The sequence below is a fragment of the Myotis daubentonii genome, chromosome 2, assembly GCF_963259705.1.
Source record: "Myotis daubentonii chromosome 2, mMyoDau2.1, whole genome shotgun sequence".
Taxonomy (NCBI): Eukaryota; Metazoa; Chordata; class Mammalia; order Chiroptera; family Vespertilionidae; genus Myotis; species Myotis daubentonii.
The window spans coordinates 54605050-54747971 of record NC_081841.1 but is presented as its reverse complement, the minus strand read 5'-3'; the positions used below and the strand labels follow the sequence as shown (position 1 = coordinate 54747971).

At 47.0% G+C, this 142922-nt stretch overlaps 3 protein-coding genes and 1 non-coding gene across 7 annotated transcripts; 2 read left to right on the top strand and 2 right to left on the bottom strand.

Annotated features, from left to right (window-relative positions):
* Positions 1-12587: 12587 nt before the first annotated feature.
* Positions 12588-12694, top strand: LOC132228859 (U6 spliceosomal RNA). The gene has a single exon (XR_009451470.1). It is a non-coding gene; the product is annotated as a U6 spliceosomal RNA (small nuclear RNA).
* A 32342-nt stretch (positions 12695-45036) lies between these two features.
* PPP1R1A (protein phosphatase 1 regulatory inhibitor subunit 1A) lies at positions 45037-58137 on the top strand. 2 transcript variants are annotated; one of them, XM_059683152.1, is made up of 7 exons: positions 45037-45340; positions 50816-50876; positions 51816-51853; positions 52166-52229; positions 56395-56550; positions 57413-57519; positions 58005-58137. In XM_059683152.1, exons 1-7 carry the CDS (start codon positions 45257-45259, stop codon positions 58008-58010), a joined length of 516 nt encoding a protein of 171 aa, XP_059539135.1. In that variant the 5' UTR covers positions 45037-45256; the 3' UTR covers positions 58011-58137. The 2 variants fall into 2 exon arrangements, with proteins under 2 accessions (XP_059539135.1, XP_059539134.1); XM_059683151.1 differs by having other exon boundaries at positions 45040-45340; positions 58002-58137.
* A 991-nt stretch (positions 58138-59128) lies between these two features.
* PDE1B (phosphodiesterase 1B) lies at positions 59129-86774 on the bottom strand. 3 transcript variants are annotated; one of them, XM_059683148.1, is made up of 16 exons: positions 86382-86774; positions 86172-86294; positions 69688-69801; positions 68596-68778; positions 68361-68427; positions 67916-68032; positions 65337-65477; positions 64853-64953; positions 64621-64746; positions 64395-64496; positions 63210-63330; positions 62719-62800; positions 62260-62368; positions 61635-61765; positions 61051-61170; positions 59129-60519 (listed from the first exon to the last, which is right to left on the bottom strand). In XM_059683148.1, the coding sequence occupies exons 2-15, from the start codon at positions 86279-86281 to the stop codon at positions 61067-61069; spliced, it is 1608 nt and encodes a 535-aa protein (XP_059539131.1). In that variant the 5' UTR covers positions 86282-86294; positions 86382-86774; the 3' UTR covers positions 59129-60519; positions 61051-61066. The 3 variants fall into 3 exon arrangements, with proteins under 3 accessions (XP_059539131.1, XP_059539132.1, XP_059539133.1); XM_059683149.1 differs by having other exon boundaries at positions 86172-86261; positions 86382-86772; XM_059683150.1 differs by lacking the exons at positions 86172-86294; positions 86382-86774 and adding an exon at positions 74379-74552.
* A 5285-nt stretch (positions 86775-92059) lies between these two features.
* On the bottom strand, positions 92060-135738 carry NCKAP1L (NCK associated protein 1 like). The gene is made up of 32 exons (XM_059683147.1): positions 135559-135738; positions 134394-134504; positions 132938-133030; positions 130770-130826; positions 128833-128975; positions 127574-127664; positions 127346-127483; positions 126404-126452; positions 126150-126306; positions 121512-121568; positions 121181-121277; positions 120032-120141; positions 119729-119861; positions 119274-119355; positions 119023-119081; positions 118658-118803; positions 117341-117473; positions 116929-117048; positions 114427-114572; positions 113990-114121; positions 110847-111065; positions 109253-109383; positions 105742-105839; positions 105500-105593; positions 105266-105348; positions 104866-104946; positions 101218-101311; positions 99775-99891; positions 99328-99437; positions 96819-96908; positions 92847-93680; positions 92060-92614 (listed from the first exon to the last, which is right to left on the bottom strand). The coding sequence occupies exons 1-31, from the start codon at positions 135658-135660 to the stop codon at positions 93549-93551; spliced, it is 3405 nt and encodes a 1134-aa protein (XP_059539130.1). The 5' UTR covers positions 135661-135738; the 3' UTR covers positions 92060-92614; positions 92847-93548.
* Between the last annotated feature and the right edge of the window lie 7184 nt (positions 135739-142922).

Here is a 142922-nt window from a genome sequence, read left to right as displayed (position 1 = left end):
GAAACAAACCAGATACCTGCTTTCAGGATCGGAGGCCTAAGAGCTGGAGCCTCAGAGCTAAAGCTGGCCCAGAATAAAAAAAAAAAAGAAAGAAAGAAAAAAAGGAGTGGTTGGGAGCTTCTGTCACCCGCCAGCCTGAAAACAGCCCTCAGACCCTCACCCAGACTGGCCAGGCACCCCAGTGGGGACCCCCAATCTGAAGGGTGTGTGACCAGCTGCAAACAGCCATCATCCCCTCACCCAGGCTGGCCAGGCACCGCAGTGGGGACCCCCACCCTGAAGGGTGTGTGACCAGCTGCAAACAGCCATCATACCCTCACCCAGGCTGGCCAGGCACCCCAGTGGGGACCGCCACCCTGATCCAGAACACCCTTCAGGGCAAACCAGCCAGCCCCCACCCATGCACCAGGCCTCTATCCTATATAGTAAAAGGGTAATATGCCTCCCAGCACCGGGATCAGCCAAGCCGCAAGGCCTCCCAGCACTGGGATCAGCGTGACGGGGGCAGCGCCCAAACCCCCTGATCGCCCTGCAGCTCTGTGTGTGACAGGGGGCAGGGCCACAACCTCCCTATCCGCCATGCTCTGTTAGTGACAGGGGAAGGTGCCCCAACTCCCCTATCGGCCCTACTCTGTGAGTGACAGAGGGGAGCTCCTCAACCCCCTGATGGGCCCTGCTCTGTGTGTGACAGGGGGGAGCTCCCCAACCCCTTGATCAACCCTGCTCTGTGCGAGACAGGGTAAGGAGCCCCAACCACCCTGATGGGCCCTGCTCTGTGCGTGACAGGGGGCAGCGCCCCAACCCCCTGATTGGCCCAGCTCTGTGCGTGACAGGCGGTGGCGCCACAACCTCCCCATCGACCCTGCCTTGAGTGTGACGGGCGCGGTGCCCCAACCCCCCAATCGGCCCTACCCTGAGCGTGACTGGGGGTGGCATCACAACCTCCCAATCCGCCCTGCTTTGTGCATGACAGGGGGCGGCGCCCCAACTCCCCAATCGGCCCTGCTCTGAGCCTGACCAGGGGCTGCACCTAGGGATTGGGCCTGCCCTCTGCCACCCAGGAGCAGGCCTAAGCCAGCAGGTCGTTATCTCCCGAGGGGTCCCAGACTGCGAGAGAGCACAGGCCGGGCTGAGGGACCCCCCTCCCCCCCCGAGTGCACAAATTTTTGTGCGCCGGGCCTCTAGTCTATAATAAAAGCATAATATGCTAAGTGTCTGGTCGACCAGTAGGCCATTCGACCAATCAAAGCATAATATGCTAAAGATATGCTAAGGCCGCTCAACCACTCGCTATGACATGCACTGACCACCAGGGGGCAGACACTCAGACCCATAGGTTAGTTTGCTATTGGGGTCCAGCCAATCAGGACTGTGTGAGATTGGCCAGACACACCCTGGAGCCCTCTTGCAGTCTCTCCCCAGCTGGCCAACCTCCTGGGTCCCTCCTCAGCCTTGATCATGCACAGGTGGGGTCCCTCTGCCTTGTCTGCACCCTCTCACAATCCAGGACCCCTTGGAGGATGTTGGAGAGCTGGTTTCGGCCCAATCCCACAGGCCCACATGAATTTGTGCACTGGGCCTCTAGTGTATATATATATTCAGGCTGGCTTCAAACTAACACCAAAAGGGTAGAGAAATCTTTACGAAGTCTTCTAGAAGAAGAAAAATGAGACCCAAGCATTTTGTACTTCCTCAAATTATTTTACCAGTCTAAAAGTGACAAATATTTTCAACATGCAAGAATTCAAGACATTCCATTCCCATGACCCTTAAAAAAAAACAAAACGATTAGATTATAAACTATAGCCAGCGAAGAGATAAATGGATAAAATGAGGTAAAAGGATTAGCTGAAAGTGCTAAATTCATTTTCATGCAAGACAAAAGCTAAAATTGCTGAGGAGTTATGGTTACAGAGCAGAGGTAACTGTTATAAACTATGAGAAGGTAACAAAAAAATCAGAATGTGAATGATGAGAATAGAGGAGAGAATGGGAGTTAATAAAAGTAGGCTAACTTACACAACTTTTATAGAATATCAAAAACTATTTTCACCTGCTAATGCAATAATAAAGCTATAAAGGAAATCATGACAAGAATTCATACTATAATCCATGAAAATCAGATGGTAAAGAATTGAGTGCATTATTTGAAATTATAGTTAAACAAGAATCAGTAGGACTATTAAAACTATACATCTTTAAATTATCAGAAAAACTACACAGATAAAAATGAAATACAGTTCATATATCAAAAAATAAATAATAATAATAATAATAATAAATTGTTAAGATGGGAGAATAGCATTAAGAAGATAAAACTAGCACATTTATATGAATAAATAAAAATAGCACAAATTCACATATTAAAAGCAAAACATTCCCAGATTGGGTCACAAAGTAAAACTAAACTATAAATAATAGATTCCTCCCTTCTTCCCTTAATGATTCAGTGCAAAAGCCAATAGATAGAGCCAGCAAGTTGGTCTCTGCATGGGCAGGGGGTGGGGCATGCTGAAAAGCTGGAGCAGGGTGTTGGAATTGGAGAGAGATGAGGAGGGTGTCTGCCCAAGGGTGCTGGGAGTGAGAGGAGGGGGAGGGTGCAAGTACTGACCTTGTGTGGGGTATCAGAGTACACGCAGGATGAGAAGGGGGTCTATATGGTGTAGGGTGACTGAGCTGGAATTCTGTGGTGCCAGACTGGAATTAGAGGCAACAGTGAGAACTTATTGTGAGATATATATATGATCTATTTGTATGAATGTACATACATTCATGCAAATATATATTCCCTATCTTTGACCAATGGAAGGGCCTGGAAGCACTGACATTCTGAGAAGCTGCTATATCTTCATTTCTAAATACCATTAAAAGAACAGAGATCCTTGGAGAAATATCTGATACCAGGAGTGGCACAGAGAAAGTACATGATGAGCCTGGAATGCCTGGTTGTACTATAAAGTTAAAAAGTGCTCAAAGAATAATGAAGACATGTCAAAAGAATACATAAGCTAACCAGAAAGCTAGCTTAATTCCATCACTGTCAAATTGTATCAAACTAGCCAAGGTCAATGGGAAAGAAAAATATCTAATCTAATAAAAGACAAACATGCAAATTGACCATACCTTTGCTACACCTTAAGCCATGCCCACCAGCCAATCAGAGCGACTATATGCAAATTAACCCAACCAAGATGGCGGCCGGCAGCCACGGAGCTGGAGCGAGCAGGAGGCGTGGTTGCTCCAGTTATGGAGGAAGCCAAGCTTCCCACCTGCCACAGCCAGCTCTGAGCTCCACTGAAGGCAACAAAGTCTCAATTATGGAAGGTAAATAAATCCCAGAATAAAAAAAAGAAAAAGAAAAAAAGGAGAGGCTGGGAGCTTCCATCGCTGGGGGGCTTGGCCAGCCTGAAATCAGCCCTCAGCCCCTCACCCAGACTGGTCAGGCAACCCAGTGGGGACCTTCCACCTAAAGGGGGTGTGGCCAGCCTGCATACAGCCATGAGCCCCCCACCCAGGCTGGCCAGGCACCCCAGTGGGAACCCCCACCCTGAAGGGGGTGTGACCAGCCTTCAAACACCCATCAGCCCCTCACCCAGGCTGCCCAGGCACCCCAGCGGGACCTCCACCCTGATCCAGGACACTCTTCAGGGCAAATCAGCTGGCCCCCACCCATGCACCAGGCCTCTATCCTATATAATAATAGGGTAATATGCATACTGACCTTAACAGAAGAATGACTGGGAATGACTGGGAATGACTGGTCACTATGACACACACTGACCACCAGGGGACGGATGCTCAATGCAGGAACTGCCCCCTGGTGATTAGTGCACTCCCACAGGGGGAACTCTGCTCAGCCACAAGCCAGGCTGATGGTGGTGGGAGCCTCTCCCACCTCCTCAGCAGCACTAAGGATGTCAGACTGCAGTTTAGGCCTGCTCCCCGCTGGCAAGTGGACATCCCCTGAGGGCTGCCAGGCTGCCAGAGGGATGTCTGATTGCCAGCTTAGGCCCATTCCTCCGGGAAGCGGGCCTAAGACAGCAGGTGGTCATCCCCCGTGGGGTCCCAGACTGAGAGAGGGCACAAGCCGGGCTGAGGGACCCCCCCCCCCAACAAGTGCACAAATTTTTGTGCACCGGGCCTCTAGTTATAGTAATAATAATAATAATAATAATAATAATAATAATAAATAACGATGATGGTAACAGGATATAACTTACTGACCAAATTAAAAGTCATGAGTCCATATAAATGTGCATATATTATTTATTTGTATTAGTGTACATACATTCATAAATGGGGGAGTGAGAAAGGTTTTCCTTACACTATGAATGTAGAAGGGATGAATGAACTAGAAAATCACTATTTGACAACAATTTCAGGAATAAATAATTCAGCCAAAAAACATCAATGAGTGCTAAAACTAATTGATAAAGTTTGATGAGGAACAGGACATTTACATAGTCGCAAAGTACCTTCCCACAATATATTTATTAATTACAAAGAGAATAAAAGTAACTCGACAGTGTAGAAATCTGCCAGGCATCATGCTAAACCAGCCGTGGGCAAACTACGGCCCGCGGTCCGGATCCGGCCCGTTTGAAATGAATAAAACTAAAAAAAAAAAAAAAAAGGACCGTACCCTTTTATGTAATGATGTTTACTTTGAATTTATATTAGTTCACACAAACACTCCATCCATGCTTTTGTTCCGGCCCTCCAGTCCAGTTTAAGAACCCATTGTGGCCCTCGAGTCAAAAAGTTTGCCCACCCCTGTACACAGTGATCAAAGTTAACATCACAAAAATGGGACAAATGGAACTTATGCAACACCTAATAAAATGTAATATGAAGCCGAAACCGGTTTGGCTCAGTGGATAGAGCGTTGGCCTGCAGACTGAAGGGTCCCAGGTTCGATTCCGGTCAAGGGCATGTACCTGGGTTGCGGGCATATCCCCAGTAGGAGATGTGCAGGAGGCAGCTGATCGATGTTTCTCTCTCATCGATGTTTCTGACTCTCTATCTCTCTCCCTTCCTCTCTGTAAAAAATCAATAAAATATATTTTTTTAAAAAAAGTTAACCTTAAAAAAAAAATGTAATATGAAGAATATAGTGTCACTTCTTGCTATTCCTGCCAAAAATGCAGAACCTAATTCTAATCATAAGAAGACATTAGGCAAATCGAAATCAAGAGACATTCTACACAATTGGCCTGTAGTCTTCAAAACTGGAATTCATGAAAATCAAGGAAAGACTGAGGAACTGTGAGAACTAAATGCTAGTCTTCGATTGGATCCTTTTGTCATATGGGACATTATTGGGACAACTGGCAACATTCACATGGGGCCTGTGGTTTAAATGGTAATAAGGTATCAATAGTATATCAAATGTTAATTTTCTGATTTTAATGGTGGTATTGTGGTTATGATGAAAATAGTCTTGTTCGTAGGAATTACACAAAATTCAATAGAAAAGTAATTTGGGCCCTAATTCGCTTGACTCAGTGGTAAGAGCATCAGCTGGTGGACTGAGGGTCACAGGTTTGAGTCCAGTCAGAGGCAGGCTCAATCCTTGACCCCAGTGGGGGCACAAATGGAAAGCAACCAATTGATGTGTCTCTTTCACATCGATGTTTCTCTCTCTGTATCTCCCGCTCCCTTCCACTCTCTCTGAAAATCAATGGAAAAACTATCCTCAGGTGAAGATTGAAAAAAGAAAAGAAAAGAAAAGTAACTCAGAAATATTGAAAGTCAAAGGATGGCAAAAGCACTTATGCAAATTTTAGAAAGCAGAATATTGATCTTACTATCAGATAACATTTACTTTTAATACAAACACATTAAGTGAGACAAGGAAGAGTATATTAACAAAGTTTGCAATTCACAAGAAACATTTTAACAGACACAAATAGTTCTGCTCATTATAAAAGAGCACCAAAACTTTAAGAAATGCAAGATCAGGAGAGAAACCAAGATGATGGCATAGGTAAACACCTGAAATTGCTGCCTTGCACAACTACTTCAAAAATATAACTAAAAGACAAAACAGACATCATCCAGAACCACAGGAAGATGGCTGAGTGGAAATTCTACAACTAGAAGGAAAGAGAAAAGCATACTGAGACTCAGAGGAGGTGTGGAGGTAAAGTGCAGAGGTACGGAGGTGCACGCAGAAAGGGCTGGCAACTGAGGACGTGGTTGTCTTTTTCAATTGGGAGGGAGACACAAGCTCCCAAAGGCCCTGACTCCTGTTCTGGGCTAGTCTCTGGGGACCCAGACTCATACGGGAAGAACCTAGACTGTCTGGCAATGGGCAGAACTCAAGGGCGGCTTTCCCTCAGAGTTGCTTGCAGCGATTACCACGGGGCACTGAGACCCGGGACCTCTTAGAGCAGGATTGAGGATCAGCCATAGCTGTTTGCTCAGCCCTGGTAATTCCCTGAGACCTCCCCCAACCCAAGCTGTGTGCAGAGGCTTTTGCATATGAATGACCTGGCCCTTCGCAATCTAAAATTACCTAACAAACTGCAGCTGGGTCAGAGATACCCAGAACATCCAAAAGAAGGCCCAAGGCCCCGCAGCAGCTTGCATTGCTTCACAGCTGGGCCTCATCTGGGCACCTCCAAATCCCAAACAAAGAAGAGGAATCTGCAGATCTCTCTATAGCTCCTGCTGGGTAGCCTTAGGCAGAGGCTAAATTAGCACCTCCTTAGAGACCCAAGAGCCAGTGTACCCAGTGGTCAGATTGGGACCATCCAGATTACAACTCTGCAGATCCATAAGGGACACACTCAGGGGGCAGACTCAGTGAGCACCAAAGCCCCATTGAAGCAAGTCTTGCCCCAGAAGGGTGTCTCCAGCACAGAAGTTCTCCCACTGCAGACACAGCTGATTCTCACAGCCAATTGGCCTGGAATTCAATTCCTCCCACTGATACCAACAACAATCAAGGCTTAATGACAACCAGACTGTATACACAGCCCACAAAGGGGTGCACCAAGAGTGTCCACCTCAGGTAACTGGGGAGGCTGAGCCACTGGGCCCTATAGGACACCTACCACAGAAAGCCACTCTATCAACAAAAGAAAGCAGCCAAAATGTGGGGACAAAGAAACAGGTCACAAATGACAGAAATGGAGAAAAGCAAACTACTGGATATAGAGTTCAAAACCACGTTTATAAGGTTTTTCAAGAATTTTCTAGAAACCGCCGATAAATTTACTAAGACCCTCAATAAGTCTAGTGAGACCCTCAAGGATATGAAAAAGGACCAACTAGAAATTAAGCATACACTGACTGAAATAAAGAATACTATACAGAGATCCAACAGCAGACTAGAGGATCATGAGAATCAAGTCAAAGATTTGAAGTACGAAGAAGTAAAAAACACCCAACCAGAAAAGCAAAAAGAAAAAAGAATCCAAAAATATGAAGATAGTGAAAGGAGCCTCTGGGACAACTTCAAGCGCACCAACATCCGAATTATGGGGGTGCCAGAAGAAGAGAGAAAGCAAGATATTGAAAACCTATTTGGAGAAGTAATGACAGAAAACTTCTCCTACCTGGTGAAAGAAATAGACTTACAAGTACAGGAAACGCAGAGAACCCCAAACAAAAGGAATCCAAAGAGGACCACACCAAGACACATCATAATTAAAATGCCAAGAGCAAAAGACAAAGAGAAAATCCTAAAAGCAGCAAGAGAAAGAAACTCAGTTGCCTACAAGGGAGTACCCATACGACTGTCAGCTGATTTCTCAACAGAAACTTTGCAGGCCAGAAGAGAATGGCAAGAAATATTCAAAGTGATGAATAGCAAGAACCTACAACCAAGATTACTTTATCCAGCAAAGCTATCATTCAGAACTGAAGGTCAGATAAAGAGCTTCAAAGATAAGGAAAAGCTAAAGGAGTTCATCACCACCAAACCAGTATTATATGAAATGCTGAAAGGTAATCTTTAAGAAGAGGAAGAAGAAGAAAAAGGTAAAGATACAAATTATGAACAACAAACATGCATCTATCAACAAGTGAATCTAAGAATCAAGTGAACAAATAATCTGGTGATCATAATAGAATCAGGGACATAGAAAGGGAATGGACTGACTATTCTTGGGGGGGAAAGGGGTGTGGGAGATGCGGGAAGAGACTGGACAAAAATCGTACACCTATGGATGAGGACAGTGGGTGGGGAGTGAGGGCGGAGGGTGGGGCGGGAACTGGGAGGAGGGGAGTTATGGGGGAAAAAAGAGGAACAAATGTAATAATCTGAACAATAAAGATTTAATTTAAAAAATATATATGAAGTAAAAATTTAAGAGGGGTGGTACATCTACACGATGGAATACTATGCTGCTCTAAAAAGGAAGGAACTCTTACCATTTGCAACGGCATGGATGGAACTGGAGAGCATTATGCTAAGTGAAATAAGCCAGTCAATGAAGGAAAAATACCACATGATCTCACTCATTCATGGATAATAGAGACCATTATAAACTTTTGACCAATAATAGATACAGAGGCAGAGATGCCTCAAACAGATTGTCAAACTGTAGCGGGAAGGTCGGGGAGGGTTGAGGGGCAGGAGGGAGGGGGGCAAGAGATCAACCGAAGGACTTGTATGCATGCATATAAGCATAACCAATGGACATAAGACACTGGGGGGTAGGGGAGTCCAGGGGATTGTCAAGGGCGGGGGGGGGGGGGGAAGGACACATATGTAATACCCTTTGTAATACTTTAAGCAATAAAAAAAAATAAGTCTACACACACAAAAAAAATTAAGAGGAGATAAAAGGTGATAAAAAATAAAAATAAATTTTTAAAAAGAGTAAACCTATGCAAGATAAAATGAAAAAATTAATCTTAAACAAACAACTCAAAAAATTAAAGAACAAACTAAATAGAATGAAAACAGAAAGAAAAGATTAGTAAAATCAGAACTTAATTAAATGGAAAAGAGAAAATTATAGAACCTAAACTTTAAAAAAATCCGAAAGCTGATTATTTAGGGGGGAAAAACTTGATAAACCATTATCTAACTCTTACCAGCAACAACAGCAAAAAAAGAAGAGGGGGTTGGGGATTGGGGATGAGAGAAACTAGATTAAAAAATGAAAATGGGGACATAACAAAGATAAAAAAGAAACTCAAATAATTAAAAGATTGTTTTTGCTTCAATTTGCAAATGAACTTATTAAACCTGAGTAAAATGGATTATTTTCTAGAAAAATATCCAAGGAAACTGACCCCAGAAGAGGTAAACTACATAAACAGATGAATTACTAACAAAGAAACAGAAAACATCGAGAGCGCGGGCACACAAGAATGCACCACGCCCATAGCGCTTCACAAGTGGGTTCACTAGTCCCTTGAAGGAATTCAGTTTCATTACGCTGTCCCAGAGCACAGAGAGAGAACACCTCACACAGACAAAATGAAGTCAGCAGAACACTGATTTAAAAACCCAAAAGAGTGTCCATGGGGGGGAAAATGTTTTTAACAGACCAATCTCTCTTACTTGCAAACATCGAGGCAAAAACCTAAGTGAGCTATTAGCAATAGAATCTAGCAGTAAGTGCAGGAGCAAAAGAATGGTTCCATACTAAGAAGGGTATGAATATAATCATATACACCAGTGATCAATGACGGAAAAGCATATGGTTCTATCCCCAAGATTATGCAAAAGAATTTGGCAAGAATTCAACATTCATATTTTCTTAAAGATGACTTTATCATTTAAATGATACTGGTAATAAAAGCACACCCAGAAGTTGTGCCACAAAAGCTTCCACGTAGAAAACAATTATGGAAGAAGTATTCAAATAGTTCTATCTAGGGAGATATGGAAAATAACAACCATTAAACAACTGTCTGAAGGACTAAGGAAAATAAAAATAAAAATATATCATAGAACTGAACCTGTAATACCATAGAACTAAAATTCTAGCCAATATCAGCATGGTGGGATGTGGAGAAGAAGACCAAAGGGACACATCAGCATAAAGTACTTATTTTCTTAGAAATAATCTCATTTCTTCTCACCAACTTTTCAGCAATTTTTCCTACTCTCTTTCTCTACTGGAGTTGAAGGGAGAGGTCGGAGTTGGAGATACATCACATTAGGCAGAGAGAGGAGATGGAGCAAGTGAGTGCTGAAATATTAAAATTTTTATGGGGGTGGGCTAAACGAGGTCAGTGGGAGGAAAGGGAGACATATGTAATTCTTTCAACAATAAAAAGTTTTTTAAATAAATTAAATTTAAAAATTATGACTGGACTTGACTATATATGTGCTATTCCCGAGATATTATTAAAGGACCCAAAATGGTTGCTTCACAGAGCATTTTTAAGAGGGGATAAAAGGTGATAAGAAAATTAGCCCAGTGAGTTTAAAAATTAAAACCATTACATATGAACCCTATCTGCTTCAGACTGTTCATTACCTGTTGTTGGTTTCCTATGCAAAAGCTATAGGCCCCTTTCTCTTTGCCAACAGATTGATTTACTCCCAGGTCTGTTCCTTGTAGCCATGTTTCAGGAGGGAGGCTCCATCCAGGGATAATGGTAGTTTGCAAAGCAAATCAAAGTGGTCCCATTCTCCTTGCCAAAGACTGATTCGAGCACCAGCATGTGTTGCAATTTTGGGTAATGAAACATAAGGAAAATTTTGCCATGGAGACTTCCGAGAAAGGTTTTTCTTGCTCTTAAAAAAATTAATGCACGAAGATAGAGGTCTCTTTCTGCCTCTGGATACTGCAAGGGTGTGCTAGTTGGAGCAGCGGCAGCCATCCTGCTTGCCTGAAGAGAAGTAGTCAGAAGCCAGGGCTCTTGGGCAGAGATTAGCAGTGCGGAGAAATGGAAAGAATCTAAGTCCTTGATGACTTATTTGAACTGCGAATTAACGAAGACTAGCTCCAGTGTTCTGTGACAAGAGATAACAGCTTTCTCTTTGTCTTCGACAGCTGAATTGGACTGTCCATTATTCGGAAGTGAAAGCCTCCTACCTGAGACCAGGAAAACAGAGTGCTCTGGGTTGCATTCAAAGCCAGTGCACCCTAATCAAGGGCCTCAGTGTCAAACCCTCCACCCACCCCTAGGAGGGAATTAAGGAGAACAGAAGTGCCCCTAACACAGATGCGACCATGTGTCCCAACCACTACCTGGTAGGGACTTTCCTCTCTTAGAATAGGTCCACAAGTTACATCTACTGTTTTTACAACTCACTGAGTTTTCCTTCTGTCTCACATTCAAAATTCACTGAGAGGGCTTTTGTTGATTGGTAAGGAACCATTCAGTATGTAGCACCAATAATGGACAGATCTCTCACCCAGACTTCCTCAGAAGCCACTGGTCCTCTGATGCTTAGCCTGTTGATGGATGCCCCTGGATAAGACCAAGACTTCCTCCCCAAATGGGAATGGCCAGACTAACAAGGTCATCTGATCCAAAGTCTGAAATTTGTGTGCAAAAACCACTGTGATCTCTCTTCTCAGAAGAGAACTACAGGTGTGGCCCTTGGACACCTCTTTGGTACGTCTTTCTTCTACACCGGTGGGGAGTGAGCACACAGGTGGAGGCTAAGCTCTTGGAGGAAGAGATGGCAGAAGGTGGCGGCTGATCTGGAGCTGGGGGTAGGATTACCTTATTTAGCAAACAAAACACAGAACACCCCATTAAATGTGAAATTCAGATAAACAATAAACAACCTTTTAATATAAGTATGCTACAGAAAAACCGGAGAAGAACCAAGCAATGTTTATAGAGATGGAGTTACATTTATTATTACCCGCGGGCCCAGAGGAAAATGTCTCTCAAATTCTGGGCGAAATCACACAGGAAGTTTCCTGTATTTATACCATTTTATCTTCTTTGTCTCCCAAATATGAGGCTCTGTTCTGGTCCCCTTTGCAAGTTCTTAAAGAGCCCCTATGTGCTTGGCCTGACGCCATCACTGATAACTTCGTCTAGAGAAGGTTTAATGGCCTTTCTGAAATGGGAGTACTCTTATTTTCCTTATTATTTAAGCCAGCAAGCATTTACAGAAGCCAGAAATAGCAGGGTTAAAATTTCAAATGGCAGTTTTTATATAAGATGGATGCTCCAAGTATGTCCCATGTTTGAGACATACTTAAACAAAAAATAATTATTTGCTGCTTCTCAGAAATTCACATTTAACCGGGAGACTTTATCTGACAACCCTGCCTAGAAGAGCAGGCACCAGGGCTGTTTTGCTCAGTGTTGAAGTTCCAGTACCCATCTCATGCCTCCCTCCCCACCGAGGGTAAACAAAGCTCCCAGGGGCCAGCTTTGAAAAGGCAAATTGACTCATTCAACTTCCCAAACTGGAGCACTTAGCAAGTGTTAAGATAGGTGCTAAATAAATTGGGATACAGAGATAAATAAACGGTGACTCTTGCTCCCAAAATGGTAATTGACCAGTAGGAGCAATAGATCTAAACAGAAAATTACAACAGAGTGTGACAAATGCTAGACCATAAAGGTCATGAGGCCAGGGTCAGGCAATTTTGCTTACCATTATCTCCCCAAAATTTGCAAAATGGCAGACACTCAATAAGTAGCAGTATGTGCTCGCTTCGGCAGCACATATACTAAAATCGAAACGATACAGAGAAGATTAGCATGGCCCCTATGCAAGGATGACACACAAATTCGTGAAGCATTTCATATTTTTTAAAAAAAAAACTGTAGCACATCTACACAATGGAATACTATGCTGCTATAAAAAAAAAAGAAGGAACTTTTACTATTTGCAACAGCATGGATGGAACTGGAGAGCATTATGCTAAGCGAAATAAGCTAGTCGGAGAAAGATAAGTATCATATGATCTCACTCATATGTGGGATATAATGATCAACATAATTTGATGAACAAGAATAGATCCAGAGACAAATGGCGGGGGGGGAGGGGTTAGAGAGCAACCAAAGGACTTGTGTGCATGCATATTAGCATAACCAATGGACACAGACACTGGGGTGGTGGGAGCTTGCCCGGGGTGGGGAATGGCTTGGGGGACTGGGTGGCGGGGGGGTGGGGAGGGAGGGTGGTTAGTTGGGGAAAAAGGAGACATAGGAAAAACTTTAGACAATAAATTAATTAATTTTTAAAAGTAACAGTGGAAGAGATTTAAGATGGCGGCGGTATAGGCAGATGCATCCCAGATCTTGTCCTGGAGCAAATGGAGTAAGCAGCTGAAACTAATAACACCCACCCCGAATTGGCGAAATTACACAGCTGGTGAGACAGTTTATAGCCAGGAAGGGCAGAGCTCCCCTGGAAAGGTAAAAAACCAGGGATCTGGGCAGGAAAGTTTGCCAGACCTCTGAGCCCAGAGGGGCAGAGGGAGATCACGTGGTAGACAGCCATATCTCTTGGGACAGGCACAGCCCCTGACTGGGGAAAGGAGATCCGAGGGACTGTTGGCGCCGGGGCATTTGAGATCTGGGTTCTGTAATTACGGAGGACTGAGCCTAAAAGGGGCAGCCTGAAGAGCTGACCAGACCATGCAGTGCCGGTAAGAGAGGAGCTTACAGAGACTCAGCCTTCCCCGTTTCCGTGGCCGGCGTTTGTTTGTTTGTTTTCACTGAACCCTGTTCATAGGACACTCACCTGTGCTGAAGAGAGGGAGAAGGTGCGGATGAGTGGAATCTGGGAAGAGGCTGAGGAGAGAATGGGGGGCCAGGAGAGGTGGCAGCAAATTGAGTGCTGAGTCACCCCTGAGCCCAGGACTAGGGCAGCCATTCTCTCCAGAGGTTAGGATTCTTCCCCACAGCCCCCAGGCAAGGAGCACAGCCACATCTAGATTCCGCCCTAAATGAGATGAAGGATTAAAATAATCCCTGGGTGTTAACAGGGTCTGGCCTATAGAGGGACTTTCAGTCCCAGCCACAACACAGAGCAGGGTAACGATTAAAGAACCAGCTCTGGGCAGTGGACTTCCCCAAACCAGTTTTAAGTGCAATAGAGAAAATAAACCCAAGCTACTGGATAGAGAGGCCGTATAGCCTCGGAGGCCAATCCAGAAACACTGCTACCCAGAGGCTGAGCCACAAACTGACTCTTAGCTAAACACAAATTAAGGCAGTCTGGGACACAAATACAGCCTGCTTTAAAATCAGGACTGTGGTTTACAACACGGAGGAACAGTGTAGCGCAGGGAAATTCAACATTCTCCTGAATACCTTGCAGGACTAAGGCGAGCCAGACTGAAGAGTAGAAGAACCGAAGGACCTTCACTACTGCAAATTTTTATTTATTTTTTTTAATTCTTTTTTCACCTTTTAACTAAGAAACCAATTTTTTTTCTTTTTCCATCGCCTGATTTTACCCTTTTAATTACTACATTTTTATTTTTAACCAGTATTATTACTGCTACCATTTTACCATTTTTTAAAGTGTCATTTTATTTTCTCTTTATTTTATTTTGGGATTAGTGTTCTACATTTTATTTTCATCGTTCCTTTAGCATCATTTTTATCTACCTCAATTTTACCTCTGTGCTAAAACCCTCTTCCCCACTTTTCATCTTTTGTTGTCCTATTTCTCTTACCCTATTCCTGCTTTAGATTTTTTCCTATTCCTTCTTTTTACCCCCTGTCAAAATTTTACCCCACTTATACATCCTATTTCCAATCCACTGCTCTAAATCCTTATACACCTCTCCCTTATCTTTCTTGACTATCCACTTTTTTTTCTTTTATCTTTCTATTGTTTTGTTGCTGTTTGCTTGATTGTTGAGTATATTGGTTTTTTTGGGTTTTTTAGGATTGGCTGTGAGGTTGTTTTGCTTTTTCTTTTTATTTTTCTGCTGTTTTTTTTTTTTCTTCCCCCTCCCCCGCCTGCCCGGTTATTCTTGTACTTCTGTTTTCCCTAGCCTCACTTGATATTATTGGTTGTTTGTAGTTTGCATTCATCTCCAGGGATCTGTTGCTGGAATTTGTTGGGATTAGTGGTGGTTCTATCGGAGTATTCTCCTCATATAAATAGTCTCTTCCCCTCTTCTACTTCATTCTCTCTTTTCACTCTTTTTTTCCCCTCCTTTTTCCCAATTTCATTTTTGCACTCCTTTTTTCTCTCTCTTTTCTTTTCTTTTCTTTTTTTTCTTTTATCTTTTTCTCTTCTTTCTTCCTTATCCCCTAATTCTCTTAACTTGTGTTGTCACCTTAATTTCGGGTTATTAATATTATGAATACATTTGTGTTCAGTGTCTGGTGCGTTGTGCCTTGTTGTGTTGTATTTTGTGCCTTTAAATCAACACAGCAGATACAAGCAACAGCAGCCTCCTAATCACCATACCCTCTGTCTGAGGAATAGCAGCTGTACGTGAAGCCTACCACCACCAGGCAGAAGAACCACCACAACTGTGAACAGCACCCACTAGAGGAGCTGCTGCCAACTGAGGAGCAGCTGCTACCACAACCGCCTAAGGAGCAACTACAGCCCGAGGAGCCACTGCCACCCAGGGAGCAGCCACTGAACGACTCAACATCTAGATATGTCAGTGAGATCAAACATGGGTAGACAAAGAAACCCCCAAAGGAAAGAAAAGGAGGACTCGCCAGAAAAGCAGCTAAGTGACACAGAGGCATTCAGCATGACAGAAAAAGAATTCAGAATAAGGGTCCTAGAGTGCATGAACCGAATGGAGGAAAAAATCAACAACTTATGCAAGAAGCAAGAAGAAACAGATGAGAAAATCAATAACTACTGTAAGAACCAAGAAGAAATGAAGAGTGATATAGCTGCAATAAAAAACACCATTGAAAGTATCAACAGTAGACTAGGAGAATCAGAGGACGAATTAGTGGATTAGAACACAAGAAAGCAAAACACACCCAAACTGAACTGCAATTGGAGAAAAAAATTAAAAGACAGGAGGAGAGCCTAAGGGAGCTTGGGGACAACATGAAACGAAACAACATACGAATAATAGGGGTGCCAGAACAACAGAAAGAGGAACAAGGATTAGAAAACCTATTTGAAGAAATAATATCAGAAAACTTCCCTGAGGTGGGGAAGAAAAAAATCACACAATCACAGAGAGTCCCAAACAAGGTGAACCCGAAAAGACCCACACCAAGACACATCATAATTACCATGGCAAATGTTCAGGACAAAGAGAGAATCTTACAGGCTGCAAGAGAGAGATGGAAAGTTACATACAAGACATCTCCCATTAGATTATCAAATGATTTCTCAACAGGAACACATCAGGCCAGAAAAAGAATGGACAGAAATTTACAAAGTGATGCAAAGCAAAGGACTGAATCCAAGAATACTCTATCCAGCAAGGCTATCACTCAAAATTGAAGGGGAAATAAGAAGCTTCACAGAAAAATAAAGGCTAAGGGAGTTTATCACCACCAAGACAGCAATGCAAGAAATGCTAAAGGGACTGGTGTAAAAAGAAGAACTAAAAAGCTCAGAAAGAAAACAGCCATACAAAAAAAGAAATGGCTACAAACAAGTACCTTTCAATAATAACTTTAAACGTAAACAGACTAAATGCTCCAACCAAAACACACCGAGTGGCTGAATGGATAAAAAAACATGACCCATACATTTGCTGTCTACAAGAGACCCACCTCATTAGAAGGGACAGACTGAAAGTGAAGGAATGGAAAAATATCTTTCAGGCAAATGGAAAGGAAAAGAAAGCTGGGGTAGCAATATTTATATCGGACAAAATAGACCTCAAAGTGAAGGCCATAACAAGAGATAAGGAAGGCCACTTCATAACACTAAAGGGATCAATACAACAAGAAGATATAACCCTGATAAACATATATGCACCCATTCAGGAGCACCCAAATACATTAAAAAACTCCTGGAAGATATCAAAGGAGAGATCGACAACAATACAATCACAGTAGGAGACTTTAATACACCACTGACAGCACTGGATAAGCCGTCTAGACAAACAATCAGCAAAGAAACAGCAATCCTAAATGACTGGCTAGATCAGATGGACTTAATTGACATCTTCAGAACACTTCACCCCAAAGCCATGGAATACATATTCTTCTCAAGTGCTCATAATACACATTCAAAAATAGACCACATATTGGGTCACGAACAAAGTCTCCCCAAATTCAAGAAGATTGAAATCATAAAAAGCATCTTCTCAGACCACAATGGCATAATATTAGAAATAAACTACAATAAAAACAACCCAAAATACTCAAACACTTGGAAGCTGAATAGCATGTTAGTAAATATTGATTGGGTTACCAATGAGATCAAAGAAGAAATTAAAAACATCCTGGAAACTAATGACAATGAAAACACAACAATCCAAAACCTATGGGACACAATGAAAGCAGTCCTGAGAGGGAAGTTTATAGCTCTACAGACCTATCTCAAAAAACAAGAAAAAATGGTAGTAAATCATCTAACTCTACATCTCAAAGAATTAGAAAGAGAGCAACAAGAAAAGCCCAGAGTGAGCAGAAGGAAGGAGATAATAAAGATTAGAGCAGAAATAAATGATATAGAGACCAAAAAAAACAATACAGAAAATCAATGAAGCCAAGACCTGGTTCTTTGAAAGGATAAACAAGATTGATGAACCTCTAGCCAGGCTCACCAAGAAGCAAAGAGAGAGGACCCAAATAAGCAAAATCAGAAATAATAGAGGCAAAATAACAACAGACCCCACAGAAATACAAATGATTGCTAAAAAATACTATGGACAACTCTACTCCAACAAACTAGACAACCTGGAAGAAATGGACAAATTCCTAGAAAAATACAACATTCCAAAACTCAATCAGGAAGAATCTAAAAATCTCAGTAGGCCAATAACTATGGAAGAAATTGAAGCAGTCATCAAAAAGCTTCCAGCAAACAAAAGCCCAGGACCAGACGGCTTCACAGGGGAGTTTTACCAAACATTCAAGGAAGAACTAAAACCTACCCTCCTCAGACTACTACAAAAAATCCAAGAGGAAGGAACACTTCCAAGCTCATTCTATGAAGCCAGCATCAACCTAATACCAAAACCAAACAAACACAATGAAAGAGAATTACAGGCCAATATCCCTCATGAACATAGATGCCAAAATCCTAAACAAAATCTTAGGAAATCAGATCCAGCAGGACATCAGAAAGATCATACACCATGACCAAGTAGGATTTATCCCAGGGATGCAAGGATGGTACAATATCCGAAAATCAATAAACATGATACATCACATAAACAAATTGAAAGAAAAAAAACACATAGTCATATAAATTGATGCAGAAAAAGCATTTGACAAAATACAACACCCATTTCTGATAAAAACTCTCAGCAAGGTGGGAATAGAAGGATCATACCTCAACATAATAAAAGTCATATATTACAAGCCCACAGCCAACATCATACTCAATGGACAAAAACTAACACCATTTTCCCTAAGAAGAGGAACAAGACAGGGATGCCCACTCTCACTACTTCTGTTCATCATAGTACTGGAAGTATTAGCCATTGCAATTAGACAAGAAGAAGAAATAAAAGTCATCCAAATTGGAAAAGAGGAAGTAAAACTGTCCTTATTTGCAGACGAAATGATATTATACATACAAAACCCTAAAGACTCCATCAAAAAACTATTATACTTAATACATGAATTTGGCAATGTAGCAGGATACAAAATTAACCCCAAGAAATCTAAGGCATTTCTATACACCAATAGTGAACTTTCAGAAAGAGAGACTAAAAATCAATCCCATTTACCATCGCACCAAAAAAATTAAGCTACCTAGGGATAAACTTACCTAAAGAGGTAAAAGACCTCTACTCAGAAAACTACAGGACATTGAAAAAAGAGATAGAGGAAGACATAAACAGATGGAAGAACATACCGTGTTCATGGATTGATAGAATCAACATCATTAAAATGTCCATAATACCCAAAGCAATCTATAAATTCAACGCACTTCCCATTAAAATACCAATGGCATATTTCACAGATCTAGAACAAACTCTCCAAAAATTCATCTGGAATAAAAAAAAAAAAGACCCCGAATAGCTGCAGCAATCCTGAGAAAGAACAAAGTAGGTGGTATCTCAATACCAGATATCAAGGTGTATTACAAAGCCACTGTTCTCAAAACTGCCTGGTACTGGCACAAGAACAGACATATAGATCAATGGAATAGAATAGAGAGCCCAGAAATAGGCCCAAACCAATATGCTCAATTAATTTTTGACAAAGGAGGCAAGAACATACAATGGAGTCAAGATAGTCTCTTCAATAAATGGCATTGGGAAAATTGGGCAGATACATGCAAGAAAATGAAACTAGACCACCAACTTACACCATACACAAAAATAAACTCAAAATGGATAAAGGACTTAAATGTACGATGAGAAACCATAAAAATTCTAGAAGAATCCAAAGGCAACAAAATCTCAGACATATGCCGAAGCAATTTCTTCACTAATACAGCTCCTAGGGCACTTGAAACTAAAGAGAAAATGAACAAATGGGACTACATTAAAATAAAAAGCTTCTGCACAGCAAAAGAAACCATCAACAAAACAACAAGAAAGCCCACTGTGTGGGAAAACATATTTGCCAATGTCATATCTGATAAGGGCCTAATCTCCAAAATTTATAGGGAACTCATACAACTTAAGAAAAGGAAGATAAACAATCCAATCAAAAAATGGGCAAAGGATCTAAATAGACACCTTTCAAAAGAGGACATTCAGAAAGTCAAGAGACATATGAAAACATGCTCAAAGTCACTAATCATCCGAGAGATGCAAATCAAAACAACAATGAGGTGCCATCTCACACCTGTCAGAATGGCTGTCATCAATAAATCCACAAACGACAAGTGCTGGAGAGGATGTGGAGAAAAAGGAACCCTTCTGCACTGCTGGTGGGAATGCAGACTGGTGCAGCCACTATGGAAGACAGTATGGAGTTTCCTCAAAAAACTGAAAATGGAACTCCCATTTGACCCTGTGATCCCACTTCTAGGAATATATCCCAAGAAACCAGAAACACCAATCAGAAAGGATATATGCACCCATATGTTCATAGCAGCACAATTCACCATAGCTAAGATCTGGAAACAGCCTAAGTACCCATCAGTAGGTGAATGGATTAGAAAACTGTGGTACATCTATATGATGGAATACTATGCTGCTGTAAAAAAGAGGGAACTCTTACCATTTGCAATGGCATGGATGGAACTGGAGAGCATTATGCTAAGTGAAATAAGCCAGTCAATGAAGGAAAAAGACCACATGATCTCCCTCATTCATGGATAAGAAAGACCATTATAAACTTATGAACAAAAATAGATACAGAGGCAGAGCTGCCTCAAACAGACTGTCAAACTGCAGCGGGAAGGCCGGGGAGGGTAGGGGGGGCAGAAGGGGGGGGGTGGGTAAGAGATCAACCGAAGGACTTATATGCATGCATATAAGTATAACCAATGGACATAAGACACTGGGGGGTAGGGGAAGCCAGGGGATTGTCAAGGGCGGGGGAAAAAGGAGACATATGTAATACCCTTTGTAATACTTTAAGCAATAAAAAAAATTAAAAAATAAATAAATAAAGGGGTAATTAGTTTGGGGGAAAAAAAGTAACAGTGGAATGTAATAATGAAAAGATGAAGATGTAAACAATGTATTGCGGAACCACAAAGATGAGGTGACTAAACAAGGGAGGAGTGATAGTGAACACGTTGGATTCACTCCAGGGAGGAGGCAACATCTGCTGTGGAATACAGCAGGCAGGCGGACAGGGAAGCTCACCCCTGGCAGAGAAATAGCATGAATATGTATATAACACCACAGCGAGCAGGGAATACTTCACAGAGGCCAGAGATGAGGTCTGAGAGATGAAGGGCCTTGAACACATGGCCAAGGAGTTTGCACTTTATGCGATGGACAATGGGTGGTCATTAAAGACTTTTGAGTAGAGACGTGGCATGAACTTCAGGAGATTCCTTAGGCCTTAGCCCAGAACACGGGCTGTAGTGGAGACAGACTGGAGGCCAGAGAGCCATGAGAAACTCCAAGGTAGCCTGGTCTGGAAATAAAGGAGGCCTACACCTGTGGACTATTATGGGTCTTAGGAAATAAGCCTGGAGGCCTGAGGACTCGCTGTGGGTGCCGTCCTCTGTCCCTGTCCTGTTCCCTCATGCCCTGACCTGTGGGAGGGGAGGGTGCTGCAGAGAGGGGAAATCAGGGAGGAAGGGGAGGTGGGAGGCAGCCCCATCTTCACCTCATGGCTGGCCTTCAGAGGAAGAAGCACTGGAGCAATTGGGGGGTGACTGCCAGCCCCCCCTTCCCTCCCTCTTGCCTGAGGGAGGAGAGGGCCTCACCTGTGCAGTGACCCAGAGCTCTCTGTGGATTACTAAATTATACAAGATTTTGCTAAATGGAAATCATATAACAATGCTGGTTCGTGGAGGAGGAGGACCTGAAATATGAATGGATTTCCTTTGACTTATGCTAGATTCTGTTTTATCTTATAATGACAACAAAATATAATGCTTTTCAGTGTCTGGTTTCTGTGAGGCTAAGTTTCCCGTTGAAGGGAAATGCTTTGAAGAAGCACTGTAAATGCCATTTTTAAGTTAATCGTGTTTATCTTGGGGGGGGGGGGGAGAGAAGACATTGAAGACTAAAATAAAGGTGATTTTGGTTAATTGTCATTTTATTTATTACACTGCAATAGCCATTGGAACAAAGTTTGTAGTTATTTTGTCAATTGCTCTCTTGTCGTTTTACACCTGTTTGCTTCCTTATTTACATGACCACTTGATTCTCAAAAATTGTTCCAAACAAAATGACAAACTTGGATTTTGAACAGGTGCATTTAACCTGAAATGTTCAATTCAGTTCAAACTGTGATGCTTTGAAATTAGGGTTTTTCTACAGAACTCGAGTTCCATTAATTCTATTAAAAACAAACAAGCAAAAATGCACAGGTAATCTGTGCACATTGTAGAAAGGCAGATAAATACAAAGGAAAACATGTGTTTTGCTGTCTATCCTCTTAGACTTTCTCACTTTATGTTTACGAAAACTTGCTCACCCTGATTACACTCTTTATACATTTTTATTTTTCTTAGACGAAATTCAGAAATATGTAAAGTCAAAAGATACATATTCTCATCTTGCCAACAATACGATTGTCAGCAGTTTTTCATATTTTACATACTCACCACCACTGGCTATGTTCACTCTTCTCCTCTCTTGTCATTGTGACAGGCAAAACCTGGTATATTTAAATGTTATTAACAGCACTGTGCAGTTTTATTAACCATTCAAGAACAGTAGCATCTGGTAATATCAGGACAGAATTGGGATTTAAAAATGAACAGAACCTGGCCAGTGTTGTTCAGTGGTTGAGTGTTGACCTATGAACCAGGAGGTCACAGTTTGATTCCCAGTCAAGACACATGCCTGGGTTTCAGGCTCAATCCCCAGTAGGAAGCGTGCAGGAGGCATCAATGATTCTCTCTCATCGCTGATGTTTCTATCTCTCCCTCCCTCTCTCTTCCTTTCTGAAATCTATGAAAACATACATTTTTTAAGTGACCTGATATTCAACATCTTAACAATTTAAAAGAAGTCACTACATATTCTTTTCACAAACGTGTTTGCAGAGCCAATACAGTACTAGCCATTGACCCAGCACACCAAGTGTACTGAAGCAGAAAAGATCAAGAAAAATAGCTACATTAGAAAGACTTCAACACGTTAGAAAACGAATGAAAAGCTTTCTCCCCTCAATCCCCTAAAACAACATCATCTGGATCCACCTGTGGTCCCACATCAACTTCTAGACTATTTGTCAGGAGGGCAAAAGTACAATGACACTGGCCAGTGCAGTCCTTGGAGCTTTAGGAAGGGGAGGGGGAGAGGGTCAGTTCTCAGAACAAATGGGTGAGCTTCAGTGTCATCAGCAGGACCTTTGGATTCTTTCTTCTTCCGAACTTCTCCAATGTGTGTGTCCTTCTCTCACCAGCGCTCCGTTTCGGCAGCGTTGATGCCTCTTTGCTGGCTTTCATCTTGTGGGTCAGTTTCCCTTTTGCCATTTCAGTCAAGTTCATTCTCTTCTTTGCTTTCTGAAGCATTTCTTTCTCCCGTTCTCATTGCTCAGCAAGCTGCTTCAAGGCCTCCGCTTCATGGGACTTGAGTCTTTCTTCTGCAGCTTCTAATTTCTTCTGAATTTCCTCCCGGGGAAGATCCTCCTTCCTGGGCAGGGAAGGGGGAGTTCTGGGGTGGATTCTTCTGAAGGCTGGCCTGAGGCACGCTTCCCCCATCCTCTAACCTGGGTATCAGAGGAAGCCAGGTGACTAGAAGACAAGAGCCTGGCCATATATTCTACACAATCCACTGCCCGGTTCGAGCTGCCTGGCCACACTCCCAAATTTTCTTTATTAATTTTGTGTTTTGTGAATTGAGATGCTTGTCTTGTTTCTTACCAATTTGTAAGAATTCTTAATAGGTTATTCTTAGTCGTGTATTTTACAGGTAAATTCCCTAGTTTGTAGTTTGCCTGTTAGAGGTACATTTTTTTACATAAATTTAAAAATATTTTTATGTGAGAGGGAAAAAAAAGAAAGAAAGACTCACAGGTGGAAAGCTGAGTTTTTCCAACCCAGGAGCTACCCCTGATCTATATGGTCCTACTCCCAAGACATATAAAATTATGTGTGCAGCCTGGCTGGAGTGCTCAGTTGGTTGAGCATCAGTCTGTGTGCAGAAGTGTTGCCGGTTTGATTCCCAGTCAGGACACATATCTGGGTTTCAGGTTCAATCCCTGGTTGAAGGCAACCAATCAATGTTTCTCTCTGACATCTCTCTCTCTCTCTCTCTCTCTCTCTCTCTCTCTCTCTCTCTATCCTCCCCCCACCCCCACTCAGGTGAGGATTAAAAAAATAAAAAATGTGTGCTCAGAAGATCAACAGAGTGACTGTCCTACTGGCAATGCAATCTGCAAATGTGTTCAGAGCTGGAAACAGGAGGTGGGGGGGGGGTGGGGGGACGGGGGGGGCACGGGAATTGGAAGTTAATGTCATTCAGGAAGAAATTGGAGGGGGATTTCTGAGATTAGATTAGGGAAATTTCCATTTTCATCCTTTGACCCTCCAGTTCAGATCAATATAAGAAATGACATGATACTCATTACCTAATGGAGATCAAAGCAAAATATCTACCTTACTAATGGCTGCACAGATGTGCTATAAACCCAAAGGCAGGGCTCCCTGTTAAAGTTGGATGGGAAACCTCGGGACAAAGGTGCCTTCTACTCTTGCCCTGTGCCCACCCCCACCTGCCTGAGTCAGGGACTGAACAAGGACAGGGCCGGGGAAGCCACAGGCACGCTGTCACAGGTAAGATCATCTACTCTTCCCCCAGAGGAGAGTAAGCACGGAATGAAAAAGTAAGCTGAAAACTATTCCCTCCAACCCCTGTGGGGAGGGGACATCTAAGAGGAAGAGCCCCCAAACAGAGAAGCTTTCTCTTTGCTCAGCGCTTTGGATTTCAAGGGTTGGCTTCTGATCTGTGACCAACCACAGGTGCAGCTGGAGGGATGGCTGCGAAGAGACCGTGCATCAGAGATGTCTCCCACTTTGTAGATATTCAGCCATTTGTGACCTACAAAAGTGGCCATGTCATATGGCCCATTGATTTTTATAGCTCCTACTATGTGGCAGGAGCAAACAAGAAGTATATTTCCAAATAGCAAATGTGCAAATAGGTTTCCAAATGCTTTACACATATTTACTCATTTAATCCTTACAAAAGACCCCCAAAAAATTCAATTCTTATTTTCAGATAAAGAAAATGAAGTAGCAAGTCCTCACCACCAATATTTGTATATTCTCCTGGAATCAGCGGGGTGATCAGTTTACTGTTGCCCCCCAAGGGCTCTGAATTAGATACAAATAGGATGAAAACTAACTCCAACACTGAAACTCCTAAACACTATTTCTCCTCTCCAATCAGCTCAGTGCTGGGAGCCGGTCCATCCTTGCTGTTTCAAGGGACCTGGCATATATGGCATACGGTTCTTAATATGTTTGCTCACCTTCTTGGCGCTGTGTTTTAACCAAGGTCACCTCTCCGAGAAAGGTTGAATCCCCAAGTAGGGATTTTCCCCTGAAGTTAGGGAGGGAATAAAACCCCTCAACTAAGTGCCAGGCGGGTAATTAATCACTTTAACTACGAACAATCATGCTTAAGCTACATAGTCTTTACTCCCTGGAATGGAGATAAGAAACGCCCTAACCTTTGTAATAGAGATTGACAGGATTAAAATGAACTGGTATAAATACAGATGGAACAAGACAGAAAGACACAGAACTTAGGACACAGGGCTTGGAAGACAGGACCAAGAGAGACAGAGCCTAGGCACAGAACCTACACAGAACGTTCTCTAGAGACAGAAGAACTTCGCTGGAGAGAGCATGCCGGAGGATCCTGGACAGGGACTGGCCTCGGAGCCTGGAGGCGGAGCCTGGCGAGAGAGCATGGCAGGGGATCCTGGACTGAACCTGACTGCGGAGATTGGCAGGAGAGCCTGACTAGAACCTGGTGACTGAACCTGACTGGAGAACCTGAGCAGAACCTCTCTGGAGATCCAGACCAGAACTTGGCTGGAGATCCTGGCTAGAGATCCTGGCTAGGCTGCTGATCAACTGAATGCTGTCTCCGTGTCATTCCTTCTTCGCCGACTCTGTCCAAACCTTTGGGGAACCCCTGGACCCACTGGGGCTGGACCCCAGCATATGGCGCCCAAACAGGGACCCCTAGGTAAGCGCCCCACACTCGGGACGGATAGGACTCCACCATAGGAAAAGGGTGGATAGTCTTCGCCGACTCCGTCCACACCTTTGGGAACCCCTGGAACAGGATTCCCATAGGTAAGCCCCCCCCATTGAGAACCCCCACATTCAGGACGGATAGGACTCCACCAGGGTCCTGCAAACCCCCCTACAGAGGATAAGTAGGGTAAGAAGGTGGATAGTACAGAACTTAGATTGAGAAGATGTGCCATACTGAGTCCAAAGAAAGAAGACTCTGTATTGATTCTTAGATTGAGAAGATGTGCCATACTGAGTCCAAAGAAAGAAGACTCTGTATTGATCTTTAGATTAAGAAGATGTGCCATACTGAGTCTAAAGAAAGAAGACTCTGTATTGATCTTTTAACATATATGCTTGCTAGCAGAGGAATTAAGGTTACTCCCAGTCAGACAGAACGTTTTATACAAGAAGTATGTCCATGCTTTCCTGAGGAAGGAAAGGTAAATGTAATGGCATGGGAGGAGGTAGGCCCAAGGAGCCTTATCCTTAACCCCACTGCAGCCTTTCCACCCCGGGAAAGTGCAGGATTGGCAAGCTCTCCCTGGGGTGATAGATCAGGACTCAGGTAATAGCGGAAAGCGTCAATCCTACTCTTAAAATGGATATAAGAGAGCATTTGAGGTTTTTCTTTTTAATGCTTGCTTTTAAAAAATAAAAAAGGGGGAATTTGCCGGGAGCCGGTCCATCCTTGCTGTTTCAAGGGACCTGGCATATATGGCATACGGTTCTTAATATGTTTGCTCACCTTCTTGGCGCTGTGTTTTAACCAAGGTCACCTCTCCGAGAAAGGTTGAATCCCCAAGTAGGGATTTTCCCCTGAAGTTAGGGAGGGAATAAAACCCCTCAACTAAGTGCCAGGCGGGTAATTAATCACTTTAACTACGAACAATCATGCTTAAGCTACATAGTCTTTACTCCCTGGAATGGAGATAAGAAACGCCCTAACCTTTGTAATAGAGATTGACAGGATTAAAATGAACTGGTATAAATACAGATGGAACAAGACAGAAAGACACAGAACTTAGGACACAGGGCTTGGAAGACAGGACCAAGAGAGACAGAGCCTAGGCACAGAACCTACACAGAACGTTCTCTAGAGACAGAAGAACTTCGCTGGAGAGAGCATGCCGGAGGATCCTGGACAGGGACTGGCCTCGGAGCCTGGAGGCGGAGCCTGGCGAGAGAGCATGGCAGGGGATCCTGGACTGAACCTGACTGCGGAGATTGGCAGGAGAGCCTGACTAGAATCTGGTGACTGAACCTGACTGGAGAACCTGAGCAGAACCTGGCTGGAGAACCTAGCGAGGGAACATGGCTACTGAACCTGACTGGAGAACCTGAGCAGAACCTCTCTGGAGATCCAGACCAGAACTTGGCTGGAGATCCTGGCTGGAGATCCTGGCTAGGCTGCTCATCAACTGAATGCTGTCTCCATGTCATTCCTTCTTCGCCGACTCCGTCCACACCTTTGGGGAACCCCTGGACCCGCTGGGATTGGACCCCAGAAGCTCAGTTCAGCTCACCTGCAACTTACAAAATAAGTACTACCTGGCAGCATAAACTATCAAATCATTCAACACTAGCTGCCAAAAAATGCCCTAAATTTAAACATAAACCCCCTCTTAATGTCAAAAGTAATAAAGATTCCTATCCAATTCGGCTCAATGGATAGAGCGTCAACCTTCTGACCAAAGGATCTCAGGTTTAATTCTGGTCAAGGGCACGTACCTCTGTTGCAGGCTCCTCACCAGGCCCAGCCCTGGTCAGGGCGCGAGCAGGAGGCAATTAATCAATATGTTTCTCTCACATTGATATTTCTCTCTGTCTTTTCATCTCTCTTTCACTCTCTCTAAAAATCAATGGAAAAATATCCTCGGGTCAGGATTAAAAGAAAAAGTAACAAAATTTAAAGATACTTTCTTTTAAATTAGAATGCAAGGAAATAAAAGTCCAAAACTATTCCCTTCCCCAGATATCTAAACTACAGCAAAGGAAATGTAGTCAATAGTCTGTCTATATATATTAAAAGCCTAAGCGGCCAGCAGACCAATAGCTATGATGTGCATTGGCCACCAGGGGGCAGATGCTCAACGCAGGAACAGAAACCACAGGCATGGAAACATGGAACAAATTGATGAATCTCAGAGGGAAGCGGGGAAGGGAGAGGGCAGGAAGAGGTTAACCAAAGATCTTATATGCATAGTAGAGGCCCTGTGCCCAGATTCATGCACAGGTGGGGTCCCTCAGCCTGGCCTGAGCCCTCTTGCAATCTGGGACCCCATGGGAAATGTCAGACTGACAGTTTCAGCCCAATCCCCACAGGCCAGGCCGAGGGACCCCACCCATACACAAATCTGTGCACCGGGCCTCTAGTATTGTCATAATTATGTATTGTATTAAATGGGTACTAGACTTATTGGGATGATCACTTTGTAAGTTACATGAATGCCTAATCACTATGTTATACTAGTACACCTGAAACTAATACAATATTCTATGTCAACTATAATTGAAAAAAAATAATTGTAATTCTTCCCCAATTTGTTATTCTGCTCATTCTTTTTTTAATATATTTTTATTGATTTTTTTACAGAGAGCAAGGGAGAGGGATATAGAGTTAGAAACATCGATCAGCTGCCTCCTGCACACCCCCCACTGGGGATGTGCCCACAACCATCCCTTGACCAAAATCGAACCTGGGACCCTTCAGTCCGCAGGCCGATACTCTATCCACTGAGCCAATCCAGTTAGGACAGTTTCTGCTCATTCTTAACCAGGAGGTTTCACTCCCAAAAACCCTAGTGATGTCTATTTGCTTGGGCATCGCTCTTCCTAAAGAATATCCATTCCCACAAGGTCAGTTCCCTACGTCCCCCAACTGGCTGCCAGGCCCTGCTTGCCTCCCCACCTGAAAAAACACTGGCCTGTCAGGAGGGGCTGACAGTGTTCCTTCTGTTGATCCAGCTGGTTGGTAGAACAAGGTCTGGATGGGAAGGGGAAGGGAAGGTACACACACTCTCCCTATAACTTCAGCTTCCCAAGTGTGGGAAGGGGTTAGGTCCCTGGGTCCCCATCCTCTCTCTGGCCTGGGGGAGCCGCATCTCCAGATCTCTGAGGTGGGACAGTAGAGGGAGGGACTGTGGGGAGACCTCCAAGCTCCTGAGGATGAGGAGGGTGGAGAGCCAGGAGCATGGGGAGTGTTCGCTGGGTCAGGAGAAAGGCTATGGTGCCTGCAGGCAGGGGACTCGCACAGATAACCTCAGAGCCTGGAAGAAATGGCCCAAGAGTGTGGAACGTGGGGGTTAGGGGTGAGGTTTCCAGCAGATATGCCTTCCATTGGCACAAACAGGTACCACTACGTGACACCTGCCTCAGTGTGGTCTCAGAGGAGGCAGGTGCAGTGTGTCTTGAGCGTTGAGGGGGAGGCCAGCTGGTTCGGGGGTGGGGCAGGGGAGAGGGATAGGGCAGCAAGCCTGGAGCCTGCTTTTCTCTAATCTTCAGAAATCTGTCTGCCAAGCCTGAAATTTTACCTGCAGTCTAACCTCAACCCCAAAGGCTATATCCTGGTCTTTCTGCTCTGAAAGGTGAGCTGTTCCTCCAGCCCCTCCAAAGTGTACTTAATCCACACTTGAGTAGCTCGTGGGTCCCTCTTTATCAAAGTCAGGGTAACCAGGACACAGAATACCACACCAGCAAAACTTAGAAACACAAACATATTCTCTACTATGTGCCCAGAACCTAGTGCATGGTTTTTTTGTGGGGATTTGGGGAAGAAATAGGGGCAAAAAACCTTTGATGAGGATTTAAGGGGCAGGGAAAAGGTGCGGTGGAGACTGGCACTGAGCCACAGCCACCTCCTGCGCACCTTCTCCACGGAGGTTCTCAGAGCAGTGGTGCTGCTGTGGGGGGAGCCCATCTCATCTGTGCTCCTCCGGACAGTCCCCCCAGTGGGCACTGGGAGAGTCCCCCTAGTGGGCACTGGGACAGTCCCCCCAGTGGGCACTGGGAGAGTCCCCCCAGTGGGCAGCTGGGGCAGCACAGGAGCTGGAATTGGGCTTGCTTAGCCAGGGCCCAGTGCAGTTGAAACAGAAGACAGAAATGACAAGGCTTCTCAATGACAGCCTCCTCCTGACACACGGGGCCTTGGAGCTCAGCCAGAATCAAATTACTACGTTTGATTATGTAAGCCAGCAACGAAACGTGGCAAAACTTGGTGGTATCTGAGAGAATAGGGAAAACCTGGACTGTCTTCTCAGGAGCATTTTCTCAATCCGTTGAGATCTTGCTTCCAGACATGCCCTCAAAATGTAGGTCCAAATAAACTCATGAAATTCTTCTCTCAGTGTGGGTGTTCTTTCGGCGACATCCCCCATGGAGGGGTTAACTGGGGCATCAAGTTTCCCATTAGAGGTGGGGGCCTGCCTACTGTCTCTTCTCTGGAAGGGGGGCACTGAAGACATTCTGTCATCTTGTGATATTTAAAAATTTAAAGTAACACTCCCAGTCGCCCCAATTTAACTCAGATGTGACTACATCCATTTCTCTCCTGTAGGACTTCCCATTCGTGTGTTTCACCTTCTCAGTAACTACATGGAGGGTCCTGACCACAGATTCTCGGCTTGTCCCCTCAGGGCATAGACGATACCTCCCCCACCCCCTCCCCACTCCCAAATGATTGCCCCTTTCAGACTTGCCCAACCCAGTGGTCGGCAAACTCATTAGTCAACAGAGCCAAATATCAACAGTACAATGATTGAAATTTCTTCTGAGAGCCAAATTTTTTAAACTTAAACTATATAGGTAGGGACATTGTTATTAACTTAACTAAGGTACTCCTAAGCTGGCCTTTGCTAAAAAAACGTCCTCAATCTGATTGAGGTACATTTGCTGAGGTCGACCCCTTCCAACTCTCCCATCCACACTCGTATTGTATACTTGTTTCGTCTATCTCCTTTCGTTCATCCTCTCTATATGTCCAAACCATCTCAACATACCTAAAAAAATGTTTTATTTTATAATAATAAAGCCACCATCACAAAATAATTACAATCCTTAAATTGATGATAAAAATACCTGTAGGATTTGCAGCTGGTTGGGAAAATACAGGTAACTTTATGCTTCGAGTAGGTACTTTTGTCACCCACGTGCGATTTGCGGACACAACTAGCACTAACCACTGCACATGAGACTGCTGACTGGCTCACTCAACTCGTGCACGAATCTCGCGCGCCTCCCCCTCACTGCGTCTCCCATTGCCAGACCGACACCCCCCACTTCTTCTAAGGCCACTTCTTCAAAATAGACTCGCCCTGGCAGAAAACCGACTTCTGCGCTTGGGCCACAAAGTTTCAATCGCACTGTACGTGCACGCCCGCACGTGGTATTTTGTGGAAGAGCCACACTCAAGGGGCCAAAGAGCCGCATGTTGCTCGCGAGCCCCGGTTTGCCGACCACTGGCCTAACTATACTTGCAGTGTTCACCTCTAATCCTCCTGGCCTCCCTTCAAGCCAAACAAGCCGCTGTCAACACTAGTTCCCTGGTTCCACGCTCCCTCTAGCGGCTTCACTCCGCTTTGCAGCGTTATTAAATCTCTAGACCCCACTCATCCTCCCTGATCCAGAAATGAGTAAATATTCTGCTCTTTTTAACTTCCATCCTTAAAAGCATGTAGGTATAGAAACGTTTCCTTTCTCTCTTACTACATCTCAAGTGTGGCCTCTAAGAACTCAACATTTCTCCCAAGAAAATTGTCTTTTCCCCCAGCTCAATCCACAGAACTTCCTTTCTTTTTCATTTTCTCTTTTGCTGACTTTTCTCACTACAAAGCTAAGACTGATTCCCTGAATACGTCTGATTTCTAGAGACAGAGTGTTCCCGGCACTCGATGTGTTCATGTCTCTTTTATCCTCCAAGTGTGTAATAATTCTACTGAGTGTTTCTCCACCGAGGCATTTCCTCCATATAAGGGGTCCTGGGCCTTCTGATCTGAGGGACATGCCGATCCCCACAGTGGGCATCTGAAATCAGGGCTTAATAAATGCACACCCCGGAGCCAACTTGAGGCTGTGTGGTAGGAAATCATCCTCGAAGCCTGTGCACAGGCCATAAATAACCTCCCTCCATCGCTCCTTCTGCAGCCCTAACTGCCGTTCAAAACAAAGGAGACAATCAGGCCCCGGGACAGCCAATCTAGCATCGCTTACTAGAGATTAGCACAAGTAATCTGAATCCAAAATTGAGTCTTCCTTTGTTCTGCACCCACGTGGAACTGAGGTAATTCCATTCCAGCTTCAACTACACCTAGAAAGCTGCAGGTTAGAATTATTTTGTGAGCCTTTGCCTAATTAAATCCATGGTACTGGAGTCCCCACCAGGCCAGTCCTTGATTTTACTGTCCAGGTTCCAGGGAAGCCCACCAGCATGTCATCCCTTCACCCCGCTGAATCCGGCCAATGGAGAAGGCACCCGAAACAGAGACCAAAAGGAGACCCAAGTATTTGTTTTATAAATGACGAGATGAGTGCCAGACAACCCACAGCACTCTGACCTCACTGGCAAGCCGAACTGGAGAATGCAATCGGGACACGAGTCCAAAGAGAGCCTCCTCTGCTTCCTCCTGGCCTGAGCCGCTAAGCAGAGAGAAACAGCAGACATCCCCAAGGGAGCAGGGGCAGGAAGCCCTGTCCAAGTGTGTGCATTTGTATCAGGAGAGCACAGCATTCAAAGAGACAATGCTAGTCTGTTAAATTCCTGTTAATGCATTAACTCCACTCCTGCTGAAACATGTCAGATAAATCCTGTCTCTCCAGCTGCCATAGCCGCTCACCCTGCAGGAGGAGGCAGTCGCCGGGAAAAGCGGGTCCTTTCATCTTGTATTTGTTTGCTAATTACAATTTCTAATTACAGATTACCTCAAATGCATTGGCTTAAAGGAACACAAATGTATTTTTTTAATAATCCTGGAGGTCAGGCTTCCAAGACGGGTCTCCCTAGGCTAAAATCAAGGCGTCAGCAAGGCCACAGTCCTCTTGGAGGCTCTACGGAGGATCCATTCTGTGCCCTTTCCAGTGTCTAGAGGCCGCCCACATTCCCTGGCTCACGGCCCCATCCTCCCATTTTTACAGCTAGCAGCATCAAGCCAAGTTCTTCTCCCTTTGCCATCCATCCTGTTCTCTCTGCTGAATCCCTCCTTCATATTTAAGGACCCTTGGGATTATATTGGATACACTTGGAAAATCTAAGATAATCTCCCTGTTTGAAAGCCAGTCGATTAGCAGCTATAATTCCATCTGCAGCCTTATTTCCCCTTTGCCAGATAGTAGAACATATTCACAGGTTCTAGAGATTAGAACATGGACATCTTTAGGGTCCATCATTCTGCTACCACACACCTCCTGCTCCCATGGAATCAGCCACCACCCACCCCCCTCAGTCCTTGGTACCACAGGAATCAGTTGCCAAAGGCCCCAAACTAGGTACTGAGGTCTATACCCTGTATCGATTGCTCTTAGAGGAAGGTGGGCAACCAAATCCCTCTTGTCACTCCTGTTCTGTCCACCACCACCACCACCCCATCATCACCAGGACCAAGCCAAAGCCTCCAGGACTCTGTTAACCAAACTCCCATCTTGATGCAGCTCTGTCCACGCCCCCCCTCCCAACCCAGTCCTCTGCCCAGCCTCATGCTCCCAAGCCCTTTTCTTGTGCCCTCGAGAATTCCCAGTCTGTGTCTTGCTTTGAATGTTCTCTCTATTGCCTATTCCTAAAAGACATTTTAAAATATCCTAAGAATTCCACAGCCTCTATGAGGCTCTCAAATGGAAGCTGCTTTCTTTGCGTAGCTGACTCCCTTTCCTCCTTCAGGTCTCAGCTCAAAGGTCTCTTCCCAGAGAGACCTTCCTGGCCACCCCACCTGCCCTCCCACCAGTTACTTCTGTCACCTCACCCGTTTATTCCCTCACTGCACTCACCACGCTTTGAAATATCTTATTTAGACACTTTAGTGGTGTATATACTTTCTGCCTCACAAAATGCAAGCTCTGAGAAACCTGGGAACTTGTTGATCATTATTATTCACCATTTCTCTCTGGTACCTTGAACAGTAATTATTACAGAAACAGTTGGAGGTCAGTGAATAAATCTGAATTCATGAGTAAATTGAATGAATGAATGAATGAATGAATGAATGAAGAGTTGGTGAAATTAGCTACTCCTTTCCCAGGAAGGAGCAGGTAAGGGACAGAGAGAAGCCAGAGGGTTTCACACTGACACTCTGGTGAAGAAGGAGCAGAGTCCTGTCCTCTAATGGAAAGGGGCACAGGGAAGGGGTGGCAGATGAGGGTCTCCCTCTCTCAAAGTGGTTGGGAAGAAAAGATTCTGGAAAGGACTGGAAAGTCTTTGCTCACAGTCCCAGTGCTCCCGTCCCCAGCCTCTACAGATTTAGTGCCGAGGTGAGGAGAAGACCACACTCCCTGAGAACAAGGTGCAGTATCAGGGGCCCAGACCTTGCAGTGAGGAAGCCTGAGGTGACGTCTCAGGAAAGGGCTTCTCTAACCATGATGGATAGGAGGACCCCAGAATGGGGACTCTTTTATTGGGCGTGAGGGAAGGGTCTTAAAGAAGAATATCCCTCACCAATCCCAAAATTCCTACCCAGGATATGCAGTTATGTCACTTGGAGGCAGGAGGAGGGGCAGGACAAGCCCCACAGAGCCTCCTGCAAGGCCTTTTCTCACCCGAGGAGACCAGATAGCTAAAGCCTCGGGAGATTAGCCCTAGACCAGAAGAGACACTGATTCTTTCCACTGCCAGTTCCATCTTCCCTGCCCCGGGGGTCCTTCTCCAAGGGAATCGCAAAATCGTCCATTCATAGACTCTACTGCACAGTTTCAGAGCCATGCAAAGGATCCCAGTGAACTGAGTTAGGAAGGTCCAGCTTTGGGTCCAATGCAGGATCCCCCAGATAGCTTCTTGAGTACCTCCAGTGACAGGATCTCCTTACACACAGTGCCGCCTCTTCCAGGCTTGGGTGGCTCTCACTGGAAGAGCGTTCTTCCTCCCAGCAGCCTGTCTCTGTCCCCCTTGCACTTGTGTCACTCATTCAGCCTGATGGAGCAGAACAGATAAGTTGGTGGTTTCCATGTGACAACCTTGGAAACATCTGAAGGCAATTATCATTCTAATAATAAATGGTACCATCTCACGAATGCTTACCAGGCACTGCGCTAAGCGTTTAGGGACACAACATCCCTAGCATGGCGGCATTATTATTCCCATTCTGTAGATTAGGAAACAAGCAGGGGAAGGAAAGCAATCAGCCCAGGCTCTCTCGGGTATCGGAAGAATCAGGATTCATTCCAAGGCCAGTCTGACTCCTGGCCCTCACCTCCCCTGTTATGCCAAGATCTCCCCACCCCTGACTGAGTCTTGTTTAATCCTGGCTAAACAACAACAAAGCCTTCAAGCATTTCTTCCCTGAGAAGCACAAGGCTCCCATCGCCTCACTTTCTCAGAGAACCTCTAAATTCAGTAAAATCCTTGCAGTCATCTAGCCTGAGACCCTCTTCCTGGAAACTGGGAAATTGAAAAGGAAGCTTTGCTTCTGCTAATAGCAGAAAATAGTCCTCCCAAAGTTTCCCTACTAGGCCCCCAGTCTCCCCTAACAACCCACCACTTTCCGCTACCCTCCGCCTTCCTTGTCATCTGGCAACTCTCTTACCCCCCAGGATTTGTCAATCTACCCCCCCTTAGTCTCATGCCTCTTATCCCCCAAAATCCTACTCATCCTTAAGAAAACTTACTCCAATTCTCCATCCTCCATGAAGCCTTCTCCAGCTCCTGCTCCTTCCTCAGTGCTCCCAGGGCCTTATTTCTTTTTTCTTCAGCTTTATTAAGATATAATTGGCATATAACATTGTATACGTTTAAAGTGTGCAACATAATGATTGGATATATGTATATATTGTGAAATAATTACCACAATTAGTTTAGTTAGCACCTGCATCACCTCACATAGTTACAAATGTGTGTGTGATGAGACAATTTAAGATCAACTCTCTTAGAAACTTTCAAATGCACAAATAATATTGTTGACTATAGTCACCATGCTGCACGTTATTGTAACTGCAAGTCTGCACCTTTTGAACACCGTCACCCATTCCCCCACCGTCACCCTCCAACCCTGGCAACCACCCGCCTCCTCTCTGTTTCTAGTACAAAGGGTTCGGTACAAAGCCGGTAGTTCTGCCTCTACAACAGCTGTTGCTATTTTGCATTCATTGTGTCTGTTCACAGGCCTCCCTCCCTGGCTGGGCTTGTCCAGGGCAAAAAGTGTAGCTTTCATTTCCAGGCCCATTACAATGTAGGTGTTTAGTAAATGGCTGTTGCTGTCGATGCAGACTGACTTTTTTGATACTGCGACTGGAAGAACAGTGGCTTGAAAGTCAGAAAGCACGACCAACATTAGGGAGCCAGGAGCTATATCGGGAGAGCTAAGGCCCTCCTCATGGCCCAGCACCTGGACAATACCTGGTGTCTGTGAGTTGAATAAAATAATCTAGTTCCAATGAGTTCAAGGAAGGAAAGAGCTTGAAGCAGTATCTGCTGCCCTCTGGTGGCCATTAGAGAAGTCTACCATATGGATTTAGATGCCCCTCTCCTGGCACATTAACTGTCCCAGATTCTTACATAGCAGAATCCTAAAATTAGATTTAAACTAAGCACCAAGGCAAAATTGATGAAATTTCAAAGTAAGGTGCCAAATCGTCCTCTGAAGAATTTCAGAGAAAATATTAAGACTTAGTTCCTGACCCCATCAGCCTGGTTGAAGATATAAAATGGCATCATAGTGTGGAGTGAAGAGATTTTGTGAGGAGGAAATGTATGGACAAAGCTGTGTAGTGAGCCCCATCCCCTCTCTCCCAAGAATGGGAGCGGGGACTACCCCATTATAGCAAACCTTCTGGATGCTTGGCCCCGAGAGCTGAATATGTAATCCTTAGAGCTAGTGGCAGAGTGTCCTGGAGCCTGGCAGAGCTAGTGGAGCCTGGGTGCCACCCGTATATTTAGACAGAGAGAGAAGGACCAAGGAAGGGCTGTGTGGGCAGGCTGGCAGAGCCGGTGGTCTGGAATGCCCTGGGCTGCCAAAGCTTGCCTGGCAACTGAAGAACTGGCTGTTTTGGGGAGAGAAGCAGGTGTATCCCCATGCATCTATCTTGGGTGCTGTCCAATAGGGCTACCTCAAGGGACTAAGGGATCCCAGCAGCTGAGGGAGGAGGCTCAAGTCTCTGGGATAAATAAATGCAGGTGAATGGGACTCTGAGGGGCCAGGAAAGTGCCCTTGAGAAAGTCACCAGAGGACATCAGAGAGGAAGGGACGAGGACACAACCAGCTGATGGAGCAGGAGGCTGAGTCACAGCTGATGTAAAAACTCGCCTACCCCTTCCTATCTGCTCTGCACCACCCAACCTCCTCACCAACACACCTCACCCAGAAACAGCATCTAAAGAGAGTGAGAGTGGGTGAAGGGCAGGGCTAGGGGGAGGGAGGAAGGAGATCGTGACAGATAGAACAGAAGCCAGCCACTCACCCCCTTCCACAGCTCCAGCTGCAGCAGGAGCCCACAGGCTGCAAAGAGTGACATTAAATAGTTAAGGTTTTGATTCATATATTGGCCTGGTCATTCTAATTTCTGAATTGAGCTGGTCTCACCTGAGAGTGAGCAGAATAGTTAAAGGTTTTCCTGAATTTTCACCCAGAAGCAAGGGAAATAATTACTTCTGCCCACTGACCCCATAAAGGATAAAGGATCATCTCATGACACCATACTCATCATGTAATCCAAAAGCAACTTTATTTTTTTCATTATATGGCAAGTCATGGTTGTCATATAGCATGTAATATATATTATACAATATATAACATATATGATAACTAGAGGCCCGGTGCACAAAATTCATGCACTTGGGGGGAAGGCGTCCCCCAGACTGGCCTGTGCCCTGTCACAGTGCGGGAGCCTGGCCATCAATTGCCCCAAAGAGGTTGGCCCTGCCCACCCATCCAGGGCTCCTCGATGGATTGCCCCAAAGAGGTAGGCCGGAGCCAGGGGTCCCACCTCCACACCACGTGGGGCTGCGGGACCCCCCCCCCCCCCCCAGGCCTCACTGGACAGCAAGCCACCGGGCCCCACCTCCACGCGGCGCATGAAGCATCAAGTCCCTGTCCACCCACGCCACCCGCTGCACACACAGCCTCCTGGTGATGGATTGTGGGATTGTGACCGCATGAGGGCATCACGGCGTGAGGGCGTGACAACCACCTAGGCTATTATTAGTATAGATATGTATGATCCTTACTAATAAAAGGCTAAGTAGTCATCATACTCTCATGTGTGATGACCTCACGCTGCCACAAGATGGCTGCCGCACAGCAGGAACGTGCAGGTGGGCGGGGCTGGAGCCTGCCTGGGAGTCCAGTCTCCTCCCAGCTCCACACGTGGCCTGGGGGTCCCGAGGCTCCATGCAGTGCAAAGGAGGCAGGTCTGACAGATCCCCTTGTGGCATGGAGGCCTGGGGGTCCATGGCTCTGGCCTACCTCTTTGAGGCAATCATCAAGGAGCCACGTATGGGTGGGTGGGGCCTACCTCTTTGGGGTGTTCGATCGCGGGGCTCCCTCACTGTGACAGGGCACAGGCCAGGCTGGAGGACCCCCACCCCACCCCCAGTGCATGAATTTCATGCACCAGGCCACTAATATATAATATAACGCAGGTTATACTTTCCCCTCCAACCGGTCTAAATTACAGGGACCTGGATTTTCCCTTCCAAGTTCCCTCAGCCTTCTTTTCCCCAATCAAGAACACCCGACTCCTGTTACTTCATCTCTTTATCATCACTAGCCTCCTTTTATAGGCCTCTTGAGACCCACTCCAACCACTCCCAGGGGTCCTGAGCACTTCCTCCACTTTTGGGGAGGGGGGGACACAGGCCTCTGGCCTCCAGTGCTAGCCCCAGCTTCCAACAGTCCTCACGGCCCCTTGGGCACTCTCACCACCTGTAGCGGGCTCAGTGGTCTCTCCAAGAAATTCATGTCCACCCAGGACCTCAAAACATGGCCTTATTTGGAAAGAGGGTCTTTGACAATGTAATTAATTAAGGATCTTGAGCTGAAATTATCCTGGACTTAGGGTGGGCCCTAAATCCCATGACTGATGTCTTCACAAGAAGAGGAGAGGACACACAGGGGCAGAAGGCCACGTGGAGACAGAGGCAGAGAGTGGAGTTTTGCTGCCACAAACCAAACACCTGGGGCCCCCAGGGGCTGAGAGGCAAGGAAGAGTTCTTCCCTGGAGCTTCAGAGGGAGCGCGGCCCTGCTGACACCTTAACTGCAGGCTCCTAGCCTCCAGAACTGCGAGAGAATAAATCCTGTTGTTTTAAACCACCCAGTTCGTGATACTTTGTTATAGCAGCCCTAGGAAACTAGCACAGCCTCTCACCCCGGTCCTTCCAGCCCCAGCAGCAATCAATGGCGGATCCCTGGCAGGAGGAATGCTAAGGCTTGGGCTGGGGCCCAGTAGCCTCTGCCAAGCCTAGGAGGAGTGGGGGAGGAGATGGGCTGTAACTTTCAAATGACCCCCTCTCCACCCACACTCCCCTGCTGAGCAGCCTGGGGAGAAAACCTGGCATCAGCTCCCCCAGCCGCCTACCATCGATAGCACGTCCTGCACCCAGGGGGCCCTGCCCTCCAACTCCCCATGGCCTACCCTCGTCCTGTCCTGTGGCTGGGGAATTTTCCATCCCACCCCCAAGTCAGAGTCATTAGACTTAATCATTAACAGGGCAGGTGTTAATTAGCAGGGCAGGGTGACCATCCATGCAGCTGAGGACACAGCTGGACATCAAGAACAGCTGCTCAAACAAGGGTGGGAGGAGCTGAATCTGGCTGGAAAGAGGCAGGAGTGTCTGCCCCCAACTCTGGAAGCTTTGAAATCCCCATTTCTTCATCCCTGATTGTTCCAGAGTCAAAAGAAACATTTGCTAAGATGAATTCCTCCCTATTAGTGTCTATTTCTCGAGTGTTTAATGGGTGCCAGGCACTGAGCTAGGTTCTTTATGGACATTCCTTTCCCTACTTCCACCCCTCACTACAGTAACAGACAGGCCTGTTATCTACAAGTGAGGAAACTGAGGCTCAGAGGGGTTAAGAGACTTGCCCAGGATCACAGAGCTACTAAGTGGCAGAGCTGGGATTTGAACCCAAGCAGACTGTTCCAGAGCCTAGGGCTCCACGCTGGAAGGAGCTGGCAGGCGAGGGAGTTTGCATCCGAGCAGTCAGAGGTCATGCTGACCTTCCCCCTTCCTCGATGTGCCTCATTCTTATACTTCCACTTTTTAAATAATTTATAATGGCTTAGTCATCAATTATAATTACTTAGTCATCCTGTTCCACATTGACCCCTACTAGTCTGTCAGATGCTAGTGGACAGAGACTGTACCTGTTTTGTGCTCCACTGATCCCCGGTGCTTAACATAACGCCTGGCGCATGTGACTACCCAATAAGCACTGGTTGGAAGAATAAATTCAACCTCTTAGGAAGCTCAGGGTGAAAGGGACCAACTAGAGGCCAGCTGGGGAGTGGTCTGCTAGAGTGGTGATGGTCGTAGGGTTAAAAATGCATCTCAAGAGGTCCTCTGGTCCATGCCCCTGCTTCAGTTCAGCCACTGCCCTGCCATAGCCACCAAATCTGGTGGGGAAGTGTTAACATGGGTTCTAGTCCTTGGGAGATCTGCTTTCTCCCTCTTGGCCTCAGTTTCCCCTCTCAAGCTGGGGAAATTGGATTGGCTGATTTTTAAGTCTCTTTCTCCTCTACCAGTTTGTGGTTCAAAAAGAGGCAAAGCACTTTGGAAATGAGCATCTCCTCTGTTTGAATCACCAGCGCTGGACCCATTCCCGAGAGTGCCAGCTGCAGGAGGGTGCACACCCAAGCCTGGCAGGATTCCACGATGGGCTTCTTATCAGGCAAACCAGGACTTTCTAGGACAGTCAGAGGAGGCTGGGCCTTCCAAGCCAGCCCCTGAGAGGCCACACATATAGGCTAATGGTGCTGCTGTGGCCCACAAGAAGCTCTGGACACTTCTTGGCACAGAGGCCTTCTAGGTGGGCCTTGGGATCCCTGCGGGTTCCTCAGATCAGGTTCCGCTCCCACCTGGCCTCCTGCCTTCACGACATGGCCCCGAAAGACTCTCACTCATTTCCAGAAGAGCCAAGCCACCCAAAGGACAGACATGCGCTCCCCCATGAGGACTCACAGCATATGCCACAGGCTCTGAGATGATTCCAAGAGTTTCCAGAAATGCTGGAGAAACAGCAGCAAATTGGCAGGAGCATATGGTCCCCAGGGGGACCGCTTGGACGGGCTCCTGCTCCTTTGGGTGGATGAAACCCGTCGGTAGCCTCCCCTCCTCGGAGCTGTGCAGGTGGAAAGTGTGTGCATCTTGTATTCAACACGCAGGAGTGCACCCCTGCCCCTGAGCCAGGCAGGCAGAAATGCAAAGGTGGAGGTGAGGGCCCAGACTCCTGGGGTCTCATCCTGGTTCTGAGATTCCTACCTATGAGACTGGAGCTCCCCACTCAGAATGCAAATTATTAGAACAGGAAGAAACCCGTGCAGTCCTCTGGCTCCCACTTTTTACAAGAGAGGAAACGGAGAAACGGAGACCTCTGTGTGTGTGTGTGTGTGTGTGTGTGTGTGTGTGTGTGTGTGTGTGTGTGTGTGTGTGTGTGTGTTGGGGGTGGGAGGGAGCGTCCACCCCAGACAGTTGGTAGCAGAGGGAGAAATTGAACTCTGACCTCCCAAATACCAATCCAGGCGGCCCATCCAGTATGACCTTTCTCCAGGACTCTGCCCTTGAAAAGCAAAATAAAGATCATACTACCTGCCCTCCCTCCTGGTGGGTTGTGAGGATTAGTGATAATGCATGAGAAGACTGCGGGGGTGGGGAGGATAGATAAATAAAAGCAGAAAGTGCTGAGAGCAACAGGAGCAGCCTATTAACCCAGGGTCCAGCTCCGAGGGTAGGGGCAGGTGGGAGCTGTTAAATGATTGCACCATTGAGTCACATCCCTGTAACCTTGAATATTTCATGGATCCAGAAGTGTACCATACAGAACAGCTACTGCTCCCCTGGCAGGGGCTGTGGCTGCAGCGGGGACATGAACGCTTGCACACACAAGCACACCTTGCACAGGCCCGTGCAAGCTGGGGGAAGGGGCTGGGAAAGGCGGGCTCCAACTCTTACTCATTCCAGGAAGGGCTCCAGGAGCAGGTATGGTGTGCTCTGCAGCTCCCCGCCCTGTGGGTGAGCAACCCACACCTTTTCCACCCACAAGCCCAACAGACACTCAGCTCTTAGCATAAAAAAGTCAAAACGACATACTCACACCTTCACAGACAGACCCATGGCAGCTCATGTGGAGACCCCAGCACCAAAGGTTGCAAGCCAGTCACATGCCATCTCCCAGCTACCCATAAACGTTTTACCACCCACCCCCAGCCTCCTCCAGAAGCCAGTACCAAGAGCTGTCTCTCCTCCCTCTCCCTGTTCTCTCCTCCTCCGCTTCCACCCCAGCTTCAGCTGCTCCGGGGACCCCTCTTTCCACGCAGTCCTCCATCAGCCATCTCTCCAAAGCCTGAGCTCTCTGGGCCCCTCTCCTGACCTACAGCTTTTGGAGAAGAGAGCTTAAGACTCTGGAGCTTGAGAAAGCAACATGAATAATGTTATGAGACTTTGGGAGGAATTTCCATGGCCAGGCCGAATGTGAGAGGAAGAAGGGACTCTGAAAGAGGCCTAGGCAAACTGGATGACTGGGGTGGGAGTGGAAGGTCTTATGAGAGCCTGGCAAGGTCTCTCTCCTAACTCCGCTGCCCTTCTAAGAGATAACAAGACAAGAAAAACAGCAGCTATTAATTTGTTGAGGGCTCCATGTGCCAGATACCTCATAGGATACTCAACCCTAACAGGTAGGGACTCTTCTACCCATTGCACAAATGAGGAAATCGAGGCCCCAGAGATAAGGGTGTGGGAATTCAAGTTCCAGGATCCTGATGGAAGGGGTAGGGAATAGACAAGTTATTTATTAAAGGACTAGAGGCCTGGTGCATGAAAATTCGTGCACTCAGCAGTGATGGAGGTGTGGTCCCTCAGCCCGGTCTGTGCCCTCTTGCAGTCCAGGAGTACTCAGGGGATGTCTGACTGATGGCTTAGGCCCCCTCCCTGTGGGGAACTGGCCTAAGCTGCAATCTGGTCTCCTTCTGTGGTAGGCTACCAGTGGGTGATCTGGGGACAGCACCGGCAGGCCCCAGCCCCCATTGCCCCTCCGCCGCTTCTGGTCGCCACCACCCCCCCCCCCGCCATCCCCTCCCTCTGCCCGCTGGCACCGCCTGCTCACCAGCCCTGCCCCCCACAGGCAGGATGTTCCACCGTTTGGTTGATTTGCACATTACACTTTTATTATATAGGATACTTTGGACCCTGCCCTGTGCATGTGTGCTTAGGAGGTGCGTGAGTGCAAAGGAAGTCAGAACCAGCACCTGTATCTCCCATTCCATCTTTCTCTTGGCTTCTTGCCACACACCCCCTCCCTCTGCTGTCACATCTAGGGAGTGGGTAGCAATTGACCAGAAGAGGGGCTGAGGACTCCAATCACCGGTTTCCCAGGCCAATCCTGCTACATCAAAGAGAGAGCAAGGGAGCCCTGCAAATGCAGGCTGGGTGTAGGGCGTCCTGGAGTCCAAATGACTGCAAAACAGAGCTAGTTACGGCAAATGGAGGTCTGGCTGGCCCACGGGGCCCCTATAACCCCAGCACTGCCCTGAGAAAACTGAGCTGGGCCTGGCATGTGTGAAGTGATATGGCTGGGGGTGGGGGGGGGGTGCAGAGGAGGTTATTTTGGGAGGTAACACGGGAAGGGACCATGTGAAATCCAGGCCAAAGAAGGGCTGCCTGGGAGAAGAGGCAACTGAGGGTTACAGCTGACCCTGTACAGGAGAGGCTGACCATGTGGACCCCAGAGAAGCAGGCATGGATTGCATGGGACTTTCCAGTTGTTCAGTTTAAAGCGAAAGGAACAGATCTCTAGCCCTGGTCCCTGCTGGGACCTTCCCTTAGAATTCCCTGTCCCTTGTCCTCCCCACCCCAGTCCTTCTCCTCCTCACTCCAATCCCCCCGCCCCCAGAATGTCCAGCCCTCCCCTCCCCAGTGCCCTGGCACCTCTCCTCTATCTATCCAGTGGTCCCCAGACCTGGCATAGCGCCCACAGCTCCTATGAATATTCTATCTCCTTTACTCTCTAGTATTGATTGACATGCTGGTCCTACATCAAACTAGTAAGTTCTTCACATAGTCTAACCCCCATCCCTTCAGTTACAGCAGATTATTTCATATTCTGCCAATAATGAAAGTGGAAACCCAGGCCATCTGTACGCAAGCCACCCCACCAAGGAGTTTCCCTCTCCACTCTCCACCATCCTCCTCTTTCAGGCCTTTCACCTGCTTTTCCATCCCCATAATTTAGCAAGCAGAAACAGAAATCTGTTTCACAAGCACTCTTGGCTCACCACCCCCGTTACTCCTTCTGCTGAGTCCCAGATGGTCCTCTCTCCCTGGGCCCTGCACCCACTGCCATCAGCACTTGGAGAAGAGGCTCTGGTCCCTGGAGACCCTCTAAGGTGTTCAGTCCCCCTCCCTGCCACCCAGGGAGCACAGGACCTGTGCCCAGACCCACACCTCCGCTCCAAGTTTCCACCTGCGCCCTAATGTCTTCTCTCAGGGGAAAGTCCCTCTCCACGTCTAGCCTTAATCCTTCCTGCTGCATACCCAAATCCCCTTTCCTGCTTTTCTTTAGGAGACAACCCCCTTTCTCATGAAAGGAAATGAAATCTTTCGCGTTTACTGCCTCCTCTCTTGCGCAGGGCCCATCCACCTTCCCAGCTCTAAACCCTGCCCGGCTTGGAGAAGTTCTAGGTAGCTGCTCGCCACACCCCTCCCCGCCCAGAACTCCGGGGACACCTGCACACGCGCCTGGGCTGTCCACCAGGACTGGCGCCGGCCACACCCCGCTCGCCCGCCCTCGGGGTGGGGACCCCCGCCGCCAGCGGCGCAGCCACGACGGGGTTAAGGCTAGGGGCCGGGGGAGGGAGGGGGCTGTGAGGGGCGGTGCGGAGCCAATAGGCGGCTGCAGAGTCCCCGAGGCCGCGAGCTGGGAGCACAGAGCCAGGAGCCGGGAGCTGAGCGCGCCGGGCTGGGGCCGGGCCGGAGCGGAGCGGAGCGGAGAGGGAGCGCGCCCGCCCCAGCCCCGAGTCCAGCCGCCTTCCCCGCCGCAGCGCGGGCCAGCGGCCACCGCCCAACCATGGAACCGGACAACAGCCCTCGGAAGATCCAGTTCACGGTCCCGCTGCTGGAGCCGCACCTTGACCCCGAGGCGGCGGAGCAGGTGCGGAGCAGGGCGGGGCGGCAGGGGACTCGCCCAGCCAAGGACCAGGGACCCCAGGACTGTCTGATCCGAGATCCCTGCCTGGTCCTCCCCGAGCAGCGCGCCTCGAAGGGCGGGTGCGCTCAGTTTGGGGGTCTTCCACTCCCTCCCCCACCATGGGCGCCACACGTCCCTATCCTTGCTTCTTGGAGACGGACAGAAGGACAAGCGCCTCCCCTGGAAGCTCTTCCCCACCAGAGTCGCTCTCTGCCTCCCCAGCCCGGGGGAGGGGGCTGCCTGAGGACACGACCCCTCCGGCCTTCCACCTTCGCCAGTCTGGGGTCCTCCACCCAGCCAACCCTGCAGGTTTCTGAGCTCTGCGGGGGCGCCGCACCGAAGGGTCCCCGCAGCGGCTGGGGAGGGGTCCGGGGAGAGGGGAGTAATGGAGGGAGCCCTGTGCTGTAGGTGTAGGAGTGGAAAGAAGAGCAATAGCCCGCCCAGTGCTCTCCTAATTAGGACCGCGCCTACTGGATCCCAGAGAGTGAGAACTCGAAGGGCTGGGGAACACTGAGAGGGCTGGGCTTTGGGGAGAGGGGTGGTCCCCTCTGCAGGCTGAGGCTCCCCTGGCTGCAAGTCCGGACACGTGGGTCCTTTTTTCCCAACTACTGCTCTTTGGAGCGGGGAGTAGGGGTGGCGTGGAGAGAACGGCACTGGGAAGCCACAGGCAGGGGCTTTGGAGGGACTGGGGTTCAAGTTGAGCGACAGGCGGGGGAGAAGCACTGTGCTGGCCTTTGCTCAAGGGGTGGGAGTCCAGAGCCCGGCCCAGCCTCCTAGCCTGGCCTATTTTTAGCTCTGAGCAGCCTGGCAGAGGCAGCAGCAGCCTATGAGAGTGTGTGAGCAAGCGTGTGTCTCAGGGACAGTGAGCGTGAGTGGAGAGGGTGACCACCCGTGGTCCATACTACAGCCTGTTTGCCAGATAACTGTTCATTTCTCCATCTCCTTTGTGTCCTCTGTCCATTTGCCTGGGCATCGCTCTTCCTAAAGAATATCCATTCCCACAAGGTCAGTTCCCTACTTCCCCCAACTGGCCAGGGCCCTGCTGGCCTCCCCACCTGAAAAAACACTGGCCTCTCAGGAGGGGCTGACAGTGTTCCTTCTGTTGATCCAGCTGGTTGGTAGAACAAGGTCTGGATGGGAAGGGGAAGGGAAGGTACACACACTCTCCCTATAACTTCAGCTTCCCAAGTGTGGGTAGGGGTTAGGTCCCTGGGTCCCCATCCTCTCTCTGGCCTGGGGGAGCCGCATCTCCAGATCTCTGAGGTGGGACAGTAGAGGGAGGGACTGTGGGGAGACCTCCAAGCTCCTGAGGATGAGGAGGGTGGAGAGCCAGGAGCAGGGGGAGTGTTCCCTGGGTCAGGAGAAAGGCTATGGTGCCTGCAGGCAGGGGACTCGCACAGATAACCTCAGAGCCTGGAAGAAAGGGCCCTAGAGTGTGGAACGTGGGGGTTAGGGGTGAGGTTTCCAGCAGATATGCCTTCCATTGGCACAAACAGGTATCACTATGTGACACCTGCTTCAGTGTGGTGTTAGAGGAGGCAGGTGCAGTGTGTGTTGGGCGTTGAGGGGGAGGCCAGCTGGTTCGGGGGTGTAGGGGCAGAGGAGAAGGGGAAGGCCATGCTAAGGAGCCAGAGGGAAAACGAGAGCTGGGCCTTGAGCCTGATTTTCTCTAATCTTCAGAAATCTGTCTGCCAAGCCTGAAATTTTACCTGCAGTCTAACCCCAGCCCCTCCTGCTGTGTTAGCCACGTGTGCAGGCAAAGAGCTCCAGGTTTGGCAGGAGCTCCTATCCCAGACTGACAAGGGAAGGCAAAAAACGCTCTGAAGATCTGCATTAGGGAGCACAGGACAGCAGGGGGTGGGGGGCCCACAACTACCAGGTCGTTGGCGTGACAGGTTTGAAGATAAATCAGAGGCAAAGGCACCAAGTGTCCTTGAGAGCTAAGATGTGGGATGCGTGGAAGAAAGAAAAGAGCATAGGTCAGGTGTCTGGGAGGTGCTTCGGGAAGTCTGACTTTGTTCCCTCACCATTCTCAAGGACACTGAGTGCTTAGAAATCTTGTCCAAGGCAAGGAAATTGGCTAAGGAAGGGATCACAGAACCCTGCTGCCCTTTCAAAGTCTCCCTCTCAGGTTCCCAACTCCCACTAATCCGCACCCTCCCTCTCCCTGTCTCTTTCACAGCCAGCCCCTCCCGCAGAGCAAGAGAGAACTGGAGAGGAGTCCCCTCCTAGGAGGAGGGTGGCCCCCACCCACATACAGGAAGCACACATGCCTGCCGGCTGGCACCCTGCACATTTGCACCAGGAATAGCTAGAGATGGACTCAGCTAATGTTTGTGCGGTGCACGCATATATGCGGAGTGCACACACGTGGGACTGGTAGTGCCAGGGACCTTGAAATGTCACCAGAACAGAGGCCACTGGATTATCCTGAGAAACACTGCCCTACCTCACCATACCCCCATTTTGTGCATCCCATTTCTTTTTTGGGGAGAGTCTGCCTCTCAGACTGACACTGCCCCTCTTGCTGTGGCTGATACCCATTTTGGGGGCCTAGAGACGGGCAGGCATCTTACCACCTTCACCCCAAATGGGAATAATACTAAATGGACACACAAAGATGGGGACTTGATCATTCAGTGTCCTCACCCTACTCTTCTTAGCTCTGAATAATTTTAGCCCCTCTCCCAGTCCCATTAACCTTCCCTCCTTTCTGCTGCCCTGGAGGGAACTATAGGGACTCCAATCCCACCTTTACCCTCGCTTCCAAGCCCTAAACCAGGGGTGGGCAAACTTTTTGACTCGAGGGCCACAATGGGTTCTTAAACTGGACCGGAGGGCCGGAATAAAAGCATGGATGGAGTGTTTGTGTGAACTGATATAAATTCAAAGTAAACATCATTACATAAAAGGGTACGGTCTTTTTTTTTTTTTTAGTTTTATTCATTTCAAATGGGCCGGATCCGGCCCGCAGGCCATAGTTTGCCCACGGCTGCCCTAAACCCTCCAAAGAAACAGAAAAAAACTACATGTCCCAAGAGTCCTTGAACCAACTTCAACAACAATCAACTTTATTGGCAGCATGACAAAAGAACAGCAACGGGAAAAGGGGCTCAGAAGCCCAGCAATCAGCTCTTATATGTTAACTAGGGGCCCGGCGCACGAAATTCGTGCACTGGGTGTGGGGGGGGGGGGAGTGTTCCTCAGCCCAGCCTGCCCCCTCTCACATACTGGGAGCCCTCAGGCGTAGACCCCCATCACCCTCCGATCGCCTGATCGGCCTCTTGCCCAGGCCTGACGCCTCCGCCAGAGGTGTCAGGCTTGGACAGGGGACCCCCACCTCCCCCCGATCACTGGCTCTGACCCCCGCCCAGGCCTGAGGCCTCTGGCCCAGGAATCATGCCTGGGCAGGGGACCCCCATCTCCCTCTGATCACTTGCTCCACCCCCGCCCAAGCCTGACGCCTCTGACCCAGGCTTCAGGCCTGGGCAAGGGGACCATCATATCCCCCCAATCCCCGGCTCCGCCCCCTACCCAGGCCTGATGCCTCGGCCAGAGGAGTTGACCCTCATCACCCTCCGATCACCAATCACCGGATCGGCCCCTTGACCAGGCCTGAGGCCTCCGGCAGAGGTGTCAGGCCTGGGCAGGGGACCCCCAGCTCCCCGCGGTTGCAGGCTCCGCCCCTGCTCAAGCCTAACACCTCTGGCCTAGGTGTCCGGCCCAGGCAGCAGGGACCCGCAGTGGCTGCGGCCCCGCGATTGTGGGCTTCGCTTTAGGCCCAGGCAAGGGACCCCTAGCTCCTGGGACTGCCAGCTTCGACCGTGCCCAGCTCCCATCGCTGGCTCCACCCCTACTTCCTGCTATCACTGGCCAGGGCGGAAAAGGCGCCTGATTCTCTGATCATGGCTGGGGGGCAGGGCAAAGGCAGCCCCCCAGGGCCGCCTTTGCCCTGCCCCCCAGCTCTTAGCTCCCCCCTGGGTTTCTGATCACTGTCAGTGGCAGGGGGCTTCTTCCTGCTTTCCCTTTCGCCTCCCTGCATTGTGCCTACATATGCAAATTAACTGCCATCTTGTTGGCAGTTAACTGCCAATCTTAGTTGGCAGTTAACTGCCAATCATAGTTGGCAGTTAATTTGCATATAGCCCTGAGTAGCCAATGAAAAGGGTATCGTCGTACGCCAATTACCATTTTTCTCTTTTATTAGATAGGACTAGAGGCCCAGTGCATGAAATTCGTGCACAGGGGGTGGGGGTCCCTCAGCCCAGCCTGCACCCTCTCCAATCTGGGACCCCTCGGGGCATGTCTGACTGCCAGTTTAGGCCCAATCCCATACCCCTCTCACAATCCAGGACTTCTGTCTCCCAACTATTCGCCTGCCTGCCTGCCTGATTGCCCCTAACCGCTTCTGCCTGCCAGCCTGATCACCCCCTAACTGCTCCCCTGCCAGCCCAATTGCCCCCAACTGCCCTTTCCTGCCGGCCCGGTCACCCCCAACTGCCCTCCTCTGCCAGCCCAGTTACCCCTAACTGCCCTCCCCTGAAGGCCTGGTTGCTCCCAACTGCCCTCCCCTGCCGGCCTGATCCCCCACAACTGCCCTCCCCCTCCCCCCGACAGCCTGATCACCCCCAGCTGCCCTCCCCTCCTGGCCTGATCACCCCTAACCGCCTCTGCCTCGGCCCCGTCACCCTGGCTTTGTCTGGAAGTACGTCCAGGAGGTCTCCCAGAAGGTCTCCTGGTCTAATTAGCATATTACCCTTTTATTAGTATAGATTTCTTAGAATGGGACCTGAAGCTCAGGATAAGACTTTTCAGCTGACCAGGATCCTGCCTAGGACTGCTCATTCATATTTACCATGATAAGGATTTTCACAGACATATTTCCTGACAAACCAGAAAGGCAATGTGTCCAAAGATAGGGAAAACATTAGGAAGTGAGGAGCACAGGCCAGGGAAATGCACATTCAGACCTGCCTGTTCTGTGCTGTCCCCCTAGGCAGAGTGGGGATTGAGGGGTGTTCTCTACAGGTGCTGATCCACAAAGGGTTAATGTCTGCTTGGCGGGTGGGCTGGGAGACTGATGGAAGAGCCTTGCACCTCCTGGGTTATTTCTGACCATTGATCCAGGATGGACGGAAAGACAGTGGGCCAGAGATCGATGTACTAGAGCAGATATAACTGCTGAGATGGATAGCTAGGGCCAGGACTGGGGGAGGGGGATTCAGATACAGAAAAGGGGTAGGGGATGCAGAAAGGGGGGTGGTCTTTTGGGTCCCCAACAGAGAGGGATGAGCACAGGAAAGTCCACCCTGAGACAACGGGTTCTGTGTAACAGTATTTTTTGAGGTGTGCTAACTGGCTGACCTGGATTACATTGCTGAGTGAGTGGTATTGGGTGGGGCTTTGATGCCTCCACATGTACTTGACCTCTTCCTTCAGATTCGGAGGCGTCGGCCCACCCCTGCTACGCTCGTGCTGACCAGTGACCAGTCATCCCCAGGTAACCCCAGGAATGGGTCGCTAAAGGGCGTGGGGGCTGCTGAAGACAGCTGGGTCCGGTGAGGGAAGGTGAGTGCTAGATAGAAGGGCAGGTCTGAGAAGTCAGAGATCTCCTCAATCCTGGAGGCAGAAAAGTAATGGCTGGATTAGCAGGAGGATTTCCTTTGCTCTGGGAAGATGGAGCAATGCTAGGAAGGGGAGAGAGACCACCTGGTTCCTAAGCCCTCGGGAATTGGGTGGTCAACTGAGTGCTGATTGCTTCGCAACAGCCTTCCAGGTTTCTCCAGCAACTGAGATGCTGCTGCCCCCACCCCCAGAGGCTATGACAGCTGTGCGGGGGGAGGGACCGCCTCCATCAGCTATCTTCACAGCCCCCAGAGGGGAAAGGGAAAGTTAGAAAAAGCTCAGGGAGCAGCTGGCATTCTGGTCACCAGTGTCCCCATCAAGGTCTGGGGAGAGAGCAAGGTCTCAGGGAATGTCATGGGGAGCTTGACAGGAGAGTGGAAGAGAGGTGGTCATGCTTATAAGCTAGCCAGGAATTCAGGATGCCTGAGTCTCCCCTGGCCTCCAACTAGTGAGAATGATTGCACCTTCCTGGCCCCTGCACAGGATCAATTTGCTATTCTTTTTCCAATGTTCCCTCGTATGCAGCAAAGGGACCACAATCCTGGAACCTCCAGGTCTGATGCAAGGATGTAGACACAGATAAGCCCATAGGGTCAAGGACAGGATTAGATGCAGGGGTAGAGCCAGCAGCAGAGCAGGAGGAAGCTGGAAGGAGAAGGCCAGGGGCAGCCTCCAGGGCTAACTGCCTAGGGGCAGATGTGAGGGACACATCAGGAAGGAGGTGACTGCACAGGCTCTTACCCTTGGAAGTCAGCTCCGAGGGACCCTCTGATCTCCCATCCTCATCACTTTCTCCTTTTCCTGTTCCGCTCAGAGATAGATGAAGACCGGATCCCCAACCCCCTTCTCAAGGTGAGCTGGCCCCTCCCACTCAGCCCAGCCCAGGGAACCCACAGACTCATTAAGGGATTATTCCTCAGAACACTCCATCTGCAGAAACATTGAGTTCCTCGTCCCTGTACCCCCCAAATGTCCATGCACACACACATCCCAACATGCCCCCTACACAGTCTCCTTGCTCGCCATTGTGGGGGCTGGAGAAGCAGGAATTTTCTTTCTCCACTTTCTGAAGTCCACACCTACCCCCAATTGCAATCCAAAAGCATGACAAGGCAGAGGAGGCAGGTGAGAGAGCCGACACCCACTGTGTTCTGTCCTTCACAGTCCACTTTGGCCATGTCTCCACGGCAACGGAAGAAGGTGACGAGGACCACACCTACAATGAAAGGTTTGGAAGATCCTTCCCATCTCTTTTTTTTTCCCCCCATCACCATTTACCCCACATATATCCTCTTTCACCTCTGACCACCCCCAATTCCTCCCATCTCTTTCTTCCCCATTGTGCCTGAGATTGTGCAGTTGACCTAATGCCCCTTTGGAAAGAATCCTTGAGAAGTCATTAAGTCTGTATTATAGTGGGGTTGTTGCTAGACAAACTGGATTTGTCTTCCAGCTCTGTTTCCCAAATAGCTGAGTGGCCTTCTTAACCTACTGAGCCCCAAATACAACCTCACTACAGCAGTTAAGCTAAAGAAAATATGTGAACTCACCCTGTATAGGGTGTAACACATAGAAGTTACTCAAATTTTTTTTCAATTATAGTAGACATTCAGTATTATTTTATACTAGAGGCCTTGTGCACAAAAATTTGTGCACTCAGGAGGGTCCCTCAGCCCAGCCTGTGCCCTCTCACAGTCTGGGACCCCTCAGGGGATGACCACCTGCTGGCTTAGGCCCGCTCTCTGGGGGATTGGGCCTAAGATGGCAGTCAGACATCCCTCTGGCAGCCCAGGAGCCCTCAGGGGATGTCCATTTGCCAGCGGGGACCAGGCCTAGCTGAAGTCAGACATCCTTAGCGCTACTGAGGAGGCTAGAGAGGCTCCCACCACCACCACTGTACTGGCAGCCATCAGCCTGGCTTGTGGCTGAGCAGAGCTCCCCCTGTGGGAGCACACTGACCACCAAGGGGCAGCTCCTGCATTGAGCGTCTGCCCCCTGGTGGTCAGTGTGTGTCACAGTGTTCAATCATTCCCAGTCATTCTGCTGTTAGGGTCAATTTGCATATTACCCTTTTATTATATAGGATAGAGGCCTGGTGCATGGGTGGGGGCCGGCTGGTTTGCCCTGAAGGGTGTCCCGGATCAGGGTGTGGGTCCCACTGGGGCGCCTGGCCAGCCTGGGTGAGGGGCTGAGGGCCGTTTTCAGAGTGGCCACACCCCCTTCAGGGTGGGAATCCCCGCTGGGGTGCCTGGCCACCTTGGGTGAGGAGCTGAGGGTTGTTTGCAGGCTGGTCACAGCCCCTTTGGGGTGGGGGTCCCTGCTGGGGTGCCTGGCCAGCCTGGGTGAGGGGATGACAGCTTTTTGCAGGTTGACCACACCCCCTTCAGGGTGGGGTTCCCCACTGGGGTGCCTGGCCAGCCTGGGTGATGGGCTGAGGGCTGTTTGCAGGCTGGTCACAGCCCCTTCGGGGTGGGGGTCCCCACTGGGGTGCCTGGCCAGCCTGGGTGAGGGGCTGACGGCTGTTTGCAGGTTGGCCACAGCCGCTCCAGGATGGGGGTCCCCCCTGGGGTGCCTGGCCAGCCTGGGTGAGGGGCTGATGGCTGTTTGCAGGCTGGCCACAGCCCCCAGCCACCCAAGCTCCCAGTGGAGGCTGACTGGAAGCAGGTATCTGGGAATTATTTAGCTTCTATGATGGAAACTTTGTTGCCTTTTGCGGAGGCTAGAGCAGGTGGGAAGCTTGGCTTCCTCTATCGCCAGGGCAACCAAGCCTCCTGCTTGCTCCAGCTCCGTGGCTGCTGGCCGCCATCTTGGTTGGGTTAATTTGCATATAGTCACCCTGATAGGCTGGTGGGTGTGGTTTGAGCATAAGGAAGGTACAGTCAATTAGCATCTTTGTCTTTTATTAGTGTAGATTGGTTTCAGGTATACAACATAGCAGTTAAACATTTATATAATTTACGAAGTTATCCCCCTGATAATTTCAGTACCCACCTGGCACCATGCATAGTTATTACAATATTATTGACTATTTCCTATGCTGTATTTTACATCTCCGTGACTATTTTGTAACTATCAATTTTTACTTCTTTATCACTTCACCTTTTTCACCTGGCCACCCCCAAATCCCCTCCCATTTGGCAACCATCACTTTATTCTCTGTATCCATGAGTCTGTTTCTGTTTTGTTTGCTCATTTATTTCTTTCAATTCCATATGTAAATGAAATCATATGATATTTGTCTTTATGTGACTTATTTCATTTAGTATAATATCCTTTAGGTCCACCCATGTTGTCACAAATGGTAAAATGTCATTCTTTTTTATGGCCAAGTAATGTTCCATTGTGTATTTGTACCACATCTTTACCTAATCATCTATTGCTGGGCACTTAAATTGCTTCTATATCTTGGCTATCCTATATAATAAAAGGGTAATATGAAAATTAACCCTAATGGCGGTCAGTGCATTTCCACAGGGGGAGCACCACTCAGCCAGAAGCCGGCTCATGGGAGCCTCTCCCGCCTCCGCAGCAGCACTAAGGATGTCTCCATAGAGAGCAGGCCTAAGCCATCTGTCAGACATCTCCCAAGGGCTCCCGGGCTGCCAGAGAGATGTCTGACTGCCAGCTTAGGTCCTATCCCCCAGGGAGTGGGCCTAAGCCAGCAGGTGGACATCCCCTGAGGGGTCCCAGGCTGCCAGAGGGATGTCTGACTGCCAGCTTAGATCCATCCCCTGGGGAGCAGGCCTAAGCTGGTAGGTGGACATCTCCAAGGGGCCCCAGACTGCAAGAGGGCACAGGCCGGGCTGAGGAACCTCCCCCTGCCCCCCGCAGCAAGTGCACAAATTTCCATGCACCAAGCCTCTAGTTGTAAATAATGGTGCAATGAACAAAGGGGTGCCTATATCTTTCAAATTAGTGTTTCAGATTCCTTCAGATAGGTACCCAAATAAAATCTCTGGGTTGTAAGACAGTTTCACATTTAAGTTTTTGAGGACCCTTCATACTGTTTTCCACGGTGGCTGCACTAATCTATATTCCCACCAACAGTGCAAGAGGGTTCTCTTTTCTCCACATCCTCACCAACACTCATTGTTGGTTGATTTATTGATGATAACTATTCTGACAGGTGTGAAGTGATATTTCATTGAGATTTAATTTGCATTTTTCTGATTATTAGTGACATTGAGCATCTTCTCATGTATCTATTTGCCATCTGTATGTCCTCTTTGAAGAAATGTCTATCACGTCCTCTGCCCATTTTTTAACTGGATTGTTTGGGGGTTGTTTTTGGTGTTGAGTTGTATGAGTTCTTTGTAAATTTTGGATAGTAACCCCTTATCGGATGTATCATTGGTAAATATCTTCTCGCATTCAGCAGGTTGTCTTTTCATTTTGTTGATAGTTTTCTTTGCTGTGCCAAAACTTTTTAGTTTGTAGTACCATTTGTTTGTTTTCTCTTTTGTTTCTCTTGCCTACATAGATATATCAGAAAAATATATATATATTACTAAGAGCGCTAAGAGAGTTTATGCCTATGTTTTCTTCTAGTTTTATGGTTTTGGGTCTTACATTTAAATCTTTGATCTATTTTGAGTATATTATTTTATATGGTGTAAGAAGGTGATCTAGTTTTGTCGTGGGGAGGTTGTTTTTTTTTGGGGGGGGGGTGCATGTATCTGTCCAGTTTTCCCAGCATCATTTATTGAATAGACTAATTTTACCCCACTGTGTGTTCTTGCTCCCTTTGTCATATATTTATTGACCATATAGGTGTGAGTTTATTTTTGGCTTCTCTATTCTTTTCCATTGGTCTGTGTGTCTCTTTTTATGCCAGCACCATGCTGTTTTGATTTCAAATATTTTTTACTCTAACTTGAGTCTTTTCTCCTGCCCCCAAGGGAGACCAAGTATCCCAACAAGTTAGAGCCTTTTGTTCTTAAAGGCTCTTCCCTACACCTTTCTTATTGTTTAAAAAAAAAAGTTTTTATTGATTTGAGAGAGAGAGAGGAAGGGATAGGGAGAAAGAGAGAGAGAAACATCAATGTAAGAAAGAAACATTGATCACTTGCCTCCCATACACACCCCGACTGGAGATCAAACTTGCAACCAGGGTATGTGCACTGACTGACCTGGAATTGAACCAGCAGCCTTTCGGAACAATGCTCAACCAACTGAGCCATGCCAGCCAGGGCATCTTTCTTACCTTTGAAGGAAATATGTCTTATTGTCTAGCTTTAGTCCCTCCTAATTGCCTAGCGAATGTCCCTCCTTGTTCAGATCTCAGGGCATGGCAGTGTGTGATGGCCATTAGCGTGGTTGTTGAAGTTGAGTGTTCACAGAGGAGGCTCTGGGCAGTCATGTCCAATGTTCCCTCCCTTTCTCTGCATCCCCAGAGCTTCAGATGATGGTTGAACATCACCTGGGGCAACAGCAGCAGGGAGAGGAGCCTGAGGGAGCCGCTGAGAGCAAAGAGACCCAAGAGACCTGCCCACCTGAGACCACAGACACAGAAGCGGAGTCAAGACTGGGCGCCTCTGGGAGAGCACAAAGTACGTTCCAGCCCAGGAGGAGGCAGCCTATTGTGGGGAGGAGCCTAGTAATAGCCAGGAACTATCTTCAGAATATGGATGTATCTGCACATATTGCATGTATCTGCATCTCTTCACGTTTCCTTACCAAATGACCCAACCCTTCCCAACTAGCCATCAGAGCTCCCTGTTGTGGCTCAATGTGGGGAGCCCATCATAATGGGCACAGCATTCATGGGCTAGAGTCCCAGCTCTGCCTCTTTCCCAGCCCAGAGGCCTCGAGCAACTTAACCTCAGTCTATAAGATGATAGGATGGTGCCTGATTCACTGGTAGTTTGTGAAAATTAAATGAACCTGCCCAGTAACTGGCACATGCAAAGCATGCAATAAGTGGAAACTGCTGGAGGTACTGTAAGTACATGTCCATAGTCCCTTATCCCAATTAGTCCGGAAGTCAGAATTTTTCCAATTTATGAAGGTGATACAGTATGTATACTGTATATTATATAGTATCCCCAGGAGAGCACCCTGTAATCAGACACATTAATATTTCTACAGTGAAATGAACTGTCCCACTAAGTGGGATAAGGTGACTATAAATAGCTTCATATCCGTTCAGGTCAGATTTAGCCACACATTGAGACTGTACCCAAATTTGAAAACTTTTTTGGAGGGTTTTTTTCTTTTTGAAAAAAAAAATTAAACATAGTGATTCTATAGTAGGAATTGTAATCAGAGAAAACCCTGTTGGTCTTGGCCGATTGCCCCAGCTTGGTCTTGGCTCCTCTCGGGTCATTAGAGTATGGGGTGGGGTGAGCATTGCCCTCTCTACCAGCCCTCATGAATACCACCTCTCCTCCCACCCTCATTTTCCCTCCTTAGAGCTTGCAGAATCCACTCCAAAAACTCAGGAGAGGGGCAGTGAGAAACCCAGCACAGAAGAACTCTCACCCCATATACCACCACTGGGTTCCCAGGGAGCCCACTCGGTAAGCTGCCAAGGCTGGGCTGTGGGTCTATAGGAGAGCAACTGTGTGGAGAAAGGCGAGGGCTAAGATCTGGACTCAGGGAAGGGGGAACAGAGCACCAGCTTTAGTCCCTGAAGAGCTAGTCTCTATGGCAAGAGCATGGACAAATGAGAAGCTGCAGCAGCAGGGACTGAGGTTAGACTCTGAGTTAGGACTTCCAGCTCCTGGAATAGGTGATGGAAATAGACCACAGGTTTTCTGATAAAGGGCATTTGGAACCCTCAGCTGTCCAGGCTGATGAGCAGTGGACCTGCCTGGAGTAGAGACATTGATGGAATAACCTCGTGAGCTTCGATGTTACAGTCCTCCCCCCCTGCATAGACTGGACAAGGAGCTGGCGTCAGACATCAGAAATTAGATACTTGACTAACGGGATGGTTGGGCAGACCAGCTCGGGAGGGGGCCTCTCACTCACCCTATCTTTCTGCCCCCTTTCCCCACAGCAGGTCTGAGGATGAAGGAGAAATCCTGGGTACAAGCCTGCAGCTGCGAGTGCGTGGACACTGGATTTGTTTCTTATTTCTTCACTTTGGGGAAAATCTCATTTTTAAAAAGTGATAAATTTGGTGTTAGATCCTTGGTATTTTCCTTCTTTCCCGACTTGGAGAATCTTTTCCCTCTCCCCTCTTGTCCTGCCCTCTCTACCCTGTGCCCAGTTGCCAATGGGCAGGAGACTTGAGAAGGGGGTTCTTCTCCATCCCTGCCTTACTTGCTGCGGGAAGAGGAATGGGGGTCAGATAGATGGGAGGACTAAATTCCAGGGTACCAAGAGGAAAGAATGACCCCAGGTTCTCTTTTCCTATTGAAGAAGGGATAGCGCCACCTGGCGGGCTTCCCTGCAGCTGCGAGCCTTGGAGCTCTAAGGCCCGCCTAACTGTGACTTTGTGTGAGCATCATCTGCTGGACAAAATGGGGAACTGCAGGCTGGCGGCCCATGGGAAAGAGTGGGTGGTGTGTTGTATGGATGCCTCCTCGCCTGCCCTCCAAGCTTCGGTGATTCCCAAACTTCCACCTGTGAGGAGACCACCACCCTATTCCAACCTATTGGCAAAGGTGTATTGAGAATACAGTGGCTATTATCTAAGAGGCCCTTGCTGGGAATTGTCCTAGACACCAAGGGGCGGGGGTAAAAGACAAAAGCTGAGCACAGGTGAGGAAACTTCCTGACCCCAAAGCCAGGCCTCTCCTGCCACTGCTTCTGATTTTTCCAGGTAGTGGAGGGGAGAAGGAAGGAAGGAAGGAAGGAAGGAAGGAAGGAAGGAAGGAAGGAAGGAAGGAAGGAAGGAAGGAAGGAAGGAAGGAAGGAAGGAAGGGAGGGAGGAAAGATTTATTCCTCCTTAAGGAGCAGTTTAATGGAGAGAAAAAGAACCTCAGACGTGTAAGGTCCCACTTCTGCCCTCCCTACTGTGTGCCCTCAGGCAACATCTCACCTTTCTGGGCCTCAGCTTGCCCACTATATATACATATCAGATAGAACACCGACTGCACCGGACTTTATCAAGCTTAAAGGGACAGTGTATCTGAAGATGCGTGGTGGACTTCCACCCAGTGAACACCAAACACAGCCAAGCCTGGTCTCCCTTCTTTATTGATCTCTGACTATATAGCAGGGTTCTGGGAGACCGAGGGCAGGGATGAGTCACATGCGTCTCTGCCCTACTCAGGGTGGGGTAGGGGGGACAGGTGGCAGGGTGGCAGGTCTAAGAGACCATGGATATGGACTTCACATGAACAGGGCCCACTGTACAGATGCATGATTGATATTTACGAGAAAGAAGGAGGGCAGTCACCTGGACTTGGGCCTTTCCTGGGACAAGGTGGGGTGAGAGGAACCTGAGGAGAGGAAGGGACAGGGGGCCTGGGGGGCTCTCTTCAGAGGGCATTACAGCAGTACCCTGAGCCCCTCCCCATCTGCCTTCCTCCCACCCCTCCCCACTGTCACAGAGGAGGGGCCTCTTGGTGCCCGCAGCTGGGCCAGTGCTGGAATGGAGAAGGGGAGGGATCCTCTGGTGGTAACACAGTATTACTGGATTATACCTCACCCCCATCATGCACCCTTGACCCTGACCCAGCTGGTCTCTCCTGCCTGTGCTCGTAAGATGCATCCTGAAGGTGCTTGGTTGAGGAGACTCAAAGCACGTTACAGACATTGGTCGGATGGGAGCCTCCAGCCCAGGGGAGAGGAAGGAGGCAAAAGGCTCAGGCATCAGCCAGGGCAGGTTCCATGTCCCAGACCCAGACCAGTCCCAAGCTCTTAAGGACCCCAGGAAAGACCCGCTCTCAGCCCCTGGTCCTCTTCTCCAGTTGCCATGACAGAATGGGAGGAGGGAAGAAGTAAGGGGCCGAGCTGGGGATGGGGCTGAAGCAGTGCAGGTCTGGGGTAAAGAGGCTGCCCACCCCCCATTCCCAGGCCCTAAAATGATACCATGCCCTGAAGGAGCCCACTCCCCTCCCCACGCATCGGGCTCTGAAACCCCCCAGCTTTCTCTCCTGTTCCAGCCCCTCCCAGGGGAGGAAAAGGGGACCCAGACCTTCCAGCTAAGATCTGGGGTGGGGGGCTGAGGGAACCCCCAAAATTTATTGCTTAGAAACTTGGAGGCAAAAAGGATGGGGGAGGGTCCAGGGGGCTGGCATCTCTGACCCTCCCCCCAAACCCTGGGGAGCCTGCAGGAAGCTCCCCTTCCCCAGACATCCATCTGGCCACGGGGGAGTCCAGAGGCAGGGGGATGGGCACAGTGACCATTGGGAGCCTGAAGTTCCCCAGTCTTGCTGCCGGGAGATTAAAGTATGGCCCAATGGGTGTCAGATGGGGAGGGGCCCTTCCCCAACCCCACATTCTCTGGCATTTGGCCTTCGGGTGGGTTGTCTCTTCCTCGACCTTCATGCTCCCTTGGAGCAGATGGGGGAGCTAGTCCCGATGGATGGTGCTGATGACATCTAACACTGGGACTCAATGAGGACCTGGGGAAAGAGGGGGAAGTTTCAGTGCTCGGACCTTTGCCTTTATTTCCAGCCTGACTTACCTTCTCCAAGTCCCGCCCAGATCCCCACTCGGTCCCACAAATAATTGTGCAAAAGAATGCCTTGCAGAAGGTTACTCAGCCAAGGTGTGAGCAGGAGCTGCAATCGAAGTCGTGCCAACCGACCTCACAGAGCCTGTGCCCCGGCTGGTTCCTTTTCCCGAGCCCTCACAAAGGTGCTACCTGGATGGCTCTGGCCTTGCTCAGGCCCCACCCTGCTCTGAAGAGCTACCTGCTTTCCAAATGCAGGGACTGGGACAGAAGAGCTGGGAGGATTTCCTGGCTTCACATTCACGCCCTGACTCAGTTCTATGTGCTCACTTCCACCACTCTCCTGCCTGGAAGGAGGGAGGGAGAACCTCACATCCATTGAACCCCAGAGATGACTCTTCAAAATGCCATGTTGGACACCCAGCTCTCCCTACTCCCCGCCCAACATCAAGACCCTCCCACTCCACCATGACAGGCTCACCGGGGCCAGCCCCAGGCTAGTCCAAATTCCCATTCTGGTTGTGTTCATCTTGGGCAGGGGAGGGCGGGGCCTCCTCCTCACAGGGGGACAGCTCATCAATGGACATCTGGTTGGTGATGCCTGCAGAGGGGCATGAAGGAAGCTGAGACCAGACCAAGAAGTAGTTTTCCCCAGAACCAAGGAGCATGTAGAGATTCTCATGCATCCTCCTATCTTCAACCCCCGGCCACTTGTGGAGAGCCTCTCGGGCCTTCAGATTGCTAATCACAATCTCAACTCCCACATACAGGAAAGACTCCCAGCCGTGGCCACCAAGTGACCCTAATCTACAGGAGCACAGGCCGCAATGTGCATAAGGCCCTTGGTTGTGGAAAATGGTTGTCCCTGTTCTGCCTCCAGTTCTCATTCTAGAACAGTTCTGGCCAATCAGCTGGTCAGTCTTTCCTGTCATCTAACTGTAGTCTGATCAGCTCTATTCCCAACTCTAGGAGTCAACGGCTGCTCCAGGGGCTTGAGGGAAATGGACCTGCTACTACTCCATTAACCACCTCCTCCCATGGCTTCATGCCCACAATGGTACCCACCGCTTGCTGCCTGTTCCTTCCATTTCTGCTTGTTCTCCTGAATGTATTTGGTCCAGGTGGAGCGGAAGCTGATCACATCAGGGTTAGGGTCTCCTACTTCCACATCCAGAGAAGGCTGGCGCCACTGAAAGCTAGAAGCAGCCCCCCCCCCCAACTTCAGAGGTGGGACCCAGCCCACTCCAGAACCACCTTCACAGCCCTCAGAGGGGAGGGGATGGAAGGCCAGCAGGAGGCTTAGGGAGCCTCCTTCTTCTCCTCTTCCCTCTGCTAGGTACCTTCCAAGTCCCTGTCCCCCTCCTCCCAGATTTCACCCCTCCCTCCCCACACCTTTCCTCTTACTAGAAGGAAAATAAAAACAAGATCGGCAGAAAGGCAATAAACAGAGCTAATGGAAGAAACAAAAATATGGTGGAGGGAATACAGGTGCAAGCACATGCGTTTTGTCACATGGCCCCATCCTTCCGCCCCTGTGTGTGACACACAGCACAGCAGCTCTCCTGTTTGGAGTATCCTGCTCCTCCGCCACCCCTTCCATGGCTGTACCTCCTCCCTGGGGGTCCGCCCTCTGTGAGTCTGGCTCCCTTCTCCCAGAACCAGGAGGCCGGGCCACCCCAGTCATCCTCACCTGGGCTGGTTTTTAGACTTGGAGTCCTCATCCACCAGGGGCTGGACACTCTTCTCAGCCACGTCGGTCAGCACAGAGAATGTGGGCTCCACAATGAAGTCGATGAAACCTGCAGTGCAGAGGGTAACACCATGACGATGTCTTACCTGGAGGGCTGGGTAGTGGATGTGACCAGCATGGCTGTGACCCTTGTCTACGTGTAAAACAGAGTAACCGATGGCTGAAAAGTTCCCAATGAAGGCAGCCTTTGGGATGATGCATTTGTGACCTCAGAGAACTCCTCCCCACCACTGCACGCCCCTGGCCTTCCACCCAGGACCCCATGCCCTAGCACAGCAGGCTTGCCTCTATGGGAAGAATGGTTTTGAGGTTGGGGACGTGGGGAAGTCCTGGCCCAGGCCCCAGACAGCATTCTTTCCCCTTCGCAGTCCTCTCCTCCCTGCGAGAAAGGATACTCACCAATCTGGGACTGTGCCACGAGAGTGGAAGTGCGATCACACAGCGGAGAGAAGGGCAGACCCAGCTCTGCCTCCTTGTCACCCTGGGGGAGAAGACAGGTGGGAAAGCTGGAGCGGGCACCTCAGACTACCAGACCTAGGGTGAAGCTGGGGTGATAGGAGGTTGTTATGGTAGAAAAAGAATGTCCCCCAGGCACTCAAAGTGGACTTGGAAGGTACCTAGAAGAGGGAAGAGGAGAAGGAGGCTCCCTAAGGCTGCTGGTCTTCCATCCCCTCCACTCTGAGTACCTGTGACCTGGAAATGAGTGATAGGCAAATGGGATGCATCTCTCATCAACCACTGTTCAGCTCTTAGGACAATGACAGTTTATCCCCCTGGTTTGGCGTCAGGTCAGGAGTTGCAGGTTGCTAAATGAAGGTCTGGAGTGGGAGTATGGAAAACCAAGCGAGAGAAGGCCCATGGGCAGGGGGTGGGCAAGGATGCCATGGTACCTGGCGGAAGAATTCCTCCATGAGAGCCTTGGTCCAGCGGCTGTGAACTGACCACTGCTTGGTCGGATGGCTGATGTCTGCAGCATGGAGCAGTAGAGACAGGGCCTTGGACTTGTCAATCCTGGTCAAGGCAGATGGCGAGAGAAGGGAGACTGGGCTTTTAGGAAAAGGAAATGTGGACCATTCCTAACTCCCCATCACATGCCCTCTCTCAGGTCCTCTCAGGTAACTTCAAACACTCTCTAAGGATACACACAAGCGCAAGCGCAAGCGCACACACACACACACACACACACACACAGCAAGCAGTCCAGGCTCTTAGAAGCAGAGGTCTGGGTTCAATCCTCACTACACCTATCACACACTAGCTGTGTGACACAGAGCAAGTTACTTAAATTTGCTGTATTTCATTTTCCTCAATCCTAAGTGGAAATAATAGCAGAATCTGCTACATAGAATTGTTCTGAGAATTAAATGGCATGCTATATAAAAGTGTTTAGAAAAGTGTCTGGCACATAGTGAGTACTCAGTAGATGTTATCTATAATTATTATTATTATAATTATCATTTTCTAACAATGATATGCTCTGACACAGCACATTCTCCCACACGTAAGCACACTAGCACACACCTTCAGGACACACACATAGTCCGTTCTTACACACATTTAGCAACTCCCACACATTTAGATACTCCCACTTTTAAGCAACAGTGGATGTAATTATGGCCTTTATTCTGTGTTTTTGTCTTTTACCTCACATGACTCTCTCAGTAGCCTGCTTATAGTAGGAACTGGTGGCAAGCTATTGAGGAGGGAGGCATATCATTTTCACATTTCACAGATAAGGGAATGAGTCCAGAAGGATTGAATGATTTTCCCAGCATTCCAGAGTAAGTCTGTCCTGAAGCTGAGATGATAATGCCCATCTCAGACTCCCAGCCCAAAGTGCTCTCCAGTATACCAGCTGCCTAGACTGTACCTAAACCCAGGACCATGTGCACACACATGTCACACACACACACACACACACACACACACACACACATATACACTCAGCTATCTGGAGCCAGGAGAGCTTCTACATCCAGGTAAAGACTTGGCACACCAATCACCCATGTGTATGCCTCCCGATTCACACACCCCTTGTTCTGGCCTAGCCCCAGCCACACCCCACCAGATGCCACCTCTCCAGCTGCTGCAAGGCTGTCTTCATGGACTTCACTTGCTGGAAATGGCAAGACATGTCTGTGGCCAAGACCATCTCGATGACCAGGGCCCGCAGCTCCCTGAATGGACAGAACCAGAAGAGTGATTAGCCCCACAGCACTGGTGGCAGGAGGTCCAGGTAGTAGAGAGAGAGGGTTGGGTGAGGGGGTCTTGTAGGGATGCCCACTCCTGGCTTCTGCTCACACAAACTCATCCTTGGTGAGGTTGATGAAAATGTTCATCTCGTCGTCCTGCATCATTCGGAAGACAGAGCTGATGTGGTGGTTCTCCAGCACTGAGCGGTCATTGTACAGGATGGCACATTCTGACCTGCAAAGCCAAAGGTCATCATGGTCAGCCCCCTGTTAAAGGGAAATTCTGGCAACCTCCCCACTTCCATTCGGCCCCTCCTGCCCTGCCACACCCCGCCCCTCACTTAGTCTGGATGTGGAAGCTGTTGGTAGTGCCTGTGTGCTCATAGTCATGGATGGCTGCTGCAAAGATGATGGCCAAGACTTCAATCTCTGACAGGCAGTGCTGGAAGAAAGAGACAGAGGATGGGAGGGGGCCAACCCTCTCTGAGTCACTGCCCCCAAATCTCCACATCCAGGCTAGACCGCTCACACCACCCTTCCATTCTTCAAGGCCAGCTGTTGGGCTAATGCAGCCAGGTTTCTCAGCTCCTGGAATGACCAAAGATCCTCCTCCATTCCAACCTGCAACATTCCCACTGCATCCCAGCACACATCCCGTGAAATTATGGTGCACCCAGGAATTCTGTAGAGTAAGTCCAATCTGACTCTGAAAACTGTGATGCCAAAGGAGGAACCAAAGAGAGAAAGAGGGAAATGGGGGTATACACCCCAGTTATGCAGCCATACAGCCCCCAGTCACAGCAGGGTGGTCTCCAGGGCACCTACCACCATCCCTGTGCGAAGCAAGAAGCAGTGGACTGTCTGAGTCACGTCAGCTGCGTGGATCTGGTTGTGGTAAGGGTTCTTGTATTTCCCATAGCCTGTCTCCAAAGCATCCAGGAAAGTCATCAAAAACACAGTGGGAATCTGCAGCAGGAGGGAGGAAACAGAGCCGCGTGGAGGATCTGCAGGAATGGCAGGAGGCCCAGGTCTGAGATCAGCAATGCCATTTTTCTGTAGAAGGCCGTGTGGCACAGGGAGAGCACTGGCTCAGCAGTCAGGTGAACCTAGGCTCACATCCTGGCTCTACCACCTGCTGGCTACGCGACCTTGGGCAAGTCACATGCCTCTCTGTGCCTCAGAGACTTAATTGCGGAATGAAGATACCACCTCCCCCCTTGAATTTAATGAGATAAGTACAAGGCACTTAGGAAGTGCTCTCTAAAGAGTAACTACAATTATTATTATTTCCCTGGAGATTTTTTTTAAAAGGAAAGGCAGTTTCCCTCCTACCTTTCAACCACCCACCCCAACCCAATCCAATACCACGGATAAGGGCTCAGAAGCAGGGTAAACGATAGGAAGATGTAGAGAGGACCCTTCCAGCCAGATGTAGATTACCCCCTCCTCTGAAAGCCTCCCCGACCCAGACACACACAAGCTAATCAATTCTGTCTCGGTCCAGCATATGCCCTTGGGGTATGCCTGCCTCCTTCAAAGGCTCAAGGCTCCTAGAGGGCAGGGCTGGTGTCTGCACCTGTCCCTGGATCGCCTGAGGCAAGGAGGAGAGCAAGGTTCAGGACCTGAGGAAGCTTCTGTAGAGATGAGTGAAAGTGACTAGACACAGAGGACGTGCCACTCATCAATCAGACCCTAATGTCTCCCACCCCCACCCCTGGAGGGCTGTGTCCCAAATTTAGGGATTTTTAAAGGGCTGTTTCCATGACAACTGCCCTTACTGTTTCATTGCCATGGTGTCCCTGGAGAAAAGGGAAGGGAAAGAGGGAAGGGAAGGGACAGGAAGGGAAAGAAGGAAGGGAAGGGAAGGGAAGGGAAGGGAAGGGAAGGGAAGGGAAGGGAAGGGAAGGGAAGGGAAGGGAAGGGAAGGGAAGGGAAGGGAAGGGAAGGGAAGGGAAGGGAAGGGAAGGGAAGAGAAGGGGGAGGGAGAGGGGGAGTGGGAGGGGAAGGGAGAGGGAAGAGAAGGAGAATGGGGAGGGGAGGGGAAGGGGAAGGGGGAGGGGAGAGGGGAAGGGAAGGGGGAGGGGAGGGCTGGGTGTCCAGGAAGGGAATGTGGAGTTTGAGAAGGATAGCTCCAACTGGGGGATCTACCATGAGTGAACACTAAAGCAATAAGCACTCCCCTCTCTCAGGTTAGGACTAGGGTTGGGCCAATCCTCACCTGATGCAATTACTCTTAGGGTCCCCCCAAAACCAGTCCTTCCGGGTAAGGGAGCAGAGTTTAAAAGAAACTGGTGCCTGGAATATGCCCGAGAACCAGTTTGGAGAAACATGAGCTGGGAAAAGTCGGAGAAAAAGAAGACCCTGCTATTCTCTGGGCAAGATCAAAGGGAAGAAAATAAAACTAAGAAGGACAGGCCTCAGGAAGGCACTGAACAAAGTCCCACCTGAGCACCTCGGGAAAGGCCTGGAAGCCCTTTGGGAGCCCTTGGAAAGGCGGAGTGGGCGGAGGAAAGGCAGGCATGCACAGCGGCCCGGTGGTCCTTACGGTGAATGGGGCCCAGGATGGCAGGATGACCTTCAAAGTCCTCTGGAGGGGCCCTCACCACACTCCTTTCACCCACTCCCACCCCGACATGGGCCCTCAGAACACATGGCTTCCTTTGCGCTAACATCTATTGCCGCCCCCCCCAAGTCCCCACTGCGACTCTTCAACACCCCTCGCCCTCTACTTCCAACTGTGGTTTTCCACGTGGAAATGTTTTTTTCCAGCCTCTATTCCCAAAAGACATTCCCTCCTGGCACAGGATCTGGAGAGGACTTTAATCCTATATTCTTGGCCGGCCAAGCTGAGGAGCAAATGGAGTTCACACACCCTCCCTCCCCTCACACAGTCCTACCCAGCACTGCCAAGAGCTGATCCTCTCCATAAAATTCCTTGGACAGAGACTAGCACTAGGTGGGAGAGCCGGGTGGCTGTGGCCAATTTTATCCCCTCCCCCTGCCCTCAAGCACATGGAGAGACTCTAGTCCCAAAGGACTGACAGCATCTGGACTTTAGGCCTCTGGTGTCCACAGGCAGGAGGCAGGACAGCTGAAAGGAGGAGGTGAACGGCAAACCAGCCTGGAGAGGTCAAGTTAGAAGGAAAGAAAGCAAAGGGGAGAGAACAGAATCCTGGGCTAGACAGTTACAGACCTAGAATCTTAGCCCAGGGTGCAAAATAAGGTCAGAGGCTGGGACTGCAGCAAGTGAAAGAAAGGCTGGACTGGAGTGGGCAGGAGGAGACTCCCCTGATGGTGGGGCTAAGTGAGAGATGCTATGGAATCTACTGGTTGGGAATCTTCTAGAACAGGAGTAATGGGCGTGGAGAATCATGCCCAAAGGCGGGAATAGGGTATGACCCAACCTTAAAGCGGCTGATGAGGTTATGCCGCGTCAGCAACTCAAATGCAATGGTCCTCAGAGCGTGGTCATCGGCTGCCCGGTTCAAGGAAAAGACATCAAAGCACCAGAGGTCCAGGTTCTGTGGAGAAGCAACAGACTAGGAGGGAGGCGCCCAGGGGGGCTCCTAGCAGCAGCGGAGAGGGCTTTCCCACGGTTACAGAGTCTTGGGAAGCAGTACACAGGAGGTGGTGAAGTGGGCTCCTTCCTTCCTTCCCAGACATCGCTCTGTGTTACACGAAGAGGCAGGAGTTTGCCTCTGGAGTGGGCACACGTTGTTTTGAGGAACATGAGAACAATACTTAAAAGGGAAGGCAAAAAACACCCCCTAAACAGAGTCTGGAAGTCCCAACGACTATTTCCACCTCCTCACCCCGACCTTCTCCTCTTTCCGGGAAACCCAGGATCACCTTGAGACAGTTGAGGACCGCAGAGGAGTAGGAGGGGCCCACGGAGGTGTACGTTCTCCGGAACATCCTAGGGGACAACAGTGGAAAGAGGCCCAGGTGTGAAGGTCTGTGGGGTGGGGTTTGATCAGTTGGACATGTGGGGCCAATACCACTGGCGGGGCCTGGAGGACCAGGGTGACTGGGGACGAGGGACAGGACTAGAGGCAGAGGGAGGCCGGGGGCGGGCGAGCCTCACCGCTCCACGAAGATCCCAGCCTGCACGGCGTGCACAATGCTGCGGAACTTGGGCTTCTCCTCCGCTCGGCGGCCTTTGGCTCGGGTCTGCTGGGTGAAGGTGGAGGCCAGCCAGTCCCGCACCTCGGAAGGCACAGCGTCTGACCGCAGCTCCTGAAGCTCATCCTCTGTGTCCAAGATTTGCCTGAGGCACCAGAGGGCGTCAAAGAGGAAAGACAAGAAGTGCCTCCACAACCCAGGGACCCTGGGCCCGGCCACACCGCACCCTCAGCAACGCTCAGGCCCGCTCTCTCCCTTCTCCTGCTCTTCTCTCTGTGTCTTTTTCTTTCTGTTTCTCTATCTCATGTCCCCAGTCATAACACCGGTCACCGCGTGAGGTCGTGAGCATCCCAGCTCTGGAAGTGTCCAAGCAGACACCGGAATACCACCCGTCAGGGATGCTAGCGACCAGCAGCACTGTCCAGCAGGAATAAGATGCAAGCCACGCATAAGTAACTTTAAGTTTTCCAGTCACCACATTTAAAATGTAAACAAAGAAAAACCATGAAATTCATTTTAATGATAAACTGTCTTTAACCTAATACACCCAAAATATTGTCATTTCAATGTGGAACCAATATAACATATACTGATGAGATATTTTATATTCTCTTTTCTAAGTCTTGAAAATCCAGCATGTATTTTACAAATACATACACGTCTCAGTTCACAGTTGCCATATTTCAAGTCTCAATGGCCATATGAGGCCAGTGGCTCCCACAGTGGGCAGTGCAGGGCCTGAGGGATTCCACACCTGGAGGGAGGCTGGGACCAGATGAGCTTTAAGGCAACAGTCTTCTCTCCTTGACACCTGTTTGCCTCCATCTCTACAACTCTGTGTCTGTTTCTCTGCATCGTTATCCATGCAGTATTTCTACCTATTGCTCTTCCTCTCTGCCCTTCTCACCCTTCCTTCCTACTCTGACCCCAGCACAGGTCTCTGTCCCCAGCTTCCTCTGGCCCCCAGGGTCTGGGCTACTGTGTCTGTCTGGTATCTTCCTCCTCCGTGGGTAGGTCTCTCCCTGCCCAGCATCTCCACTGTCAGCACTCTCACCGCGTCTCGTCTATGTAGACGGCCTCCAGCAGGGACGCTGTGTACTCCAGGTTTTTCTTCAGCTCCTCAATGTTGACCTCCCCATTCTCCAACTGCTTCACCATGTAGCGTAGCCTGGGAAGGGGCGGGGGACACCGACATCCTGCTTAGGCACTGCTACCTTGTCATGCGGGCAGGGTACCTTTGGTCTTCCATAAATCATTGATCGTTCTAACAGTAAGACTAATAGCGGCTAATGTTTTTCATCTCAGGCTACTGCCACTGACCGTACTAAATGTATCTACACCCCCCCCCCACCCCCACCCCCACCCCCACCCCGGTGTAATGCCAGGCTTTTCCTGACTCCATTGTCCCCACCCATGTCTGATTTACCTCTTAACACTCCCCTTTAATCAGTGTTTCCTGAACATTCTTGTTCAGACTGCCGGGGCTCAGCAGAATTAGGCAGGTACAAGCCCCCGGGGGGAAGTTTTGGGGATGGTCTGTTTCATAGTCTGAATAACCAAGCGCTGACACTGCTTATTTCCCCCATGAGAGAGGGCTCTGGGATCAGCAGAGAGCAAAAGAGGACCCAAGATTCTCTCACTGTATCTCTAGGTCATGATGGGGAGGGAGGTACATGTCCATAGCCCCTCTGTCCCCGGCAGGATGGCAAAGACGCAGAACAAAGAGCAATCTGAGTGCTTTCTCCTGGCCTCACTCCATCCAGGCAGAGCTAATGGATTATGATTCCAGAATCCATCAACCAGGACAAAGCAGGATTAACCCCTGCCTGCCCGGGGCAGTACCAGAGAGAACCTCTGGCAACGGGTGACCCATCCCGTACCACAGCCCTGCAGCAGCTCCCCCAGAGCAAGAGTGGTGGGCATGGGGCCAGGGGTCTCACTTACTGAATGTGTTGCCTGAAGGGACAATCCCCCACAGTTTGCACTCACGAATTCTGGGAGTTGGTGATTAACTGGGAGGCTTCTTAGAAGTCTGTTGAGTCCAGCCCAGGCAGTCACAAAGCAAACAATGCTTTCTGCCTTCATGGTGATGTTAAAAAAAAGCAATTAAACTTTCCCCTTTGCTCCTTCCTCCAGCCCTGCCCTGCCAGCCCCACCAAAAATGGGGGTGAAATGGTGGCCACCACAATTCCCCACTGAGAGGGGGTTTAGAAACCCAAGGCCACCCTCTGAGTCAGGGAGCAGAAGAGAATGAGTCAGGGACCAGAGGCTGTAATTAGCATCAATTCCCAGGGACTCGGGGGAGGAAGAACAATGGCATTCCTGAAGGAAAGCAGCTCTAGAATCCTGGGGTCGCCGCAGCTCTGGAAGAGGGGTGCCCAAAACAGCCGCCAGCCCTAGGAAGCATCACTGGCCAACTCTCACCTGGCTGAAGACCTGTCTGCACATGGGGCAGGAGGGAAAGCAGGGAGATGGGAGGTGACACTGAGCCTCCTGGGGACGAGGGGAGGCGGGGGGGGGGGGGGGGGGGGGAGGGGGGGGCGGGGGGAAGCGCTGCTTCAAATCCCACCTCCAGCCTTTCTGCTGCACCCCCTCCATGTGCAAACGGTGGGTCACAGTTAGAGGCTGAGTTCAGTAAAGCTCAGACCCAGCTGGGAGTTCAGTAGATAGAAACAGAAAAGGCTTTCCAGCCAATGAGCTAGAAAGGGGGACCTGAGCCAGCATCTCCCAGAGTGCCCCCCAGCCATCGCAGAACAAAAAGGTACACTCTGATTTGGGGCCCAGGCTCAAGCCAGGCTTCCCTCTCCTGGTCAGTCCTTGTGTCCAGGGGCCCTCAAATCTGGGGACACACAACCTAGGAAGAAAGGCCTCTGGTCCCACCTCCCCCCAGATGCCTGTCCTAGCCCTAATTTTCCACTTGGGTCAGCCCTTCTTACAACCAAACGCTCTGCCCCTAGAGGTCAACGCCCTCCGCCAAAGCTTTTTCCTCCACCCGCCTCTCAAAACACACATCTCAGCGCAGACTCCCAAAGTGAACAGTCAAGCCCACAGGTGTTCATTTGCATGTATTCGCATAATCGCTAACAATGCTGCCAGCTCTACATTTTTAAAAGAGCTTTCTCCTACATTATCTCATTTTATCCTCACAATGGGAGTGGAGGGCGGTGGAGAGGCAGCAATCAAACCTGACTCTGAGCCCTTGGGCAAGTCACTAATTCTTAATTCTTAATCAGTATCTATTAAGATGTGGCCTGTAGACCACTGGCATCAGAACCACCTGGGACACTTAAGAAAATTTTAGATTCTAGGTCTCATTACACACCTATTGAACCAGAATAGCTGAGGGTATGGGTCAGGGATCTGCAGTTAGCAAGCATTCCAGATGATTCTCATGCACACTCAAGTTTGAGAACTGTATTTTGGAGCCTCAATTCCTTCACCTATAAAATAGTGAGGAGGATAATAAACCACTTGTGAAGGGCTGTTAATAAGAGGATTAAATGAAATAATGTATGCAAAAGGCCTGGCATATACTCCGGGTCTTTATAAATGTGACTTGAATCGGAATTAACTGACCAGCATCAGGCTGGCCCTACCCAGCTCATGGCTCACTCCCTTCAAATCCAGCAGCGCCTGACTTCTCTATCCCAAGTCCAGAAGAGAGTCTAGTTTGGATGGAGACTGGTACTTAGGAAGTCCCCTAACAGAGGAAATGAGAGAATGAAAATGGTCATGATCTTCCTTTACAAGTACAACCCTCATTTGAGCCTCACAATCACCTGATAAGGGAGGTTGAGTGACTCGTTCAAGGTCATACAACTTGTCAATCTCAGTCAGGTCAGCAAGCCTACAACCCACACTATTGGAGCTTTAATGGTGCCCCAAACACCAGAAGTGTTGGGCAGAGGGAGCGCAATCTTGTCATTAGATTGGAGAGGCTGGAACTGATTCCATCACAGCTTCTTGAATCTCAGTCATCCATCCTTTATATATATATATATATATATATATATATAAATATTATATATAAAATATATATATTATTTCAGAGAGGAAGGGAGAGGGAAAGAGAGAGACATCAATGATGAGAGAGAATCATTGATCAGCTGCCTCCTGCATGCCCCACACTGGGGATTGAGCCCACAGCCCCGGCATGTGCCCCAACCAGGAATCAAACCGTGATCTCCTGGTTCATAGGTCGACGCTCAACCGCTGAGCCACACCAGCCGGGCCAGCCATCCACCCTTCATGAAGTGTTAGTGTCCGGCAACCCCTAGCAGACTGTGAATGTCTTGATGGCACTGACAGGGACTTGTTTATCCTGGCTGCTGTGTGCAGAGCACACAATACGTGCTCAGTAAACGTTCATTAAATAAATAAATGGGAAAGAAGACTGATTCATTAGGTGAAGAGCTATCTGCCAGAACTCACAATTGTGCTCTCTGAGCCAGGTTTCTGTGTAATGGAGAGCCTGGGGAGAAGAGTGAAGAGCCTGGGGAGAAGAGTGAAATCGTGGGCTGCCTTTCAACATACCCTCCCTCCAAGCTCCCTCCTGCCTCCACCTCTGATCCCGTCCAGGAGTTCCTTAATAGCTCCTGTTGAAATCTGAGCCCAACACAATCCAGATACTACCAGTGCAGACTCCCAAAGCGAGAGGGAAAGAAAGGTTAAAGGATATATTTGTCAAATGGGGAGTCCAAGAAGGGGAACCTGGACTCAGGCAGCTGGAAGGATCCAGGTGCTGAACTTCACCTTCCTGAAATTATAGAACCCCCACAGGGCACTTTCTGGCCTGGCAGGGGCCTCTCTGATTCTAAAGTCCTTCAGAGTTAAGATCTCCCTTGACCCACCCAAAGTCCTCACCTCACCATTCTTCTGCAGGAAATCCTACTCCCACCCCTACATCAGTTTTACTCCCACCCCTCTGATTCAGTCCTCGGAGAGTCTGTCAGGAACGGGTCCCTCTCCCTGCAAAACTGGATGCTCACCCCTGTCCAATCCTCATCCAGTCCTAAGGAAAACTGGAAGCTTCCCCAACATTCCTTCCACTTCCACCCCTAACTCTGTTTCACCACCACCACTTCTCTTTTACCTTCAGCCCCTGCAGCATGGGAAAAGCCTCAGATCCTAACCCTTGGAAGGTCCCAGTGTCTTCCAGCTCTGGGCATCCAGCTGGAAAAGGTTCTAGGCAGTAATAATCCTTAAACCCCAAAAGAGCTCAGCTTCCTCAGCCCCCACCAGTTCATTTCTTTGAATTACCATATGGCTGATGATCTGGCGATTTCCAAATATCCCTGCACTACTTCCAGAATCTACATTCCCCAAAAGATCACTGTAAGTAGGGGGCTCAGCACAGGGCAGCCTTAAGCCCAGGGGCTGAGAGTTGTGAGAAGAATCCTATTTTCCTTTTGGGTTCTTAAGACCAGATGAAGAGATGTCAGAGGAATGTTAGGTCCTAAGGATGCTGGGGGTCAGGAAGCAGAGAAAGGAGGGAAAGCCTACTAAGACACCTGCAGTAGTCAAGAAGTGATAAAAAGGAAGGGGAGGTGGGTAAGGAAGAGTATGAGGTAAAGGGCAAGATGGATGGGGTAAAAGGTGGAAGAGAAGTACACCCGCACACAACATATTCATTAAATAAATGTCAAGTCTGAATCGCTCCCCTCCACCAAATTACAACTGGTGGACCCACAGCAGCCTGCCATCCTCCTCCCCTCTCCCTTCCTCACCCCGGTGCCTACCGCCTACCGGAGGATGGGGCCCTGGAGGTGGCTCCTCTGCACAGGAACAGGATTTGCCATGGGAATCAAAGTCTTCTACTTCAGGGCATCAATATGCTGCCCCCAGGACCCTGGAGCCCCTGAGGGGAATGGCGCCCTCTTGGGCCCCTAACTTCCTCCTCCAGGTCTCCGCAGAATTGAGTGACTGACCAGAGAGAACTTGGGGGGTTGGGGGGGAACAGGAGGAGCCTGGCTGGAGGAAGAAGGCAGTGATGAGGCAGAGACCCAGCCCACAGCAACTGGGTGAGAGGCCACGGGAAAAGTTTCACATCTGAAAAGAACTGAAAACAAGAATCTGTTCTCAGAAAAATCCCAGAAAGGACAGAAATAGCACAGGCCAGGCCCCGCTCTGAGGAGGTGGGGCTCCTCTTTGAGGAGAAGGGGTTAGTAGGAGGCTTAAGGGTGAGGGACAGGGACCATCCTGAATCTGTCCTAAGAGGAAGTCTGTAGTAGGAGGGGAAGGGACTCTGCAAGAGCCCCCAGAGGGGTCGAGACTCGGTGCCCTCCCAGGAGCCTTTTCCATGGCCGTTCTTCAAGATGAGCTTTAACCCACCTGAAAGAATGGAAGCCAGGCAGGAGGAGGGTTAGAAACTGCAAGGGGGGGGGGGGGGGCTTGCTGAAGCCAGGGATCAGGGGATCCTTACCCAGTGACCTTCCAAACAGGAGAGAAGCCCCTACCCTCCCCCCCTCCCGACTCCACCCCCCCTCCACCCCACACACACACCCCAAGCAGTGTATGGCAATCAGGAGGACTTGCTCACAGACACCAAGAGGTTGGGCGAGTTACATTAACACTCCCAGCCCCAGTTTTTTCATCTGTAAAGCAGGCATTGGGGGATAACTGAGTTAACTGGAAGAGAAGAGAAGTGATGGGATGGCCAAAGAGAAACCCCCTCTTCCTCCTCCAGGCTCTCTTTGCTCTTGCTCAGGTTGGGAAGAAAACCTGGCCTCCCGGGCCAAGTGGATGTTAGCACACAGCCCCAGCCCGCCTCCGGGTGGGCTGAGAGATGACATCACCAATATAAGTGCATTGGGCTACGATTGGTCAGCTGAGGGGCTGGGCGGGGCTAAGGGTGAAAGCCGGGAGTGAAGCCCAACACATCCAAGGAAGAGAGTTCTGCGCGACTCCAATTTCCTAAATCTAGGGTCTAGGGCTGGGGTCATGTGGAAATGAGGACAGGGGACCGGTGGGGATGAGTATGACAGGAAAAGGGGGAAAGAGAAGAAACAGGCCAAGCGCCAGGATTTTATGACAGGAAGTCTTCTCCCTCCCTCCCCCGCCCCCCAAAAGCAGGGAGAAATTAAAATACCTTGTCACTGTGCCAAAGCCTTGAAAGATTATAAACAAATGAAGTTTGGGAACCTGCTGTTTCTCAGCTCCACTGAGTAATGGGACAAGTAAAAGCGGGATTCAACAGCAAGGGGAGGAATAGAGGTTAAATATCTACAAGTTGTTTTCCAGTGAACTCCCAGTAGCCATGAGGCAGGGCTGCTTCCGAGTTGGGAAAAATTGAAACCCACACTCTGTGCGTCCATCTCATTCCTCTGTGCCCCCCAACACACACACACACACACACACACACACACACACACACACACACACACTGGTTAGTGTTTTTAGAAAGAAAGGACTAGACCCAGAGTCCGAGACCCAGAACTGACACCCAGGAGATGAGGGACAGTCACCTGGCCTATTCTGTGGCCATGTGTGCTTGGAGGGAGAGGATGGAGGTGGGAGTGCGGGCAGCTGCACACAGCCTGGTACAGCACAAACACCAAGCCAGGCAGCTCCCTGCCCTCCCCTCACTCCAGGCCCTCACTCCAGGCCCTGTTACCTTAACCAAGTAGGCACTAACCTCAACCCTCCTACTGGAAGTAGAGATTTCTTAGACTAGAAAAGCTTTAGAGGATATCCATTCCTCTGCTCTCTTGCCCAGTAGAACCAAAGCTGGTTGGACAAATGACTGTTTACTGCTCACCCCCACAGACATACGTGCTGTATCACTTAACCCAGATTATTTATTATTATTATTATTATTACTGTTATATTATAACAGTTATTACTGTAACTGTTCCTAATAAGGAAAGATATCAGTAAACCACCATCCCTTCCTGGTGAAAAAAAATCATACATATCCACTCACCCACATATATACACACACACACGCCACATTCTACCTCTGCCCAAGCTAAGGAAACTGTCCCCTGGGTGGTAGGCAGGGCACATCTATAACAACTCCAACCAACAGTCCAGCATGGATTTTCCTTTAGCCCTTACATTTAGTTTTAAAATAACAAAGAGCCCAACGACCATGCCTCCTTCCTGGCCCACCCCCAGCTTTCCCCACCTGCACTGAAGGATTGGACTTGGGATGGGATGAACAAAGGATAGGAGATACTGCCTCTGGTCAGAGAAGAAGGGTCTAAGGGAGGGGTGGGGAGAGGGAGAGGGAAGGAGGTAGGGTGGGAGGGTTATTGAGGAAGAGATTAACTGGCTCCAAGGCTCCAAAATCTCAGAAATTGAGAGAATGAAGGAAATTATCTAAATCCAATAGGAAGAGGACATGAATTAAAATCAGGAGCCTTCTGCCTAGACTTTATCACTGTGTGTGTCCTTGGGCAAGATACTCTGAGCCCCAGCTTCCTTGTCTGTGTAATGGGTAAATAATGCACGCTTCACAGAATTCTCACAAGGATCAAATGAGCCCACAGAAGAGCACCGTGGGAACTATAAAGTGATGCATGAAGCAAAAGATTATTTAATCCAATCCTTTATTTCATTAGTTCGGCAAATGTTTAGTAAGAGTCCTCCATGAACAAAGTCCCCTAGGCCCACTCCTGTACCCAGGCTCCCTGCTGTGGGAAAGCCTGCTCCCACCACTCCAGATGTCTGGGACTTCTCCCCGACTCCTTACTCCTGACAAAGGGGTCAGGAGGCAGTGGAAGCAGAAGCTGGAGAATATATGGAGCATGGAGCTCCAGAAGCCAAGAACAGCAGATCTCTACCTATCCAAGCACTGGTGCTCCCCTCACCCCTGGCTTCCCATTGCTATATGAGCAGCCTGGCTCTTGCAGCTGGCTGGGCACAGTGGCGGGGGTGGCTCTAGAGATAAAAATAGCCCCCCTAGTGGCAGAGCTGGGGTGCCATCCCAGGAGGTAGCAGGTGGCAGGTTGACATGGCAGCGGTCTCTAGGCACTGGCCAGAGGAGCTGGGTGGAGGGAGGGTGGGGGGAGAATGGGGCAGAGCCTGTGGAAGCCTGGGGGTTAGTGGGGAAGGACAGAAACCAGGTAAGTGGAGGGAAAGGAGGGAGAGGAGCAGGAGGTACTAAGGCACAGGGAGGGAAGGAAGGGAGGTCAGAAAGGAGCTGTAAAGAGGGTCTGAGAAATACCGAAGAAGAGGGAAAGGAGTCAGCTCACCCCTGCCTGTGTCTGAAGGCGAAGCCCCCTCTGCCTCCTGACCAGAAGGCCGTTCTAACAGGTCTTCCTCGCAACAGCCCAGCACAGCTCAGGGCAGGTGAGGAAGCGGGTAATCTAAGCAGCTCGAGCCTTGGTCCAGACCAAAAAAGACCCAGTATCCTGGCTCCCAGCCCAGCACACAAATGAGTCCCTTCTCCCTCCGTCTTTAGCCCTTGAGTGAGGGAGGAACTGGGAGGGGTGGCAAGGGGAAGACGAGTCAGAGAAGGGGCTCCCGAGGTGCAGTCCAGAAGAACTCTTTCTCTGCTTCCGTGGTCCACCCCTCTTCTCCCTCCCTGCACTGCTTAATTCTGCTCATTAACCACCTCCACATGAACCACCCCACCGACCCTCCAAACCACATCCCAACAGATGTTGCCAGCAGATGTCCAGCTTCCAGGGGGCCTAACAGATGTTAAAAGCAGCCTGGGGTGGGAAAGTGAGTTGGAAACTTGGCAAGGGACTGACTGCAGGTGTGACAGGAACAGCACTAAATTGGGGATCAGTGGAATTTTGTCTGGTCCCAGCCCTGCCCCTCACCTTACCAACTATCGATGGCATCAGCTTCCTCCTCTGTAAACTTTATGGTTCTCAGATGCAGTGCCTGCATTGGAGACACCAGGGAAGTAGGATGCCTGGGTCTCAGTTCATCCTGAGTTCAAGTTCATCAATGCTTCCCCCAACTCATCCCTAACCTGGTTCTTAAAGGAGGAAAGTGGCTTTCTTCTTTATCATAGAAAGGTCACATTCTAACCTCCATGAACTTTCCAGGAAGTTCTCCTGAATACCTATCATTAATCCATCTTGCTACAATAAAAATCAAAAACAAAACAAAAAAAACACGGCAAATTTTCTTGACATTTCAAAGAAAAACAGAAAGGAAAAGAACAGGCAGAACAGAAAAGTCTTTGGGGGTGTGTCTGGTACAATTTGATTTATTTTAATTTTTCAGATTGGAATTTCTAAAGCTACTGCTTGGTAGAGAGACAGTCTGGGCTTCGGGAACTTGGCAGCACTGTTGGCACGTGCGCTCACTCAGTCAGGGCCCCAAGAAGTTTCCAAACAAAGTGGGCATAGAGGCGGGAACTAGGGAGATGGTGCCAAGTTAGATCCACAAGAGCTGACCAACAGGGGAGCAAGGAAGCTAAGCAACAGGAATGAAAGGAGAAGCTTCTCTAGCCCCCAGGTCCTGCCTGCCAGAGACTCACTAAGCCCCCAGGAAGCCAAGCTCCCTTCCCAACCTAAACGGTGCCATCAGCCGCTGGCAGCCTATTCATTCCACTGCAGCCATAATTATTTGCAAATCTGACTACTCATTGCAGCTGTGGAATCAACTGACCTGGGAGCCTGGCTGCATCCACAGCACCACCTGAAGCCCCCCTCTCTAGCTCTTCTCCCTGCCCATGCCGCCAGCCCTCCCCGCATATGCCCTGGCCCTTTCCCCACCAAGCCTGTTTCTCCACCAGAACCCCACTCCCATTCCCTCAGTGGACTTTTGCCAGGTCTGGGATGCTGAGGTAAAGGCAGCCCTCATCTTTTCTTCCCAGAAAGGGATAAGCTCCATGGATGCAGCAGGCGCTGAGGGGAGAGGAGCAGCTGCAGGGCTGGGGGTGGGGGTACTAGAGAGGCAAGAGCACTGGCATTAGGGATCTATCTCCCTGCAGTGAATGGATAGCATCTGTTTTTTCCTTTTCCCTTCTCAGTCGCCTTTCTTCCCCCTCAGTTCCCATCTTTGCCCCCCTCAGCATTCCCAGGATTCTCTCCCACTTCTCTCAGACCATTAAGTCTTCCTCCCTTGGGGGACAATCTCATGATCTAACAACTTCCAGTCTCCCAGCTGCCTCACCTGCACCCCACCTGCTGCCCTGGTTTTGTCCCTCTTTCTCTGCTGCTGTCCTGAAGAGTCAGAAATTCCGTACCTGAGAAAAATCAGCCCCCTGAGATCCAAAGGCAATTACTTGGCTTCCTTCCCGGAGGCGCTGGGAGGATGAGGTCACTGAGAAGGTAAAAGAAAGGCCTTGCAGAATACCGGGGTTGACGCTGGACTCCTAAGGTGGCCCCAAGGGGTGCCTGCAGCAAACTTACCCTGCACCATCACCACCGGGTGGGGGAAGCCCCAGGGTTTCTGACGCCTAGCCAAGGTGAGCGAGGAGTGGGAGCACTGCAGGTGAGAGCAAGAGGGTAAGTCAAAGGGAACAGGCAGAGAGGAAGTGGGACCAGAGAGAGCGAAACGGACCTTGCCGAGAAAGAGGAGCCAAGAAAGATGTGAACAAAGGAGGGAAGGGACAGAGGAAAGGATGCAGGAAGAATCAAAGAAGAGGAGAACGGAGGGAGCAGAGAAGTGGGAAGCAAATCCTCAATGATCCCTACGAGAGGAAAGTCTTCCCGCTCCTCCTTCAAAGTCTGATAGCTGCGGCCAAAACCAGGGGGGGATGGAAAGCAAGCACTCGATTCGCTGACGTCAGGAACCCCCTGGGCAGCGGGCAGGTGGAAAGGGTCTAGAGACATCCAGGCCTCTCTCCTCCTGAGTCTCACCTGGCCTTCCAGTCCCATAGCATCCCCAGCTACTTCACCCCCTCCTGGCAAGAGGGAGGGATACATGCCACCTCAAATGTGGGATCTGTCTGTCTTTCCAACTGGCCTCCTGGGGCTCCTGAGCAGGCGGAGTGATATTTGGGTTCTAAGGGACTTGAGAGATTCTCTAAAATAGGACGCGGCATCCCTGGTCATATGACACCCAGGCCTGGGGACTGAGGATAAACGCCAGAGGGGAATTCCTCCAGTGCTCACAGACTCCCCAGTGGCCGTCCCTGGGCTCCCACACACCATGTCTTAGAACTGCAATTGCTCTACTCACTTCTAGTTTTTCCACGGAAAAGAGATGAGGCGTATCATCTCTTTCTTTTTTTAAATATGTTTTTATTGATTTCAGAGAGGAAGGGAGAGGGAGAGAGAGATAGAAACATCAATGATGAGAGAGAATCATTGATCGGCTGCCTCCTGCACACTCCCCACTGGGGATGGAGCCCACAACCAAGGTACATGCCCTTGACCGGAATCGAACCTGGGACCCTTCAGTCCACAGGCCGACGCTCTATCCACTGAGCCAAACCAGTAGGGCTATCATCTCTCTCTTTTTTTTTTTTACCTCAGTGGCCCACACTCTATCTAGGTCAGCCCTTCCTCAGCCCCAGCCAGCCTTCTAGTCTCTAAGCTCAGACACCTGCCTCGCCTGCTCCAGACTACCATTCATCAACAAGACTCTTCCAAATCATGTCCCAGACACCGGGACTCAAACCTACTAAGTAATTCATATTCCTGCCTCTTAAATCTTTATTTTCTCCCCATCCAAGCCAATGATCACCCATTTATTCTTACTCCCATGCTGAAAGAACTCCAGACTGTATCAGAAGTCACATTCATATGGATGACAATGAATGAAGAACTGAGATTCAGAGAGACTGTGTGACTTCAAGATCAGGCAGAGTGGAAACCTGAACTCCAACTCTAATCTCCCAATATCCCCAATGATCGTCTACAGCCCTGCCTCCCTGATTCCCTCCGGCCACCTTCTGACCAGGCGTTTGTGGACTTCTTCCTTTGGTCTGAATTGATTTTCCCTGTCTTTGCACCTCCCCTCAGCTTACTGCAGAAATTTTCCACCCTCTACCATCCGGATGCCTCATTCAGACAAAGCTGATGGGGGGAATAGAGAGATGGAAGCCATCTGATGGGGGCGGGGGGTAGAGAGATATAAACCCAAGGAAAAGAAAGTTCCTTTGTGCTATGGTTGGAAATAAAGGAGGAAGGCACTAAAAATCACCTCGCTGAGACCTGGGAGAAATGATGCTCCTTTTTCTCCAGCGACCCACGGAGCTATAGTTTACCCTGCAATCTTCACAACAGCTCCACAGCCATATGCAGAAAAAGGAGGACAGCAGCACAGTTCTCAAAATTGGTAAGAGCCACAGAAGATCACTCATGGGGCACACACAAAATGAGGACGAAAGGTGGGATAAATCAGTCCCCCGTTCCGTCCCTCAGCTTCCCCTCCTACCCATTTGATCTCCCCAGGACTGTCAAAAAATGTGAGTGTCACAAGCACATACACAAGATCACACACACGTATTATCCCATTACCTACACACATACTCACATACACTCATACATCTCATTCCTACATAGAACAATTTCAGGCATTCAGCATACCCTAATTCAGCATACCTTCCCAACATATTTATCATCACACGTGCCATTTATAAACATAAAAACAAAGAGACATCGTCACAGAACTCCAGCTCCACAAACTCCCCAGCACGTATATCAACCTTTACCCAGAATCATATGTAAACATGTCGAGCATTCACAATCATGCGGATACATCTCGTTCACACATCCAAATAACGTCGTTTATGTATCCTGTCTGTAACTCCTTCAGTCCCAGGCTCTGTTCTCAGGCACTCAAACCCCACACCTTTTAAACATCACCTTCTCAAAAAACAGCATCGCCCTTTCTTCCACCCCCATTTCCTACTCCCCGCTCTGCACGCAGGAACACACGCACCACAGAATCAGAGTCAGACCTGGGCTCGGTGACATATTCAAAGATAACCATTCGTTCATTTGTTTCTTCTTTTATTTATTGAGTGCCTATGATATTCCAGGTACCACATTAGACTGACGAAACAAGATGGGCAAAAATAATCCCCAACTGGGTCCTTGCTCCAGCTCGCCTTAATGACCTTGAACAGCAGCTTATGACATTGAGCCTAGACCTTGAGAGTCCTGAGTATGTACCATGTGGAGAAAGGGGTTGTGTCTGTACTATCCCAAAGGAAGAGGAAGATTCTGTCTGTAAAATTCCAGGATAAACTGAAGCAGAGAGAAGAGAGTGATGTTTGTACTTTCCTGTAACCCCCAAAGGAAAAGATTAAGCAGAAACCAGAGTGGTAGACTTTTACCACTGGAGTGGGAGTATCAAAATGAGGAACAGGTGTATCAAAATGTTGGCGTTGACCCAAATTACAAGCTCCATAGGAGCAGGGCTTGTGTTCATTTTGTCCAGCACTATATCCCCCGCATCCAGCACATCACATGGCACACAGGAGAAAATTAATAGTTGTTGAATGAATGAATGAATGAATGAGCTAAGGGTAGCAAACCAATCTCTACTCATAGTTTTTCTTGATTCCCAAAAGACATAAAAAACCCTTCTACTCCTACTGACCTTCCCCCCTTACTCCTGAAAGCCCTCAGGTCTCAGAGAAGTCAATTCCTTCATCTTAGGATGAGAGATGCTAAAAACCATCCTGGTCAACCCATCATCTCCAGACTGCCTGCCCCAGCCTCTCATGTCTCAGCTTGAGTCTGCTTAGTTAGGAACATTTTCCTGCTAGGTAGAGATGAAACCCCACAGTTAGGGACTCTCCAGCTCCTATGCTCCAGATTCTGGATTTATCTTTGGCAGCATGCTAGTGTGGGAACAAAATTCCTGGATGCCCTTCCCAGAAAGAAAGTGCCCTGCACAATTATATTATATCACATTTTTTAATATATATTTTATTGATTTTTTACAGAGAGGAAGGGAGAGGGATAGAGAGTTAGAAACATCCATGAGAGAGAAACATCGATCAGCTGCCTCCTGCACACCCCTCCCACTGGGGATGTGCCCGCAACCAAGGTACATGCCCTTGACTGGAATCGAACCTGGGACCCTTCCGTCCGCAGGCGGACGCTCTATCCACTGAGCCAAACCGGTCAGGGCTATTATATCGCTTTTTAACCAGGGGCAAAAACATCAGGCCTGGCCTCCCTGAAGAGAGTCTAGATGTCCTAAATTAGAAATTAAAAGAGTATAGGGGGGAAGGGGAGGGCATAATGGATATAGGATATGTTGAGTAGGGGAATCAAAGCCTTTATAGATAGATATAGATATAGATATAGATATAGATATAGATATAGATATAGATATAGATATAGATATACTCCATCTGCTTTCATTTCTATTCAGTACCCAGTCCTGAGATAATTATTTTCATTCCCCCCCCCCCCATTTCCAGACTAAACAACTCCTTCCCACTCAAGCCCATTTGGGAACAGGTGGTATTGGGTTGGGGGAAGGGGTGTTCTATTTCCACCTAAAAGAGAGAATGCCTTTTTTGATTAGCCCTCAACCCTGAGAGTTAGAGAGTCTCTCTCGCCTACCCTAGTCCTAAGTCCTTTTATTTCCCTTCATCTGATCGGCAAAGCCTCCCCAATATTCAAACAGGGCCAAATCCAGTCACCCATCAACTTGGGATCTCCCTTGATACCGAGATCGTTCTCTGCTCTGAGGAAGTGAGATTGGAACTCTGTCTTGGTGGTACTTGAGGAGATGGTACTTTTCTGGGGACGTTATTATGCATAAGCCAGCACTCTTAAGGTTCAGATTGCTAACGTGAGTGAAGACCAGATAATCTAATCAACATAATTAGTGATCCTTGTCCGCCACCCTCTCCTGTAAGGACAGGTCAACTAACACACTTTGTAGGGGCCGCGCCTCTGCTCCCTTCGTTCCCCAGGCTTCAATGCCTCCTCTGGGGATCCTCTTCTCTCGCCACTGAGAACTTCCCACATCAGAAGAAATAGCAAGTTGCCTCCAGGAAAGACTTTTGGTTAGAAAGGGAGATGGTAAAACCTGCTCTTTTGCAGGACCTGTTACCTGGAATAGAGGCTGGGGAAGTATATGATGACCACTAGAGCTAAGGGGGAGTCATCCCAGGATACCTTGAATTCTCGCATTATAGACCCTGAGGCCCCTTTTCTGCCTTTCAACCACTTCCTTACCTGTCCCTCTTCGGATCTTAGTTACTATTAACAGTTACTAGCACAGTTTTCTAACAAGAATCAACCAGCGCTCCTCCCAACAAAAATCAATTCAATCTGGTTTTCCATTCTTCATCCCAGAGCTCATTCCAAGGCTGCGCTTCAGAGAGCCCGCAAATTGCATTGGCTGGAGGCAGCAAAGGGGTGAACTGCGAAGCACATTTGGATTCCAAGCCTTGTTACCACTATGCCTCAGTTCTCCCTCAGGCCTCTCCAAGCAGCTAGTATATAAATCGGACCCACCACCCAGTAAAAAGGCATCATCTTATTGCCGCAGTTGAAGCATTTTTTAAAACAACACAATCGTAAGCATCTAGCCATCTCCTACCTCATCTCTCCCTCTCGGCCAGAGCCCAGAAATGGAAGCTTCAGTGCTCACTATTGAGGATACTGGGGAGGAACTGGGTTTAGGGGCTATGTTACTTGTCTTCCCTCGTTAAACATCCACAGCCTCTTTCCTGGGTCCATGGGGGGTCATATGAGGGAGAGGAGCACCTTCCCTTGTTCTCTGCTTAAGAATCAACAGACTGCGGGGGTTACCCACTCCCAGCTGACTGGGAGGTTGGCGCATGGCTTGCATTTGACCAGACCCTCTCTTTCTCTGAGGAACAGGAAGAAAAGTTCCTCTCCTCCCTTGGGACTTCCCTCATTTATTCCTCGCTTATTCCTTCCCACATGCCCTCATCCTGCAACAATGAGAAAAGATGCCTAAATGTGCTTGGAGACCCTAGGGAGACGCAATAGCAACAAATAGGCTTGGACAGTTACCTTGCCCTATCAATCATTCTTCATCTCCCTGCTCCCAGGCAGGGACCCTACCCCCCTCCTCCAGATCCTAGGTAGGGGCTCCACCACTTCTCCAGATCCCAGGAGAAGTGCAGAGTGGGGCTCCAGGCCTCAAGAGGAAGGAGCAGCTCAGGTATGGGGGTCCCCCAACCCCCACCCCATGTAGGGTGCAGGAGGCAGAAGCCACCAATCCCAGCAGAGGTTCATATGACCCACAGGTTGGCACTAGAATCCCCGTGCACTGCATCTGCAGCTGTGTGCAATCATTCTACAAACATCCCTGTGACCCTCAGACGCTCATGCACACACACATGTGATGTGTCTCACATCTGCACAACCCTGCACATGGATACGTGTGAGTCAGCCTGGCGCCTCCTGGGTGCTGCCGGTCTGCAGCCCTGACACACTGCACCGCACATCCTCTCCGCGCTGCGTGTCACCGGGGGTCCACATCGGCAGCTTTGCAACTCCTAAACCTGCTCTACCCAGCCAGCACATGCCTTGCACATGTGCCTGGCCACTCGTGTCAGAGCAGTGTGTTTCCTTGCACCTGCCAACATGTGTGCCGGAAAACATCCACCAGCCCGACTCCCGCCCCCCCCCCCCTTTTTCCAGGCGCCCTGAGATCCCTTCCCCCCACTCCGGGCCGGGGACTCACAGCGACCGAAGCTTGATCCACATCTTCTTGCTGGGGGCTGACTTCAGCTCCAGGGGTGACGGGCAATCCGACTCCAGCATCTCGGGAGGGCTGCAAGGGGACAGCTCCATGCTCAGCCTCTGTCTACGGAACAGAGGGAGGAGACAGCACCGCGGCTCAGCCTCAGCCCCTCACCGGAAGACCCTCACCCCCATCCCAGCCCCTTCCCACCTGCGGCTGGCGTGGACCAGCCAGGCCGATATCTCTAGGCTCAGCCCAAGCTGGCAGAGCTGCAGTTCCTGCGGCTGCTCCTCTCCCGCTGCCCAGCTCTGGGCTCCCGGTCCCAGCTCTCCGCGCCGCCGCTGCCGCGCGCAGCCAGAGCCGCCTCCTCGGTCTCCCCTCCTCCCCCGGCCGGTTCCCCCGCCCTCTGCTCCTCTCCCTTCTCCTCGGCCTGCCCGCTCGTCTCTCACTCCTGGCAGCCACTCCTCCCAGGGGAACGATTGGAAGCCGGGGGCTCACAGAGACAAAAGCGCCCGAGGGCGGGCGCGCGCACCCCGCGCCCGGGGTAAGAGGCTGTGCGTGCCCGCCGCGGGGGGATGTAAGTGCGTGTTTACCCAGCGCATCGCCCGCGGCGGCTGCGGCAGGACTTCGCTGTGGGTGCTGCGTGGGTCCTCTTGTTGTGCGTTTTGAGTTTCTGTGTACGTGCGTGTGGGTTTCATGTATTCACATGTGCCTAGCGTCCCGTGTGAGGGGGGTCGGGACTGGAGTCTGCCTCTCCCTGCCTTGGGAGGGGGGGTGTGGCCTGGCACTCTGGCCGAGTGAAGCCACCACCATCAGAACCCAGCCCCAGACCAGGCTCCCTTTGGGCTCCAGTCTTTGAAGAGAAAAGTTCAGGGTCTGCCTGAGTTGCCCGGTATCCCACTCCTTTTTGCGGTTAGCTTTTTTCCATTTGCTTCGTCTTCCTGACATGTCCTCCTCGCTGTGGCCTTCCTGCTGGTGTCTAACTTCCCTCCTGGCCGCGGAAGTTTCTCCAAAGTTTAAAGCTTTCCAGAGAGAATCCACCAGCGCAGACAACACCACATCTTCTTTTGGTTAAATATAACTCCCTGAGGGCCGGGAAATCACTCCCAATCGTTCGTCTCAACCCCCCTGTCGCCTTTCCAGATTATTTCCTCTTATTCTGTCTTCAGTGAAAGAAATCTAGTGGCTGGGGGCCCAGCACAAAACAGCCTCGCTGACCACAACACTTTTAGGAAGCAGGACCTGGAATTTGAACTCAAGACTTTGTAACAGGACAAAGCCTCTTCCATCCAGCCGAGCCCTACTCTGGACTCTGGCAGGAACTACCTCAGCATTCCTTAGAATTGTTCCCCTTAATGACCACCTGCTTTGGCATTGGGGGAAATCCTATGGAAACAGAAGGTGGAGATGTATGCACTAACTAGTCCAGGATCCCAGGGTGTGAGTTTTAATTCCAAAAACTCTGGAAGGAGGGGTGATCAGGAGAAGATCTTTACTCCATTCTAAATATCAGGTAGAGGCTCCCCACTTCCCAAGCAATGGAGTAGAAAAAAGAAAAAAAAAAAAAAACAGAAGTGAAGGGACAGAGTGAAGACTCCCAACATTCAAGAACTGCCTTTTAGGCAATTAGGTTAGGCCAGGCCTTCAGGTCTGGCAGGACTGAAAAGTATCAGCAGAACCAGCTCCCAGAAGTACACAGACAGCAGGAGATGGCAGAGTCAGAGGGAGAAAACTCTGAAAGAATACCGGGACTCCCCCCTCTCTGTCCATCTAACTTCATCACACACACACCCTTCCCCTCCTTGCCAGGAACAGTGCCAGCCAAGACATAGCTGCATCTGAGATCCCAGTCAGACTCCTACACAATCCAATTCTCAATATTTGAGAGTAATTGCAGTCCTTATCAATTGAAAAAGAATGGGCTGGCACCCTGGCCAGTGTGTTTCAGTAGTTACAGCAGCAGCCGGCACATTGGAGGATCTCCGGTTCGATTCCTGGTCAAGGGGCACTACCTGGGTTGCAGGTTCAATCCCCAGCCCCAGTTGGGGCGCATGGGGGAGGCAATCAATCCATGTGTCTCTCTCACATGTATGTTTCTCTCTCTCTCCCTCTCCCCCCCCCCCATCTCTCTAAAAATCAATGGAAGAAATATCCTCGGGTGAGGATTAACAAGAAAAGAAAATTAGGATTAGAACTAAAGAGAATCCCAAATTAAGCAGGTATTTTTACATCAACACAGTGGTATATCCCACCCTGGCTCTCCCAGGCCTCCATCTTCTAACACATTTTAAGAAAAGAAAAATTTGCACACCCCCAAAAGTTACTGTAGCCCTGCCAGCGTGGCTCAGTGGTTGAGCATCAACCTATGAACCAGGAGGTCACCGTTCAATTCCTGGTCAGGGCACATGCCTGGGTTGGGTGTTTGGGGGCTTGATCCCCAGTGTGTGGCATGCAGGAGACAGCTGATCAGTGATTCTCTCTCATCATTGATGTTTCTATCTCCCTCTCCCTCTCCCTTCCTCTCTGAAATCAATAAAAATATAATTATTTTAAAAGTCACTTGTAAAAGAGACTTTAGACTCCATCTAACTTCCTTCATTTAACGAATGGGAAAACTAAGCCCAGAAAAATTATGCGGTCCCACAGAGAGTACGCAACAAAGCCTGGGTCAAGTCTCCCAACCTTTTTCTAGTGCTTTTCCATTCTGTGGCTCTTTCTCTTTCTCTAGTCACCATTCCTGGTGTCTAACCTCAACCTCATTCCTCTTGCAATCCAATCCTATTTCTGTCTAACCTTCCTCTAGACCAGCGGTTCTCAACCTGTGGGTCGCAACCCCTTTGGGGGTTGAATGACCCTTTCACAGGGGTCGCCTAAGACCATCGGAAAACAGATATATAATTACATATTGTTTTTGTGATTAATCACTATGCTTTAATTATGTTCAATTTGTAACAATGAAATTGGGGGTCACCACAACATGAGGAACTATATTAAAGGGTCGTGGCATTAGGAAGGTTGAGAACCACTGCTCTAGACAAGATTATATATATATAATCTATTCATATATATATATATGAATATATATATATTCCATTCATAGGCTTAAAAGTCCTGCTATTCTTCTCTCCCTGTCTTTTCCTCCTGTCCCCTGCCCCCACTTTTCCCAGGCTCCTCTGCCCAACCTCCTTCCTCTCCTTTTCCGCTTTCCAACTGCTCCTGCCCCTGCCCCTGCCCCTGCCCCTTGGAGACCGTGCCTCCTCGCTCCCCTAACCCACAATCCCTCCCAACAAGCTTTGAGTTTGATAGAGACCAAAAATGACATTTTGGCAGTGGTGACGGATGGATGTGATCTGCCTCCTACGGGAATGCTATTTCAAGGGGAGCCCTCACAATCCTCTCCTTCCAAAGTGACAAAAGAAAAGCCTGCTCCTCAATCTCTCCAGAGCTGCAAACTCAGCTCAAGTTAACTTCTCACTTCCTCAACCTGCAAGGTGGCCTGCTGCTCCAGCTCCCTGTGCAGGTGGGAGGGAGCGTGCTTGACAACTCCTTGAAGTGTGGGAGCTGCGGGGGGATTCATCTTCACCTCCTTTGATGACAGGTACTTAGGAGGAGCAGGAGGCCCTGTGGGGAGGAGGACTGGAAGAACACTCTTCCCCCCAACCTCGTGAGTGCATCTCAACCATGTGCCAGCTTCTTCTCAAAGTGAAACTTTGTTGGAGAAGAACTGATACAGGCATGAGGACCTAAGGTTAAGGAAGTCTTGACTTGAGCTGGGATCTCCCTCTCCCAAGTACAGCTCAAACCGCAGCTGTTCTCTACCTCCTGGGCAGAGTGCCACAAGATAAACCCCCTTGTCCAGGCCGCAGACCCACTGCATTTAGAGGCTGCCCTCGCCTGCCCAATGGACTGAACACCATCGTGTCTTTAATGCCCGAAGGAATGGGAGCTCCTCTGCAAGCATCTCACCAACAGGCCTGGTAGGAAGGATAATTCCCTCTCATTGCTGCAAACAAGTTAATGGAGATTGTAATGAAAACACTGCACTAATGAAAACGCTGAGGCTACAGCCTACTCTGCCTGCAAGACAAGCAATCAAGGTCAGAATTTCCCCCCCCGATACTCATGCCTCAGTTCCTTTTAGGCCTGAACAAAGCAAGCTGGGATCTGAGAGCAGAAAGCAGTTGACAGTTGATTGTGTCCTAGGCTGCAAAGGGTCAGAGACCATCCTGGCCTTTCTGGAAAGCAAACTGCCTAAAGTGCTGAGAGGTCCTGTTAGCTCGAGGCATTCATCTTTTGTTTCCAGAGGTTACGGCCATCTTGTCCTAACCTTCTCCTATGTTTGCTTGTTCTAGGGTCTCTGGATGCTAACAACTAAGTCTTCCCAGAATAAGAGGCAGTCTGGGCAGGGAGAAAAGGTCTAGGACTGAGTATCAGACTCAGCTCCCAGGTCTAGGTGTACGGCTAACCATGACCTTCATTAAGTCACTTAACATCTCCGAATCTGTTTACCGGCCTGAAATAAGGAAGCCTCCCCTGGCTACCTTGCAGACATATGATAAGGATGCAAGAACACTTTGAAAAAGTATATGTGGTAGGGAAATGTAGTGTAGTTATATGTTTATAAAGAGAGATGATGACAAATGACATTTTCGAAAAGGGGAAAGATTTGTGTTGCCAGGGGTCCGGGAAGGGGAAGAGGCTGCAGGAGGGAAGTGCGTGTTATTATAAAAGAGCAACATGAGGGATCCTTGTGGTGTTGGATCTGTTCTGTATCTTGATCAAGGTGGTGGATACATGAACCTACACGTGAGACAGCTGTACAGAACTACATACACACAGAGAAATGGGTAAAGCTGGGGAGGTCTGAATAAGCTCAGTGGATGGTGTCACTGCCAATATCCTGGTTATGATAGTATACTATCGTTTTTGAAAAATTTTACCATTGAGGGAAACTGGTAAAGATACACAGGATCTCTCTGCATTAGTTCATTGGATTAACTATTTCAATATAATTTTTTAAAATATATTTTTATTGATTTCAGAGAGGAAGGGAGAGGGAGAGAGAAACATCAATGATGAGAGAGAAAATTGATTGGCTGCCTCCTAAACGCGTGTGGCCCCCACCCCCACCCCGCCCACTGGGCGTGTGCCCTGACCGGGTATCAAACTGCAACCTCCTGGTACATAGGTTGATGCTCAACACTCAGGCACGCTGGCAGGGCTCAATATAATTTTTAATTTAAAAAATAAAAGATATTATGTCCACCCTCTATTCCCCTGCGGCAATTTGTGTTTGGTCCTCTGCGAGGCTCCTTTTAAGCAGTTCCACATGTAGATGAAAAGGGGGTCTCCGTCTCCTCGAGATGGTGACCCCAGCAGAGACATGTGTGTAAGAGAGGCTGTTCAGATACTTTTGAGCCTTCTCTTCCTCATCAACTTTGCCCTCAGTCTCAGTAGGCCTGACCCTGAATCACTCCTACAGTGGTTCTCAACCTTCTGGCCCTTTAAATACAGTTCCTCATGTTGTGGCCCAACCATAAAATTATTTTCGTTGCTACTTCATAACTGTAATGATGCTACTGTTAGGAATCGTAATGTAAATATCTGATATGCAGGATGGTCTTAGGCGACCCCTGTGAAAGGGTCGTTCGACCGCCAAAGGGGTCACGACTCACAGGTTGAGAACTGCTGCCTTAGAACATAATGTCCTTTCCACTGCAAGGAAGGACAACTTGCTGAGGCAGGAAGCAGGATCCGCTGTTGCTTCTATCCTAAAGAGCAGGCAGTTGTTGCTAAGAAAAACTGGGATACTGATTATAGGTGCCAAGTTTTAAAAGTATGGACTAAGCCTGGGTCTCGAGAAATAAAAATCAAACATGCATACAAAGTCCAAAAACAGCTATTAAATAGCTTTAATAAAAGCCAGATGGTTTTGCTGAAAATCAATAATTGCTTCCCTTTTATCGGGGAAGTCTGAACACGACCCTGATTAATCAACTAGTTAATTATTTGCCATTCCAACCACTCTACACCTGTGACATCTATGATCTGTTGCTCCAGCCTCCCTGGCAGTGGGTGCACAGAAGTGATGCAATGGAGGCCAGTGTTTCCTGCCATGGGGTTAACCAAATCTAGTTTAGTGCTATCTTGAACGCCCCAGGCTTTGTGACACTTGAAATTCTAATTAGGGCAGAAAAGGGCTAAGTTGAAACAGCTTGTACTCCCTCAAGTATACCCACTCTACGGGCTCTATAACCTAATGAGGTCTGTGAAATTTAAGATGTAGAAGAGAAATCCCTGCCTGGAGCAACAGCTGTACCCAAGACGACAAGGGGATTTGGGTTAAATCAGTCCCTCCAGATAGGAAGAAGAGTACCCCAAATGGTCCAGGAAGGAAACCACATGACTCTGATCCAATTTGTTGTCATGTGACCTAGAACTACCTAGACCAGGGGTGGGCAAACTTTTTGACTCGAAGGCCACAATGGGTTCTTAAACTGGACCAGGGGGCCGGAACAAAAGCATGGATGGAGTGTTTGTGTGAACTGATATAAATTCAAAGTAAACATCATTACATAAAAGGGTACGGTCTTTTTTTTTTTTTTTTTTTTTTAGTTTTATTCATTTCAAACGGGCCGGATCCGGCCCGCGGGCCGTAGTTTGCCCACGGCTGACCTAGACTGACCCTCTGCTCTGGGTTTTGGTGATGTCAGGAGGGGTGAAAATTAAGCAGATGGGAGAACTTACTTGTTACCCACAAAGTGTGTGGGGCAGGTGAAAAATTGGGGGTAGTGAATAGCTCTCATTGCCCGTGTAGGCAGGGGAGCTGGAGGCAGAGGAAGAGACCTATGACTCCTAAAAGTGACCCCACAAAGGAAAAGAGGGGTTCCTTTGCTATGACTTTGTAGTAGGAACAGGCTGAATATTTGCTGAACACGTTTGGGAAAGGAAGAGAGGAGATAATCGTCCTAATGAATGTGCAGGAGACAATAGCAGCTCCAGTGGGAGGATTATAAGCTCATTATGGTTTAATATGATGATTGATCATCTCCGTCCGCCCGCATTATCCTACAATAGTGATGAAGGTCGTCGGAGAGACCCATGCCAGTCAGAGCTCAAGCTCTACTCACCAGGAAACAGAAATATATTTGTACTCGTTTCTTCATTGTAAAAATTCACACTCTTGGCCCCATGCCCCTACTAACTGTCCTCCAATCCCCCAGCCTGCCCCACTTCTCGATGATTTCTCAGCCCTGGACTGTTCGTCCATATGCCTGCTCATCTGCTCTGGCTCCAGACCCCACCATTTCCCTACCCCTTGAGAAAATGCCCACAGCTTCCAGTATGGCATGGGTGTAGGCAGGTCCAAAGGGCCCTTCAGTGGGCGGTGGTCAACACTCGGTTCAGGTGGTAGGCTCGAGAAACCTCCCGATAGGCATTTCGAAGCAGGACATAAGGGAAACAGGACTCCAGCATGTCCAGGGTCAGAAAGGAGGACTCCTCCACCACCTGGAAGAGAAGGGGCCAAGAGATGAGAACCTCAGGTAGGGCGTACCTCTGTGACACCTGTTCCTCGTCATCCAGTCCCCTGGGCCCTCGGAGGCCCTCCCAGTTACAGTGAACAGGGTTCCAGGTCACACTCCCTTGTCTCCTCCCACTTGGTTCAGCTCTAGGAAAGTAATGTGGCCTCTTCCCCTCCATTATAATGGCCCTGTCCCCCTCCTCAAGGTTATATGAAGGGCTCCGAAACGGAAGGCAGGAAAGAAACGCTTCCCTTGTGGCAGAAAAACCCATTCTCTCCTGTTCTGGATACCAAAGCATAGGCAGGTGGGCAGCACAGATGCAGGTAAGGATGAGTAAAAGTGATCATGACAAAGTTTGGCAGAGAAAGAAACAATGGCTGTTTCAGGCCAAGAAAGGGGGGCCTGGAATCCCCAATGGTCCTCTTGTGCTGGGCCTCAGTGTCCTCCCTCCCTCAGTGCAGTGCTTGTGGAGCAGTAAGGATGCTGCATAAAGGAGCGGGCATGATTAATTAGTTTAATTAGAAGCTTATGTACTGTGGTAATAATCCCAGCAGCCCCCACAGCCAAGCAGAAAGATAGATCAAGATGCCTGGATAAGAAAGGGTAGGAGGGCATATTAGCCAAGAGCTGTTCAACTTAGCCTTGGGCTGGAGGGTCCCTGCCTCTGAGAAAGGAACAGGATGTCTTTTCTTCAGTACTCTCCTCATCAAGAGGTTTGGGACTAAAAGACACACTCTGGAGAGAAGTGTCCCATATCCTCTGGCAATTCACACAGATGGGGCCTCCCCAATATGGCTGGTGTTTCAAGTCCTGAAAATTCACTGAGAAAAGAGAACCTGCCATATCTACTCTAACATGCTTCTCTCTCTGAAGTCCTTTTCAGGCTTTAAAATGTGTAAGGTCCTGCTATTCTCGAGCACATGCACACACAATACACACAACAGCCCCGGAAGAGCAGACGTTGCAGGCTGACGGGAGGAAATCTGCCAGTAACACTGTGGCTCAGGTCTTAGGTTGGATAAAGGAAAGAATTTTTTGCTAGGCAAGACTTTGAAACCTTAAGCCAGACAGAGATCAGATCTCTATTCCAGGAAACAACCCTCCGGTACAGGGAAATGAGTGACAGCTTCAAGAAGGATTCACTGGCCCAAGACTTCCTATTCTTTGCTCCATTAAGCACAGAAAATAACAGGGCTCCTGACTGGGAGAGATTCATAGTAGTGGAAACAGCCCTAGAATGAAGGCCAAGGAACGTGTGGTCCCAAATCTGCCTGTATCTCTTGGGGGAGACCTTGAAGGTCATCTTTCTCTCCCTGTCCTCGGTTTCCTCACCTATGAATTGGAAGGACTGGACTACTTGCCAGGATCTGGCCTCATTCTGACATCTAAGATTCCACGATTCTATGACTGAGTCATCTCTTTCCCCTGTGAAACCCAGGAACATGATGGCAATACTGGGGTGGGAACTGCCCAGGCTTGACAGCCAAGACAGAAAGACCCCAGGGGAGAGAAGTGCCTGACTAGGATTTGGGGCCACATGAGTAGCCTCTTATATCAGAATACAGCTCCTTCCCCTTCAGTAATTTCCAATTGCTCTGTGGAAACATTTGCATTTAAATTGCTTTGCAGCAGCTAGCCTCTCTGTCACTCTCTCCAGTAAAAAGCACCTGGTTAGGACCTAGCTCTCTGTTCCCGCCACTCTGCAGGCCTCACTGCAATGCCACAAGGGGCAGCCGCCTCCTCACACTTTGGGGCCGGTGGGGGAGGAGGGAGCAAAGCAGAAGGAAGAGGTCAGGCTGGGTGGCAATACAGAATCACCTCCAACCCCATAGAGGTGAGAACTGCCTGAGAAAATGAAGAGACATGCTTAACCATCCAGAAACTAAAATGAACAGCAGAGAGAGGGAACTAACATTTCTTGAGCATCTATTATATACTAAGCACGTTCACATATATTATTTCATGAATACTAACCACTCTAACATAAAAATTATTGTCCACTTTTATGGACAAAGAATCAGTCTCACAAAGGTTAATTAACTTGCTCCAAAAATTGTGCGCTCTCTAGCACAATACTAGCATTTGCCCTCATTTGCCTCCTCTGTCCTCTCACCCCTCACCATATACACTGCCACACACATACCCTCATGTCCATTCTTTTCTCCATCATAATCCTTAATCAGCCCAACCTAGGCCTTTGGCCGCAGGAGACACTGAGATATGGGTACCACTCAGTGCCCATATATTTAAAGGAAACCAGGGGCAGTCCCAGGTATGCCTGCTCCTAACATTTGTGGTCCTGGGCCAAGAGTCCAAATGGAAGGCCACATACCATATGGCTAAATAAATCAAATAAACTACTAGTATACTAGTCGATATTTCAACCTCCAGGTGGGCATATCCTCTCCCCATAGGCCAGAGGAGGGCCTCTTACACACAGGGCCCAGGGCAGGAACCTCTCCTCCACAGCTAAGTGCACTATTAACCTGGAGAATTGGACTTTTTGAGCAAAACAATGAGTAAGTGTGTTGAGGATGGAAACAGAATCATGGGGAAAAGATTTTCAAAAAAATTAACTGAGTCAGAGTTCCCAGAACTTTCTGCCAAAGCAGGGAAAAGCACACAGCTTGTGAAGAAAGAAGAGATAGCAGGAGCTGCCTAATGCCTGGCTCCCCTGGCTCCCAGCCTTATAGCTTTTCATCTAAGAGCCCTTCCTCCTCAGAGCCCTCCTCCCCCTCCCCCAGTTCATCTCGGTGCTATTCAGCACCCTCTTCATGATACTCTTAAGGACAAGAAATTAGGTGGTAGGAAGTGGTCAAGTAAAGCCAAATGTGCACTGGGAAAGTAGTTATGGCGGAGGGACACAGCTGCCCCACCAGGTCAGACTAGAACATTGCAGAAAAAGGGCCAGGAAGGCCCTGTCCTGCAGAGAAGTCCTTGAAGACTCTACCTTGAGATTACAGGACAAGTCTAGAATGTTAATCAGAATATGAAACCTAGACCCAGAGGATCAGGCAGAATTAAATTCTTAGTTAATGCTTTTGAGTGATGACAATACCAGGAACCAAAAGACCCTCTAGCTCTCCTCTCTCTTTCACCAGAGCAACTTAAACCAGATACATACCAAGCGCATGAGCAGAGAAATGGATTCCCGATTTCTGGTTTTAATCTTGTCCGTCTCCTGGCCCAGCTGCAGGAGGCTGACGGAAGCCACCTGTAAGGGAAGAGATTGTAAGGGAAGCAGTTTTTTTATGGAGGTCAGAGTAGGACAGCCTCAGGCTACAGGAAGTTAAAAGATCAAGGAGAAAAGTTAAGAAGGGCTGGAATGTTCCTGGAATCTCAGGGTGGAAAAGCGGCAAATTCCCTAGGTTTTAGAGATGCATGTGGTCTGTAAGCCAGTCAGTGTGGACAACAGGAGGGGATCTGGGGGAGAGATGCAAGGGGGAGGGAAGAACCTAGAACAAAGGCAGGTAATGCTGTATGCCAGGAGATTCATCTCTTTTCCTAGGCAGCCTCCAGATACCATTGTCATCGGCTGTTTACAGCTGACTCCCCACCAGACTAGAGACAGAGCCTGGCCTCTGATTCAGACACAGTCTGCTTGTTATTCTCCTCCTGTCAACTCCCAAATATCTGTCCTCTCCATTCACCTCTGGGTCCCCAGCAAGTCAAAGAGGTGTGTGTGTCGGGGGGGGTGGGGGGGGGGAGATAAACATGATTAATTGTATCCCAGACTCAGATTTCCTGCATTTAGCAAATAAAAAGGGTAAAAGGGAAACATAGAGATCTGGTGTAAGTCCTCTTTATATCTAACTAGAGGCCTGGTGCACGAAATTCATGCACGGAGGGGTGTCCCTCAGCCCGGCCTGCGCCCTCTCTAATCCGGGATCACTGGGTCCTAACCACTTACCTACCTGCCTACCTGATCACCCCTAACCGCCTCTGCCTGCCAGCCTGATGCCCCTAACTGCTCCCCTGCCAGCCTGATCACCCCCTAACTGAGCTTCGGGCTGCTGGGAAGCCACCATCAGCGGCTTGCCTGAGCCTCGGGCCGACCCTGGGCGACTGGGCAGCCACCATCCCTGGCTTGCCTGAGCCTCAGGCAGCCCATGCGGCTTTGTCTGGAAGGACATCCGGATGGTCGTCCAGAATACGTCTGATTTAATTAGCATACTACCCTTTTATTAGTATAGATATGCTCAGAGTCCATCTGTCAGACTGGCTGTTTCAGTTTAAATAGAGACTCACTCACTAAGCTTCCAAGTCCCTGACATATACTTCTTAATACAATGGTATGATTCCTAAGAGAATATGACCTTCTGTGTTTCCTCCTGAAAAGAGGCAGATGAGGCCCTGGTTCTTAAGTCAGGACCATGTTTTGTAAATGAATAAGCTCCCTATTGCTAAGAATGCTCAAGGAGACGGTGAGCAATGGACCATGTATCAGAAGTGTATGGATGTGATTCCTCCATGAAGGGTTTAGAATGGAAAACTCCAGACCTTTTTTAATAATGGAAAGAGATTATACTTATTCCGTGTTTTTCCAGAAGCAAAGCTAAGATCAATGGTGATAGTTATAGAGAGTCTAACTTTGGCTAAAATTTGTTTTAAAACAATTTTTTTTAACAAATTGGACATAGCCTAAGGTTATAAGCACAGACCCTAGTAATAATCTAGACCAGTGGTTCTCAAAGTGAAATGCCAGATGAACAGCATCAACATAACCTGGGGACTTGTTGAAAATGCTAATTTTCCAGCCCTGCCTCTAATTCACTGATTCAGAAATTTTCTAGGTGGTTCTGATTTATGATAAAGTTTGAGAATTTGAAAAAGGTTTGTCCTTTTGTCAGTATTGGAGTTGGAAAGGGCCTTAAAAAACTCAGTGTCTCTCCAACTTTATTGTGCTTCAGATCTCCTGGAGATTTTATTAAAAACAGAGACCTGGCCTGGCTGGTGTGACAGTAGGTGAGCATCGACCTATGAACCAGGAGTTCACAGTTCAATTCCTGGTCAGGGCATATGCCCAGTTGCGGGCTCAATCCCCAGTAGGGAAGTGTGCAGGAGGCAGCCATCAATGATCTCTCTCTTCATTGATGTTTCTATCCCTTTCTCCCTCTCCCTTTCTTGCTGAAATCAATAAAAGAATATTTTTTATTAAAAAGAGAGAGAGAAATAAAAAATAAAAACAGAGATCTGGACTCACCCTAGGATATTCTAATTCAGTAGAACTGGTATAAGGGTTAGGAATCTGTGTTTGAACAAGCTCCTCAGGATCCTAATGATAAGGTCGTGAATGGTGGATTTAGTTTAACTGCCTGCCCTATTTAATAAGTGAAAAGACTGAGGCCCCAAAAGTTTGGCTCTTCAGAGGTCACACAACTTCTTACTGGCAGATCCAGAACCCAAACTCAGATTTTTCTGACACTTAGACCGATGCTCTTTGCAAGCATTTGGGCAGAGGCTGAAACAATAGCTGTTAGGGAACTTTCACAAAGTGGCCTCTATTTACTGAATGAATTAGATGGGAGGTTAGACTCCAAAGCCTGCCAACAATAACCATCTATGGATTTAAGTGAAACCAATTCTCACCAGACTTTGCAACCTTCCATTCCTTATCACCTAGACCCACTCACCACCAGAAATTCCTTGAGGTGAGTTTCAATGTTCTTGTTGTAGAGTGTGAAGAGTGCAGCAGACACCTGGATGATGGCTTTGGTCAAGCAGTGAATATTGTTGTTGTAACCTAGGTTATTATTGATAGAGGGAGAGAAAAACAGAAGCAATTAACAAAGTGAGTCACCCCAGGCTGACCAACTGAGACGTTTTCATTTTTTCAGTCTGGGTCACCCCTATTTAACACCTATAGGAGGCATCTGCAGATTAGGAGAAGGATATTCCTATGAAGTTCCACTGGAATTGACTTTTATGGATAGTTCATTCTCAAGTGCTTTTTGAAATAGAACTTTACACCTGAGCCAGCAGTCTGTATTTTCCAGATAGATACCTATCTCCATCTCATCTCCCTGCCCCAGGACAGTAACTTAAACAGCACTGGTTCCTCAACCCTACTCCTTACTTACCATCCTTCTCGATGCTATAGAAGGAAGAAGGGTCTGTGGCAAGGAGTGGGAGGGAAACTGCAAGAAAGATCAAAAGCAGGCAGGCCACCTTATATTCTTCTTCAAGGGATGAAGTATCTGGTAAGAAGGAAAAGAGTAGAAGTAAGGTCGGCCATCAGGATTCCTGATTCCTCTACAGGGGTTCTGCTTCACAGAGTTACTGAGGATCACATAAGAAATATCTATGAACATCTATATATATAAAAGCCTAAGCAACCATTCGACCGTTTGACCGGTAGTTATGATGTGCACTGACTACCAGGGGGCAGACACTCAACATACAAGCATGAAAACATGAAACAGACTGATGAATCTCAGAGGGAAGGGGGTTGGGGGAAGAGTGTTGAGAGATTAACCAAAGATCTTATATGCATACTAGAGGCCCAGTGCCTGTGGGGATAGGGCCAAAACTAGCAGTCCGACATCCTCTGAGGGGTCCCAGATTGCAAGAGGGCACAGGCCAGGCCAAGGGACCCCACTGGTGCACAAATCTGTGCACTGGGCCTCTAGTACTTTATAACAGTGCACAAATTCATGCATTGGGCCTCTAGTACTTTATAAAAGTAGTCACCAACCTTTCAGACCTCACGGACCATCAGTGGTCCACAGACCACCGGCTGGTGACCACTGCTTTATAAAGCACTATTGGCAGGTCATTTATTGCTGAAGGGGACAGGATTAGCCTCCACTTATAATGAGGGGCCTAAGTCCTTGGAGGCTTCCTCTTGTGACTGAACAAAGCTCTTAGCAAAAGGCTCTGCTGGCAAGCAGTCTGGGGACACTCTGTCACTTGTGATGAGGTCAAGAGGCAGGAAGGAAAGGCAAGAGTCTCATCAAAACCAGGAGAGAAGAAGGAGGACCAATCTAGAAATTATAAAAGGGCTTAAAACCAGTCCCTTGGTCCTGAGTGTGTATAAGTATAAATGTGCTAATCACAGGAAATGTGTAATGAAAAATATGAGAGACAAGTGGGAGACCTGGGGAAGAAGTGAGCAGTGTCATGGTGATTATATGGGAGGGGAGAGCACAAGATCACTCTGGGGAACTAGATGCTATACCACACAACTCAGCATGAAATTATGTACTACTGTGTACTGTTCTCTCATTTCATTTGCATTCATCTTATTTCCCCAACCAGATTATAAATTCCTTTGAGCACTTGCTAAGCACCAAACAGACTCTCAATACTTTTTAGCTGATTGACAAGTCAATTGATTGGATTCTAACTAGAAATCCAAATTGCCTGTGTAAATATTTTGTGGGGATTAGGGACCACACTTTAAGTCTTTTCTTAGTTACCAGTTTATAGCCTCTGAATTCACAATCCCAAACAAAAGGCTGCTTTGACATTGGCATTTTCCCACCCCAAAATATGGCCCAAGCCCTCCCTTTCCCCAATTTTACCAGCTTTCAGATTAGCAATGGCAGTCACCAGAGCTGGGTCAATGTCACAGCCCACTCCTGCAGCAGATGCCAGCTCAAAGATACTCAGGGTCACCTGGTAGAGAAGAAAACAACATTCTGGAGACAATTCCCAGGAGAGAAGTGCTTGGCAAAAGCTACAGAAAGTCAGGATTACTAGATGACATGTTTTAAACTTTTGGTGTACTATCACCTGTTCTAGGTATTCCTTCATAGCTCTAACTTATGGGGGGTGGGGAACCCAAATGTTTTAGCTTGTCATTCACATATGCCATAGTACAAATTTACTGTCTTGACCTTGTGGACAAAACGGAGCCACATGCTAACCTGACTACTCAAGAGAAAGGCTACATGGTGGCCTTGCAAATTCAGAGACCTAAAGTACTAGTCAACACAAAGGATGGTCTGGAAATTGAAACTTTTTTAGCCCAGCCAGCGTGTCTCAGTGGTTGAGCGTTGACCTATGAGGTCACAGTTCGATTTCCAGTCAGGGCACATGCCCGGCTTGCGGGCTTGATCCCTAGTATAGGCCATACAGAAGGCAGCCAATTAATGGTTCTCTCTCATCATTGATGTTTCTATCTCTCTCTCCTTCTTCCTTCCTCTCTGAAATCAATGTTTAAAAATTTTTTTAAAATTTTAAAACTTTTTTAACTAAAAGCAGTTTATAGTGAGTAGTCATGTCCTAGGCAGGTATCGTCCCTGACAAAGGCCAATCTTTACCTTACCTGAGCCTGTCTATTGTCTTTTGCATCTACAATAACATGTCATTTTAGAATGTCAAAGTAATTTTCCTTTCTCTGAACCCCTCAAAGCAGAGGCACTGCTCTCTGGAGACCACAGATCCCTTCATTGCTATTGAGTTAATTGTTTACGGTTAACTATCCTGCACCTACCTAAGTAAAAGAAGCTTGTGTCTATCATTTTACTTTTTTTTAATATATTTTATTTATTTTTTACAGAGAGGAAGGGAGAAAGATAGTTAGAAACATCGATGAGAGAGAAACATCAATTCAGCTGCCTCCTGCACACTCCCTACTGGGGATGTGCCCGAAACCAAGGTCCATGCCCTTGACTGGAATCGAAACTGGGACCCTTCAGTCTGAAGGCCAACGCTCTATCCACTGAGCCAAACCGGTTAGGGCTCATTTTACTTTTTATCCAACCCAGAGGTCTCTCCGCTTTGATTTCTCCCACCTCAATAATCTATCACCAATGGATTTCATGTAACCCACTTACGTCTTCTCTTTTGATTGTAATATATAAAACAAGGTGCAAAACTGCCATTTTCTGGAGCATCATCTCAATCCGTTGAGAGTCTGCTTCCTGGCATTTGTCAACAGGTTGGCTCAAAGAAGCTCACAAAAATTCTTTACAGGTTTGAATGTTTCTTATGTTGACAACCTTATTTCCCCAAACACTTCCTACAGTCAATATAGCAAGGGTAATTTATCCACTTTCCAAACTACAATTTACTTCCTTACTTCCATACTTTGGTTCATATGCTTCCCTCTTCCACAGTGGCCTTTCCTCTCCTCTACTTATATCTAGGTGACGCCCATTCCTTGAGGCTTAACTCAAATCTCATATTCACTGTGAAGGTCTCCCTGATTACTTCAGCCCAAACGCATGTCTCCCTCCTTAAACTGTTACCAGGGACTTAGCCCTGGTCATACACACCACCTGGTAATTTCAGTTGTCTTTTCAGATAGAAGGTGAAACATGACTTATCTCACCAACTAGATTATAATTCTTTTTTAAACTTTATGGCATGGAGAAGAGAGAAAAAAAGGCTTTGGAGTAAGAAGATTTGGTTCAAATTCTAAACTTACTAAATGTGTGATATTAGCTAAAAGTTACTTAACCTCTTTGAGCCTTAGTTTTCTCATCTGTAAGACTGGAGTAATAGTACTCACCTCAGAATTCTTGTGAAGAATAAATTAGACCACACGTGTAAAGTCTCTATCTACCCTAGGGACTGATGGAGTCACAAATAAACTAATAAAAATGATTCCTTTCCCTTATTCCTTTATCTCAAAGCGAGGAACATTTCTTTTTATCCTCTCTAGTTTTTAACACAATCTAAGCACACAGAATGCACTCAATTAATATTTATTGATTGATACCCGAATCCCTCAATGTATTTAGAATCAAGTTCCCAGGATCTAGTCCCAAAGCCCCCACACCCACACCAAGTATTTATACCCCTCTTGACATTGAAAAAAAAAAAAAAGAAACCTTTAAAATGTTCTGAGAGAACAAGGATAATTGTAGACAACCAAGTAGAGTATCGTATGCAAAGAACACCACAAACAACAGTATACACACACTTTGCTTATGGTACTCAACCAGAAGGCAAACCTTAGCTACATTCTGCTTTGTCCTTTAAATTCCCTACTAACTAGATGACCCTGCTTATGACAACCATGGCCTGAGATCAGGGACCTGATCCATGACGTGTGGTTTTCTGGATGAAGAAAGGGATGATTGAAGGGGTCTTATTTTCTCTTCTCCTAATCTTTTTACCCCCTGAGGCAGTAGCAGAATCTCTGATGGACAGGTCCTCCCCCTCTCCACCTCTACCTGCTTATTTTCACAAGCAGATAGAGCCTAAAGCTCAGGGCTTCCTGGGAGATATCACCTAGACAAGCTCCTGACAGGCTAGACTAGAGCATTTGGCCCCAACATCAGCAGCTGCCAGAAATCCAGGCTCACCATAAAATCAAAGACTGGTCAAAACACGCAGCCATCCAGTGAAACATCGCCCTCTAACGGCCCCCATGACCATTTGACCCTTACCTGATTTTACACAGGCAGAGAGGGGTATTTCCCAACTATTTTGATCTAGACTTAGGATGTTTTTCTTAACATCTAACTTTAATTCTTCCTGTTGACCAATTTCCTCTTAGCACAGATCTCCCTCCCTTAAAGGAATCAACAAGAGAATAGCCTGCCCTACGCGTTTTGAAGGCCCTTGTTCCCAACCTCCAGCTGTATTTCCTGCATAATATGCTTGTTTGTTCCAGGTGATTCAGAAGACAAGATAATGCAAGAAGGGAAGGGGGGCGGGGAGGAATGTTTAACTTGGGGTGTCTCCTAAGCCCCTCTTTCTTTCTCCATCTCTGTAGTGCAGAATGGGGCCTGAGGCAAGTGACACAGATAGAGGAACCAGAAAGTTTCGAAACTAGTAGGAAGAATAGGCCAGAAAAAGAAAGGAAACTCTGACAGCAGGCAGGGTGGGTGGAAATGAAAGGAACAAATCTTTTTATAAGAAGTACCTAAGCTCCTGACTAAAGAGAGAACTTGTGTGCACATCTTAAGTGAAAACCTACAGGTATTGTCTTAGAGCATACCCCTCTCCCTCCTGTAATGTTTCCCCAGCCTCAACAGGCTCCCACTTCTCTCCATCCCCACATGCCTCCCCAGCTCTGCCCTCTCTCTCCAAGAATATTTGTCTGACCAATGCCCCTCTCTCTATTCATAAAATCTCCCCCAGTGTTTTCCTATTCAAATCCTGGTTCATCTCTCTACAGTATTTCCTCGGAGCCCTCTCTCCCTTATAAGATCCTAGCTACATCCTTTTTCAATAACATATCTCCCCACTGGAGTCCACTTTGTACTCCACTCTACCTTGATGTCTGTGTCTGGAGTGACGAACTCTTTCAGGCACTCGATGGGACCCATAAGGAATGGGCAGTGAGAGGAGAAAACCTGGAGGAAAGAGAACATAGAGGAATTAACAGACAGTGTCCAGTGCCTTGAAAAACAGGTGAAAACAAACAAAAGCAGGGGGCGGGGGGCGGGGGGATGTCTCAGCTTAAATAAGAACATCAGCTTAAACAAATTCCCCACCCTCCACTCATGCCTCTAGGTTTCCTCAGCTCATCTATCCCCAGAGATCTTCCAGGGCCTCTACCAAAGTAAGCTCCTTTCTCCTCAATGCTCACCAACCCTTTCCACAACTTCTCATACAAGCCCTCCCCGCGGAGGTGTCTGGGATTCAGTGGCAGCCCTCACTCCCCCAACACACCTCCCGAAGTCCCTCTTGGGCCATGGCCCGAAAACTGAGGATAACTCCAATGATGGTCATGCGCTTCAGCACGTTATCAGCCCCTGAGGGGAAAGAAGAGTGTTAGAGAAGAGAACACGGAAGAATAGTGATGGTTTTGCTTCTTCAGACCAAGCTAGCCCCAGATCCCCCAAAACCCCTGTCATCCACAATGCTTTTCCCACAATTTCTTTTCCCTTTAGGGGAGGTGCTCACCGGTCAGCTGGGGCAGCAGAGAAGCCATCAAGTCCGCCTTGCTAAAGTTAGATCTGATCTGAACAAGTACATCCATGTTTTCCACCACTAGCTTCTGCAGTGGGGACACAGAAACATTAAGCATTAAACATTAAACATTAAGGAAAAGACAAGAGCCATGGTACATTTTCCCCCCAGTCTCCTACTCCTGACCCACTTCCACTGTGGCTAAACTTTTCACCCGGGGTGTGCTTCCACAGTACCTTCAGCTCCACAATCTGAGAGGTCACATGCCACATCAGGTTTTCACTTAGGAACTTCATGCCATAGGGGCCCAAGAGTTCAGCCAAGGCCCGCATCTCTGGAAAAGAGTTTCAGAGGTCCCAGGTGAGGCTCTGCAGGCCCTGGAGCATTTGCATAACAGCTATAGTGCAATTTGAACATTTAAAATGTTTTCAGCAAGGAAAGGAAGTAGGAAGTTGAGGAGCAAAAGTGACCTGCTATCCTGCATTAAAGTGACAGATCTGGCCTGCCTGTGACAGGACAATTTACCCTCTTCCCATTGGTACTCACACCAAGACTTACCACAAATGGTAACTATTTACTTTACATTCTGATAAGAATCTATACTTTCTCAAGTCCCTTTATGTGGTACCTGGATTTCACTCTTGCTGGACCAGTTGTTGTAGCTTTACTAATTGTAAGACCTTAAACAGGTCATTGACCCTCTCTGAGTTTCAGTTTACTTTTCTGTACAATGAAGAAATTAATATCTGCCCTAATAATAATAAAGTTGATATTAGAACAAATAAGATAAATTTTATAATAAGAAACAGTATAAAAAACTTAGAACACAATAAAGATATATAGAAATAAGGGCTTTTCTGATCATTATTAGCAGCTCTCTGAGGTAAATATTTAACAAACAAGGTGGGGTTAAGTGGTGTCCAAGGTCACTTAACCAAGTCAAGAGCTGGTACTAGAAACCTAGCACACTGCCTTATTGCCCCTTCCTGTGTCCCAGCAGATACCACAACTAGTTCCTTACCTAAGGTTTGGCTTTTTCTATGTTCCTCCCTCTACTTCCCTTATTTAACACCTCACTGTCCAAGTTTTCCTCTTCTTAAGCTACCTTTTCTTTTTTCATATTCAACACATATCCCGAGTTCCAACTGTTTTTCCCTCAAAATCCTTCTTTCCTCTAGTCTGCCCCAATGCTTTATCCCTCCCTACCCAGCCTACTTTTGGCTCTTTGTTAATCAAAGAAAGCTACCTGGGAAATCCCATGTTAGAAACACCAATGACAAATTCAGATAGGGAGAAGCTCTAGTTGTGGACTATCCCAGCAAAGAAAACTATAAAGACCAGAAGTAACAAGAGACCAGTAGAAAAAAAAGTGAGTTTAACATAGTTAATACAATTTCAGAAGAAAAAGAAAATCAAGGCTCCACACCCAAGTCTTGAAAGCAGGACCGGCTGACCTCCTGACTGAGGTCAATGATTGAGGACATGGGACTGGTCACAGCAGCTGACACAGAGCCTTGTCCAGAGCAAATACATTTCTAGAGTCACATATTTACAGTAGGAAGATTAAGTTGAGAACTAGAAAAGGATGTCCTAGCCAGTCAACTTAGATAATGCTAAAATGGTTGACAAAAGGGAAAGGGGCTGAGTTGTCTTCTCTGGAGCAGATGGAGGCAGACTGGATCTGCCAAACCTCCTCACGCTAGTCTCTTCTACTTCGGGCTAGTAACCCTAGGGCATCCTCCTCTTTTCATCTCTCTATTTTTGGAGTAGCATTGTCCCATTACCATGGTAACTCAGGGAAATTGGGGTGGGGGTGGCAGATTGGGGAATCGGCATTATCTCCTGCTGCTTGTCAGTTGTCAGCAAGACCTAAAGCTGATTTTAGATGCTGCCTACAGCTTGTGGGTGGAGTTGATGAGAAGGGGACACCTGAAGCCTCCAGCAGATGAAGAGTACGGCTGGCGTGAGAATGAGCATAGGAAGAAGGCAGAGCTGGAAAAACAGAACTGCTACTCTGACTCTGATAACATCCCTAAGGAAGAGCAAGAATGGAAAGGGCAGGTCACTGAAACATCTCCTACCTATACCAGATACCATGCAGGCGCCCTGATTTTTATGGAGGTGAGAGGAAGGAGAAGAGTTCATCCACCAGTCAGTCAGTAAAACAAATCTATGAAAAAGGATCTGTATGGCTCAAAGCCCTCTTTAAAAAGAGAATGACTTCCCAACTCATTCACTACACACTCATTACCTGGCTCCCCTTGAGACACAAAAGCACTTCTATACACTGGGAAGCAGCACTACATAGTGATTAAGCACCCAGGTTCTGAAATCTGACTGCCTTGAGTTGAAATTCCAGTTCTACCATTTATGAATGTGTGACTTGTGGCAAGCTCCTTAACCTCCTGTGTCTCAGTGTCCTCATCTGTAAGATGGGGGTGATAAGAATACCTACCTGAAGGCTCTTGTGAGAATTATATGAGTTTATACACAAGAACACTGACAACTTAGCCCACAATAAATGCCACCCATTATTTTATCATTATTAAACATCAATAATCTAAGCACTCATTAAGACTCTAAAATTTATTCCTAAGAAAGAAGATACCTTAACATCAGATCAGTGTTTAATAATTCCAAGCATACCCTAGCTCAATGGTCGGGAAACTGCGGCTCGCGAGCCACATGCGGCTCTTTGGCCCCTTGAGTGTGGCTCTTCTTTCCCCTCAATACAGTATCTCTGCGCATGGGCCACGAAGTTTCAATCGCACTGTACATGCCCGCCCACACGCGGTATTTTGTGGAAGAGCCACACTCAAGGGGCCAAAGAACCACATCTGGTTCGCGAGCCGCAGTTTGCCGACCACTGCCCTAGCTGGTTTGGCTCAGTGGATAGAGCGTCAGCCTGCGGACTGAAGGGTCCCTGATTCAATTCTGGTCAAGGGCACATGCTTGGGTTGTGAGCTCGAACCCCAATAGGGGGCTTGCAGGAGGCAGCCGAAAAATGATCCTCTCCTATCAATGATGTTTCTCTCTCTCTCTCTCTTTCTCTCTCTCTCCCTTCCTCTCTGAAATCAATAAAAAATATATTAAAAATAATAATAATAATTCCAAGCATGAGACTATCCTCCTTACATTTATCTTTTACTCTTCATTATATGTATGTCCTACTATTTTATTCTTTGGGAAGATGGAAAAATAACTATTTACTACCCTTCAAAAAATAAATCCTTTCAGGGACTGGAGTACACCTGCCCCATTCCCAACTCCCCTCATTTTCTTTTTTTCCTTTTTCTTTTTTTCCCTCTTTTAAATATATTTTTATTGATTTCAGAGAGGTAGAGAGCGGGAGAGAGAGATAGAAACATCAATTATGAGAAAGAATCATTGATCGGCTGCTTCCTGCACACCCCACACTGGGGATGGAGCCCACAACCCAGGCATGTGCCCTGACCGGGAATCAAACCATGACCTCCTGGTTCATAGGTCAATGCTCAACCACTGAGCCATTCTGGCCGGGCCTCCCCTCATTTTCCCTCTCCACCTTCAACCCCCAGGCCACTCCTCAATTCTGGGTCTTGCTTAGAATCTTTTTTATTGCCCCTAAAGTGGAATTTAGCAGAGATGCTGAGAGTATAGAATGAGCTTCTGGGAAGATGAGAGAATTTAGATAACGTCCATAGGCTGAGATACTGTATTGAGGGGAAAGACTCAGCTCCTAGATGAGGCAACTAGGCCTGAGCTTACCAGAGATGTCAGAGAACTCCTCTGCGCTGAAGTGTTGCTCCTCCTCTCTGGGGAGGCTGACAAAGGCCTGCATGGCTGGGGAGAGGATGATGGTCCCACTGCTTGCCTGTCTAAGCAGACTTTCTAGGTACCTAAAGGGTTGGCAAAGAAAGCACAAAAATTAGTGTTCAATCCCTTCTCCCTACCATTGCTCCCTACCACTACCAGTGGGCTCAGGAAGAGAAACTCCACCAAAGGCTGGGGTGGAGAGAAGAGATTCAAAGAAGATGTAAAACACCCTAATTAACATCCCAAACCATTGGTGCAAAAACAACTAGCAGTAATATAATTCTACCTTGCCTCTAATCTGCAGGGCTATCAAATGCACTCCCCTCCCTCAGCCCCTGCTCTTTTCCAGTTACTGCACTCCCCTCACCTTTGGCCTTCCTCTGTCAGGTAAGGCAAGCCCAAGATGACAAGAAAAAAGTTCCTACTAATTGGGCTCCTCTGAAATATACTTAGCCTCAATCTCTCCAGTGAGAATGTTGGACTGAAAACCTAGGATCTTGGAAGTGGATCTCAAGTCAAAGCACCTGGACAGAGAGAAGCCCCAGGAACATGCGTCATCCAGTCTCCAAATAGACCCTCCTGACCTCAGAGTAAGCTGAGAAGGCCTCCAGCCATTGTCAGCAGAGGAGGGCCTGGACAACCCACGCCACTCATCCAGGCACTAGCTCTGGGTTTATGTCTCAGGCTAACCACGGTGGACCAAACTCACTCACTAAACGTGATCTGTTTTTAAAATTTAAACTAGTTGCTCAAAAGTTTGAAACTGATGATGTCACATTAAAAATAAGGATTTACTAGCAGTTGGGCAGCGAGCAGGAGGAGCTAAGTGGCCACTGCCCCCTTTAGAAAGGCATGCCTTCCCCAACTACCCAAAGTTCCCACCTAACCCACAACACCCAGGTCCCTTCCCTCCTGGGTCCTTGTTGGCATTTGTATTTGCAAACCATCTCTGTCTTTCCCCCTATTCAAAGGGTTCTCTCCAGCCTTATTGCTGAGCTGATACTGGATTAAGAGCGCCACCCAGTGGCTTGGGGAGGTAGAAATCCAGCTCCTTTCTAACCTTAAATCTCAAAGGCATTTTGCTCCTACCTCTGGTTTGGGGGAGGAGGCCCTCTTCCTGTTAAGAGCAACCTACTAGGGAAATGGTCATGTCTGGGATTGAAAAGCTAGTGTTCCCGAGAGATAATGTTAGAATGGTTTTCAGAGGAAGAAGTTGGGTGAAAAGAGGAACAAGAGAACTTCAGAAAGAGAACGAAAGATCATTTGAAATTAAAACAGAATCCAGAAAAGGAAGGTCAGGAACTGGAAATTAGCAGGAAAAGGCCCAACTGTTACAGAGTAGGTCGGTGGATGTTACATGGAAGATTAGAAAGAAACCTTGTGGTGGACAGAAGGGAATCGGCTGCCTCACCCTCAGTCGTCAAACAGAAACAAGGTTTCATTTGAGGGTTTGTGACCCTAGGAGCTAAAATACTTGGATCCGAGTCCTGCTGGAAGGAAAAAGTGTAACAAAGAGGTCAGGCAGAGAGGGATGAGCAACACTGACCAGTTTGTGTAGAGAGTGGTGATAGTCTGCTCCCCACATGAGTCCAGTGGCTGTGTCTGCTGTAGGAGGGCATTGCGGATGACTCTGGAAACATCTGCACCCAAAATCTGGGCCAGTGACTGTATGAAACTGATGTATGCTTTGACTCCTGCCAATAGCTCAGAAGGCCTTGCAATCTCCTGGGTCGTGGCATTGTAGCCAGCCAAACACACAATGGCTCTAGGTGACAAAAATCATAATTACAATCAAAATGATAAACACAGTAACAGTTATCACATTTACACTGTGGTCCAGGTGCTGTGATATGATTTCACTACCTACATTATCGCATTTAAACCTCATAACAACCTAATAACGTAGATCCAATTATTATCCCCATTTTACAGAGGAATAAACTAAGACACAGAGATAGTAAGTCACTTACTATCTGTGAAGACCACATAGCTGGTAAATGGCAGAGCTGGGACTTGAATCCAATAACATTTGATTCCTAACTATGCTCTTCTGCCTTCTCTGGACAAATTAGGTCAGGTGGTAAAAGACCTGGGCTCCCAAATATCATCTAACTCTACCTGAGGGCTCATACCACCCGCATTCGCAGGACCAATCACTGTCAGAAATGGAAAACCACACCTAGCAATCCTTGGGAGTGCAGTGCTATTCCTTGTGGCCAAATAGGATGCCAGAGCTGGATGAGGAGCACACTTGGCTGGCATGCAGCTATAGCCAACCCTAGAGAAGGTGGGATAACCGTTCACACTGTGCCGCAGGTCCTTGAAGAATATATGTTTGTTTTAGCATTGATCTTTTCATTGAAAAATTGATGAGATGCCACAGGTAATTAACTCTTATTTATATGGTAAAACTAGAGGCTCAGTAACAAATTCGTGCATGGGTGGGGTCCAGCCAGCCCGCCCCAATGGGGGCCGATCGGGCTGGCCGGCAAAGTGGGGGGGCACGTAGGAGGGTGGCCAGCCAGCCCCATCCCCTATTGAGGTGGGGGGTTGACCGGAGGCCAGGCCACCTGGGGGAAGGGGCCATGGGCAGTGGGGGGGGGGGGGGGAGGGGCGATCAGGGCCCTAATCAGGCCAGTTGGCCTCCCCTGTGCACATCATAGTGACCAGCTTTTATATACATAGATGGTTCTTACATGTTGTTTCACTTGAAATCACAGAACCTACCAACTATGTTAAATGAGGACTTGCTGTATTATTTTAGGGGCACATAGGAACATCCCTTCCCACTGCACCACCATTTCCTTCCAAAATACCTTCCTCAAGAACCTGAGAATTCAGTTCTAAGGCTTTTTTCCTTGTTAAAAGATAGAAACATAGCACTTTGCCAAAGCCTTTGTCAGTCGTTTGCACCTCAACATGAATGAGTTAGTCAGAGTCTTCCTAAAGCCACAGATATCTGGGGAGCTTTTTGTTTTTGTTTTTGGAAAAATATTTATGGTAGGGAAGAAGAAGGGAACAGGAGGGCCTGCCCCACAAAGAAACCTGAGGGGGGAAAAATACAGAAGGGACAGACTGGGGGCAAGCCTAATCTATTTTAGAATTTTCATTGATGCCAAACCTCCAGGCCAATGTTGGGGCTGTAGGAACAGTGATGTCAGTAAAGAAAGTATTTGAGATATTCAGGGAAAACTAGACTATCACACCCATGCCGCGCCAAGGCCTAGAAACCACTGCCAGCTTTTCCAGGTTTATACATGGACAATTATTGACTTGTCATCTTCTTGGTGTTATTTATGCACCTGACATACTTCTTTCCATATAGCTAGTGTATAGGATGAAAAAAAAAACACTAAATTTGCTGTCACACAGCAAAATCTAATTGAAAAATAATTTGCATCCCCTACAATGAAAACACAGACTCCTATCTGCTCTCCTTCTGTCCTTGCTCTCTTAGTGCAGCCACAGTGATCCTATTGAAATACTGAGTGGAATCTGTGCTGCTCTGCTCAAACCCTGCCATGGCTCCCCATCACACTCAGAATAAAAGCCAAAGTCCTTACATTGACACAGAAGCATCTGCACAGTATGCTGCTCCCCTAGCCTCTATAACCTCACGTCCTATCCATCTCCCCCTAGCTCTGTGGTCGGCAAATCGTGGCTCGTGAGCCACATGCGGCTCTTTGGCCCCTTGAGTGTGGCTCTTCCACAAAATACCACATGTGGGCGCGCACGTACAGTGCAATTGAAACTCCGTGGCCCATGCGCAGAAGTCGGTATTTTGTGGAAGAGCCACACTCAAGTGGCCAAAGAGCCGCATGTGGCTCGTGAGCCACGGTTTGCCAAGCCGCAGTTTGCCGACCACTGCCCTAGCTCATTCTATTCCATGAACTGGCCACACTGATCTCCTCCATGTCCCCTGAACATACCAGGCAAGCTCCCCCACTAGAAGGCAAGCTTTTGGGAGCAGGGAATTTTATGTTCTGTATACTGCTGTATTAACAGCTTCTTGAACGCTGCTTGTTCAATAAAAATTTGTTGAATGAATAACTGAATATACTACATATTCCCAAAGAAAACATAGAATATTAGGAGATTATTCACAATAACTCTTCTCCTCATTCCCCTAATTGCTAACTATAGTGCCCAATTCCAATATAAGGAATGTTCCTCCTACTTTGGGGGCCAGGGGCAAAGAAATGAGGGGAAAGTGGAGGGGAAAGAATCAATTTTATGGAGGCCTATTTTACATATGTCTGTCAGGAACTTTGCACTCATTATAATCTCTACCAATTCTCAATTACAGGTAATTCTCAATTCTCTGTCTATAAAATAAATATCATTATCCTTACTTTACAGGGTAGGAAACTAAGGCCCAAACAAGTTGAATAACCTACTCGAGTGTCTTAGCTAATAACTAGGATTTCAACACAGTTCTGCTGACTGCAAAGGCTCTGCTCATTCTTCTAAACCAGTGGTGATCAACTCTGGCTGTTCATCAAACCCACCTGTAGAAGTTTGGGGTTCTTTTTTGTTTATTCCCTTTTAATAGAGATTCTTGGGAACTTATGCCAGATTGACGGCATCAAAATTTCTAGGTGTAGCATGACCACCAAGATGAATCTAATGGAACCCAACTTTGAAAATGAACACACTATACAAACTTAGAAGACAAGGAAAGAGTGATACCTGTTGAGTCTGGCCTCCAGATGGCTGCTGAGATACTCAGAAGGGAATATGGTGTGTTCAAATACAGAGAAGCTGTGTACATGATTCATTGTCAGTGCCAGTTCTGTCAAGTTTACATGTAGCTTGTCCATGCTGCATAAAATTGAGAAAGTATAATGAGCCTTGATTATGGGTCTGGCTCTACCTGCTATTATCTGGGAAGGATTTGTCGGGCCATGACCTTCAGACCCCTTTCATCTGCTAGGAACACTCAGCCTAGGACAGTAGACATTGATACCAGCGACAAAGGCAAAGTAGAAAATTCACATTTCAGTGCTGTTCCATATGTCATTCCTCACCACCACTCCTGAATTCTTTTGTTGTATCACCTTCCCTCTTCCCAGTTCTCCCTTCTTTGATGCAGTGCCCATTCGGTCCTCTAGGGCCCAGATCCTCACTTGGTAACAATGCTGCGGTTCTTCCGGTGACTCTCAGCTCCTGGCTTTTCCCTCTCGGGCTCTCCTTTTTTGGGAGTCTGCCTCTGCTTCATGGTTTTCTTGTTCTTGGCCTTGCTGATGGTAGTAGCAGAGTGCTTAGGCAGAAGCTTTAGAAAAACACACCAGTGAATAAAGAAATGAGATTAGTTCCTAAACCTGCCAAGTAGCCCATCTAACAATTATAAAAAGGTTCCTCCACGATTGTCTGTCCTTTTATTTTTCTGCCTTTCTCTCTCTTTCCTCCCAGTATTTCTTTCTCTAATGGGGGCCTATTTACAAAGTGCTCACCTCTTTTCGTTTTTATTAAATATCTCCCCATGTTTCAGCTCAAAGTCTTAACATGGCCATGTCTTTCAGGGATCAGATCCTCAATCCCTTACCCACATCTGAAAGAGAGTCTTTCCTAATGGAAAAAGTCAAGTAAAAAGAATGCAATCTAAGAGCTCCACTCAACTGCACTTTCTAGGGCAGCCGTGGGCAAACTACGGCCCGCGGGCCGGATCCGACCCATTTGAAATGAATAAAACTATTGAAAGACCGTACCCTTTTATGTAATGATGTTTACTTTGAATTTATATTAGTTCACACAAACACTCCATCCATGCTTTTGTTCCGGCCCTCCGGTCCAGTTTAAGAACCCACTGTGGCCCTCAAGTCAAAAACTTTGCCCACCCCTGTTCTAGGGTCTTCCAACCTAGAAGATAGTTGGGGTTTTTGCTGTTATGGGACAACCATCTCACTTGCTGCATTCCTTCATACACTGTCCAGTGGAGACAGTAACCCACACTACCACAGCCCACCGAAAACTCAGAGCTCACAATGTGGCCAGCTCTCTCTTTCTACTTCTTTTCTTTCTTTTTAAAATATATGTATTTTATTAATTTTTTACAGAGAGGAAGGAAGAGGGATAGAGAGTTAGAAACATCGATGAGAGAGAAACATCGACTAGCTGCCTCCTGCACACCCCCTACTGGGGATGTGCCCGCAACCAAGGTATATGCCCTTGACCAGAAGGCCGCAGGCCGACGCTCTATCCACTGAGCCAAACCGGTTAGGGCTCTTTCTTTTTTAAAAATAAGATACCATATTTATTGCTAGCTAGTTTAAACATCAGTTCTGGATCTCTTTTCTTCAGATAGATATCCCAGTTATCCATACAGAAAATCTAAGATAGATCTTACTGTTTCAAAAAAATCAAGTCCACCTTGATAGACAAAGATGTGTCAACCTTGAAATCATGTGAAAATGTCTGTGATACATTCCAAAATTAATGCCAAAAAATGTAATTCTGTTAGTAATGGCAATATCACTAGTTACTCATTCAAATGTGTAACTTTGGAAGGACCAATATTCATTTTGCTAAAGTTCTGGGAGGTGTGAAAACCGCTGCTCACATGTTTTAGTCATCCTGATTCAGCACTGAGCAAAACTTTGTCCCTTGCGTGTAGTAACTATTCAAATTGAGTGATGAATATATCCATAAATGTACTTGCATTAATTACTTAAATGTCTTTTAAACATGTGTTTTTCCTCTTTTTTCCTTAAACTTGGAAATTCCTCTAGGGCAGGGACTGTATACCTTCCTTCCAGGACCCCATCCCAAAAAGTTCCCAATAAGTACCAAATAATGTAACAGCTAACAATTGAGAGTTATATACCAAATATGTAACATACTTTATTTGATTTAATCTTTATGATACCTCTATGAAGAAACTATTTTATCCCCATTTTACAAATAAGAAAATATAAAGGTTATGTAATAATATAACTGTGCATATGTATACACACACACACACACACAACCTGGATCCCCTTCTGCCAAAGTTGCTTCAAAGCCTGTCTCAAACCCAGGAAGGGTGGGTAGTCTGGGCAACCTAAAAGACTCCAGGGCAACAGTAAAACAAGTTCCTCATTCTCAAGTTTTCTGAAATTTAGGTTGAGCTAATCATGACCAGGTGCTATGAGTCAGTGACGGGAGGGGAGGGGAGAGAAAAACAAGCAGACAAAAACAAGAAAGCAGCCCTGAGGATAAACACAGAGGAGGTGCCTAAAATGTTCAGACAGCCACAGATTAGATTGCACATAGATAGAAAGGTGAGATGAGACTGGTGATCTAGGGGCCACTGTCCAAGTATATGAACACAAGACAGGGAGAAGGGAAGTAAATTAGAATGTTAACTCATCTCTCAGAACTCTACAAATGACAGCACAGATTTTGTTGGAGTGCAGCTGTTCAAATAAGTATTTTTAGATACCTCTATCTAGTCCTACGGGAGTAAAGACTTAAGGGACTACACTAAGAAAAGAATCCTACCATAAACTCAAGTACACCGAAGCTCTAGCTCTACTTGAGGGAAAGGGTCTAGAGAACTTGACAATTGATGAGAAGAAAAAGGTAGTTAGAGGGAAAGGCACAGAGGGATGGCAAAGGGGACATTTCTACAGGGAGAGGACTGAACCTACCTGCTCACTCAAGTTTCGCTGCTCAGCACAGATCTCCAGGACACAGTTACTGGTCTGCTTGGCCAACTCTTCCAGGAAGGAGTTGCAGTGATGAAGGCCATGGTTCTTCAGGTGGGGGTACTTTGGGAAAGAGGAACCCCGGAAAAAATTATCATCACCAGGAGAGTCACTTCTTCCTCATAATACTGCTCTGCTCCTCTGGCCTGAGCTATCTACCCCTTCTACAGAAAAGGGATCTGAAACCCAAGAGAGAACATAGTCTACATAAAGCTGAGACACTTGGGGAATCATATCACATACCTATGTTTGCGCCCTTCTTGGGACCAAAATCAACCCTTGGAATTGTGTTTTGAGGGAATACGAATGAGATGTGATTGGAGAGATAACAGGGTTTGGAGTTCAGGGTACCCACCTCCTCTGGGCACATCTCATGAGTGCAGTGAACAAAATGAGCACAAATTAGGGGGAAGGCAATGGCATAACGCAACATGGTAGGTTCCTCCAGGGTCATAGCAAACATCTTCTCAAAGGTACGGAGATGAAAGCTGCAGAAAAAAAGAGAAGGAGACTTAAACCAAGGTTTAGGTCACTTTGAAGTGGAGACAGTATTCATTCTTTCAACAAATATCTGTTGATATTCATCACTCCCTTTTTAATTTTCCTACCCTTAAGGTAGACAGGAACTCAAGAAACAACCCTTTCAGACTCTTATACTGGACTCAAGAGCAGTTTAGGGCTAATTTTCTTCCCTTTCTTTATACAAAATTTGCTATTCCTCCCGCAGAATCACTGCATAATTTGGGCCATTCCCCCTAATTTAGAAGTCTTTCAGTACTACTGATTCACATTACTCCCAAATTGGACACTCAGGCTCTAAAAAACTTTCTCAGATTAATTCCATGAGACTGATCTTTCCTCAACCTACATTCTCTGAATATCATACACTCTTTTTACACTTTCTTACATCTGCAAATATTATGATGTCCCTTTCACACATGGGTGTTATATCTCTCCATCTATATTCAATGCAGAGAGAAGAGACAACATACTTTGTTGTTTGTTTGATCGGCTTAATGGGTAAAATTATGTACAAGGTCACTTAATAAATGATACTAAGAAAGACAAACTAGTTTTTATTCTCCAAATGTCTTATTCTCCAGCCCTTTTGATTATTTTCAGTTCTCCCCACTGAAAACCCCCAAATTTTGCATGTCTCTACTAAATCACAATAACCTAAGAATAAAAGAAGGTTCCAAAGATAACAGTGCAAAAAAAGAAGATATATTGATGAATTATCCTAGAAAAAGGAAGGCTGTGTAAAGTCCAAATGGTTTTCCTAAAGAAAGCCAGAACAAAAGGGAATTAGCCTCACATTCCTATTACTTAGTAGAAGCTGGAATGAGTAAGCTGAGGAGTTTGAGCATCTGCATTTAAGGAAATCTCAAAAAAAACAAGACTTTCCCATCTGTCTAGTGGTTCTCAACCTGCGGGTCGCAAACACTGAAAATACATCCTGCATATCAGATATTTACATTACGATTCATAACAGTAGCAAAATTACAGTTATGAAGTAGCAACAAAAATAATTTTATGGTTGGGGGTCACCACAACATGAGGAACTGTATTAAAGGGTCGTGTCATTAGGAAGGTTGAGAACCACTCTAGGGCAATTACAGAGGCCATGCAAGAGACCAGGTGAACTGTCAAAGAGCTCTGAATCAGGACATACCAGAAAGTAGACAAATCAGATGTTTCCACCAGCATTTTCTCTACTGAATCCAGCATTCGGGAGTGAAAAACAATAAGGTTCATCACCTTGGCTAAATCAGGGTTCTCATGCAAGTGCAGGGGAGCCTTAGCCACACTGGTGTATGCCTATGGTTGGAGTTGGGGAAAAGGGTGGAGAAAAACAAGATAAATGAAAGGAAAAAAAAACAGCCTTGGAGCTACAGTTTGGCTGTGGTTTTTCCTGTCCAATTAACAGTTGTCAATGTTGAATCACTCCATATAGCAGATCTTAGGAGATAAAAAGAGAAGGGATTATGGAGGAGGGAGAACCTGAGAATGGGGAATCATTAACAGGAACAGATTTACCTGTAGGCGAAACCAGTCCAGTCTCAAGCCAGAGAATTCAAATTTTTCTCCATTATCAACTGCAAGAAAAATAAAAGAAGTTTAAAAGGAAATAATAAAGCAGCACTCTATATCCAACTATATAGAATGGTAGATGCTCTTTGAAGTCATCTCGTCCCATTCCCTGGCTCAAGAGATCAATATTTCTAGAGGGAAAAAGAAAGATGTTCACCCTCACATATACCCTGCCTCCTCCACTTCCCTCCAGTTACCTTGTTTGAGATTCAGAGAAGAAAGAGTACTGACGAATGAGGACATGATAATGGACTCCTCCTCAGGACACACTGACAGGTTCTAAGAGAGAAGGTGGAGTTACCATCAAACGCACATATGTTTTCTGAGGATAGAAATGAGGACCACAAGGTTCAGTCAGTGTATGCAGGTAGAAAGAATTATTAAGTACCACAAACAGAAAGAACCAAGCAAAAGATGGAGGAAACCTCCTGGGTTCCCTGCCCTGCTAACACCTAATTTCTCTTTATTTTTCTCTCCTATTTCTGTGTAGCTTCACCTTGGGGGCAGTAGGGGGAGATTATTAGTCTTTCTTTGTTCTCTTAACAAATGTAGAGGGGGAAATCACACTTTTTGAGATTCAGCCAGGGTGTTCTCCAGGGGAAATGACTAGGGATCACCCTGAAATTTCTAAAGTATAATCAATTAAACATACTTGAATGATGTCACTGAGCACAAGAGCATCAAATCTGGCCAGATACTGGAGGTGGTATTGCTGTAGCACTTTGATGTGTCTTCGGACCAGTGCCCTAATCTCCTCCAACAAGAAAAGCAGTTCTGCGATGCTCCTACAAAGTCAATGATGAGAACGGAGAGATGTATGAGACTAGAAATATGAACTGACAAAAGACAGTGATAACAGGGTGGGAACAGAGGTTTCCTAAGGTCATTTGATGCCTCCCTGTCCCTTTTCCCAGTCCATTTAAGGTCAAGATTTTTAACCATGTCAAGTACTAACGAGTCAGTGTAGTCCTCAGGTGTCTTTGTCTTGGTGACATTTTCCATGTGACGAACCAGCCAAGTGACCTCATCACGAATGAAGGACAGGGCCATGAAAGTATAAAGGGCCTAAGGGGAAGACAGGGACTATGAGAATTTCCAACTTTAAAAATGGATTTCAAAGCACAGAGAAAACTATCATAATATGTATATGGATACAATTGTGTAGCCACATCAACAATAGTGTCCAATAAACACAGAGACCCACAAAAAACTATGTGGCACAGATTAGACATGTACATATATAATAAAAGCGTAATAGCCTAATTAGACCAGACAGCCGAATGACCTTCTGGACGTCAGTCCAGACATCGTTCTGGACAAAGCCGCTGCAGCGGGGGCCGAGGCAGAGGTGGTTAGAGGCAATCAGGCAGGCAGGCAAGCAGTTAGGGGCAATCAGGCAGGCAGGAGAGCAGTTAGGGGTGATCAGGCAGGCAGGCAGGCAGAGTGGTTAGGGGTGATCAGGCAAACAGGTGAGCAGTTAGGGGCAATCAGGCAGGCAGGCAAGCAGTTAGGGGCAATCAGGCAGGCAGGAGAGCAGTTAGGGGTGATCAGGCAGGCAGGCAGGCAAGTGGCTAGGGGCAATCAGGCAAGTAGTTAGGGGTGATGAGGCAGGCAGGCAGGCAGGCGAGCAGTTAAGATCCAGTGGTCCCGGATTGTGAAAGGGATGTCCCCCAAGGGGTCCCGGATTGAGAGAGGGTGCAGGCCAGGCTGAGGAATACTCCCCCCCCCCCGCATGAATTTAGTGCACTGGGCCTCTAGTGTAGATGTATTGACATTAGCTCACAGTCAATCCTCCCTATCAAATTAAATTTTAGAAAAATTTATTAGACATTATGTGATTTTTAAAAAGCAAGTTCTGTCTTCAATTAGTTCATACTCAAATAGAGGATAAGTACACAAATACTAAAATAAATGATGTACTATGATAGTGCTCAAAAAAGAGATACAAGAAGTCTGGGGTACTCCAAGAAGATTCAATGGGATTAGCATATACAAATACAAATAGATATCAGAAGACTCAGAAATGCAAAAATTCATGAATGCCAAGTCACTTCCCACATAGAGTCTTTATCATCATTTCCCTCCCAACATTTCTTTTTCTTACTTTGGGACCCAGTAGTCCTGGTTCATCAGTTAACACAGTCTCTAGCTCCTTCACTGCCATCCGCAGAAATTGACGTCGTTGACAGTGATACTGGCCACTGAGAAACAAAAGTGGACATGAGAACATGGCCTCACCCACCCTTAAAAACTCTCCAAAGGCAGAGGAAGACTCAATGCTACAGTTAGACTTTGTAAGAAAACACAAGAATCTGAGAGTAGCAGCAAGTTCTTGGGTTGAGGCAATAAGACTGTTCAGAAACTGGGGGTAAGAACAAAGACCAGAAGAGATTCCCATTCCATCCCCTCTTGGAGAATCCACCCCCCACCTTTACCTGTTCGCAATTACATGTTCCTTGCTTTCCTTTATGTCTGCCACTCGCTTGCCATACCTGAGGATTGACACAAGCACAGCAGGATTGACCATACCACTGGTCAGAGCCCTTGTCCCACCTTCCCAGTCCTCAGAGATGCCAAACTACAGCCTGTGGCACATGGGCAGCCCTCACGGTCAGGATCTTTGCAAACCCTACTTTAACCCTGGCCCATTAATTAGTAAGAGGCTGATAGGGCTTAGAGACCATTCAGTTCCCTTCATTATTTTGCAGATGAATAAAATAATACCTTGGGGGGCGGGGGGCGAGGAGGGGGAATGACTTGCCCAAGATCAAAGAGGGTTTTAATGGCAAAGCTGGGAGTAGACTCCTTGTCCTATGCTCCTGCCTTGACACTTTCAAGACAAAGTACTCTTCCAGGTTTGATGGAGATAAAAACAGCAGTACATAAATATGACACAGACCCTGTTCTCAAGTAAAACAGTTACTCTAGCCCTACCTTGGATCCCATTCCTACCCCACCCCTCACCTCTTAGAATTTAACTTTATCAGTTATCCCTTTGTCACTTAAATCGCTCCCTCCCCACTGGCTTATTCTCTTACCCCAACAAATAAGTTCAAAGCCTCCCTTATTCTAAAAAATCCCTCGCTTGACCATGACAATCTACTAAACTTTGGCTGTTCTCCCACACCACCAAACTCATCCAAAGGAACATCTATGTTCTTTTTGCTTCTTTACCTTTCACCCTTGAACCCCACAAACCTTTGACACTAAACAAATTGCTCTCTCTAAGGTCAGTGTGAACTCTGGAATCACCAAATTAAGTGGTCTTTTCATTGTCCTTGGTCTGTATGTAATATTCTACTTTCCTCACAATATCTCTTTTTTTCTATGAGTGACCTGTGCTCCAAAACCCTACATTATATTAGGCTCTTTGCTCTCTATGTTCCTCATATCTGTCTTCTCTTGTCCTCTATCACTGTTGCCACCACATTAGTCGAACTTCATAACCTTTCATTTCCCTTCTCCAAACCACACCCTTAATGAATTTAGCACACAATCAAAGAAATTTAAAGCTGGAAAGTATCTTAATTAAATCAGGATTCAACTCCACTGGCAAATAATTATTTCACCCACTACACAGTATGATGTAGAGACAGGATTAAGAGTTGAAAAATCTAGAATTACTTCCTAATTACACCTCTTAACTGAATGACATTTAGACTGTTTACATTTTATCATTTATTTTAAAGGATATAAATACTTATACCTGCTTATAAGTATTACGAAGATCAAATTATATCATTTATGCCAAAGGCTCCCTAAACTATAAACCTTATGTGTTAGTTGTTGTTCTTAGTGATGGGGAACTGAACATTCGTCAAATATCCCTTCTAATCCTCAGATTGGTAATCATTAGAAAGTTTTCTATATATCTAGATCTATCTAGGTATACAGATATAGCTAGATCTATATACATATACAGATATAGATCGAAATCACTTCCTATGACTTCAGATTATTAATCTTAGATTTACTCTCTCTTAATTCTGGCAATTATTTCTTTTATGATAATACTCAATTGTTGAGAGTAGGAAGAATCAGTATTCGGATAGAGTATAGATAATATATTTGTTTATATGGAAATTTATATGGCTATTAAAATTTGAAATATAACTTTACCTCAGTTATTCCACTTCTGAGAATTTAGCCTATAGAAATGTTCACAAAGATATACATCTTAGAACATTCATTACAGCCTTGTCTATAAATTTTTTTAAGAGTTGAAACATTTCAAATGTCCATTAATAGGGGATTGGGTAAATAAATTGTTACAACAACATAATAGAATACTATTTGACTATTAAAAATAGTAAGATAAGTCTCTATAGATTGATATGCAAAGATATCCAAAATACACTAAGTGGGGGGGAAAGCAAACTATAGAACATAATGTGGAGTGTGGATCCATTGCTTTTTTAAAATTGTTTACATAAGGTTGAAAGTACATACACACCTTTACATGTTTATCTATACATGTATAAAAGCCTAATATGCAAATTGTCCCCTCGGAAGTTCGACTGGGAAACTGGGAGTTCGATTGCTCACTATGATGTGTGCTGACCACCAGGGGGCGGTGCGAAATGAAGGAAGGCCCTGGCTAGCAGCCAGAAGACCCCAATCAGCCCTGATCACCTGCCAGGCCTAGGGACCCTACCCATGCATGAATTTCATGCACCGATTTATATATAAACACAAGCATCTGGAGGAAATACACCAAACTATTTCGGGAGATGAGATTGTAGCCAACTTCTACTTTGTATTCTTTACATTTCTGGATGTTCATTTTGCAACTACAATGTATAATAAAGGCATTTTACCCCTCCCCTAATCCCACACCTCCTCCTCATTATAGCCCTCCCTTTACAATCAAATTTCTTCAAAGTTACTTATTAAATTCCTTATCTCTCATTTGCTCCTATACCTGCTGTAACCCAGTTTTGAACCTCACCACTCAACTGAATTTGTCCATAAGAAGAACGCTAAGATCATCTTTATATACAGCCAAATCCAATAAATATTTTTCAGTATTCACTTTATTTGACTTCTCAACATCATCTAACATAGATAACCAGTCCGTCTGTCTTATAATGTCTTCTCTTGACTTCTGCTTTCCCTCTTCTCAACATCACACTGATTTCTCTGCCTCCACTGGCCCTTACATATCAATATCCCCAGAGATCTGTCCAAGTCACTTCTCACTCTACGTGTTCTCCTTGAGTAATCTCACCTACTCCTATGGCTTTGAACACCATTTTACCAATCTTTATCTGAATCCAGATCTCACTCCTAAATTCCAGAGCCACAACATAAATGGTCTAAAATGCACCTATAGACACTTCAAATTCAACCTGCTCAAAACTGAATTCACAATCTTTCCCCCACAAACTTGCTTTTATTCACATGTTCTTTATCTTAAGGAATATCAAGTATCTATACCAGAAATCCTGACTTCATCCACAAATCGTACTAATTTACTTAATTAATCTCTGCTTCTACTTTTGCCCTCTGGTTTTCTTCCCTGCAGCCAGAGTGATTTCTTCTAAAATACAAATATGGTCATGTCACTACCCTGTTTGAAATCATTCAATGACTCCCTATCCTTTTTAGGACAGGTTCAAACTCTGTGACAGGACATACAAAGTCAGAAATCATCTCTCTCTCTCTCTCTCTCTCTCTCTCTCTCTCTCTCTCTCAGTCCTCACCTGAGGATATGTTTTCTTTGATTTTGTGAGAGAGCAGAAGGGAGAGAGAAACATCGATATGAGAGAAAAATATCAATTAGTTGCCCCCCATAGGCACCCCAACTGGGGATAAAACCATAAACTAGGTATGTGCCCTGACCAGGAATCAAACCTGCAGCCTTTTGGTGTATGGGATGATGCTCCAACCAACTGAGCCACCCGGCCAGGACTAAATCAGTCTCTTGACATCCATACCTTTGTAACCCAACTGCCCAGGCACTGAGCTACATGTATTTCTTAGAACTTGATATGCTCCCTCTTGCCTCAAAATCTTGATAGTTTCTCTGCCTAGAATATCTTTCTCTGCCTGGAGCAACTCCCTGCCTTTACACACACACACACACACACACACACACCACTTCACCTGTTTAACTCTTCAGGTCTATCTGTCTCCAGGTTTTTCTGGATCCTCCAAAGCCAATTTAGGTGTCCTTCTAAATGCTTCTATTGTACTTTGTGTTCATGCATCCTAAGCCCTTACTACAGCAGTTCTCAACCTGTGGGTCGCGACCCCTTTGGGGGTCGAACGACCCTTTCACAGGGGTCACTTAAGACCATCGGAAAACACATATATAATTACATATTGTTTTTGTGATTAATCACTATGCTTTAATTATCTTCAATTTGTAACAATGAAAATACATCCTGCATATCAGATATTTACATTACGATTCATAACAGTAGCAAAATTACAGTTATGAAGTAGCAACAAAAATAATTTTATGGTTGGGGGGTCACCACAACTTGAGGAACTATACTAAAGGGTCGCAGCATTAGGAAGGCTGAGAACCACTGCCTTACTATATCACAACAATTTGTCTATTTTTCATCAATTTATAATCTCCTTAAGAGCAGAGATTCTGTCTTTTTTTTATTTAATAAGCACATATATAGCACTAACAATGTACCAGGCAATTTTCTATGTGCTTTATAAGTAGCAATTATTTCATTCCTTATAACAACCCTATGAGGTAAGTCACAAGGAAGTACTATTATTATTCCCATTTTATAGATGAGGACATTGAGGTATGGCAAGGAGAAGTTAAGTAACTTGCCCAAGATCACAAAGCCAGTAAGTCATAGAGCTAAAATTCAAACCCACGTAGCCTATTTCCAGAGTCCATCTTCTTAACCTCTATGCTATCTTAGTAATTAACGTATCCCTAAAATTCAGTGAAGTGACTATTAAATAGCAGGTATTCAATAAGTACTTTTTCAATAATTAGACTTAAACCTTACCACCCATAACTCAGGACACTCGTGGAGACTGAAAAGCATGTGAGGAGGGGCTAAAAGTCCCAAAAGAAGATGAGTTTGGTTGCCAGGTCTCACCCTTTGAAACTGCTGAGCAGGTCCTCGGTGACCTTGTGCACCTGTAGCACTTCATCCCGGATGAGGGTGATGTACAGGGAGCCCTGCAGACACAGCTTCCACAGCTTCTGGCACTGGTCATCGGAGTTGAGGCAGCCATGGCAAAGAAGAAACCCAACTGCAGGTGGGTAAGACAGTGCAGGGGAAGATTTCAGAGCTTGCTGTCCACATAACATGCTGCTATGCCTCCTCCCACCTAATCCCACAAAATTTACTGATAATCCAGCGCTCCATCACTTCCACAGACAGGTATTCACAGGCCATCTGCGGGAAGAGAAGCAGAGGTAGTCAAGCAGTTATTTAACTTGGTCTTCCCATAAGGATTAATGCCGTCAAGCAAAAATGTGAGTACCAAAACCAACTTTTATTTCACCAGACTGGATCACAGCACTCTAAGAAGCCAATAGCTAGGAAACCTGCCAAGAACTTGCTGTGTCTGAATTAGCAGGGTTAATCATGGAAGTGAAGTAAGCGGGGAAAATATAGTTGAAAAGGAGCTTGAGATAGAAGTCAGGACAAACAAAAGGCTTAACATAACTTCTCTTTAACAGTTCAAATATTTTTAATAACAGGAGCAAGACTCAAAACCTTCTCATGATTTCTTCCTCCTTTGGATTCTTTTACCATGTAAAGTATAAATCATTCATTTGGCACTTCTCATTCATCTTGTGCATTAAGTTGTATTTTTATGACTACTTGTCATATTTTTCCTACTACACAATAAGTTCTTTGAAGCAAGGACATTGGGCCCACAGTAGTCAAATAAAAACATTTGTTAAATAATTTATGCCTATGTTCAAGTTCCTACTGGGTTGAATAGGTGTCTAATGACTCAGTTTCATCCATCCATCCATTCATTCATTCATTCTGTGAATATTTACTAAATTACTTCTATGGGCAGACACATATTAATCCTGGTCCAAACAAATGATCCAACCCAATCACGATTTTTTTAAGCTACAAGAGGTGGTCAATTTAGAGGATTTTTTTTTAGAGGATTTTTTTTGTTTAAGCTACAGGAGATGATCAACTTAGAGGATGTCCTAGAAGAGGGCTAAAGTACTCTTAGGGCTGATATTTCCTGAAGGAAATACCCTTTACAGAGACGGCCTTGGCAGAGAGAACGCCTCCACTGACAAGAGAAAAGGAGAACTTACTGTGTCCGAAGTAGCAGGGTTAATCATGGCAGGGGGGCTGCTGATGAGACTTAGAAGCTGGGCACTGCGCCACTGCTCAGCTCCCTGGTTCCTTCTAGCAAAGAGGAAGTGCAAAGAGAGGAGGGCACCACTCACAGCCTGTGGGGGAAAAACAAATGAACCCTTAATGTCAACAATGGAGAAAATATATTTCTGCCTGAGGAATTCTCTACTCTCTCAGGAACTTGCCTTTGTGTGAGGCCCAAACTCCTCTGTCAGCTTCTTCAGAGGGTGATCATACTCCAAGACCATCTGACTTAGACGGGGAAAGCTGGGGTCACTGAAAGAAAACAGAGGGAAAAGGAGTTTCAGGCCTCCCTTAACCATGACATAAACTCTCATGTTTGATAAAGGATAAAGACACGTGCATAGGCTGGCTGGCATTCTCCACCACCTCCAAAGAAATACATACTAAAAACTTTGAATTACATATATGAGAAATCCACTTCAGGCTCAGCTATATTAAGCTATGATTAAGTAGAATACATATTTTTGGGCAGATCCATGAAAATGCCTTCCATATAAGCACCCAAAATAGGGTTGGAGACATGATAAGTACTCTATAAATTTATGTCAATTAGTTGTAAATCAAGTAACATATCTGGACCCAAATCTGTATATAACCCAAAAGGATATAGACACATTCGGCATATGTCTAGGTATTCATGTAGACACATGGAAACACACACCATGCATAGAACAATGTGCCACAGGCTACTCTGATCCCTCTGGTCTTCATTTTTCAGCCCTTAAATACTTTTATTTGAACTAACAGAGGAGCACAGAATTGCAGATATTCCAAAATCCATTTCTACTTTGCTTCAAATGTATTATCATACAGTGCTTACTTCTAATGGCTTTACCTTGCTAATATTATTCCAATCAATACTACAAAAAAATTTTCTTTGACTTTTACAATAGCCTGAAGAGAAGGGAAGCCAGCCAGGATTAAAAATCGATCAGAGCCTGACCTGTGTGGCTAAGTGGTTGACCAATTGACCTATGAAACAGGAGGTCATGGGTCAATTCCCAGTCAGGGCACATGCCCAGGTTGCAGACTCAATCCCCAGTGTAGGGCATGCAGGAGGCAGCCAATCAATGATTCTTTCTCATTATTGATGTTTCTATCTCTCTCTCCCTCTCTCTTCCTTTCTGAAATCAATAAAAATATATATTAAAAAATTTCTTTTTAAAAAAATTTTTTAACTGATCAGAAACAATGAAAACTGGTTAACCCACTACCAGATTTTTAAGAGTTAACTACATGTAAAAGTGCACTTGTTGGTATGTGCACTTATAAGTATTCTAAGTTGCCTGATTTTACCTGGGTCATCACATAGATTACAAGTTCTCATATGAGGAAGCATGGCATCATTTCCTTTGTGTCCACCCCCAACCTCATAGCACCATGTATGAGATTCTTCACCATCTATATCCCCTTAGCTCACCTATGCCCGTGCAGCATCTCATGGGCACAGTTGTACACACCAATTAGTAACCGTCGATCCTCAATCCGTGACAGAAGCAAAATAACTGAGGTGTAAGTCACTATCAAGTCCAGATAACTTCGAGTGAAGTCAAAGTTGAGACTCTATAAGAAAGACACATAGGAACCCAAGAAGAGAAAGGCCAACTATTCCAGACAGTGCCAAATAAACTCTCAAAGGATCTATTCAGAAGGAGGAATTCACAGGGCTAAAAATTCAAGAGAAAATTGGAATATCTCAAAAGTGAGATCAGGATACAAGAAGGCCAGGAAATAAGGTAAATTTAGAGGTTGGAGGAAATGGAATAAGGACTTCCTCCAACCTCTAAATTAAACTGTCTGTGTAATTTCTATATTAAATAAATCACATTGCTAATCTGCTTCACATGTAAACACACTTTAACTTCAGCACTTTTTATGAAAGAACTATAGTACTAGAATGAAGAGCTATTCATTCATTACATAGTATACTATATGCAGGGTGGACAAAAGTAGCTTTATAGTTATAATACAAGTAAATAATACAATAATTAATAAATAATAATACAAGAATAAACTCTGGCCAGGCGGTGTGGCTCAGTGGTTAAATGTCAACCTATGAATGAGGAGGTCATGGTTCAATTCCTGATGGGGCACATGCAGGCTCCATCCCCAGTGTGGAGCATGCAGGAGGCATCCGATCGATGTTTCTCTCACACCATTGATGTTTCTATCTCTCTCTCCCTCTCCCTTCCTCTCTGAAATCAATAAAAATATATATTTAAAAAAGAATAAACTGTGTTTCACATACTCACAACTATAAACCTATTTTTGCCCACTTGTGTGTATACATTATGTTATATATATTATATATTATATATTATATATTATATATTATATATTATATATTATATATTATATATTATATATTATATATTATATATTATATATTATATATTATATATTATATATTATATATTATATATTATATATTATATATTATACTAGGGGCCCGGTGCACAAAATTCGTGCACTGGGTGTCGGGGGGGGGGGGAGTGTCCCTCAGCCTAGCCTGCTCCCTCTCACATACTGGGAAGCCCTCAGGCATTGACCCCCATCACCCTCCAATCACAGGATCAGCCCCTTGCCCAGGCCTGACGCCTCTGGCCTAGGCGTCCGGCCCGGGCAGCGGGGACCTGCAGTGGCAGCGGGGGGTGCCGCGATTGCGCGGGCTCCGCCCCTGCCCCTGCAGGAAGCCTCTGGCTGAGGCATCCAGCCTGGGCAGCGGGGACCCACAGCTGCAGCGGCCCCGCGATCGTGGGCTCCGCTTTAGGCCCAGGCAAGGGACCCCTAGCTCCTGGGACTGCCAGCTTTGACCGTGCCCAGCTCCCATCGCTGGCTCCACCCCTACTTCCTGCTATCACTGGCCAGGGCGGAAAAGGCACCTGATTCTCCGATCATGGCTGGGGGGCAGGGCTGCCCCCCAGCTCTTAGCTCCCCACTGGGTTTCCGATCACTGTCAGTGGCAGGGGGCTTCTTCCTGCTTTCCCTTTCGCCTCCCTGCATTGTGCCTACATATGCAAATTAACCGCCATCTTGTTGGCAGTTAACTGCCAATCTTAGTTGGCAGTTAACTGCCAATCTTAGTTGGCAGTCAATTTGCATATAGCCCTGATTAGCCAATGAAAAGGGTATCATCGTACGCCAATTACCATTTTTCTCTTTTATTAGTATAGATATTATATATTATATATTATATATTATATATTATATATTATATATTATATATTATATATTATATATTATATATTATATATTATATAGTTCTGGAGGAATAGCTACTCCTCTACTCCCTCCCACTTCACACAGTCCCAACTGAGACATTTTCTGTAGATAAATGAGAATTGCACAGAATCTTACAATATCAAAATGGCACTGGCAGGCATCCATGGTGTTGAGAAGTTCATATACATGATCCTGAGGGTAGAATTGGAGAAGAGAATGAGTAAAGAACAAAGAGGGTATGACATCTACTACCAGAATTTGAAGGGAAGGGTTCTCTCCCTTATAAGTCTTAGGAAACCACTGAGTAACATAAGAAAGGCATAGCTGAATAGAGGGAGTTCCTCCCCAGTAAGTTGTCAGTGGGCCCCTATAGGGCTTTAGCCTGCCAAATGCCATATTTCCACAGACACAAGTCACATATACTCTTCCTGATCTTATCATCCCAGTGCTTCCAGCATTCTTTCCACTACCTCTACCAATGAGGCAGAGTCCCATGCTATGGTACTATCTGAAGAAATACTATAATACTATCCCAGGTTGCGGGCTCAATCCCCAGTGTGGAGCATGCAAGAGGCAGATGATCAATGATTTTCTCTCATCATTGATGTTTCTAACTCTCTCCCTCTCTTCCTCTCTAAAATCAATAAAAGTATTTTTTAAGTATTTGAAACACATCAATTTGCCTTTCAAAAGTATTGTACTCAATAATGTTTAATTTGTTTACATTGACAAAAATAATACATGCTCATGGTTTAAAGTTCAAATAAAATACACTCGTGTAGTATAGCTACCAAACACTGTTAACAATCAGACAAATCCAAATTGAGGGGTATTCTCAAAAATAACTAATCTGGACTCTTCAAAAAGGTCAGTGTCAAGAAAGACCAAAAAAATGTCTAGGAACTATTCTAGATTAAAAACTAAAGATACATGCCCTTGGTGGGTGGCTCAGTTTTTTAGAGCATCAACATATGCACCATCCCATGCACTGAAGGGTCATGGGCTCAATTCCCGCTCAGGGCACATACCTAGGTTGCAGGTTTGATCCCCAGTTGGGGCACATGTGAGAGGCAACCTATATATGTTTCTCTCTCACATCAATGTCTCTCTCTCTCTCACTATCTCTCACTCTCTCTCCCCCTCTCCCTTCCTCTCTCTCTCTAGAATCAATGAAAAACATCTTCCAGTGAGGATTAAAAGAAAACAAACTAAGGAGACATGACAACTAAAATCAATGTATGATCCCTAAACAACCAGAGCAGCGGTTCTCAACCTGTGGGTCGCCAACCCCTTTGGCGGTTGAACGACCCTTTCACAGGGGTCGCCTAAGACCATCCTGCATATCAGATATTTACATTATAATTCATAACAGTAGCAACATTACAGTTATGAAGTAGCAACGAAAATAATTTTATGGTTGGGTCACAACATGAGGAACTGTATTTAAAGGGCCAGAAGGTTGAGAACCACTGAACTAGAGGAATGTGAATATGGGCTATATATTAACTAATAATATTGTAGAAATTTTACACTTCCTGAGTATGATCATTGCATTTGGGTTATGTAAGAAAATATCTCATCCTTACCAGCTGTATGCTAAAATATTTAGGAAGGAAATGTCATGATGTCTGCAATTAATTCAATGGTTCAGGAAAAAAATGAAGATAAGCAAACATTGCAAAATACTAACAATTAGGAAATCCAGGAGAAGTATATTTGTAATAAAATATTGGGGAATAATACTTTAAAAATTTTTAACTCAAATGATATAAAATGTAAAGTTTAATAAATTATTTTTAGTTTAATGTATAATATTCCAAATCTTTCCTACGTATATACTAACACTAAGTTTAGTATCTTTTAAAATAAAAATATAATTATATCATACACTATTCTATAACTCACGCTCATTTAATAACTTAGATACCCTTCCATATTAGTACATCTTATTTTTTATTTTTTTTTATTTTTTTTAAATATATTTTATTGATTTTTTACAGAGAGGAAGGGAGAGGGATAGAGAGTTAGAAACATCGATGAGAGAGAAACATCGATCAGCTGCCCCCTGCACACTCCCCACTGGGGATGTGCCCGCAACCAAGGTACATGCCCTTGACCGGAATCGAACCTGGGACCCTTCAGTCCGCAGGCCGATGCTCTATCCACTGAGCAAAACCGGCCAGGGCAGTACATCTTATTTTTTAAAGAAATCATGTTAAGCAACATAAATGAACATTTATAAAAGAAGGAATAGCCTCAGAAAGACAATGCCCACCCTGGGACCTGAGTTAAAGGGAGCTCACCCGAAATTCCATGACATCCACAAATGACTGGTAGTAGTTGGTGAGTAATCTAATTATCTCAGTTTTTTCCCGATGTACTGGTCCTAAATGTTGCTGAGAGAAATACAAAACAAATTGTTTTTTAAAGTAAGAAGACAAGTATTCAAAGTAACCCAAGAAGAATAGGCGTTATACCTAAAACATTCTTGAAGAGACTTGAAATACACTGACAAAGGAACTTGGGAAATCTCCCACTCTTTGAGGGCCTTTAAACAGAGGAGATTTTTTACCTAGGAGGTAGGATAGTTGCATGTGATTCTGACTAAATATAGAGTGCTAAGTGAGAGGAAAATTCAAGGTCCCTAGAGGTTTATCAAAGTCAAAAGAAGCAGAATGAGAAGATGCTACAAGTGAGATGATAAGAAATCTAGTGCTAACATTCATAAGGGATATCCCACCAGATGCATAATCTATACTAATAATAGAGGAATATGCAAATTGTCCAGGATGCCATCACAGTAGCAATAAACGACCAAAGAGCAGGCTGCATGGGGTGACAAGGCCAGCAAGGGGGTTAGTGAGGAATGACCAAATGGCTGAACAGCAGGCCGCGTGGGGCAACCAGGTTGGCAGGGGGGTTAGTGAGGGACGACCAAATGACTGAAAAGCAGGCTGTGTGGGGCAACCAGACCAGCAGGGGGGTAGTTGGGGGCAACCAGGCAGGCAGGGGGGCAGTTCGGGGCAACCAGGCCAGCAGAGAAGGGGAGCAGTTCCAGGCAACCAGACCAGCAGAAGGCAGTTGGGGGCAACCAGGCTGGCAGGGGGGGGGGGGGGGGCAGTAAGGGGCAACCAGGCAGGCAGGGGGGGAGAGTTAGGGGCAACCAGGCCAGCGGGGGAGGGAGGAAGTTGGGGGCAACCAGGCCAGCGGGGGGCGGGGGTAGTTGGGAGTGACCAGGCCAGCAGGGGGGGGCAGTTAGGGGCGATCAGGCAAGCAGCCAGATGAGAAAGTAGGAGCCAGCAGTCCCAGATTATGAGAGGGATGTCCGACTGCCTGTTTAGACCCTATCCCCGGCAGTCGGACATCCCCCAAGGGGTCCCGATTGGAGAGGGTGCAGGCTTGGCTGAGGGCCACACCCCCGCTGCACAATTTCATGCACCGGGCCTCTAGTTCTAAGATAATTTACAAGGAAACACTGAGTGGGAAACAGGAACAACAATAAGATTTATGCACCCTGCTGAGTTGGTAGAGCTGTCTTCCTCTACAAAAATGGTGTTCTCATGAATTTTGCGATGGAGAAAGAGGCAATGCTTTGCTCCAACTTACCCTGGGAAAATTCTATCTTTCTCAGAATTCTCAAGACTACAATAACCTGAAGCCCTGTGATTAAGCCTAGGAAAACTAAAAGAAGACTATGCTATCTCCTGCCATCCAAGCATAGAGCTATTTCAGAGGAGAGAAGAGGAATCGCATTCTTACCGTGCTGTTTCGGACATCTATGTTGGGAAATTTCTTGTTGATGTACTTGAGAGATGATTCCATGGACTTTTCCAGTAAGAAAGGTGGCTTGGATTTGGGGTCTGAACAAGTCTGCACAGAAAAACCACACTATATTTCAACCCTTTCCACTGCCCCCCATAAACATATCTCTTCCTTCATCATTCATTCTCACAAAAATCTCTCTTAGGGAAAGGAAATCTGGGGATTCATTATAAAAGCTTAAGAGTAGGTCAGGAACAAGTTAAAGGACATTAAGCCAACTATCAGAAGAGCTAAATAACCTGGCATCTTGTCTTGCTGTGTAAAGTTTAATGTCTGCTTGGCCCCAGCACAAAGAGGAAGCTCTCTCCACCCTTCAGCTGAAGCCGGAAGGAGTCAGAAAAGCAGCTGCTCAGGAGTTAGACTTTGCAGGAGACTCAGTGTCACAATTATGTCCACTATATAAGTAAATCATCCCAAAGGGCTATTAAAGAAGACGTGGGGACAGAGAAACCATGTTCCTGGTGATTTGCTTTATTTTAAAAATGCACATAAGTTCCCTCCCCAGCTCCACTATTCTCTCTTCGAGAAACTCCCCACTCCCACCCCAGTCTTTATCTATTTACTTCCCTTGCCGCCAGCTTCTCTTGATGCCACAGTTCCTATCCTGAACACACAAATATGCAACCACAGCATGAGCTGTCTCAGACCCTAAGTACCTCAGAAAACAACTACTCTTTCTGTTCTAATGTAAATATCACAGCAATTTTTTCCCCTTTTTGGGAAGTACTTCTTCAGATGTTTTTGCCGAGACCCAACTTTGGATATCTTCAGAGGGTGAGGGGTCAGCAATAAACAATACAACCCAGAATTTTAGACCCCAGGCTGTTACCCAAGTGACTTATAACACAATTATTTACCACACCACCCCTACCCCATACCCAGCAGGAAACAAACACTCTCATTGGGGTGAGAATCATACCTAGAAAAGGGAAGCCCTGAAAAAAGCCTCCCTGTCCGCTTCGTCCATACAATCCAAGTGACTGAAGGCCAGTTAAGCCAGCGGGAAAGAGGAGACAGTCTAACCACTGGACATGCTGGCCTCAGGGTTCCCAGCCCTACTACTGCTAGAATAATTAGTGCTCGTCCAGTTGCTCATGCTTACCTTCTTGATGTTATACATACGAATGAGAACCCCCTGACCACGATCATTCAGGATAGTGAGCTTTTCTGCTAATTTATGCTGGTAGGCAGAGGTCAAAGACATGATGGCCACCAAGAGAGCGGAACATGGGACAGCAATGCCTGATCTCCCCAGACACTTTCAGCTTGGGTGGTGACACCCTCTGGGCGGAAGCACCCAGCCCTTTTGGTGTGCTGGTCTTCCTGTTGCCTCTATGATTGGCTCATGGGTAAAAGCAGTCAGTGCGGCTCACGGGCCCACAGAACCCTCTCGTGCTTCCTCTTGCACATTCAGCAGGGAGACTTCCTCTTTCTAGCTGTGCAGCTAAGGCTGTGAAATGGGTGGAGGGAGGCAGGGGAAGAGACAGGCTTTCAAGGCTCTTCAAAGTCTGGCATCAACCTTTTCGGCCCTACTCCTCCACTAGTGCCCCATATAAAGCTCTGTATCAGACAAACAAATATTGACCACGCCACTCCCATACACCTTCATATTTCCTTTTTTTTATATCCCCATCAAGAATGCCTATGTGATTCTCTTCTGAACCCTAGGCCCATCCATCCTTTAGGGCCCAGATTAAGTCCCAGCTCCTCTTAATTATCCCATCCAATGTCAAATATATATATAAATTGAATTTCTTGTTATATTTTTAAGTGTATGTATTATCTCCCCCAATTACATCATAAGCTCCTTAATGATAAGTATTGTATTTTATACTTTTTTATACCCCTCGAAATGCTGTAGTACAGTGATTCTCAAAATGTGGTCACATAAGCATCACCTGGAAACCTATTAGATGTACAAATTCTGAGGCCCCACCCCAGATCTACTAAATCCAAAACTCTGGGGTAGGTCCAGTACTCTGGTGTAACAAGTCCTCCAGGTGATCCCAATGCACTCTCAAGTTTGAGAACACTGCTCTAAAACAATGGTGGTATTTTTGGTGGGGTTTTTTTTTGTTAATTCTCACTTGATTTTTAGAGAGTGGAAAGGAGGGTGAAAGACAGAGAGAGAGAAACATTGATGTGAGAGAGACACATCCATTGGTTACCTCCTGCACATGCCCCGACCAGGGCCAGGGATCGAGCCCTCAACCTAGGTACATGCCCTTGACCGGAATCGAACCCAGGACCTTCAGTCTGCAAGCCAATGCTCTATCCACTAAGCCAAACCAACTAGGGCTACAATGGTTTTTAAAGGTAGTTATGGCCCTAGATGGTTTGGCTCGTTGGATAGAGTATCAGCCTGCGGAATGAAGGGTTTCAGGTTCAATTCAGGTCACAGGCACATGCCCGGGTTGCAGCTCGATCCCCAGTAGGAGGCATACAGGAGGCAGCCGATTCATGATTCTCTCTAGTCATTGATGTTTCTATCTCTCTCTCCCTCTCCTTTCCTCTCTGAAATCAATAAAATATATTTTTTTAAAATAAAAATTAAAAAATAAAGGTAGTTATGAAAGAGATCAATCCCTGTCTCTGGAGATTCAGGATTCGTAGATATGCAGTGGGGCCTAGAATCCTGCATTTATAAGAATACTAGGAGGTTTGGATGCAAATGTTCCATCAGACACATGTTGAGAAACACTGATACCACCTCCTGGACACAATAGCCACTCAATAAATATGCTGATTCATTTGTTGAATTATTAAGATTAAATTGGGAAATAGGCCCACGAAGAAGAAATAAATTAACGGATATTAATAATAAACTTTAAATCTTAGAAAACTGAGTGAATTTTAGTACTAAACCATTCTTGCCATTCAAACCAGGCTATAACACCCTAATTCAAGAAAACCAACTCGCTTTCAAGCATCTTTCAAGGCAGAAGATCCTCAGAAAAATTCTAAATCAAGTAACAGTTATCTTCCTTTCTAATACCTTTTCCACACTTTTCAGCCATTGCCACTTTCCATATCCAGGACTCTCACATTGTCCCAATGTATCCTGGGACCAAGGGAGAGGGAAGCTGATTAGCATTATTATTTAAGGAATGCGTAGTATGTTTGCTTCCAAGAGAATGTATTTTTTTCAAAGAAACATGAAGATGGCAATGCCTAACACATGAAATTTCAAACATCTCCAAGGGAAAATGCAGTTTTGGAAAACAGAATCTGCCTTCCAGTTTATTTACTGGTGTGTCCCTGGCAAGCTATGGGCATGGCATTAAGAATATTAGCCCTGAATATTTGAATCACCTGCTGTTATCAAAGAAACCCAGGTAGATCTGTAGGATTTCTACTGGTCTTTCACCTTGATGGGGAAGAATAAAGAGAAGGCAGTAAGATACCAACATCTAGGAAGCTGAGCAGCAGTGTAGCAGTAACCTTCTTACAAGTTAGTATAGTTCTTTTGGGTCTTTCTCACTTGCATTTCTTATCCTCATCCTGAAAACTGTGTTGAAGACTTTCCACATCAAGATAATCTTATTTTCTGCTGTATCCTAATATGAACTTCCCAATCTTATGGGAACCATGTTCTTAGTATACTGTGAATATGCTATGTTCATTCTACTTTTCTCCCTTATGTATGCTTTTCCCTCTTGCTGACCCAAATCCTAGTCAATCTCCTGGATCTAGCACAAATAGACCCAAGTCCAGCCTTTATTGAACTCCTACACACTTGGTCTATAGTACATACTTTACATCTAAATTCGGGTCCACCTTTAATTGTCCATTTCATATTATACTGCCACCCCAGCTGAACTGTAAGATTGATGGGCCTGGAAACACTTATTTGCCTGTACTTGGTATATAAGAAAAGCCTATATTTCATCATCAGACAGAATTTTGAGTTCAAATGTAGTTGAATACAGTGAGCTAAGCCTTATGATTTAGGTTCTGGATCCAGAGAGCTTGAATTCACATCCCAACTCTCACCAGCTCAGTTTTATAAACCAGTTTCCCTCCCTATAAAATGGGAGTGATACTGCTAATATTTCCTAAGTCGGGGGAAATATTAAATAAGTTACTACACATAAAGTGATGACCTAGCTATTTACTGTGAACCAGATACTTTACATGTATTACCTCAAACAACAATAATAGTATTCAAACATGTACTAGCTCTGTAACTTTAGGCTATCTATCACCACTGAGCCAATTTCCTAACCTATAAAATGGTAGTCATCCCTCACATAACTGTGGAAGTGATTAAATAATATGGTATATATAAACATTTGGCTCAAGACCTGTACATTAAATTAGGAATGCCAACAAAAAAGTAAAATTTTGATTTCCGAGTATGCATGAGAGTATCACTTTCTGTGGAATTCTATTTGGCACCCCATAAAGAAAAGGTCCAGGTTTTAAAATGGGATTAATCATGCCAATTAGTAGTCTTTAGAGAAACTTCATTGGAGAGATCATGTGGCAGTTCCTCCTAGAAACGAAAGGAGCCCATCCAAAGGTAGTTTAATTACACCAGAGCAGGGCCTCGTAACCCTAGATACAAATCAGAATCCCCTGTAGAACTCTTTTAAAGCCATAGTTAGCCAGACCCCATTTGTGAAGGATCTAACCCAATCATTCTGGAGTGGGGCCAAAGGATCTGTCATTTTAAAACTATTCAGTGTTTCTCATACACAAGCAGGATTGAAAACCACTTCTCCAAGACTTAAATATAATATCAAAAACTTCCAAGTCTCTGAGAAACCATAGAACATATGGTGGAAGAAGAGGAATTGAGTAGCCTGAACAGAAAATTGATTCATATCACTTGAATGAAAGGTGCTGTGCTTTCCCTCTCCTCAAATTTCAGCTATTTGCCTTGTTTTGCCTTACAGAGAATTGTTTCCCTCTTTGAATGACACTTCCCTTTGGACTCTTGAGGTAAATGCTTCAAGAATAAGGTAGGTCTCAAGATCTTTTAGTGTCAAGATACATCAAGGTCTCGCCAAGGCTATGTATATTAAACCAAATGGCCTCCATTATAATGTTGGCCTCCCTACTTCAATATTCAACTATTAATAACTAGCGGCCCAGTGCACAACATCTGTGCACTAGAGGGTTCCCTCAGCCTGGCCTGTGCCCTCTCACAGTCCGGGACCCCTCAGGGGATGTCCAACTGCCTAAGCCAGCAGTTGGACATCCCCCAAGGGTTCCTTAGCGCTGCCCCAGAGGCAGGAGAGGCTCCTGCCACCGCTGCTACACTCACCAGTTGTGAGCCCGGCTTCTGGCTGAGCAGTGCTCCCCCTGTGGGAGCACACTGACCACCAGGGGGCAGCTCCTGCATTGAGTGTCTGCCCCTGGTGGCCAGTGCACGTCATAGCGAGTGGTCATTCCACCATTCTGTCGATTTGCATATTAGGGTTTTATTATATAGGATTAGGTGAATAGTTCAAAGTTGCCAATTCTCACTGCCTATTCTGAATCACTCTTTGTTTATTAAGACCAGTCTTATCAGTGTGGTCAAACTTCATACTTTTCTAGGCTGTTGACTAAAATAAAGGTTTGGGGTTCTCTGAGGACAACATTTACTGGTAGGTATTAATGTATCTTTTCCCATTACCTTTAAAAATCTAAAGATAACTATATATACTGGATTATATTGTAGCCTTTATTATTTTTAAATATATTTTTACCAATTTCAGAGAGGAATGGAGAGGGAGAGAGAGATAGTAACATCAATGATGAAAATCATTGATCAGCTGCCTCCTGCATGCCCCCCACTGGGGATCGACCCCACAACCCAGGCATGTGCCCTTGATTGGAATCAAACCTGGGAGCCTTTAGTCCGCAGGCCGACACTCAATCCACTGAGCCAAACCAGCTAGGGCTAGCCCTTTTTAAAAAAAAAAAAAAATTCCTTTTCAATTATAACTGACATACAATATTATATTAGTTTCAGGTTTGTAACCCAGTGGTTAGACAGTATATAACTAAGTGATCATCTCAATAAATCCAGTACCCATCTGACACCATACGTAGTTATTACAAAATTACTGGCAATATTCCCGATGCTATTTACATCCCTGTGACTATTTTGTAACTACCAATTTGTACTTCTTATTCCCTTCACCCATCCCCCTAACTCCCCTCCCATCTGGCAACCATCAAAATGGTCTCTGTATCTATGAGTCTCTTTCTGTTCTGCTTGTTCATTTATCGTTTAGATTCTATTGTTGATAGAAATGTATTTATTGTCATTTTATTATTCATTTTTTAAATCTTTTTTTCTTCTTTTTAAAGGAGGCCATTTAACATTTTATGTAATACTGGTTTGGTGGTGGTGAACTCTTTCAGCTTTTTCTTGTCTGGGAAGCCCTTTATTTGTCCTTCAATTCTAAATGATAGCTTTGCTGGGTAAAATAATCTTGGTTGTAGGTTCTTACTATTCATCACTTTGAATATTTCTTGCCAATCCCTTCTGGCCTGCAAAGTTTCAGTTGAGAAATCCACTGAAAGTCTTATGGGAGCTCCCTTGTAGGTAACCAACTGCTTTTCTCTTGCTGCTTTTATGTGTCTTGGTGTGGGCTAATTTGGGTTGATCTAGTGGGACCCTCTAGACTTGTATGTCTATTTTTTTCACCAGGTTAGGGAAGGTTTTCATCATAATTTTTTCAGATAGGTTTTCAATTTCTTGCTCTCTCTCTTCTGCCTTCCAGCACCTCCATGACATGAATGTTGGTATGTTGAAGTTGTCCCAGATGCTCCTTATACTATACTCACTTTTTGGATTCTTTATTCTTTTCGTTGTTGTGATTGGGTGGTTTCTGCTTCTTCAAAATCTCTGATTCGATCCTCTGCTTCTATCTACTCCACTGTGTATTCTTCATTTCTGACTGATTCTTTTTTATGTTTTCCAGTTCCATTTTTATGTTTCCTGTATCTTTGTTGAAGTTCTTACTAAGTTCAACTACTCCTCCCCTAAGTTCAGTGTTTTGATCTCTGCATGTAGTATATTGCTTATCTCCATTTTGTTTAGCTCTTTTTCTGGGGTTTTGTTCTGTTCTTTCATTTGGGACATGTTTCTTATCTCCTCATTTTGGCAGCCTCCCAGTGTTTGTTTCTATGTATTAGGTAGAGCTGCTACATCTCCTGGTCTTGGTAGAATGGTCTTATGTAGTAGACTAGTGGCCCAGTGCACAAAATTTGTGCACGGGGGGTGTCCCTCAGCCTGGCCTGCACCCTCTCCAATCTGAGACCCCTGGACACCCCCCTGCCGGTTTAGGCCCAATCCCTGTGCACGGGGGGCGGGGGAGGGGGGATATCCCTCAGCCCAGCAGTCAGACATCCCTCCTGCAATCCGGGACCACTGGCACCTAACTGCTCACCTGCCTACCTGCCTGATAACCCCTAACCACTCTGCCTGCTGGCCTGCTTGCCCCCAACTGCCCCTCTCCCGGCTTTCTCACCCCCAACTGCCCCCTGCTGGCCTGATTGCCTCCAACTGCCCCCCCTGCCAGCCTGCTCACCCCCAATTGCCCCCCCCTGCCGGCCTGCTCACCCCCAACTGCCCTTCCCCTCCTGGCCTGATTGCCACTAACTGCCTCTGCCTTGGCCCTCCCACCATGGCTTTGTCCAGAAGAATGTCCAGAAGGTCTTCCGGAAGGCTCCCGGTCTAATTAGCATATTACCCTTTTATTAGTGTAGAAGATTGTGACAATAGTTGGTCTTCAGATATATTCTGTCATCAATGAAGGCCTGAGGAGGGACAGTTGGAATCAAGCTACCTCTTCCCTACTGTCAGGGTCAGGAGTGGGAGTGGAGGGGCGGCAATTGGGGGCAGGGCTGGTGGGGGAAGGGGCCTATTGGGGCTTTCCTTCCCACAGCTGCCAGAAGCTGGCCCCACCCCCAAGGCTGCCACTGCTTGCCATCTGTGCAGCGCTACCCCCACTCCGCCAGTAGTTGCCTCCCTCTGTGGGCAAAAGGCATAGGGTGCCATCGCTTGGCTGGCCTGGGCCTCCCTCTGTGGGGAGATACCTGGCAGGCCCTGCCCACTTGCCACAGTGTCGCTGGCTGGTGGCCTGGGCCTCCCTCTGTGGGGTGATGGATCATGGGCCCCCCCAGATTGATGCCCCACAGAGGGAGGCCCTTCCCACCTGGCCTGGGCTCTGCCATTCATTGACACCCACGGGGAGGCCCTGCTGACCAGGCCTGATCTCATCATTGATCCCTGCCCACACACAGGCCCTGCCACCCTGCTGGGGCTCCGGGATCAATGGCAGAGCAGAGGCAGGCGTTTACCACCTGGCCTGGGCTCTGCCATTAATCCCCGCCCACAGGGAGGCCCCACCCACTAGGCCTGGGCTCTGCGATCAATGGCAGAACAGAGGGAGGCCTTTGCCAATAGGTCTGGGATCACCATTGATCCCCACCCATACAGAGGTCCTGCCCACCCTGCTGGGACTC

What these genes read in the sequence shown, in the direction of transcription:
- NCKAP1L (XM_059683147.1), bottom strand. Translation starts at nt 135,660, where the DNA reads ATGTCTTTGACCTCTGCCTACCAGCATAAATTAGCAGAAAAGCTCACT. An exon ending in GAGATGCTGCACGGGCATAG is followed by an intron (nt 127,665 to 128,832) that starts GTGAGCTAAGGG and finishes GTTTTCTTTCAG; the next exon opens with TGACCCCAGCTTTCCCCGTC. An exon ending in TCTGATTTGTCTACTTTCTG is followed by an intron (nt 117,474 to 118,657) that starts GTATGTCCTGAT and finishes TTTTTTCTGCAG; the next exon opens with CTTTCATCTCCGTACCTTTG.
- PDE1B (XM_059683148.1), bottom strand. Translation starts at nt 86,281, where the DNA reads ATGGAGCTGTCCCCTTGCAGCCCTCCCGAGATGCTGGAGTCGGATTGC. An exon ending in TGCTTCGCACAGGGATGGTG is followed by an intron (nt 64,954 to 65,336) that starts GTAGGTGCCCTG and finishes TCTTTCTTCCAG; the next exon opens with CACTGCCTGTCAGAGATTGA. An exon ending in CTCACCAAGGATGAGTTTGT is followed by an intron (nt 64,497 to 64,620) that starts GTGAGCAGAAGC and finishes CTGTCCATTCAG; the next exon opens with GGAGCTGCGGGCCCTGGTCA.
- PPP1R1A (XM_059683151.1), top strand. Translation starts at nt 45,257, where the DNA reads ATGGAACCGGACAACAGCCCTCGGAAGATCCAGTTCACGGTCCCGCTG. An exon ending in GACCACACCTACAATGAAAG is followed by an intron (nt 52,230 to 56,394) that starts GTTTGGAAGATC and finishes CTGCATCCCCAG; the next exon opens with AGCTTCAGATGATGGTTGAA. An exon ending in CGCCTCTGGGAGAGCACAAA is followed by an intron (nt 56,551 to 57,412) that starts GTACGTTCCAGC and finishes TTCCCTCCTTAG; the next exon opens with AGCTTGCAGAATCCACTCCA.